Source organism: Schistocerca americana, chromosome 6, assembly GCF_021461395.2.
Source record: "Schistocerca americana isolate TAMUIC-IGC-003095 chromosome 6, iqSchAmer2.1, whole genome shotgun sequence".
Lineage (NCBI taxonomy): Eukaryota > Metazoa > Arthropoda > Insecta > Orthoptera > Acrididae > Schistocerca > Schistocerca americana.
This window is the reverse complement of record NC_060124.1, coordinates 287,034,680-287,178,858: the sequence shown is the minus strand read 5'-3', so window position 1 is coordinate 287,178,858 and position 144,179 is coordinate 287,034,680. Positions and strand designations below refer to the sequence as shown.

At 41.9% G+C, this 144,179-nt stretch overlaps 1 protein-coding gene across 2 annotated transcripts; it reads right to left on the bottom strand.

Annotated features, from left to right (window-relative positions):
* Positions 1-34,298: 34,298 nt before the first annotated feature.
* LOC124619732 (serine/threonine-protein kinase Sgk2-like) lies at positions 34,299-135,107 on the bottom strand. Of its 2 annotated transcripts, none has more exons than XM_047146300.1 (10): positions 134,902-135,107; positions 133,647-133,787; positions 107,838-107,933; positions 107,385-107,527; positions 93,678-93,830; positions 93,173-93,446; positions 78,425-78,691; positions 62,068-62,241; positions 52,779-52,919; positions 34,299-36,629 (listed from the first exon to the last, which is right to left on the bottom strand). In XM_047146300.1, the coding sequence occupies exons 2-10, from the start codon at positions 133,761-133,763 to the stop codon at positions 36,453-36,455; spliced, it is 1,542 nt and encodes a 513-aa protein (XP_047002256.1). In that variant the 5' UTR covers positions 133,764-133,787; positions 134,902-135,107; the 3' UTR covers positions 34,299-36,452. The 2 variants fall into 2 exon arrangements, with proteins under 2 accessions (XP_047002256.1, XP_047002257.1); XM_047146301.1 differs by lacking the exon at positions 134,902-135,107 and adding an exon at positions 134,530-134,687.
* Between the last annotated feature and the right edge of the window lie 9,072 nt (positions 135,108-144,179).

The following is a 144,179-nucleotide window of genomic DNA, read 5'->3' as shown; positions in this document are numbered from 1 at the left end:
TGAAAGGACGTGCGTCTCCAATGGGTACTGAAAACATTTGATCGCAAGGTCAAGTCAACCGATTCCTCCACAGGAAAACACGTCTGATATATTCTATACGACACTGGTGACGGCATGTGCGTCACATGACAGGAATATGTTGTCGACCCAACTAACTTGTACGCTTGTGGATGTGATAATCACTCCCAAAAAAGTGATTAAAAGATAATAGACGGACAGATAATAATTCTGTGAAAATAAAAAATTAAGGTTTTCACTCGAGGGAAGACTTGAACCAAGGACCTGTCGTTCTGCAGCTGCTCACGCTAACCACGTGACCACGGAGCTCCGGAGCTCACAGTATCCTTGATGTTGCTTATCTTGCGCATGGATTACTCAGTTTGTATATCTTGCTTATTTTTTTCATAGTTCCACACAACTTCTTCCTGTTTTCTCGATTGACCTGTGTTCCGTTTTTCAAGGCCTATCCACTGTGCCAACTTATAACTAAATCTGAGGGGGGTGCGATGGGGAGGTTCCATTGTGAGTGCAATGGAAACACTGGTGTGTATAACTTTCTCAATACTGGCGATACAGTGTGGAACAAGCGTTAGTATTGGACACTACAATACTCAAAATCCATATTAGTTTGTATTTAGCCATCTTCTATCGCTGGCAAGTACACCTAGTATTAGACCACAATAGAACAAAGTGTTCAATCTCCTCTATGTGCAATGAAGAACACTGAACTGAAGTACTCTGTACTCTGCTCGTCGGAAGTTCTTCATTGCAATAACCTGAAATGCTCATACTCCACTCGTTATGACCACCATGTATTGTGTAACCGATTGTTTTGAATAGAATAATTCAATTCAGCAAAATTCCAAATGTTCATTCTTAAACATTTGCTGTCTTAAATCTCATCTTGCAATTTTAACTTGCTCTTTGATAAGATATCACTAAAATCATACTAGTACAAAATTTTCAAGTACTATGGCACTATTCTCTGCAATTTATATTGAAATTTGCATATAGTATTGAATAACAAAATATATTATTATCATATAGTACAATTAAATTCTTGGAGTATAGTTCCTCAACAGTTAGCATAATCCACCCTACATGCATAGAATGAAATGTCTGACCTATGTCCAATCTTTCCATTTTTCATTTGTCGATACACTCAGATGCTTCATTTTCGTCTTTACAAAATATATAATGATTATTTTTATGAATATTTATGCAATTGCAATCACTGTCTCTTCCTTCACAGTAAGTGTTAACATATAGTGGTATCATACCTCACAACAGTCATGAAATATATTTATGTGACAGAGAGTAGTGTAAATTAGCTATTCCTAACAATAATTAAAAAACATTATGCATGGTAATACACAGTATAGTAAGTGAGCCATTCCTCATGATAATTAACAAACATTATGTACGGTAATACAGAGCATAGTAAGTGAGTCATTCCTCACGATTATTAACAAACATTTTGCATCGTAGCACAGAGTATAGTAACTGAGCCATTCCTCATGATAATTAAAAACATTACAGAGCATACTTGCATATAAGAAAGTGTTCACAACTTCGAGTGCTGGTTTATAGCCAAAAGAAAAAAGAAAAAAATTACAAAAGCAAAAAGGAAAAAGGAAAAAATTATATAAGTAGATGTTCACCATTTGGGTGACAATACACAACCTAGTCAGACAAAAACAAATAATGTAGTATGGCAGAGTATAGTTACATTTATTAAGGCAGAAATGTTAGCTTGTTTCCTGGATCCTCCTATAAAGTAGGCTTCACTCGCTTAATAAAGCTGACATGGAAAATTAGAATGGTCTCGGCAATAGACACATTTGCATGTGGACGGAGGCAAGGATAGATTGGTACTCTAATGAGAAGTGAGAAATGAAATAGATATTCAGGATGTTGGAATTGAAGAAGAAAAGATGACAGACCCCACAGATTAAAACAGCTTAACTCATGAAACATAATTATGTGACATAGTATAAACGAGCCATTCCTCACACAAATATATTAACAGAGCATATTTGCATATAAGTGAGTGTTCACAACTACGAGTGCTGGTATATAGCAAAGTAAATGTTTAATATTTGTGTGACAACATACAACAAAATCTGATATAAATAAATAATATAGTATGACAGAGCATAGTTACATCCAATAATGCAGAAATGTTAGCTTGTTCCCTGGATCCTCCTATAAAATAGACTTTAGTCACTTAGTAAAGCTCACATGGTAAATTAGAAGGGTCTCAGCAATAGAGATATATACATGTGGACAGAGAGAAGGATAGCTTGGTACTTTAATGAAAGAAATGAAGTAAGAAATGAAATAGAAGATTCAGAGTGTTGGAGTTGAAGAAGAAAAGATGACAGACCCCAAAGACAGGAAAGCCCCCTACCCCCACTGACCCCCACTGTTCCAGTACTTCACTGTGGTGCCGGCGGGAGAAGAGTGTTCAGCATTCCCTGCAGGACAGACTTGCCACAGCTCCACCTTCCCAGTCCCCGAAAATTAACCCCAACACTGCCTATTGACTGATCAACGAAGGGTGAACAATTAGCGTTCTGCAGGACAGAAGAAATGACATACATAATGCTGTATTGGTTAATTCAAATAACAATTGCTAGATACTACCAGCTGACTTACAAGCAGTCCATGTAGTATCTGGGTTTGATCAAACATAATCAATTACATAAACATGAAATAGTGAAACCTGTGACATATCTGAGACATATACATGAAAATACTAATGTGAGGTACAGAATTACTGTGTTCCTCTGATATCTGTTGCTGCTCAAAAATAAATTAGTACATAAACATGAAAATATAGAAATAAGGTAGTCAAATGCATCGAATTACAGCATATCTCATATCAATAAATAAACAAAGTCAACTCATTGGGCAGATCATCCAGGTTTTACAATGTTCACATTATGTGAAGTACTTTCTTATGCATCAATATATTTGCTAAATACCGCAAAGTCAGGTGTGACATGACAAAAGAAATTTTTGTTACACTTTCAAAATTAAGCAGGAGGTAGGTCTGAGATATAAAATTAAAGTTGCTGGAATCTCAGCCAAGTGATATATATGTTCCCTTTCCAACTGACAAGGCATATAAGTCTTGCTTTAAGTTCAAGGACGTATTTCATGTGTTTATAATGTTACAAAATTTTACATAATGCAAAGATAAAAGAGATATATGTTTTTCAAGTGGCAGTACGTATAAATAAACTGTCGTTAGCAGAGTGATAAAATCAATTATAGTCATGATATTGCTGTTAATAATAGTTGGGGTAGGCAGTATGCCACAAGTAATCAGTTTACCTCTTGGTCAATGAATGATTACAGAGAATTAGGTTGCATGTGACAGCACATCATGGTATAACATATGTCAACACATTGCTAGTTCTGACTTTGTTCTCATAAGTTATAGATCTAATTAAAGTAAATATTTTTCTCTTGGAAGGAAAAGAGCATTAATAATGAGTGGTTACTGAGAACCAAGTTGCCTGTAACAGTCTATCACTGTATTAAGTATAGGCGGTAGATATTACAAGCAGCAGTGTGTACGGATAAACTCTCGTAAGCTTGAGAATACATTGACAATGGGTGATCAAAAAGAATTATATTGCATGTAACAGTATATCATTATATTAAGTCTAGATAGATCAGATTAAACAATATGACTATAGCATGCATCATATCAAATGAAAGTAGTTGTCATGCAGCTTACAAGAAACAGTAATTGTTAGTGTTTCAAACAACTAGTTTCATGGAAAATTAAGTCAGTTTTCAACTGGTGAAATACATCAAGACACAATGACTGTACAATTTGCAGGATCAAACGTCCTTACTTATTTATAAGTCAAACTCAGACTTCAGAGTAAGTGAATCAACATGAACATTTCAGGTCTGGAAACCACAAGGATGGATAGACGGATTTGGCCACATCAAGTGTCAAAGGCATCATGTTCTAGTAGCTTACATCTAGTCGTTCCAAATTTTCACCCTTTTTCAGTGGTAACTGTGAGTCAACATGGTCGCATGTAACTGTAGATTTCAATTTACATTGGTAAATTGAATATCAGCAGGTTACTTCCAGAACACATACAGCTCAACAACTAGTTGACAGATTTCTCATTGATCATCACCATATTTGACATAATGCAGGATCATCAGATCCAACAGCTCGGAAAACTGGGCATAGGTAAGGTAAATTCCAAGATAGGTTAAGGCAAAGGGTAAAGTACCACTGGTTACAAATGAATGGGTCAAAATTAGGAGTAAAATGGTTAGTTCAGCCATTCTAAAGGTATGATAAATATATATTTCTTTATCAGTTATGTATTAATGATTTAACTAGGCTTTAATTGAAAGTAAATGTCTGCAAGAACCATAACTATACCATGAATAAAAATCCTTAGTCTTTAGTTTTTCCTTTGCTACTCATTACATATGAATTGTTAGTGCTCATCAGAGTATTTTCAATAAGATAATGGAGAAATTTAACCAGTTTTCATTAAGAATCAGATTGTGAGCTAACATTTGTCTATGGAAATCTCAAGTTACAATGTTTAGAAACCTGATCGATTTACATATATATACTGAAAAGCATTGATTTGCTGTAACATACAGCAGTATTGAACAGCACCTAACTCAAACATTTTGTATCACATGAAGTTGATAGCTGAGCTGTTTTCCCAGATTTGTGTGGACATTGTGACAAAGAACACCTTGTATTTATACTAAGGATACCAGACATGTAGCAAGCATCATTCCTATCTTATAGTACTAATATGGCAAAAGAATAATTAAATAAGAGTACCAAGGGTTGATCATAATGGCCATTGAAGCGATAGAAATAACATGAAATTAAAACTGTGTGAATCTCAAATCCTGGGAATCAGAAACACATCTGCCCCAATAACTATCTCCAATATAAAATTCAATTTTCTTCATGCTCCACAGATGGAACCATTCAAGTAATACAAACATAATAAATTTCTTTCTGATAAATGTTCCTTGGACAATTACACAGTAGATCTAATACATGTTAAGGACAAGATCATGAGATAGAGTATTTTCATACTTGATAGTAAATCAATATGTATCCAGTGACTTTCACATAATAGGTATAGCTACAGGAAAAACCAAATGAGAACACATATATAAGACTACAAACAGTCTAATCTAATTGCAATCACATCCCAGACGTAAAGTGATAGAATTTCACTATAACTGCACAACTTACTTAAGTAAACTTCTCACCAATTCTAAACATTTTCTCAACTTTTCACAAAATCATGGGCACAATGAAAATATAACATTATCAGCACAATGACAGTATCATATCCAAAATGTAAGTTAACACAACTACATTATAACTGCACAGACATCATAAGTAAATATCAGACCAACTCTCCACAAAATTCATACATATGTTGCATTGTCACATTTTCTGACTACCTGTATTCATTCAAACAACATAATCATTGACTTACTAACTATTGCAGGACATGTATAGTGGAAGGAGGATCAGTTTTGACAGAAAAGTGAGAGAGGATGTGACTTGAAAAGGAAATGGTCACACCAGCTCAGAGCCTTGGGATTACCACCCCCAAATTGCAAAAAGAGTTTGCAACCTCCTGAGCAAAAATTTTGTTAGAATGATTTGAGGTTGTCGTCATTTGATATAGCATCTGTTCTTACTGTCCTCACACAATTGCTACACTTGTCACTTCACGTTTCATCAGAATTCATAGCTTTTATAGAATCACACAATATTTTTGAACATCATCTGTCAGATATTTAATATCCATACCACACAAACAGTCAGTCACATCATTTGCTTTTTCATTAAAAGTTTCATGTAATAAATCCTGTTCCTTCACACTGAACGACCATATACTAAATTACTATGTTCATATTTTACTGGTACACAGTAGCAAATCACTACATGATGAATCTTAATAAGAAACATGGATATAACTTTTTTTAAATACTGCTTTCTAAAAAAAATTGAAATTGGTGTTGTTTTGTTCTTCCACACTCTAATTTACGTGCCTGGTCAATATATAGTCTCGTCTCTTACAAATTGCTCACTGTATATTCTAGGATAGTAGAAGGATCCTAACTGTTCTTACTAAGAAGATGGATAGTAAAAGGGGAGTGATTCCAGAAAATAAATATGGAGTCACTGGCTGGGGCATGGCACCGTATGCCACATGGTGTATCTATGAAAGTGCCACAGATCCCCTACCTGTTAAATTTCACCACAAAACTACTGAAAAAATGTTTCTGAGAGGATGTTCACCCCTAGATTTTACCTTGACTATACAGTGCACAGAATGTATTCCTAACCATTTCAACTCCTCAAACCACTGTTTAATTCATAATTTCTGATAGACATAAGAATTCAAAACAATGTGAAAAATATTCGGTGATAACAAAAATGAAAATAAATTTCCTCTTATTGGTTATTTCACTTTCACTGGGTTAAAGTACTCACCGTAGAGTTTACTAAAGTATACAGTATGATCCTGACTGAGTAAAGTAAAGGCATATAACAAATAAATTTCCAATGGTGTGTCAAATATCAAAGAACAAATATCATGATGATAAATGGGTGATTAAGGCTGTCTGCACAATTTCAGCTGTGTCATGTGCCTAAGTCCAAATAACAACAAATTCAAATGGTCTTACATAAAAATCAAACAACCCTCAATCTATGCCAGGTAAAAGCATACACAAATGTTCAAATATACCCTTTTCAAACCCCACTCTATGAATACACAAAATAAAGGTAAAAATACGCAAATATTCACACAAAAAAGAAATATGAATATAACCTACAAAAAATGTTTTACAGTATTAGTTTCAAATGCTATTCGGTTTCTCACCTCTCAGTGTTTGAATTTGCAAAAAGCATGGACATTAATTGATCTTTTTATGAGTTGTAATTTTCTTTCAATTAGTGCTTTCATTATTACTGGGTCAGTATTTCATAGCGTGGGATGACAAGATGTACAACAAAGATTTGGATGTGTGGCATAGAGTATACATTCTTCAACACAAGTTTACTATTTGCTGTTTGTTTATTCGATTTTGTGGTACTTTCATTAACTAGGTAATCGTTTTTGCAAAGCTCCCTCAAATTTGTCTGCAAGCTACTGATTTCAACACACACATTCCCTTCCTCCACTACTTGTACACATTCACCGACTGAATTACTATTAGGTACTTGAAACTTCCTGGCAGATTAAAACTGTGTGCCCGACTGAGACTCGAACTCGGGACCTTTGCCTTTCACGGGAAAGTGCTCTACCATCTGAGCTACCATTCTGGAAACATCCCCCAGGCTGTGGCTAAGCCATGTCTCCGCAAAATCCTTTCTTTCAGGAGTGCTAGTTCTGCAAGGTTCGCAGGAGAGCTTCTGTAAAGTTTGGAAGGTAGGAGACGAGGTACTGGCAGAAGTAAAGTTGTGAGTACCGGTCGTGAGTCGTGCTTCGGTAGCTCAGATGGTAGAGCACTTGCCCGCGAAAGGCAAAGGTCCCGAGTTCGAGTCTTGGTCGGGCACACAGTTTTAATCTGCCAGGAAGTTTCATATCAGCGCACACTCCGCTGCAGAGTGAAAATCTCATTCTATTAGGTACTTGTTCCAAATTTCCAAAACAACTTTCCTTTCCTAAACGCACATTTTGACAAATTTCATTTATGACTTCAAACTTCTGATGACCATACTGACATTTGCTGCTAATTAGATCTTCTTTTCCATTTTCACCAACACATTCAGACACAACATCACTTACATCAACTGGCAACAGTAATCTATCTGGCACTACTCTACTTGTTTCTAACTCATTACTCGAACACACGTCAGAATTTCAAGAATCATTCAGCATCAAATCATCAAATTTAAGATTTACATATACCATCCCATCCAATTCTGTAAGTAACATATCATCATCAACATCTTTGTCATCATCATCAGAAACATTATCATCACACTTAATATTATTTTTAACACTAAACTCATTTCTCTCTTCACATACTTCTTCAACAACCTCAACACTGGGACCATTCTGTTCTACCACATCCTCCTTTTGCTGTCTATTGTCTACTGGAATTTTGTATGGAATTACACCGTCATTCTCACTTTCATTGCCAAGTACATGATTATCCATTTCCAAACATACATCACCAGTATCAGCTTTTTCACTCATTCCACAATCTCTCAACATTTTCACTAATCCATATTCATCAAATCTGTTTTCAATACTATCAGTAGCTAATGATGCATTACTACTGTCAAAGAAATTTGTCAAAATGTTTTCTTCTAATTTTAATTCAGATTTTCTTCTACTTTTTTGTTCACCTTTGATCCCAGATAAGAAATTTTCCCAAAATGCTCTATCAAACTTCTCGTATTCACTTTAGGTTGTGTTGTGGGTACAAAATTTTGGTATGTCCTATTTGTACTAACCCTTCCCCTTCTGAAATTGAAGGCTCTGTTTCTATTTCTACTGTCATCTTGCCTGTCAATATAGATTTCATTTCTTTCCCAAGCTAAGTCTAATTTGTCTACAAATCTTAAAAATTCCTCAGTAGTGTCGTCAGGCCCTTAGGCCAGACTCCACTATACCCTTTGTGGCAATCTACATTTTAAAGCATGTGTATGGATCATCTCGTCCATTAGCTTATCAAGAAGTACTAAAGTTCTTACCAGTTGTTAACAAAAGGTTTTCATGCTACCAGTACTCTGCTTGAAATTTGGGCCATTTAAAAATTCTGACTTAATTCTGGCTTGTTTAATTTCTGGCTAGAATTTGGCCGTGAAAGCTCATTCTACCTAATTAAACGACAATTCAGGTTTGACAAAGCCTCCCCAACTAAAAACTTTTTAAAAAATTTAATTTTCAAAATATCGCTCATTTTATCATTGAGATTGTCTTTTATCTGGCACATGAAATCAACTTGATGTATATTGTCCACCCCCAAAAATGTTTTTATGTTGACATTGTTCCACAATGGACTTTACCTACAGACAGATTTCACATCAACAGAATCTTCGATTTCTTGAATTTAGATTTGAAGTTTGAAATTTCGCCTAAACAAGTGCCTACATCTTCTTTTAATTCTGAGAAATTCTCATTTGCGATTTTAGTGAAATTTTGTATATTTTGGTCGGTTTCTGTGAATTTCTTTATGCAATCTTTGTTAAGCTTTTTCAATTGTAACACTTCTACAGTAGCAACTTTTTCGAAATTTTCCACGGAATTTAGCCTCTCTTCGAAATCTTGGTGTTCCTGCTTCAAGGTGACAATTTCCCCTTTTATAGTCGACACATTTCTGGTATTTTCGTCTACTTTTTCCCAGCATTTTTCTGAACTCTCTTTTGTCTCGCGAATTTTGGTTCCTTGTTTGTCTAATTTTTTATCGATCGAATCAAGCTTTTGATCAAGAGTGATTCTATGCTCGTCAATTGACCGTTTTTCTTCTTCCATAAGCTGAACTAACCTATCCAAGGCTGATACATTAGGTTCAAATCCACGAAAGGGCAACATACACTACTGTGATCACTATCCTCTCCCATGTTATCTATTTCCTGGTTTGTTGCAATAACACCTGCATTGTTATCAGTAACATCTACGCTATTTTGCATGTTTCCATTTCATTAACCTCCCCATTATGGTCAACTTCCCTATTGTTGTTAACCCCCTATTAACCTCCATAATGACAATGTAGACGAAAAACAATTTCCAAAACTAAAAATTTAAATATGTTTTGTACTCGCAGTTACTTTTTCCACGTTGAGTTTTACATGAGCATCGTTAAGTTCTTCTTTCTAGTATTGTTCATTTTCTTTGTTTTCCAGTTAAAAAAAAGGAATTTCCATAATATTTCATCAAACAAATTAACTCTAAAACAAAATACAAGATTAGTTTAAAGAATTACACTGCATCCCAGCTCCTCCACCACTTAAAACGTAACTATTCTAAGGTTAAACATTTATATCCTTTCTGAAGATATGTCACAACTGAAGTCTTAAGTTCTCAGTAACTGTAAAATTTTAACTTCGGAAAACTTAAAATAAAAAATCAATTTTGTATTATGTTTCAATATATTTATTATACTTTCAAAACAAAATTAAAGTATTATTACACAGGCAAACAATACTTACAATACAAAAGGAGCAGCTTCATGCTCACTGCTCAAAAACCAAAACCAGAGTGACTTTTTATGCCAATATGGCTACCCCTATACATATATAATCTAAACAATCCCGAGCAATCTTCAGCATTGTTTAGAATCTTTTTTGATTAATTAACAATTAAAATTGACATATAAAAACTGAAAATACATATATAAAAGTATGTCTGCTCCAGAACAGTAAGTGCACTACGATATTAGTACATGTTTGTTATTTTATTCGAGAATAACTTCTCGAATACGTAATTAAATTATGCATTTACATTTTTTTAAATTACTGAGGCTCCCTTCGTGGAAAATGTTCACTTCATTTACAGGGCTTCTACACTTTTAGGTAAATATAATGTAGTAATTATTTTTGTTGGTATAGATTTATTCAGGTATATATTACATATTGCGACCCTTTTTTATTTACATGAGTAAATCCCGAATTAACTTGGAAAATGTATGTGTTAAGTGGGTCTTAATGGGTTGTTATGTTTCACAGTCAACAGATGAGGTCGGCCTGTAGGCTTTTGTGCTGTATGTGTCCCTTCACGATTCCACTTCACTATCACATCAGAAACAGTGGACCTAGGGATGTGTAGGAGTGCGGAAATCTAGTGTACACACGTATGACACAAGTGACAACCAGTCAGCTGACCACGTTCGAAGTCCATGAGTTCTGCGGAGCGTCCCATTCTGCTCTCTCACGATGTCTAATGACTACTGAGGTCGCTGATATGGAGTACCTGGCAGCAGGTGGCAGCACAGTGCACCTTATATGAAAAACATATGTTTCTGGTGGTGTCCGGATACTTTTGATCGCATAGTATATATATATATATATATATATATATATATATATATATATATATAAGCTTTAGCAACTCTGTGAAAGAAGGTGGTACACCGCTTTTCTCGTTTCTTCTAAATTATTAGTGTTTCCCACATTATTTTTCCTATACTTACGATGTACAAAAATAAAATATGAGTACAGACATAATAAGATTACTTCTTGAAATCACGTGTTCCTCTAAATCCCCACTATATGTAAAACGTAAACAGAACGCTGATTTGATGTTCAACTGTTACCTACTCTCGCTTAGCACCAGGCGACCAACCTGAGAGGAAGTGGTCAGTGGAGTAAAGTCAGACAGTCTGCTGCAGCTGAGAGAAACACAGACGAAGTGACAAAAGATGGTGTGTTGTTGTTTCCTATCAATATACACCAAACATACAGAAACCATACATATTATTGTTCAAGAAGGACTGGCATATTACTTAACACAATAAAAAAATAGTTATTACTACAGATTGTGACATCCTGGTTCCCCTAATCCACTTACTCGGCACATATTTCTCCAGATTTACAGTTAGTTTAACTCTCCGTCCATCATAGTGGAACTAAGTTATGTCCATCCATTGAATAAGTAGGGCTAACAACTGCTTTTCTGCTCTCCCCAGCATAAAAACACTCCTTGTCTTCTTGATGAATCAATTAACTTTAGTAACCAACGTCACTATGATGGCATAATGATCACTATCTCTTTCTCTATATTGACACAACCGATGTCATGCCTGTTTGCAGCTACAAGGTCTAAACTACTTGCGTTGCGTGCGGGTTGTCGAACTACACTGAAGACCCAAAGACACTGGTACACCTGCCTAATAACGCGTAGGTCCCCCGCCAGCACGCAGAAGTGCCGCAACACGACGTGGCATGGAATCGACGAGTGTCTGAAGTAGTGCTGGAGGGAACTGATACCATGAATCCTGCAGGGCTGTTCGTAAATCCATAAGAGTACAATCTCTTCCGAACAGCATGTTGCAAGGCATCACAGATATGCTCAATAATGTTCATGTATGGGGAGCTGGGTGGCTAGCGGAAGTGTTTAAACTCAGAAGAGTGCTCCTGGAGCCATTCTGTAGCAATTCTGGACGTGTGGGGTGTTGCATTGTTCTGCTGGAATTACCCAAGTCCGTTGGAATGTACGAGGGTGGTTTGAAAAGTTCTCGGAATCACCACGAGAGTTCAGCGCTAGTGCAAAGAATTGTTCACGTGATATTCATTGGACTGTTGCCTGTAAAAACGTGCCACGTCAGTGCCCTCGAAGAGAGCTGTTACGATGACGTGGCTTTGTTGTGGTTCCAGCGTAGTGATTTGCGAAGATGGAAAAAATCGAATCGTCGTAAAGAAAGGTATGAAAGCAAAGGATTTCCAGAATACACTGGGGAATACACTGGGGGACTTGGCTCCTTCATGTTCAGCTATTTCCAAGGGGACAAATGAATTTAAATTTCGTCGGGAGAGCTTAGATGATGATCCGCGTAGTAGTCGGCCAAGATGTGTCACTTCTCCAGGAATCATTGCAAATGTGCACAAAATGGTCATGGAGGGTCGCCAATTGAAAGTGTGTGAGATTGCTCACGCTTGCCAGATGTCATATGAAAGGGTATAACACGTTTTAACTGAAGAATTATAAGTGAAAAAATTATCTGCAATATGGGTACCGCGACTCTTGACGCTGGATCAAAAACGCATGAGTATGGACATTTCGGAACAATGTTTGGCCCGTTTTAGGAGAATCTAACAAGATATTTTGCCGTGGTTTGTGAACACAGATGAAACCTGGGTGCACTACTATACGCCAACGACAAAACAAGTCAAAGCAGTGGAAACGTGCTGATTCTCCGCCACCAAAGAAAGCAAAGACAATTCCTTTGGCGGGAAAAGTCATGGCATCAGTGTTCTGGGATGCGAAGGGGATTCTGTTTGTAGATTATTTCCCCACTGGGCAAACAATTACCGAAGAGTACTATGCTAACCTCCTGGACAAATTGCAACAAAAGATAAGCGAAAAAAGGCCAGGTTTAGCAAGGAAGAAAGTCATCTTCCATCACGACAATGTGCGCCCGCACATATGTGCTGTCGCCATGGCAAAATTACACGAACTAAAATATCAATGGTTGCCACACCTGCGTTATTCTCCTGATATGGCTCCATCAGACTTCCATCTCTTCCCAAAACTGAAAATTTTTCTTGGTGGACGAAGATTCACTTCAAACGAATAATTGATAGCCGGAGTTGACAATTATTTTGCAGGCTTGGAGGAAACTCATTTTCGAGATGGGATCAAGGCACTGGAACATCGTTGGACGAAGTGCATTAATCTGCAAGGAGACTATATTGAAAAATAAAATAAGTTTCAGTGTGTAAGTACTTTTTTTCTATTCCATTCCGAGAACTTTTCAAACCACCCTCGTACAATGGATATGGATGGATGCAGGTGATCAGACAGGGTACTACGTACATGTAACTTGTCACAGACGTATCTAGACGTATCAGCGGTCCCATATCACAATACTGCACACGCCCCACACCATTACAGAGCCTCCACCAGCTTGAACAGTCCCCTGCTGACATGCAGGGTCCATGGATTAACGAGGCTGTCTCCATACGTGTACACGTCCATCCACTTGATACGATTTGAAACGAGACTCCCTGGCCAGGCAACGTGTTTCCAGCCATCAAAGTCCAATGTTGATGTTGACGGGCACAGGTGGGGTGTAAAGATTTGTGTCATGCAGTCATCTAGGGTACACGAGTGGGCCTTCGCCTCCGAAAACCCATATCGAAGATGTTTCGTTAAATGGTTCGCATGCTGACACTTGTTGAATGCACAGCATTGAAATCTGCAGCCATTTGTGGAATGGTTGCACTTCTGCCACGTTGAACGATTCTGTCCGGTCGTCATTCGTCCCGCTCTTGCAAGATCCTTTTCTGGCGGCAGCGATGTCTGAGATTTGATGTTTTGTCGGATTCCTGATATTCACACTTGTGAAGTGGTCGTACGGGAAAATCCCCACTTCATCGATACCTTGGAGGAGCTCTGCCCCATCGGTCGTGCTCCGACTATAACATCACGTTCAAACTCACTTAAGTCTTGAAAAACTGCCACTTTAGCAGCAGTAATGGATCAACAACTGCGCCAGACACTTGTTGTCTTGCATAGGCATTGCCAACCGCAGCACAGTATTCTGCTAGTTTACATATCTCTGCATTTGAATACGCATGCCTATACCAGTTTCTTTGTCGCTTCAGTGTAACTGCTCAAGACAGTTCTCACAAAATGTTTTCAAAAATGAAGTCAGTGCCGAATGCACTCCCGAAAAGAAGCGCATAGTGAAGGAGTGCAGCGTTACAATAACATTGACAGGTGAGTGCACCATGTTCGAAGATTTAGAGGTCAGTACGCGCACGTAACATTTTGCCTGCGCACATCATAGCATCTGGACCACCGAAACGTTCATGTTCGACAGTGTTCCTGTGTGCATTATCTGTTCCCACCTCTCGCCATACGAGGATACGTCCATAATCACTGCTCAGACTGAATCTACTCTCAGCCGAGCACACGACCCATCGGTCATTGGTCCAGTCCCTATGCTCTTGGCACCATCAGAAACGGTGCTCCCGATGTGTGGTGTCAATGGAACACATTGTACCTGTTGTCAACAATGAGATCTCCATATGGCGACAGTGTTTGTGTTCGGAAAGCTCTCCATGCACGTGAAACATTGCTGTGAGCAATACCAAACTCATGAGCTACACTCTTCACCCTACAACCATCTTCCAATCTCCCAATGATTCTTTAGTGGGTCATCCAGATGTTGTCTCAGGCCACGTTATAATAAAGAACACCACCACAGTGGACCGTAACCGCAACTGCTCTCTGATTAACACTGTCTTTTCCCGTTCCCTGAACTGTCTCGTGTGAAGAGGAGAAACCCATTTGGCGCTATACTCGTGATGGCTTCACCCGATATGACGTCCAACTTTTTGTGCACGACTACACAAAATGCTACTGCACTTTGATTCATTTCCACTAAGCAGTTAAAATGTTATGTCACTATGTGCAGCTCATCTTAAGTTTGGCAGAGCAGTATACTTCGGACCTTACAACTTTTCAGACATTTCGTCAGCACAAGTGGCTGACATTGCCAAAGGTTCACCTTCCAGCATGCAACAAGCAATGGAGGATTAAACTTCGATGAGACCAACCACTCTTGCTAACGAAACGTCACAAAAATCGTCATACAAACGTCGCCCGAAGATCTCGACGCAAAGTCCAATAGGCAATACAAGGTCTATTCAAAAAATTCCGGAACTTTCTCTACAAATTTTTGTACCTCACCTTTTGTTTATTGTGCATAGTCTCCTTCGAAATACTCTCCTCCACAATTGATTCACCGCTCCCAGACAGTCTTAGTACTCCTCTTGCTCGATCGCGCAAAGCGCCGTCTGCGAGTTTTCTTTTATCAGGCCGTTTCCTTCTCATATTTTCTCGCAGGCGCCGCAACACGTCCCGATAGTGCCATCAGTTAACAGTTTGGCCCTGTGGCACGAATTCATGATGAACTAATTCTTCAAAGTCAAAGAAAACTATCAGCAAGGCTTTGACATTTGACCTGATCTGATCTGACAAGCTAATTTTGGTCTTGGAGAAACCGTCCCGATCTATCGTGAAGACTGAACCTTGATCTCAACATCATAGCCGTAGGCCCACGTTTCATCACCAGTTATGATTCTCTTAAGGAACATCTCGTTGTCATTATCACGATCCAAAAGTTCTTCACAGATTGCGAGGCGAAGGTCTTTCTGGTCTTGACTCATGAGCCGTGGGACAAACTTGGCGGCAACATGATGCTCAGTCAGGATTTCATGACATGATCCAACTGAAATTTTACACTGCAATCTCTCGGATAGTCAGTCTTCGATTGGCATGCACAATTTCGTTAACGTTCCTGACATGGGCATTGTCGGTAGACATCGAAGGGCTCCTGAACGAGAATCATCTTTGACTTCAGTCCGGCTATTTTTAAACCGTGTGAATCATTCGTAACACCGAGTACGGCATAAGCACTCATCACCGTAGGCTTCCTACATCGTTTGATGTTTCTCTGTAGAGGTTTTGGAAACTGGAAATTTGTGGCAAGTTCCTATTGAACCAAACTCCTAAGGTCATCGGTCCCTAGGCTTACACACTACTTTATCTAACTTTAACTAACTTACGCTAAGGACAACACACACACCCATGCCCGAGGGAGGACTCGAACCTCCAACGGGGGTAGCCGCGCGAACCGTGACAAGGCGTCCTAAACCGCACGGCTACCCCGCGCGGCCTGTGGAGGTTTTCTTGAGCTTCAGGCAAAATTTAATGGAACCGAGATGCTCCTCTAAATCTGACATCTCGAAATTCGCAAACTGTGCGACACAACATTGTATTCAATGCAGCACTGAACAATAACTAACGGAAATACAACAATGAAATCTCTGGCAGATACACATTACACACAGGCATGTCAAGAGATGCCAACCGCATTTCGCTCCAACACACCATTGGCACGAACTTACGAATGTTCCGGAATTTTTTGAGCTGACCTCATACGTCAACGGACTACTGCTTGGTTTTCAACTTGGGAGAATATTTCCAAGTTTCGCCTCCTCTTACGTTGTATACGGACTTTGCATTTCCTCGGACGAATTTTTTGAACGTTTTCTTTACAATAGTTGATTTGAACCTGTTTTTGAGCTTCAGTCAAATTGAGCGGAATCCATCGAGACCAAGCTTTTTTCACAGCAAACTGTCAAGGACGTGGCCAGGATTTTGTCAAAGGGAAGGGGGGGGGGGAGGGTCATATTTGTTAAAATACACAGGATGTGAACGGTATAAACTGCCAAAAGTATCCTATTAGTAGAACACAAGTCACTGATTTAAAAAGCCTAATATGTTTGCCCATTTCCTATGGTCGTCCCAGAAAAAAAACATTCATCTTGGGAGAATGTTTTAGGACAAGTAAACGCTGGGCGGTGCACACGGATCAGACATGACTTCTGTAAACATTACGCACAGTAGACAAGGAGAATTCATTAAACAGGATTAAAACACTATGGGGTGCTTGCTCCTCCCCATCACCCAGCACTGGTGCACTTACATACGTAAGCTTTTGGTTCGTTTTATTTACCGCTGCGAGCATTGACATTGCGGTGAGTCGCAAACACTTCGGCAACTACGTCCTGCGTGGTTGAGTCGTGTTACCTGTGCATACAACTCTGTTAAACGTTATGATGGAAGGGAGATTTACTATCGCTGAACTATGCGATATTCATTCAATTTATGGCGAGGCAAAAGGTTTTGCAAGGGCAGCTGTACGAAGACTTCCTGCACGATCGGCTTTTGTTGCTGCTCACCAAAGATTTGTATCATCATAATTCTCTGCTTTTCCTCGATTATTTTGCAATCATTCGTAACAAAGCACAGTAGTTATCTTTACATTTTTACATTTAATTCTGTATGAGAAATTTATTGTCTGTTCTGATACGCTTTCATTTTATTATTAAATAAATAATGACAGAATGCAACTAACGAGTACATATTTAATTTGCGTAGATTGAGAGATACTGGCTCTTCACTGCCCCACGGAGGAGGCAGAGACCCACAACACGAAGAACGCACATTGGAAGCTAAGGAAAAAAACTGTGGATCACATCCACGAAGGTCCTACTCAGAGTACCAGAAGCGTCGCCTGCCAAGTGGGTGTATCGCACTTTGAAAAGAGGAGCGTCTTTGGCCGTGCCACATTCAGCGTGTTAAACGTTGGAAGAGCGAGATTTCCCTCCGCGACGAGAATTCTCAGAGCGGTTTTCGTTACAAAGTGCGCGGCATGATTTTGTAAACAGTATCTCCTCATAGATGAAGCGTGTTTCACTCGCGACAGAATAATTGGCTTCCATGACATGCCCATGTGGAGTGTATACAATCCGCGCCAAGTAGTAGCAATACATTTTCAGCGCCGCTTTCCTATAAACGTATGGGCGGGTATAATCGGTGATTACATTACAGTCTTATATTTTACCTGAATGATTTACTGGTAACAAGAACCGGACCTTTCTAGAGGAAACATTGCTACCAACTTTGTTAGAAAATATTCCGTTGGTCGTACGTCATAACATACTTGTATGGTTCCTCCACAATGGTGCTCGGCCACACATTGGCCACAGAGTACGAAGACTTTTGAATAAGTGATTTCCAGGACGACAGATAGGCCATTTTGGTCCACGTTGATGGTCAGCAGGCAGTCCTGATTTAATCCACTGGAGTTTTACTTTTGGAGCAATATGAAGGAGCTTTTGTATGTTCGGCAAGTAAATGATGTGGACGGACTTACGCAGAGATTTTCGATGCTGCCAGTACCATAAAGGCAAATGTGCATGTGTGTGAAAGAGTGCGACGAAACTGGGTTCGCCGTAATGAAGCATGAGTTGAATAGAATGGTCGGCATTTTGATCATTTATTGTAGAACTACTGTAAGAGGAAACAAGGCAATGTGCGTTTCATTTTGTTACGGTACTGTTGTATAAAAGAAAAATATTCTGAATTTAATTTCCCTTATAGTATTGTTGTAAAAAGAGGAAACAGTTGACTATAATTAACACACAACGAATTACCTGCTAATTGATTGATTTTGTGCTAAGGGAAACACTTGTTATTTGATGTTAGCATTTTTTTACTACCACGACCTTCGTTGTGGTGATACCATAAAAGAGAAAACGTGTGGTTGTACTTAATTCATTACCATGGCACAGTGTCGTCGAACACGTCCAATGTTTACATTGCTCTGGTTCGCCCGTTACCTTTCTCTGACCAGTATATCTCGGATCTAACACATCTGATCAAAAAGAGTTATAATTCGAATTTGTTTGTCTCGAAGGGCGACATCCAACGATACAACACTCAACCCACCACCCCATTCAGTGTGGGAGGCAACTTTGAAATATTCAGTGGGAACCACCGTTTTTTATTGCAGATTACAACTGTACAGCAAAATCTACATACGTTTTGTCTGAAGTATTTTCTTCGTTTCGTCACAGATGGCGCTGTAATCGGAGGAAAATAAATGGATACACAATTGTAATGTACGACATGCTGCTCAATGGCCTTTGAATATCCAATGGCACGGGGGCCCCACCCCTTTGCTTCGAGGGTAGGACGCAACAGCGTGGCCATGCAGCGAGCTCGACGTATGATAACAGGCAGAACACTGTGACCGGAGCCCACTTATCGTGCACACGCACAACAGCGGATCTAAACATCACAGTGCTTGCGCAGTGTTTATTGCCTGCACGCCCACCTATCATTTGGAGAACAGACGCGAAAGTGGACAATGAATGTTGCAAGTACAGAAGAAAAAACTGAAATGAGCCTGGTTTACGGAGAATGTAGGAGAAATGTTGAGGTTGTTGTTACCTTGCATTCCGAGCGTTTTTCAGAGAAAGCTCGCTCTCTTTCGTTCTTTTACAAGTTTGTGAACACCCTTCACATCTAATGGCAGCGAACAGACCGGCAAAAGAAAGCGAAGCAAATGTATTACACGAGAAGCTAATGAACTAGCTGTGCACTATAATCCAGGGATAAGCACCCAGCAATTACACCAAGATTCTGGTCTGCCCGCAAACAGTATTGTCACGATACTGCATCTTTGTAAGTATCATCCATACTACGTGTCAGTGCATCGAGAACTTCATTGCGCTGATTTCCATAATTGGGCAGTGTTCTGTGAATGGTCATGTCAACAAATGTAAACGATCTTTGCCGAAGTACTGTTTCCAATGAGCCTACATTCACAAACCATGGTAGTGTTAACTGGCATAAAATGTACTACCTGAGTGTAGACAATACGTACTTATTACAGCAAGGTGACAATCAACATCCTTGGTGGGTGAAGTATTACGTGACATCGTGAGGAACAAACTCATTGGTCCATATTTTATCGACGGCACGTGGAATGGGCGCAAAAACCGAACGTTTTTGGAACAAGAACTACCGGTATTACTGCAGGATGTTGCCTGGGTGTTCGACAGTGTATATGGTTTCAGCTTGACTGTTGCCCAGCGCATTAAGAAACTGAAGAACGGAAGGTATTAGACGGTGCTTACACTGGTTTGTGGATTGGCAGAGATGACCCCATTAGTTGGCCCACTAGATCGCCGGAATTCCTTGTGTGGGCATATTTAAAAGATAATGTGTACCAGCAAGTGCCAACAGGCTGTGAAAATATGGTCGACCACTTCAGAAATATCTGTGCTGAGATTCCCGTAGATATGCTTCTGTAGCGTGTACGGTCATTGAAAAGCGGATCACTAAGTGTACTGAAGTTGGCGGTACTAACTGGAGAAGTAGAGCAGCATTCACCTCGAGCCACAGCCGCAGTAGCGCGCCGAGTAATCCCCTGTTCGATATGTCAGAGGAATACAGCGTTCTGAATGGCGTTTCCATTTAGAAGTTATGAAAGACTGGCTCGTCCTACTCTCGTAACATGGAGATGGGTCTCACGTGTCATTGGATATTCAACGGCCAGTGAGTAGTATGTCGTACATTACAATTGTGTATCCATTTCTATTCCTGCAATTACAGCCATCTGTGGTGAAACAAAGAAAGTGCTTCAGACAAAACGTTTGTAGATTTTGCCATAGAGTCATAATCAGCAATAACAAACAGCTGTTCCGTAATGAATATTACAAAATTTCCCCCTGTCGCATATGCACAGAGTGGGGTGGCAAGTCGAGTGTGGTATCACTGGATGTGTCCCCCTCCGCGACAAATTTTGACCAGATGTGTAATTTTTTAAATAGGAACCCCCTTTTTTTTATTACATATTCGTGTAGTACGTAAAGAAATATGAACGTTTTGGTTGGACCACTTTTTTCGCTTTGTGATAGACGGCGCTGTAATAGTCGCAAACGTATAAGTACGTGGTATCATGTAATATTCCGCCAGTGCGGACGGTATTTGTTTCGTGATACATTACCCGTGTTAAAATGGACCGTTTACCAATTGCGGAAAAGGTCGATATCGTGTTGATGTATGGCTACTGTGATCAAAATGCCCAACAGGCGTGTGCTATGTATGCTGCTCGGTATCCTGGACGACATCATCCAAGTGTCCGGACCGTTCGCCAGATAGTTACGTTATTTAAGGAAACAGGAAGTGTTCAGCCACGTGTGAAACGTCAACCACGACCTGCAACAAATGATGATGCCCAAGTAGGTGTTTTAGCTACTGTCGCGGCTAATATGCACATCAGTAGCAGACAAATTGCGCGAGAATCGGGACTCTCAAAAACGTCGGTGTTGAGAATGCTACATCAACATCGATTGCACCAGTACCATATTTCTATGCACCAGGAATTGCATGGCGACGACTTTGAACGTCGTGTACAGTTCTGCCACTGGGCACAAGTGAAATTATGGGACGATGACAGATTTTTTGCACGCGTTCTATTTAGCGACGAGGCGTCATTCACCAACAGCGGTAACGTAAACCGGCATAATATGCACTATTAGGCAACGGAAAATCCACGATGGCTGCGACAAGTGGAACATCAGCGACCTTGGCGAGTTACTGTATGGTGCGACATTATGGAAGGAAGGATAACTGGTCCCCATTTTATCGATGGCAATCTAAATAGTGCAATGTATGCTCATTTCCTACGTAATATTCTACCGATGTTACTACAAGATGTTTCACTGCATGACAGAATGGAGATGTACTTCCAACATGACGGATGTCCGGCACATAGCTCGCGTGTGGTTGAAGCGATATTGAATACCTTATTTCATGAGAGGTGCATTGGTCGTCGAGGAACCATACCATGGCCAGCACGTTCACCGGATCTGACGTCCCCGGATTTCTTTTAGTGGGGAAAGTTGAAGGATATTTGCCATCGTGATCCACCGACAACGCCTGACAACATGCGTCAGCACATTGTCAATGCATGTGCGAACATTACAGAAGGCGAACTACTCGCTGTTGAGAGGAATGTCGTTACATGTATTTCCAAATGCATTGAGGTTGACGGACATCATTTTGAGCATTTATTGAATTAATGTGGTATTTACAGGTAATCACGCTGTAACAGCGTGCTTTCTCAGAAATGATAAGTTCACAAAGGTACATATATCACATTGGAACAACCGAAATAAATTGTTCAAACGTACCTACATTCTGTATTTTAATTTAAAAAACCTACCAGTTACCAACTGTTCGTCTAAAATTGTGGGCCATGTGTTTGTGACTATTACAGCGCCATCTACCACACAGCGAAAAAAGTAGTCCAACTAAAACATTCATATTTCTTTACGTACTACACGAATATGTAATAAAAAATGGGGGTTCCTATTTAAAAGAACGCAGTTGATATCCGTTTGACCTTCGGCAGCGCCATCTAGCGGACCAACCATAGCGGCATCTGGTTTCCCCCTTCAAGCTAGACAAGTTCCGTTCTTTGTAGTTTCTTCGTTTGACTCTTATTTCGTGAGATATATGGTCCGGTCACACACACACACACACACACATATATATATATATATATATATATATATATATATATATATATATAGGGTGAGTCACCTAACGTTACCGCTGGATATATTTCGTAAACCACATCAAATACTGACGAACCGATTCCACAGACCGAACGTGAGGAGAGGGGCTAGTGTAATTGTTTGACACAAACCATACAAAAATGCACGGAAGTATGTTTTTTAACACAAACCTACGTTTTTTTAAATGGAACCACGTTAGTTTTGTTAGCACATCTGAACATATAAACAAATACGTAATCAGTGCCGTTTGTTGCGTTGTAAAATCTTAATTACATCCGGAGATATTGTAACCTAAAGTTTACGCTTGAAACCTCCTACGTTCAGTTGCGTGTTGTAACAAACACGGGCCACGGTCGGCGAGCAGCATCTGCAGGGACATGTTTACGATGACGACCGTGTTAACGAATGTGGCTGTAGCGCACTGTTGTGGTTTGGTCTAGCTGTCGCTGTGTCCGCATGTAGCGCTTGCTGCTATTGTTATTCTGCATTCGTCTCCGCACGCAGACCAACTGTAGTACACCGTGTTACCAGACGTCTGTGATAGTGTAGTGTTGTAGGAACTGTGACCATGGTGTATTCGAACTCTGAAAAGGCGGAGATGATACTCATCTATGGCGAGTGTCGACGAAATGCAGCTGAAGCCTGCAGGGTGTATGCAGAACGATACCCGGACAGAGAGCATCCAACGTGCCGCACGTTGCAAAACATCTACCACCAACTGTATGCAACAGGTATGGTCGTAGCACGCAAACGGGTCCGTAACAGGCCCGTCACAGTAGAAGCGGGTGCAGTTGGTGTGTTAGCTGCTGTTGCCATGAACCCACACAGGACATTGCGAGAGCCGGTGGACTGAGTCAAAGTAGTGTCAAGCGCATACTGCATCGTCACCGCTTTCACCCGTTTCATGTGTCGCTACATCAGCAATGACATGGTGATGACTTTAATCATCGAGTGCAATTCTGTCAATGGGCATTAACAGAGAATGCGTTGCAGTTCTACCTGTTTACCGATGAAGCGGGTTTCACAAACCGCGGGGCAGTGAATCTACGGAACATGCATTACTGGTCCGTGGACAATCCTCGCTGGCTCAGACATGTAGAGCGACAGCGACCGTGGACTGGAAATGTATGGTGCGGAATCACTGGCGACCACCTCATTGGTCCTCACTTCATTGCAGGGGCCCAAACAGCTGCAACATACATCGCGTTTCTACAGAATGATCTGTCAACGTTGCTCGAAAATGTCACACTGGAAATGCGTCGACGTATGTGGTATCAGCATGATGGTGCACCTGCACATTCCGCAATTAACACTAGGCTGACCCTTGACAGGATGTTCGACGGGCGTTTCATAGGACGTGGAGGACGCATAAATTGGCCAGCCCGTTCTCCCGATCTTACACCTCCGGACTTCTTTCTGTGGGGTACGTTAAAGGAGAATGTGTACCGTGATGTGCCTACAACCCCAGAGGATATGAAACAAGGTATTGTGGCAGCCTGCGGCGACATTACACCAGATGTACTGCGGCGTGTACGACATTCATTACGCCAGAGATTGCAATTGTGTGCAGCAAATGATGGCCACCACATTGAACATCTATTGGCCTGACATCTACTACATCTGCATCTACATTTATCCTCCGCAAGCCACCCAACGGTGTGTGGCGGAGGGCACTTTACGTGCCACTGTCATTACCTGCCTTTCCTGTTCCAGTCGCGTATGGTTCGCGGGAAGAACGACTGTCTGAAAGTCTCCGTGCGCGCTCTAATCTCTCTAATTTTACATTCGTGATATCCTCGGGAGGTATCAGTAGGGAGAAGCAATATATTCGATACCTCATCCAGAAACGCACCCTCTCGAAACCTGGCGAGCAAGCTACACCGCGATGCAGAGCGCCTCTCTTGCAGAGTCTGCCACTTGAGTTTGTTAAACATCTCCGTAACGCTATCACGGTTACCAAATAACCCTGTGACGAAATGCGCCGCTCTTCTTTGGATCTTCTCTATCTCCTCCGTCAACCCGATCTGGTACGGATCCCACACTGATGAGCAATACTCAAGTATAGGTCGAACGAGTGTTTTGTAAGCCAGCTCCTTTGTTGATGGACTACATTTTCTAAGGACTCTCTCAATGAATCTCAACCTGGTACCCGCCTTACCAACAATTAATTTTATATGATCATTCCACTTCAAATTGTTCCGCACGCACACTCCCAGATATTTTACAGAAGTAACTGCTACCAGTGTTTCTTCCGCTATCATATAATCATACAATAAAGGATCCTTCTTCCTATGTATTTGCAATACATTTGTCTATGTTAAGGGTCAGTTGCCACTCCCTGCACCAAGTGCCTATCCGCTGCAGATCTTCCTGCATTTCGCTACAATTTTCTAATGCTGCAACTTCTCTGTATACTACAGCATCATCCGCGAAAAGCCGCATGGAACTTCCGACACTATCTACTAGGTCATTTATATATGTTGTGAAAAGCAATGGTCCCATAACACTCCCCCGTGGCACGCCAGAGGTTACTTTAACGTCTATAGACGTCTCTCCATTGATAACAACATGATGTGTTCTGTTTGCTAAAAACTCTTCAATCCAGCCACACAGCTGGTCTGATATTCCGTAGGCTCTTACTTTGTTTATCAGGCGTCAGTGCGGAACTGTATCGAACGCCTTCCGGAAGTCAAGAAAAATAGCATCTACCTGGGAGCCTGTATCTAATATTTTCTGGGTCTCATGAACAAATAAAGCGAGTTGGGTCTCACACGATCGCTGTTTCCGGAATCCATGTTGATTCCTACATAGTAGATTCTGGGTTTCCAAAAACGACATGATACTCGAGCAAAAAACATGTTATAAAATTCTACAACAGATCGACGTCAGAGATATAGGTCTATAGTTTTGTGCATCTGCTCGACGACCCTTCTTGAAGACTGGGACTACCTGCGCTCTTTTCCAATCATTTGGAACCTTCCGTTCCTCTAGAGACTTGCGGTACACGGCTGTTAGAAGGGGGGCAAGTTCTTTCGCGTACTCTGTGTAGAATCGAATTGGTATCCCGTCAGGTCCAGTGGACTTTCCTCTGTTGAGTGATTCCAGTTGCTTTTCTATTCCTTGGACACTTATTTCGATGTCAGCCATTTTTTCGATTGTGCGAGGATTTAGAGAAGGAACTGCAGTGCGGTCTTCCTCTGTGAAACAGCTTTGGAAAAAGGTTTTTAGTATTTCAGCTTTACGCGTGTCATCCTCTGTTTCAATGCCATCATCATCCCGGAGTGTCTGGATATGCTGTTTCGAGCCACTTACTGATTTAACGTAAGACCAGAACTTCCTAGGATTTTCTGTCAAGTCGGTACATAGAATTTTACTTTCGAATTCACTGAACGCTTCACGCATAGCCCTCCTTACGCTAACTTTGACATCGTTTAGCTTCTGTTTGTCTGAGAGGTTTTGGCTGCGTTTAAACTTGGAGTGAAGCTCTCTTTGCTTTCGCAGTGGTTTCCTAACTTTGTTGTTGTACCACGGTGGGTTTTTCCCGTCCCTCACAGTTTTACTCGGCACATACCTGTCTAAAACGCATTTTACGATTGCCTTGAACTTTTTCCATAAACACTCAACATTGTCAGTGTCGGATAGAAATTTTCGTTTTGATCTGTTAGGTAGTCTGAAATCTGCCTTCTATTACTCTTGCTAAACAGATAAACCTTCCTTCCTTTTTTTATATTCCTATTAACTTCCATATTCAGGGGTGCTGCAATGGCCTTGTGATCACTGATTCCCTGTTCTTCACTTACAGAGTCGAAAAGTTCGGGTCTGTTTGTTATCAGTAGGTCCAAGATGTTATCTCCACGAGTCGGTTCTCTGTTTAATTGCTCGAGGTAATTTTCGGATACTGCACTCAGTATAATGTCACTCGATGCTCTGTTCCTACCACCCGTCCTAAACATCTGAGTGTCCCAGTCTATATCTGGTAAATTGAAATTTCCCAGTCTATATCTGGTAAATTGAAATTTCCACCTAAGGCTATAACATGCTGAGAAAATTTATGTGAAATGTATTCCAAATTTTCTCTCAGTTGTTCTGCCACTAATGCTGCTGAGTCGGGAGGTCGGTAAAAGGAGCCAATTATTAACCTAGCTCGGTTGTTGAGTGTAACCTCCACCCATAATAATTCATAGGAACTATCCACTTCTACTTCACTACAGGATAAACTACTACTAACAGCGACGAACACTCCACCACCGGTTGCAAGCAATCTATCCTTTCTAAACACCGTCTGTACCTTTGTAAAAATTTCGGCAGAATTTATCTCTGGCTTCAGCCAGCTTTCTGTACCTATAACGATTTCAGCTTCGGTGCTTTCTATCAGCGCTTGAAGTTCCGGTACTTTACCAACATGTCGGGACACACTCTATTCCACTCCGTAATTGAAAACGGAAACCACGTGTGTACGTGTACCTCACCCCTCGTGGTAATGTACATGCGCGTCAGTGAAAAAGACCAATAAAAAGGTGTTAGCATGTGGACGTAATGTGCTGTTCCAGTCTCTTCTGTACCTACGGTCCATCACCGTTCCCTACGCAATTCAGTGCTCTCCGATACACACGATCGAACAGCGGAAGAGTGGTACTCAAGCGTCAACTTTAGATTGCAATATCTCCGGATGTAATTAACATTTTACAATGCAACAAACGGCACTGATTACGTATTTGTTTATATGTTCAGATGTGCTAACAAAACTAACGTGGTTCCATTTAAAAAAACGTAGGTTTGTGTTAAAAAAACATACTTCCGTGCATTTTTTTTATGGTTTGTATTAACCAATTACACTAGCCCCTCTCCTCACGTGAGTTCGGTCTGTGGAATCGATTCGTCAGTATTTGATGTGGTTTACGAAATATATCCAGCGGTAATGTTAGGTGACTCACCCCGTGTGTATATATGAGACAGACGAAATACCCTCAGACTTCAAGAAGAATGTAATAATTCCAGTCCCAAAGAAAGCAGGTGTTGACAGATGTGAAAATTACTGAACTATCAGTTTAATAAGTCACAGCTGCAAAATACTAACGCGAATTCTTTACAGACGAATGGAAAAACTGGTAGAAGCCGACCTTGTAGAAGATCAGTTTGGATTCCGTAGAAATGTTGGAACACGTGAGACAATACTGACCTTACGAGTTATCTCAGAAGAAAGATTAAGGAAAGGCAAACCTACGTTTCTAGCATTTGTAAACTTAGAGAAACCTTTTGGCAATGTTGACTGGAATACTCTCATTCAAATTCTAAAGGTGGCAGGGGTAAAATACAGGGACCAAGATGCGCCGTTTCTGTGAATATAGAGACACCAGCGACGAAAATGGCTTTGAGGGCGAAAATAAGGGTTATCAGTCAAAGGAGCAGAAAGCGGCCATACACTAGTCTGGGCGATAGTTATTATGGACCAGGAAATGATGACATCCTTAAGTTTGAGGATTTGTCCGTTTTCTTATACGATAAATACTCGTCAAACTTTAAGCGCGTTTTTCTCAATACCATGGCTTTCGGCAGCGTTGTTGTAGTCTACGCTAGAATTTTCATCCGATTTGAATATTTTTTTTTTTTGTCTCACTTGAAGCAAATTGAATTCTCTTCAGTTCATGGTAGCCGACTGTTTTTTAAGTTGATGTTTAGAATTTTTTTGGCAATAAAGATGGGTCAAAAACTACCCATTTTTTAAAATATCTATAACTTTACAAATATCTTACAATGAACTAAAATTACATCCATAAAGATCCGGGCGATATGTTAATTTCACGTTTCAGAAAACCACAACCGGATCTACAGCGACAACCGTCGCCCTACCTCCTTTCAGAGATCCCTAAGGAAAATCCCAATTACCCAGTGAATATATTAATATTTTTCAATAAAAATACCAATAAAAACTTCATTGTATGCTTTATTCGTTGCAGCAAACCCCATTTGTCTACAACATTCCAGTACAGAGAAAAAAACCTGAATTTGAGCAATATTTTCGTCTGTCACCCTGTCGTTCGTCCTTAACGTCAATGGCAAATCCGGACTCCACTTCTCAGGGTACTTCATGGTTCCTGAATAACTCAAAAATCTAATGTAAAGAAACGAAACAAAACGAAAATAACTACAGAAACGAGTTGCAGCCATATTGTCACACCACTGCTGACCAGCCAGGCGGCCATATTTCACACACAAATCGCATGTGATCCATCAGATCGAACGGGTTTTCCATGTGGTCAGCTACGGATCACTGCGATTTGTCCACACGCGTTCAATCTACGAAGTGATCACTCACCCGTGTGACAGATTATTGTGATCCACGGTCAGTGTGTGGGAGCCTCGAACAAACTACTTGGCCAATTTCTGAGGCGGCATTGTTTTAATGATAGGAATGACATATTTTTAATTAATAGTTATGTTGCATCTCAGTAGCACCGTCTAGTGACCATACAGTGTGACAGCTGTAGTAGCTGACACTGTAACATGCCAAAACATAAATGTTTTGAAATTTATACCAACCTAGAGGCAGTGACGGCAGTTTACCAGTATGCACTTCACTATTCCTGACATTATATGCTGCATGAGTAATGGCCCCATCATTGAGTTCCTGCACAGAATTCACTCAGTTTAACAGAGTTATTTCGCTCTTTGCCCTCGAGCACAACGATGCTATGCTGCACTGTTCCGGCAGCAGTGTCAAAAAGCATCAAAGTGCGATGTATTGTCTGAAGGAGGTCGTAGTATTCTATGTTGAATGTTTTGGTGATCGCATATTATGGGCTTCAACACTGCTGTGAGGGCATTTTCATGGAAACAAGGATGACTGTGTTAACAAACCAACTAAATTAGAATTACATTATTATTCTGTAAAGAGTTGCTGGAGACCATGTGCCCCTTATACCTAGGGTTGCCATATCTAGCTGGGGCCTCATCGAAACACACTGAGGTGGGGGTGTAGAAGTGAAATAAAAGGGTTTTTATTTAATTTTTTACTTTTTATTTAGAACACAATTACATGGAGCTTTTTGTAGCAGAAGTAGTTAGTACATCACACTATTCGGAAGATTTCACCTTTTTCAGCACGTCTTTTTCCCTTTTACGTATTTATTAAAAACTCCATATAAGCCAGCTTGTAGTTGAACTGTAAGTATGATTTAACAGTCCCTGGCAGCAGTCTATTTTTTTCATCACTCCAGAATTTGCTTGCATCGTCAACACGACATGCAACACCATATGTGAGATAACCTTGTCAACATAAACTTGTTGACATAAATAAAACTAACTGAAGCTGCATTTACATTTTGCAATAACAGATGTCATTACTTCAGTACTTGAGACAAGCTCATAATAGTATTTTGCAAAATCAGGCAAAAATTGGCCCTTCTCAGGATAAGAAGGTACATAATTTAAAGTTTGTCAGTGGAGTTCTTGTTCATTCTGTATTTATTTATCTATGGCAATTATTGTATCACTTTGACTTTGTTTTACACATACCACATCACTCAGAAACACTTCAATACAGATAAGGCGAATTATAATGAAATCTAAGCTTTTTATTTCTTATACAAAATTATTGCTCTGTTTTATGTTTTTGACACCACATTCATGAAGAGCACTATGGATCTGCAGAACAAAAATTTACATAGAACGAACAAAAATATGGAAACCCCCAAAATTCAATGTACTATCACGCACCATACGGCGTAGGAAAACCATCGGCATTCGAAACAGCTTCCAGTTGTTTCCGAATGGATAAATACAGGTCCTGTATGGTTTTCAAGTACATCTTATACCGTTCTTCCTGCAAAATTGTCTCAAATGCAGGTAACTAAGATGGAGATGGATAACCACCATGTGCTCTTGTCTCCAAAGTAGACTACAAAGGATCAGTAACTCAGATATGGTCACTATGGTGGCCAGGGGAGATGTGACAATTCATCTTCATGCTCTCAAAACCAGTTCTGGACAATGCGAATTGTGAGAACAGGGTCCCTGTAGTCTTGGAAAACGTCATCACCATTGGGGAACAGTGGCTCAGATCAGGTAAAATTGCCACATAACCCTCGGCAGTAGTGCGACCTTGCATAGTACCCTCGTGACCCACGGATTACACGATACAGCTGCCCAAATCATCGCCGAACTTCCACCGTGTTTCACCCTCGGGAAGTAAACTTGGCCCGAAGTTCAAAAGAATGTGAAAGTCTCTTTGGCCCAAATGATAAGTCTTCCACTGATCACATCTCAGTTTTACGATTTTGACACCACGATTTCCCACTATGGGTGTTCGCCTCATTGATAAGAGGCTTTAGAATTTCAGCTTGCCCTGCAATCCCCAGCCTATTGACTACCCATCATGTTTTCGTGCTGACAGGGTTCACAAATGCAACACTGAGTTCTGCAATGACTTATGCATGTCATCCTCTTATTTTTTTGTCACAGTCCTCTTCAGTGACCATCTGTCATGATCATCCATGTTGTGACTCGGTGGATGACAGTTTTCCACTTTCACTGCTTGCAGTATAAACCTTGAATATGTTGCCTGTTGAAACAGCAAATAAATCACCTACCTCGGTTATGGGAGCACTCACCGAACGAGCACTGATGGTTTGCCCGTGTCTGAAGATACTTTTCTCAGACACAATGCACTCCTACATAGAACACTGATCTGTCCACAACTAACACTTTCAGCGTGTTGAGGACAGGGCACAGGCGTCGTTTGTGGTATATATATATATATATATATATATATATATATATATATATATATATATATATATATATATATATATATTCATAAAAAAAAAGTGAAACCTTCAGGCTTGGCTAGCATCTGCATTTATGTACAAGCATGCAATGTTTCCATATTTTTTCCAACCCTAGTATCTGATCTCTGCAATACTCAGAGATCAGCCACAGAGCTGTGGGGATATAATAAGCTATTAGTGAAGTTTCAACCTCATTTATCAAACTTGAATCAGTTGTTCTATTGTCCAAACTGGTCTAGCAATGGCAGATGTGTGTGTGCCTTTTCAGGTGCGCCGATTTGTTAGAAACACAGAGTTATCGACTTGTTCTGCAGTTTATTTCAAATGTCATACATATGTCATGCAAGTCAGCGAAGCAGGGGTGATACAAAATGTAAGACAGAGGCCAATTGGAGTAAAATGACAATTATAAGAGGAAAGGACAAATAAATCTGAACATACATGGAATTGTGTTATAAATTTAAAAAAATATTCTTCCATGGGTCAGCTGCTCATTGGTAAACATTTTAATAAAATAGGGGCAATTAACTTTACATAATCCACGATTTCAGCAGGGAATATGCACAATTATCTCCACAAGGTATCAGTTCTTTCGGAGATCAAGAACAAATATGGCTTTTTATTTTATTTGTAACAAAATCAATTTGCAAAATCACTACTAATACGATTAAGACACATTTCTCTGGAGACACATTGTCTGTCCAGTACGTATCTTCAGGAGACATAATTCCATTACTTTCATGACAATTATGTCCATTCCCAAGAGATATATTCTGGGGAGGAGGAGCACGTCACGCACACTCTAGGATGAGAGGTGTCTACCTGTCACCCTCACACTGGAATTTCACCTTCTGAATGCAAGTACTGCTCAGGTATTCTCTCTCTATAATTTCATAGATTTCTCGAATAAGTTTTCCTTTTGATACCCATTTCTTTTGAAGACAGTAAACAAGTTTGAAATGTATGACTAAAACAACAAATGTTACACAGGACACTTTGCATTCAGTTCACCATCAATATTATATAGCACTACCTGACATTTACACACTTATACTCCTATAACAACAATATTATGAAAACAATAGTTGCTACTCACCATTTAGCGGAGAGATGCTGAGTGGCAGATAGGCACAACAAAAAGACTGCCACAGAATGAGCTTTCAGCCAACAACGCCTTTGCAAAAAATATACAAAACACTCATACGCACACAACCAGTGTGTGCCAGCAGAAGACAGAAGTTAAGATGTCCATCTTCTGCCAGATACTGTGGTTGTGTGTGTGTGTGTGTGTGTGTGTGTGTGTGTGTGTGTGTGTGTGTGTGTGTGTGTGTGTGCCATCAATTTTTAACAAAGGCCTTCATAATATTGTTACATTCCACCCTGTATACTTCTAAAGTGTTGCATCAATTGTATCTAGACCTCTTAGTTTACAAATTTGTATGATCTAAAATGATAGTTTTCATTAAAGGAGTACCCAGTATGTATGATCTAAGCTATGAGCAATAATAGAGATATTAGCACAAAAAAAAAAAAAAAATTAATTTATATAAGCTGTGGTTATGTTGCACACTTTCCACATGTGACCCAGTTAATAAACGCATTAAAGTGCTTCAGCTTCAAAAGTTAAGAATATTATGCAGAATAAATCACTGCGAAGAATCCTCTCACAGAAGTTGTATGCAGACAAATGATGTGGAAAAAATTGTGGGATAAACGACTTGTCCAGTATCTTTAAACTAGATCTGGTGAGAACAGAGCCCATAAAACATGTGTCCCTCAAAATAAAGGAAGAGATAAAGTACAATATTTATACCAATAATTCTTTTCCAAATTTGAACACATTGTATAAAAAAGAAATATTTCTAACACACAAACTCCTATGTCAACAAAAATAATCAATTTTGAAAACGTAATTGTATAGATAAAAAAAACCTATGCTCACCAAGTGGTGGCAGGAAAACACACATATAAATTTGAAAGATTTCGGAGCCAGTGGCTGCTCCTCCTGGCAGGAGGCTGAAGGGGATGGAAAAGGGGTGAAGGAAAAGGACTGGTGAGGTTTAGGAAATAGCCAACTTTTCCAAACTCTCCCCATTTCCTAAACCTCACCAGTCCTTTTCCTTCACCCCTCTTTCTTCCCCTTCAACCATTCTGCCAGGAGGAGGAGCCACTGGCTCCAAAAGCTTGCAAATTTACATACCTTTATGTTGGCATTCTCCTGCCATCACTTGCTGAGTAGAGTTTTTGCCTATCCAGTTACATTTCATAAAGTACTACATTACTCATGACTACTGTTACTTTATTATTTTCCTTTTTCTCCAGTTTCTGACAAGTTAAGATTTATCAAATTCTGAAAATAATTTTAAAAGTTTAGATGATTCTGAGTTTTTGAACCCCTCTACGTTCCTCTGTCGCACCCATGTATTTTTGTTTGTAATGATAACTATTTATATTTTTTGGTGTAACTGTTATACCTAATGTTATCTCTGTATTTGCGCATAACAAGTTACAGGTTTGTTCCTCTCTTCCTTTAAGTATCTAGCTGTAAGGTGAAAAAAGTTATGAGATAAGCTCTTTTACAAAAGCTATAAGCTTGCTTGATTGTTTTAGGATGCATGCAATTATTCTGATGTGATAATTCTATTCACTGTGGCACAAGAAAGATGCGTCAGAAACCATTTTGATCAGCTATTTTTTTTCAGAAGATTCTGAAGACAATTATGGTTACAAAGAAAATTTTGGTATGTTGTTATTTTATTCAACAATCATAAACTTGTACTTTATTTTTTTAAATGTTGCATCTGGCTCAGTAATACATAACAAAAAAGATCATTTTTATAAACAACTAGAAGAACGACAAACTATTCTGTGAAACAATTTATTTTTATTTAAGAAAACAATACTGCATAAAGTGACATAGTACAAAAATATTAAATGCAATGATTATGCACATCACTGATGAAATGTATTACCAGTACTTACATTAGATTTACAAACATTTCTCCTCCTTAACTTTAAAAACTAGTAAAATATTAATGTCAGGTATGTTCTGTTTTCATTTAGAGGACAAAAAGGTGGCAAATATCTTCTGGTAAATATGCCAACATTTTGCCCACCTGTGCACAGCGAGCACAATGATAAATCGAAAACTGTATAAACCACATTTCATGTTACAGTGTGAAATAGTAAAAGAATATTGTCTGAAATGATAACACACATCAGTTGTGCAAAGAGGTAAAAAATGAAGTGCAAACAGTAAGCAAAAACTTCAGTGGTACAAGATCTGCCACGTTAAAAAAGATCAGATAGCATTTGTATCTTTAAAATGCAATAACTTCATAAAATTTTATATAAATAGAAGTAAAAATATTTTATTTTTAGTATCTATTAAAAATAGAAAATTATATATACATAACAGCAGTTTGTAGTTTACACAGCATGAATATTGCTGGAACTACAGAGAGGAACTAAAGTGAACACTAATATAACAGATCTGCAACAACAACCACAAGAGCTGTTAAATACCTTTAAACATAAATGTGCCATCAAATAATAACTATAAGAATGAAGGTTACAGTAATCAAGATGCTTAAATTTGAATGCACAGTATCTGCAGCAGAAACAACTAAGTTAAAAGTCCACTTAATGGGAGTGGAGTAATGTATTAAATAATGTACATGTTGCGAACTACCACAATTTATAGAAATTGATACTCTGACTCAGAAATACATTTCTACCCAGACATTTCACAAAAAATACTTTATAAATTATTAATGTGTTTCATCAAAGGCACTATGAGAAAGCTATCAGAGTTTGACACTACATTAATACACCTTTATTTCTTCACACAATTTTAAAGTATCCACTTTTAAATATAGAAATTACTTCTCTCATTTAAATCTTCCTATCTAATTTATTTTGTAAAACAGCACCACTACATACTTTATTTGGCAAGCACCCATGTGCATAAACATGGGAAAAGGGCATTTGCGTATTTGCATTACTGTATCGTATAAATTAATACTTTCAATTTGGAACAAATTGACTATATGATCAGTTTATGCGAGAATTGCTATTGTTCTGGCATTTGTAGATCATTTATAAGTACTAGTTTATGCATAAATAATAATAAATAATATGGCATTAAACATGAAAGACGAATTATTGTCTTTATATGAAGTCCACCCAGATGCTTAAGGATCCAGGAAGACATTATGAGTAGATTATGAAAGCATCACAGTTCTTTAATACAGTACAAAAAGTGTTACTACTGCTGAATATGTGACTGCAGTTAATACCTGCATTTGGAATGGCAGGGTGAAGTAACCACAGGTTTATTCTAATGTAACTACAGTATAAACAAAATATTGTTATAGTTTACTATCACAGTCTCACTATCACTTAATGTGATAAGTATGCGAAAATAATTGATGGTTGGAAACATGGGGAACCATTTCGAAGTTTATGTATTGGACTAAATGTCATGCTAATGATTTTCCATTTACAAAAACTGGGTAATTTTTTGCAGTCATTCCTTCTGGGAAATATCAGGAAAATATAAATCACAGACATTCTATGTTACAAAACTAGATCACTGACAGCATGGAATGTACTGAACTTTCTTCCAGTTCCTTTTTGGCAAGAAGGATATGTATGTGCACTGACAGTGACTCAAAGTTTCCAGTCTGATGATAATATACAGAGCGCACTATCAAATATATTTAAAACTATACTGTCTGCTATCAAAATTCACACAAAACTGCAGTATAAATGCATTAACTGCAGAACAGCAGACTTCTAGGAAATATCAGATCTAGCACACATGCGTGCACACACACAAAATGACTGCCACTCACACGTTTACTCTGTCCCTATATTCTCTGAATTTACATTTCTCTAATCCACAGAAATGTGTGTCTGTTGTCCTATTCCCAGCACAGACTGGTTGGTTGCTCACTTTCACTGAACAAAAGTAAAGGGAGAAAAACCATTTGACCTACTAACAACAAATTCAATCGTCAGAGCATCTCATCTGTAGGTGGCGCATAAGAGAACCCTGCAAAAATGTCATCTGGTATCCGCACACTGGCTGAAAGAGCAGATCCCTTCCTATGAGAAGCCGATGTTGCTACTGATGCTGGTACGGCCTCACATGTGAACTCTGGATCAATGTTGTGCAGGTCTAAAACATCGCTCTGAAACAGAATTTAAAAGAGAACAATAGAATAACAACCCTGTTGTGTTGGATGGACTCACCGTCAATGACAAAATCTAAGGTTGATTGCTTTCACACCTGCATATGCTCGTGGATGTCCACATACATTTGTTCACACATTCCATATAGTTTTTCAGGACAGCTTTGGCTACTATCCTACACAATGACATGTACTAGAGATTCTGAGTTGCAGGCAGGCACAACAATTAGACACTCAAACGAGTTAGTAGGGGAGAGAGAGAGAGAGAGAGAGAGAGAGAGAGAGAGAGAGAGAGAGAGAGAGAGAGAGAGAGAGAGAGAGAGAATTCATGAAATGTATGTGAATTGATAGAATGCTCACAGGATGTTGCAAAAAATTAAGTTTTAAATTCATTCTCTGCAGCCAACATAAACTGTACATGGAACAATTACTGCATTCAAATTTTAATAGCAAATGAATGTACTTGATTAACTAAATTACAGTGTCGCACCTTTCAATTGAGAGTGACTGAAAATCTCTACTAAAGCCTTAAGATTCTGCAATGAAATTTTAATAAGTCATTCAATTAGTTTCATGCAGCCCCACCTTTGGCTCTAGTTTTTTTAACTTTTTCATTGTATCTGGCCACCTTGTACAACTTCTAGCTTTGAGATAAGAATGGGAAATGAATACAGAAAATATGAGGTTAAGTGACAACTTGAAGCCCATAGGTAAGGTTGCTTCTTTGCAGAACTTTCAGTACGACAGAGCGCACTGAAATTTTTGAAGCTTTTGTCAAACACAGACATGGAAGAACCGTCTGACTTGGACTGTGTCCCAATCATAATCTAGAGCACACGAACCCTGAAAGTCATTCTGCAAAGTCTACAATACGAAGTAATACCATGCAACATCCAAGCTCAGCTGCTCCGAGGTGTTCTAGTAATGATGAGAACTGCAGGGGCAGGGAAAACTGTCCATAACTGAGACATCAGAGTGCAGACAGGACTGCTGATACCTATGGTTAAATGTGACCACATGGTACCTAACCTGCTACAGTGACATGATGTCTGGCTTTAAATACCTGTTTCAGACAACTCATCTTCAGCGTCCGGTCATTCTGCCTGCGACACTGATCCCGATGGAATGACAGTCTCATTAGTTACAGGTTAACTCTGCTTGCTGTGTGTCTGAAGACTTAAAACTGTAAGACCGCAGCCTGCCAGCTGTGATTGGATTCATCGCGCCATGCTGCCACTACCGACGGGTCACATCCATGACTGACAGAAAATGCAGACCAACTGGGCCTTCCTGTGGCGAAAGGCCGAACCGACTAACCTGCTACCTTCTGATTGCTGGGTGGAAACCTGAGGGCTGCCTCCCAGGCTGCACATGTACCGCCTTCCTGACAGTACATTAAATGTTGTGAGGGAGCACTGAACTTTCGCCTCCACAGCAACCGCCATCCAGAAGATGCTGTGAGTACAGGTATAAGGATGCATTCATCTTTGAAAGTGCTGAGGCCTCTTGTCTACACAGCGGTGTGTCCACAGGCTGCCTTGCTGGACCCCTTTACCACCCCCTGCACTGCCTCATTGTTAGACAGTGTGCCTGACCCGTGGAAAGCTATGTGGGCTGCTAGAGTGCTGTGTCTATCACTCATCGCCAATCTGAGCAAATTGCCTGGTCCATTTCCTGCATGCCGGAAAAGACAATATTCATTGCAGCATTCATTTCTATAAAATGCTATTACAGGTACTGCTGTTACACTTACACCTTATCCCTTGGAGTTCGGTCTCCCAACACTTATAACATCACTGCCTCATCTGTCCAGCCTTGGTGCCCACTGACCTGACCTGACCTGACCTGACCTGAGGGATGACTGTTACAGCTTGTGTACAGAAGTGGGCCTCTTGACATCTGCCACCATCCAAGAAATGGTGAGAAGTGGTGTTCACTACCCAGACATTGTAACAACTGGTCATCACATCGACACTGCCACAATCAGCTTTGCTCATCGTTTAGTCTGCACAGTCAGCTTTGCTCATCATTTAGTCTGCGCAGTCAGCTTTGCTCATCATTTAGTCTGCGCAGTCAGCTTCGCTCATCATTTAGTCTGCACAGTCAGCTTCGCTCATCATTTAGTCTGCACAGTCAGCTTCGCTCATCATTTAGTCTGCACAGTCAGCTTCGCTCATCATTTAGTCTGCACAGTCAGCTTCGCTCATCATTTAGTCTGCACAGTCAGCTTCGCTCATCATTTAGTCTGCACAGTCAGCTTCGCTCATCATTTAGTCTGCACAGTCAGCTTCGCTCATCATTTAGTCTGCACAGTCAGCTTCGCTCATCATTTAGTCTGCACAGTCAGCTTCGCTCATCATTTAGTCTGCACAGTCAGCTTCGCTCATCATTTAGTCTGCACAGTCAGCTTCGCTCATCATTTAGTCTGCACAGTCAGCTTCGCTCATCATTTAGTCTGCACAGTCAGCTTCGCTCATCATTTAGTCTGCACAGTCAGCTTCGCTCATCATTTAGTCTGCACAGTCAGCTTCGCTCATCATTTAGTCTGCACAGTCAGCTTCGCTCATCATTTAGTCTGCACAGTCAGCTTCGCTCATCATTTAGTCTGCACAGTCAGCTTCGCTCATCATTTAGTCTGCACAGTCAGCTTCGCTCATCATTTAGTCTGCACAGTCAGCTTCGCTCATCATTTAGTCTGCACAGTCAGCTTCGCTCATCATTTAGTCTGCACAGTCAGCTTCGCTCATCATTTAGTCTGCACAGTCAGCTTCGCTCATCATTTAGTCTGCACAGTCAGCTTCGCTCATCATTTAGTCTGCACAGTCAGCTTCGCTCATCATTTAGTCTGCACAGTCAGCTTCGCTCATCATTTAGTCTGCACAGTCAGCTTCGCTCATCATTTAGTCTGCACAGTCAGCTTCGCTCATCATTTAGTCTGCACAGTCAGCTTCGCTCATCATTTAGTCTGCACAGTCAGCTTCGCTCATCATTTAGTCTGCACAATCAGCTTCGCTCATCATTTAGTCTGCACAATCAGCTTCGCTCATCATTTAGTCCTCACTTCAGAATGAAGGGTGGTGAGTGAGAAATAATTTTTGTAAATTGTTGCAGGTGTTTTTGTTTCACTGTATAATTTGTTGACCATGATAGATTGCACAGATGCTCATTTCAATCTGAAAGTAACTCTGGTACAACACTGCAAATCTCCTGACCTGTCTGCATTCACAGGCAATTGTCACAAAATGTATTTGACACCTGTCGGGTGTGAATTTTGTGATCTTTTTGATCACAAGTTACCTTGCAACAAGACTGTACCAATCAGACATTTTACTTGCTGATGTTTGAGTCATGTGGTGCGGGACTGTAACAAATGTACATGGGCTATGATTAGCCATAAGAATCAGTGTAACTCCTTTTGTTTTGTGAACCTTATAATTTGAACATGAAGTTCAATTCCCTAATATTGTATATTCTTTGGTTAGGCAGTGGTATGGTATGCAATACGCCAATGGAAAAATGCTTTGCTAATAAGAGTGGTTCTCTTGCTGCTATGACGGAACAGACGTAGATTACAAGACTCACTTGAGCAGGAGTGGGGAATTAGAACATTACAGAAGCCAGGCAAAAGCACTGCAGGCTGACAATGGAAGACATAACTGTGTTTCTCAGAGATGTTTTAGCTTCTGCCAAGTTCGGTGGTTGGTTTGACTTAACATGCCTTTGTATGGTCAGTTTGAAACTAATTGGGGAAGCTATAGCATGTCACCTAACTGAAACTTTGCAGGATGCACAAACATTTCAACATTTGGCTGAGGTGTTATAGTAGATGTACTGGAAACACCACAGATCTTTCTTCTTTAGGGAAAAATTGAAGACATTAACTCAGAGGTACAACGAGTGGATTGAGTCATTCTCGGATAGTATCCAAAGACTCAATGTTCAGACACATGAGCTGACACGAAATGAAGAAGTAAGTATGGTCTTACACCAAGAAACTGAAAATATGGTTTTCTACATGTTTTTTCATGGCATTCCTGCTGGAGTGTCACATAGGTTGTTGTTGTTGTTGATGATGATGATGATGATGATGATGATTTATGGTGGAGGGCGCTAAACAGCTAGGTCATCAGTGCCCTTCCATTAATGTTATACGGAAGAAGATCAATAAACTGGAAAAAGTTTGATCCCACCACAGGAAACGTAAAGCAACAACAGGTAGGTGAGGTTCAGAAAAGCCCGTAACAAGACCCCAGCAAGGCACAGTGGGATAACTAAATGAAATCATCGAGAAAATACCAGTAAAGATGCTCTTAAGAAAGAGAGAAATAAGCGTGGCTGGATGACGACTTAGAAATAGTACGCGACCCAGCCGCTCTGTCACACACTAAGATTGCACACCAAGTATTTTGGCAAGAATTCCGGACACCGCACAAAATTTTAAGACACGAACAACACTCACCTCGTCATCAGTTAAAATAGAGGGAAGATCCTGTGGGAGACCCAGTCAACCCTCAGGTCATCATATAAAACACACTCGGTTAAAAGATGTCGTACTGACAGTTGTGTACCGCATCTCTGACATACTGGGGGCTCCTCCCGATGTAAGAGGAAACCGTGTGTCAACGGACTAAGCCGAATAAGGACTACTACTTCACACTGTCGCAAGTGGAAGGAGGTGATCCATAGTCGCACTGAATTCTTGATGGAACATAATTTATTGTTCCTCACTTCCAGCCACTGGGACTCCCACCAACATACGGCCTTCCTGGTCACAAATGAAGTGACAGCCTGCTGGGGGACTGAAGAGCTGGCAGGAGGAGGAAGGGAGCAAGTGTCTCTAGCAGCAGCATCAGCGAGTTCGTCTCCCTGGATGCCTATGTGCCCAGGAACCCAGCAAAAAAGGATTCCCTTGTTTTGCCTACGCAAGAGAAGGAGAGTGTCCTGCAATTGTTGCACCATCTGATCTGCTGGGTACATCTGTCCAACAGCGAGAAGGGCACTTTGAGAATCAGAGCAGATGATAAATTTTTTGTCAGGGCGCCATCTCATCTCATCTGCTCCATTGCCTTCAGGATAGCAAACAATTCCGCATAATAAACTGAAAACTGCTCTGGGAGCCCTATCCTGAAGATAGTGTTGGAGAACATGACACAACAACCGTAAACATCTCCCTGCTTAGAACCATCTAGGTAGACGGTAATAAAATCTGGGTGGCTACGTAAAATTTCATTAAATTTAATTTTAAAAACATGGTCTGGGGTACAATACTTCTTGTAAGCAGTCAGTTCTAAAAGCAATGTAGACCTTGGTAGTAGCCAGGGGGATGCACTACTACACCCCTGGCTTTGGACCTTAATGCCCCCCCCACCTGTAATAATTCAAGGCTCTCCCTTGCATGGATCGCAAATGGTCGTGTCGCTTGTGGTCGATGATCGAACGGCCGTTCCAGTGGCGGCTGAACACAGTAACTGGATGCTGGTGATGTAGGAACGGACAATGCGCTATATGCTTGGCGTACCACAAGAAGAAGACGTCGAATAGACAGCGGTGCCTCACCAGCCTCCATACACAAACTAAAAACAGGGCTCATGCGATAGGTCCCTGTTGACAGCCTAATACCCTTGTGGTGAACTGCATCCAGCATTTTAAGGTATGAAGGCCTCGCTGACCCATAAATTTGGCACTGGTATTCAAGCCGGGGTCGCTCAAAGGCTTTATAAAGTTGGAGCAGACGTGCTCTGTCGGCTCCCCAAGACCTATGACTAACACATTTAAGGATGTTTAAGGCCTTGAGACATTTCAGTTTCAGTTCTTTAAGGTGTGGCAACCATGTTAACTTCTCATCGAAGATAAGACCCAGATACTTCACCTTTTCCTTAAAAGTGAGATCGGTGTCCCTCATTTTTAAAACAGGCAAATTAAACAGAGAGCGGGAACAATTAAAAGAAACACAAACTGTTTTCTCTAATGAGAATTTAAAACCTGTGATGCGAGACCATTCCTCCAACCATCTGATCGTCAGTTGCAATTGCCGAGTAACTGTGGTGAGGCTGGAGGATGCGCAGAAGATGGAGAAGTCATCCACAAATAAGGAACATAGTACTGGATGTCACACTGTGGTTGTAATACTATTGATTGCGATGGCGAAAGCCGTGACACTTTAAACACTCCTTTGAGGGACACCATGCTCACGCTTAAAACAGTCAGACAAGACATTCCCAACCCTGTATCTAAAATATTTGTCTGAGAGAAAGGACCGTACGAAAATCAGTAGACGCCCACGGAATCCCCACTGATGGAGACGCGACAAAATATTATGCCTCCAGGTAGTATCGTAGGCCTTTTCCAAATCGAAGAAAACACCGATAAGGTGTTGCTTACAAAGGTAAGCTTGTAGAATTGCAGCTTCGAGCACGGTCAGGTTATTGAGAGTGGAACGATACCTCCTGAACCCACAGCGGGAGGGACTGAGTAGGGACCTGGTTTCCAGAACCCACACTAGGTGCCGATTGACCATATGCTCCAGTGTCTTTCCTACGCAGCTTGTCAGGCTAATATTATGATAATTAGCAGGGTCTGACCAATCCTTTCCAGGTTTTAAAATTGGGATTAAAACAGATTCCTCCCACGAGCTGCGATGGTTGCCAGTTATCCAAATTTTATCGAAGAGCTGAAGGAGGACTTCCTTCGGCTGTTGGTCCAACTGTTGTAACATGCTGTAGGTTATCTGGTCGTTTCCAGGGGTCGTATAAGCAACTGACAATGCAGAATCCAGCTCCCACAGAGAGAAAGGCTAGTTGTATTCTTCCATGTTGGTGGAACAGAAATCAAGATCAGCCTTCTCCTGTGCCTCCTGATATTGACGGAAGGTGGGATCCTGGCTGGGATTGGCTGTAATGGATTCATATGATTCAGCCATTGTCTGAGCTATATCCGTCGTTGATGTTACAAGAGACCCCTGTATTCGTACAGCTGCTATTGGTGGTCGAGAGTTGTGCCTTGAGATCCTCCTTATGGCTTCCCATACTTTGCATGCAGGTATGGACCTATTTATGGAGTTCAGGAGCTCTTGCCAAGACCTCTGCTTACTCTCCCGAAATATTCTCCTCGCCTTTGCACGTGCCATTTGAAAGTTAGCAAGATTCTCATCTGTAGAGCATCGATTGAATCTGCGCATTGTTACCCTCCTGTTCCTGATTGCAAATCAACACTCATCATTCCACCAAGGGACAGGTCGCCTCCTAGCACTTCCACAGACTTTGGGATGGAAGCGTCAGCAGCATGGTGAATTGCAGCTGTAATGTGATCCACTCAGTCCTGGATGCTGTCACATTGCTCATAAACAGCTAACTGCCTGTAAAGCATCCAGTTAGCCTTCTTGATAACCATCTCGGTGGCTTTCTTTCAGGATCTGCTCCACCAGGCAGATGGATCCAGATTGTGATTTGGTCGCTACCATGAAGGTCATCGTCCACTGCCCACTGAGCAGTGTCCCCAAGAGCAGGTGAGCAGAAGGAGGGGTCTATGGCTGTAGACGAACCTGTAGCAGTGCTAAAATGTGTGGCTTCACCCGTGTTCAGCAGTATAAGATCTGTTGTGTGTAGCACATCCTCAAGTACCCGACCCCTGGGGCATGTGGTTTTAGAACCCCATAGAGCACTGTGTGCATTGAAGTCCCCCAAAAGGAGAAAGGGCTGGAGTAGTTCATCAAGAAGATGAGTGAGGACCCCACTATCAAGAGGCTCATGGGGTGGTAAGTACACAGAGCACACTGTGATGTCAACCACTTGTAGTGTTGTTGTTAAGGGAATTGGTGAGGAGTGAAAAGTGTCCTTTACGAACACTGCAACCCCACCTTTTGCCCTGTCACCAGTAAGGTTTTCATTTCTATAAAGGTGATAACCTACAAGTACAGGTGTGTCAGTCTCTTTGAAAGTGAGAGCCACTTTTCTTCGAAGAAACTTGGCATTGAGGGACACTCTGCTTTTGGGGTACCTTTGGGCTGTGCACTGTGGAAGCATTACTGGTCTCTTCCATTGTAGCTGTTTGAATCACTATGTCTTTCACTTTACTTTGCCACGTACAGGTGCAAGTACAGGTGCTAGAGGTGGATAAGGGAACACTAGACATCGTCTGAGTCAAAGCGCCGACCTTAGTAATAGGTTTATGCACCGACAAAGCATAAGAATTGGCAAAGACAGGGGGTTTCATCGCCTGATAGTCCTTTTTGGCTTCTGCATACGGGATCCGCTTAGTCACTTTGATTTCCTGAATTTTGCGTTCCTCTGCAAAAACAGGGCAGGCTTGGCTTCAGATTGGGGACCTTCCAGAGCAGTTAATACGGACTGCTGGAGATGGACAGTCAAGTCCCAGCTTCATGGGCTGATTTTCCACACTTCCCACAAGTCACTTCTCCTCTGCAACTCAGCATTGTATGGCCAAAATTTGAAGCATCACATAGGGTTAGGTACATATGGCCGAACCCTAAGTCGGAGGAAATCTGCCACTATGTGTTCAGGTAGCGTTGGAGAACTGAAGGTCACAATAAAAGTGGCAGTCTTCTCAGTCTCTTCATTGTTCTTGCGTGTCCTTTATTCCACCTCTATGATCTCCTGTGGTGCCCATTCTTGTTTGAGTTCAGGAACATCTATATCCATAATATCACAGCAGGTTACCACACCTCTGTTGGAGTTATGGGAGTTATGCAACTCAACAATGATGTCGTACTCACCCAATTTCTGTGACTTCTTAAGAAGTTCCACCTGCTTTCCCCGTTTAGTCTCAACAAGCAAGGAACCACTGCGCTACCGCTTAATAGGCTTTAGGGTACCAGCCAGCCCTTCTAAGCATTTATGGATATAGAACGGGGACACTTTTTCAAATGTCCCCTCCTTCCTCTTGATCACTATGAAGACATTATGATTCACGATTCCTTGAGCCCCGTTACTGACAACAAGTTAATTATCAGGAGGACTAGCCTCCCTCATTCTCTTTGATGAATGGGTGTGAGAACTCCCAGGCGGTACACCCTTCCTGCTGGGAGGAAAAGAAGAAAAAGATTTCGAGGGTTCTATCTCAGTCCCACGAGCAGCTAAGGAAATAAGGGTCCACTGAGACAGAGCCCTGCGTGCCTGAGTAAGGTTAGAATGGAGAATCCTTCAGATATGGCTATGGGTATTAGAGTAGCTATGCACTTAGAGGAGACAAAAGTTGACAAAGGGTCATAGTGACTGTTGTGTGTGTTTTGACAGTAAGGTGCGACAGTAGTGGACATGATAGGCAGAAACAGTGTCATAGGCCAAAGTGCTACAAATGTGGACAAGTCAGTCACAAAGCACAGGAGCGCAGTGCACAGAAATGAGAGAACTAATCTCAGGAGAAATATTTGTTAAACATGAACGGGAACATATCAGCCATCGGAAGAGGTTCCCAATAAAACGTGATACTGCAAATTATATATAGAGACGAAATGCTACTTGTGGGTTTTGCTGGTTGCAAGGAACATAGATTTTTAATAGATACAGGGCACATTTATCTTTCGTCACACTACATCTCCTGGGTAGAAAAAGATAGGAGCTCCTTGTTATACATTATGTTAAGTGGGTTGCAATGGTATAGATTCAGTGGGGACAACACAGCTCAACATAAACTTGAAGGAACTCTGTTTCTACTAGGTGATAAAGCTGCAAACGAAACAAGATGGGTTCTATGATAAGGTGCCGTCAGGCACGGGGAAATTAGTCTGGGCATTTGGGAATACAGACTTACCACAGGAAATGTTTCGTCTGGTTAAACCACTGGGGAATAATGGACATTTGGATCAATGTACTGTTTTCTACACAGAAGCAGCATGGCGCACGTAAGTAACATATGTGGAGAATATTTATGGTTCTGGTTGACCTGGATTATTTTGGTATGGACAATGGGAATCTACTGAAAGGCTTAATGATTACCACAGTAGACATTTTGGAGGAAGAGGATACAGATATATCATACATCGACCACAACCACAAGCATACCATAAGTTATACTGTGTTACAAAGTAAAATGACTCGCACATCAGGGAGTGACCGGCAAGTTATGGAAGCACTATTGTTACTGTTTAAGGATTTGTTTAATGCACAGAGTCTATTACCCATGACTCCTATTACCCAACATTGCATACCAACAGGGAGTAATGCTCCAGCTTATAAGAAGCCATATCACACACTGAAGCATTTACAACTGCTCATGGATGAATTTACTGACCAGTAACTGGCAGAAGATATTACAGATGCCAGTGATAGTCCACAGGGAGAACCTGTGGCCCTGGTCCCAGAAAAGTCAACAGATGCCACCAAGAAATATCACTTTTGTTGCAAATACAGATATTCGAATGCTCGAACTACCAGCGAGGCCTATCCAATAACAAAAATCATGGCAGAGCTTGACAATTTCTCTACAATGGATATGCATAGCGGGTATCACCAGATGGAGGTTGTACCACAAGGTAGACTTAAAACAGCCTTTTCAATATTGTCAGATGCCATTCAGGCTTCAAAAAGTGCCAGCCACATTTCAAAGCTTGCTAGATGGTATTTTGCTTGATTCGAAAGCTAGAAAATGTGTGTTGTATCTCGATGACACAGTTCTTTTGGATGACATGGATGAACATTTGTTAATGGCTGGAGGAACCATTTGACAGACTAACAGCAATATGTCTTATGCTAAATACTAACAAATATAATTTTGCACAGACTAAAGTCAAGTACTCGGGCCATGTCACTAATGGGGCAGGTGTAGGAACCGATCCCCATTTAGCATCAGAGTTTCTGAATTTGCAACTCCACACAACAGAACAGTTACAATCTTTTCTGGGCCTCTGTAATCATCACCAAAAATTTGTTATTAAAGAAGTTGCACAAATTGATCAACTGTTAAATCACTTGTTAAGGAAAAGTGATTAAATTTATGTGGTCGACAGTGTGAATGTAACTTTCGAGCATTAAAGAACACATTAATCAAAGACCCAGTATAGTGTTTCCAGATTTTGACAATGAATTTATCCATCCTTGTCAGGCTAGCAATACTGCTCTCTGTTGTGTTTTGAGTCAGGATATTGACAGAAGAGCATCCTGTATCCTACATTTTGAAGGTTAAATAGACCAGAACACAGTTACCATACCACAGAGGAGGAAATGTTAGCGATGATCTACGGGACTTTAGATACCTACATGTGCATAAATTCAAAGTAATAACCAATCACAATAACTGACTGGGCTTGAAGGATCCCTCTAGCAGATTAACCAGGTGAGCTCTAAAGCTGAGCGAGTTTGATTATAAAGTTGTTCACAAGCCTGGGAGAAAGCAAACAAAAGCAGATACTTTGAGCCAAGCGGTTACAGTACTGCAACCGCTTGGGAAAAATGTGAGTGAGTGGCAGATAGAATAGTCAGCTGATGCAGACTCTCAGGAATTTCGGTCGCAGCTGCAGTTCACAGCACATGTAGGCTTACTTTGCAGATCTACGAAATCTGGACTGTACATAGCGGTTCCATTGTAACCGAGAAATGATGTTACCACAGGCATGTGACCATATTTTGTCAGGTCATGGGGGCCAAAGAGCAACTGATAGGAGAGTAGCTAAAAAGTTTTGGTGGCACACAAGACAACGCAAGGAGGCTCGATGTGTGAAAAAGCAGCCAGATTTCAACCATAAAAGAATTCCTCTTCAAAGTTGCCTGAGGCGTCCAAACCCTTTGGAATGATAGGGCTTGATACTTCAGGCCCCTTCAACAGAATTCCAGCTGACAATATGTACATATTAACAATCACTGACCATATTTAAAGGTTTATATCTATAACAGTAATTCCAGACCAGCAAGTTCTACAGTGTTAGTGAATAATTGGATTCTTAAATCAGTTGTGCTGGAAACCTTATCAGCTGATCAAAATACTAACTTCTTATCTGATATGATGAAACATCTATGCTGTGTACTTCATGTTCGTAAGTTATGGACGAGCCTATTTCATGTGCAAACATCTGACAAACGGGACATGCTCACAGAATAATGTCGAAGATGGTAAGTCACTAGGTCAACAGCTAACACGCACATTGGGCCATATACTTTAGTTGTGTTGTCAACACATACAATTCTACAGTCCATACAAATACTGGTGTCTCACCCTGCAAGTGGTGTCTCACCCTGCAAGTGGTCTCTCGCCCTGCAAGGAGGTGTCTGGATAAAAAATGCTGTCCCACTCCAACATACTGAAAGCATCTGGTGTAAGGCCAGGGAAGAAATTTGCAAAAGGAATACATGAAGTTTGGCAAAGAGCTCAAAAAACCAAAACAAAGCACTTGAAAGGCAAGAATGAACACACTGGTCCATAAGGTGACCTCCCAGGTCAATGTTTAGATCCAGTTACCTACCAAACTTCTGTTGTACACATCAGAGGAGTAAAGCCATTCAATAGCAAAATAGATATTTTATTGCAAATTCCAGTAACAGTGAAACAGTAAAGTAAAAAACTGAGGAAGGTTAAGAAGAATGTGCTATCAGATATTCATGCTACACACAGGGCACTGTGCAAACTTAGACTGAGGAACTAGTTTATAGTGTACTTAATTTTTTTGATGTAGTTTGATACGTATTTGTATAGTATGTTAGGGGTTAATATGATATTAATGTGTGTCACTGTTATGCTTGTTATGTGGCACTCCTTCCAAAAAAGGGAGGGGAATTGATGGGCATTCCTTTCCATTAGGTGGCTTAACAGCAGGGACACCCTAAAGAATAATTGTATTCATGACGCTACTACATGTCATCAGAGAAGTGAGAAGTGCAATTCTGAACCAACCACTGAACTCCAGACTTGTTTTCCACACAATCATATGGTATTGCTGGCTAGTCCTTACTGGACCCTAGGATTAATTTTTGAGGCATGGAAAGACAGAAACAAGATTTGCAGGCTACAAGAGGCATTCAGGGAGTTACATGAAGAGGCACAGATAGGAGCTATTGGCTCTGAGACTAATGATGAATACCGAGAGCTGCAACTTTCGTATGACAAGTTAAGAGCACAGACATAGCAAGTGACAGAAGCAGTGCTGCAGGCAGCTATACATAGAAAGAAGGGATGGCTCAACATAGGTGGGACTTTGTTAAAAACCATATTTTTTAATACAACGATAAGGCAGGTGCAAAATACAGTAGTTAGTGTGCAAACTATGGTATAGTGGCATACCACTCAACTAATGAACCCAGAACGTAATGTACTGAGCTACACTAGAGGGACATGGGAGGTAGCTAAGGAATTCACAGAATGAGTGAGCAATGCAGTAGCATCAATAATTCCCTGGCAGTCATTCCGAAATGATTGAGTAAATTAGATGAGAATATGACTATCACTATACTGTGACAAAATACTATTGCTAGATTGTTATGGATACTGGCAGAAAGTATTAATTACACAAGACATCAAGTTGCAAGAATGTGAGAAGCCATTTACCGTGCAGTATGTGGGCAAGTAAGTTCGGCATTGATGCCACTGCAACCATTTACGGAAAGATTGTGTCAAGCACAGAGATTTTTCAACAAAACTTCAGCATGTGTAAAACTGACACAAAGGAATTTAGCACTATTTTATAGCATAGCCAACACTGAGGTTACAACAGATAAGACAAAATTACTTATATCAATCCAATTTCTGGTAGTAAATCAAAATGAATGTTATCAATGCTACACCATCATTCATCCATACCCGATGAATTGGTAAACTATGAGTAAATGGGTGCAGCTAGAGACTGAAGTAGTAGTAATAATTACAAAATGAGGTGATGCACATACTCTCATGACAAGAAACGATATGCAGGGAGTGTACAACACAAGTGTTTACTAATTGTCTCACTAGGATGGTACAAACAGATACACATTCATGTAAGGCACAACTGTTCTGAGGTGAACATGACACCACACAGTGTCACAGAAGTCTAGGAAAGTAATACACACTTTCAGAAAACGTGAAGCCACTGGATTTACTCCATCTGTCTCCAGAAACTGTAATAATTAACCGTTAAGATGATGGGGAATCTAGGAGCATGGAAAGGATGGAATTACAGGACAGTGGTCTCTTGATCAATGACTTGTGATATAGCAGGGGGTAATTATCGTTTACCTGCAACCATTACCAGTTTGACCATGTTTAAGTTATCAACACAAATGTTGTACTGGCCAGACAAACATTTGAGTGTCCTACCAACCCAGATTCTAACATTTCTTAATGTCTCCTTGAATCCATAACTCCTACACTCAATCAGTGAGCTAATCACAAAAGAAAAAGGATGCATTACTATGGGAAAGATGCTCATTCGTATTCAATATTTTCAAGATTATTATCGTTGGAATGTTATTAATGTAAGTGTTTTTACAACTGGGCATGGCTGTTAAAGGACATTTTGAAGTGTCCCACCTCAGCTGTTTTTTTTTTCAAGAATATTCAGTTTATTAGAACTTTGAGTTTCCATTGCTGAGTGGCTTTTCTTCCATCCCACTACCCTGTTATGTTTTCCTTTGTTACCATTCTCTATAGTATTACTCTTCTCAGTTTTCATTCTTACTCTTCTTTCCTATGTTTATTAATCACCTTCCAAACTGCATTAACTTCCGAGCCACACTATATCAATGATCGACCACACACAAAGTGTAGTTTTGTAACTGTACAAATTGTTGATGCAGCATCTGATGCTTCAAATTCTTCCCTCTGATAATTATATTTATACCTACTGCTCCCACTTCATCCCTCATCCTCATGTTCTTTAGCATTTATTTGCCACACCTGCCAGGGCCACATGAACTTGTGATCCTTGATCTACCCCTCCCCCCTCTCTTCCCTTATTACAACATACATGTACTCCCATACATTATCTGTTCTTTTCTCACATGTTACTGTACGTTTTTCACATATTTGCATCTCTCTACATATTTTTCACGCATATTTGCTCTTATCCAACTCCTCTCACAGCCATCAACACCTTATACTGCCTATTTCTACGTTATTCCTGTTTCCTTTACACCATCCCTGCCACAACAGTCCCCTGCTCCATCTTTCTGCCCACTAAAGAAAAATATCCCTTTTCCGGGCTAAAAGGCAAACCCACATCCTATTCCTTATATGCTGCCTAAACCATGGAATCATTTAATGGCCTGACCATAAAAATTCCTCTCTGGATCCCACCCCTCCTTTCACAACGACCTTCACTTTTTCAGCATCTGCCAGTCCCTGGCCCTCACAAACCTGCAACTGCAAAAGCACATCTCCATAGAAAAGGTATCTAAGAACCATCTCTGTTTCCTCTGAAAGATACTGCTACTGTGTGATCCCTGCTTCATACATTACATCTCTGAAATTGAATCCCTTGCTCTCCAGCACCTGGAGGAGCATTCCAGACACCAATATAAAGGGTAAACTTTACATGAAGACAAATGATTACACAAATTAATTCTCTGATGCACCTTCCTGATGACATCAACCACTATCATTCATTTTCACTTTTAAATGTTTATATAAAATAATTTTTATTTTCCTGAGAACTATTTTTACACAACGAAGATAGGAGTATTAAGCAAACTCCTAACGGAAACTACTCAAAACATTATTTTATAAAATATAGAAATTATTTCTGTGTGTGGGTACTATAAGCTACATTTGATCATGTGCCTCCAGTTATAAATCTGCTACATATATCAAGTCAAAGGCAGACATTAGAGGGCAAATGCAACACGGGGTTTAACAAGGAAACAGGCAGTGTTGACAAGAAAGGAAGACAGCACATGTATTTATAAGCACTTCTCAGTTTCTTTCTTTTCTTTTTCTTTTTTTACTTGTGGAAATTTAGGTAACAGTTTCTGGATTTGGCACTCTAGATTACTTTCTATTACACTAGAATTTTACTCTTCCATATTACTGTACATAGTTAAACTGTTGCATCTTGTACATTACTTCGATATCCTTTTCTTCCCTTCTGGCACTATTTATTTTTGCTTACTTCCATTTCCAACCTTGCCTTTTTCCTTCATATTGGAAAACCTTTTAGTTTAAAAGCTCAAGAAAATTTTGATTTCAATAATTATTTCAGGAATAATAGAAATATTGTAAAAAGATACATACCACATTAGGGTTGAAAGGTGGCTGAATTTTCTTTGCAAGCAGCAACTCCCAATCAACAGAGTCAAAGAAAGAATGTAGTTTTACTTCATCGAATCCACGATAACCAGATCCCAGGCGCTGCTGGTTGTCTTTATGTAATAACTGTAACATAGATATACAAGAAAAACTATTTTTCCTTAACGATAGTAAAACTATTACTAAAGTGAGATACAGCTCCTCTAAAATTATTTCAGTTACTCTATTTGCTTAAGTTTTAGAGTAGATGGTTAACAAATATCATCTTCGAGGGAAATGAGAACTGTAACTGCCAAGGTCTCAAAGAAGAGAGTCAAGTATAATCACACAAGAGCTATACTGTTTCATAAATAGATCATCAAAGAGAATGGAGGAGAGAAATGTCGCCACTTACAATACATAAATTTGTGCAGTAGGAAGTAAGGGAACTGAATATGTGGAATAAATCAAGGTGAGTGAAAGTATTCTTTTTACTAGGTTGGCATTGTTATAATGCTCAAATACCACTATTTTTTAAGTTCACCAACACAAAGGAGATGAAAGGGGGGGATGAACTGAATTTTTAAAGCTATTAAAAACCTGCCTGTTTTGACGTACTCTCGTTCCACTACCAAATCAATAGCTGCAGTTTGTATGTTGCCAGATGTGGAATGGAAAAAAAGAATAAAAATTTGATACATCTATCATAAAGAGCATTCAAACAGATTTGTCACTATGTACGTAAAACTGTTCACTGAAGGTAAAATATGACCCTCCAACACTTCCTTGGGAAACACCATTCTCTTCATATAACAGAAAGATGGTGACTGTTATGGAAATAGCATTTGTTCAGTGAGGATTGAAATATAATAGGAAGTTGTGCTATCAGCTTCCACACACCAATACTCATATATTCGTTAAAATTTCAAGACCTATACGTAATGATCAACGTGACACCAAATTTTGCTGATGTGTACACTGATAGGCCAAAACATTATGGGGCCTGCCTACCGTAACGTTCGGTGCCGCCTGGAGGCACTGCAGGCATGTGACACAGTGACAAAAGTATGTAAGCAGACGGGTGATCATCCTAGCAAAGATATGGGCTGCAAATGGGGAAATACATTCAGATAAGTGACTTTGACAAAGGGCAGATTATTATTATGCACAGGCTGTGAACAACTATATCGAAAACAGTGAAGCTGGTCAAATGTTTGTGTGCTGTCGTGAGCATCTGCGGAAAGAGGTAGAAGGACAGTGAAACTAACACTAGGTGCCAAACTTGTTGGACATTCACGACTCTTGACTGAACATGGGTTTGGAGGCTTGTTTGCTCTGTATAGTAGGACAGTAGAACAGATTCGTGACATCTCTGCCAAAAGAGGACAATGCTTGTGAATGCTGTTCATCGTACATTGTTGAACATGGAGCTCTGCAGTAGACCACCCTCCGTGTTCACATGCTGACCCAAAGAGATTGTCAATTATGATTGCAGTGGGCATGGGACCATCGGGATTCTACAGTCTATCAATGGAAACATGTTGGCCCTTCGGGTGACTCACATTTTTGCTACACTAGTTAGTCTGTTGTCTCCACAAACGCCATCATTGGGGTGAACGGTGGCCTGAAACATGCAGTGCGCCATGGGTGCAGGCTGGTGGGAGCACTATTACACTACGAGAGACATTCTATTGTGCTTGCATGGGATCTGTGGTAGTAAACGAAGACACGCTGACAGCTGCAAACCACCTGCATCCCTCCATGCTTGATGTTTTCCCTGACAGTGATGATGTCTTTAAGCAGTATAATTATCCATGTCTTAGAGCCAGAACCATGCTACAGTGGTTTCAGAAGCATTACACATGGTGCATATGCCAGCAAGGAAAAAAAAATAATAATTCATGGATTTTTCTGGATTTCCAGGTTAAAAAAACACTTTTTGTGGGTGAAAATATACTTTCTCCATGTTAAGTAACAGTATACTTTCCCTCTGAACTGTAAAACAGACTGGAGTCTGGCTCTAGCTGCCAGAGACTGCGGTCATGTGTGTGCAAGTTGCATTTGTGTGAGTGTGTGTATGTGTGTATGTTTTCTAATTTTGAAAAAGGCCTTGTTGGCCAAAAGCAAATTCTGTGACAGTCTTTTTGTTGTGCTTTTCTGCGACTCAGCGTCTCAACTATATGGTGAGTAGCAACTATCCTTTTCATTACACTGTTACATTCCACATACCACATGGTATGGATAAACTCCTTGACTCCCTTACACATCTAAACTCCATACACCCCAACATCAAGTTCACTATGGAGATTGAAACGGAGGGTAAATTACCTTTCCTTGACGTCTTGGTCAAGAGAAGGGCTGACGGCACCCTAGGTCATGGGGTGTATCGGAAGACAACGCACACTGATCTGTATTTGCACGCAGACAGCTGCCACCACCCTTCACAGAGGAATGGGGTACTTAAAACTCTAGTACATATGGCGCACACTATCTCTGACGCAGAGCGTCTACCCCAGCAATTGGAACATCTGAGAACTGTATTTTGAAAAAATGGGTACTCAGAGTGGCAGATTGAACGTGCTCTCCGCCCAACCACTTCAGCACAACCTGTTGAGATGGATGAAGTCACGAGGGAGGAGTTAGGCACTGCATTTATTCTATACACAGGCGCACTCTCGGGGAAAATCGCCCGCATTCTGAAGAAACACCGGGTCGGAACTGTGTTTTGTCCTCCAAATAAAACTCGTGCACTCGTGGGGAGCGCCAAAGATGACCTCTGTTTGAGGAAGGCCGGCGTGTACCAGATTCCGTGTCAATGTGGCAAGCCGTATATTGGTCAGACGATGCGTACCGTCGAGGATCGATGCCGTGAACACTAGAGGCACACACGACTGATGTATCCGAGCAAGTCGGCAGTCACTGAACATTGCTTGTCGGAAAATCACGCCATGGAGTATGACCGCACGAGGATTCTGGTACAGACGTCAAGATACTGGGACAGCGTTGTTAGAGAGGCCATCGAAATTCGCACCAATGATGACCTCATAAACCTTGACTGTGGCTATAATCTTAGCAAGGCTTGGGAACCAGCGATTGGGTTAATCAAGAGTAAATCGAGCAAATGTATAGTTGTGACGACCACGGCGGACAGAGCCATCACACCGACGTCATCTCAGACGCCGTCGCAATCTGTTCCGCCGCGCGACTGTGGCGCGGGGCGCGGACGGCGGAGGGAGCGCGCCGCGGGCGGAGGGTATTTAAATCGGCCGCCGCCGCAAGCGAACCCAGTTCCCTCTGAGCAGCCATAGCATACGGATCTCCGTGCCGGCACGTTCACAGGAGCTCAGTCCGTCAGTTCACCCGATGATGGCGACATGTATGATCGCCGAATTATTGTGCTCGTTGGACACTATAGAGCGGCAGCACACCCGTGGATAGTTTGATTATCAAATACGCCGGGAGAAACTCAAGAATCACAATGATAAAACTGACATACTGTAGGGACAGATTCCTGACTGGAAACTGAGGGGAAAAGGTCCTATGAACAGTTGTCTGGAAATGGACGGTGTGCATGCAATGGCAACAAATAATCTTGTAACACAGTACAGAACTGCATCGCATTCATGTCACAACAGATGTTCGAAGTGGCCTCCATAGGATGCAATGCAGGCAGTCATATCTTGCATCAGGGATTGCCACATTCTTTCAAACATTCCAGCCCAGCTCTGAATAGCATCACAGGCATCATGAACACTATGTTGAAGGGTCTGCACATCAGGTACTGGTTCAGCATACACAACGCTTTTCAAATGCCCCCAGAGGTAAAAGTCTGGGGGTTTAAGTCCGGTGATCTAGCAGACCATGCTAGATGTCCACCACATCACTTTCAAATGTCTGGAGAAGATAATGTTGAGGTGTCAGCAAACTGTAATGCGGAAGTGCGATGGTATTCCATCGTACAGAAATAACAGCCTACGCGGGGTATTCCACAGAAGTCCAGGTATGTTCCTCTGTCAAAGTGTTGTGGAATAATAATCAGTCCAAGTATGTGGTCACCAAGAAATCCTGTCCCAATTACTGATACTGGACCAACACTGATGAGATGCCTCAATCATTCCCAAGATTAGTCTGCAGCCCACAAATGACCACTGATGACAGAAACCCCATAATTGTGATGGTCTGGTGTAAAAACCATCCACAAAATCCTTCTTGTTGAGTGAAATCTGCTACCGACAATCCTTGCACTCATTGCAGATTATAGGGACAGTAGCAGCTCTCATGCAGGATACACGTAACCGTGCTTTGGCTTACACCATATTTGTGGACAACTTGCCTGGAGCTTGTACTACAGTTTGGCTCGAAATCCTGTAAAACCTAGTCCTCCAAATCTGGTGTACGCAGTCTACCATTCCCTGCATGTTCATCTGTCCGATCACACAAATGCCCAAAAAGGGCTTGAAAAGTTGTGTGATGAGATTGTTGTCCGTGAGAGTATTTGTTTTTGTGTAGCCATGCTGCCTCGCAGCCATTTCCATCTGTGTAACCATACATCTCTGCTTGTTCCAACATGAATACCAGACCATTCTGCTGCTTACAGGATGCTGCATCAATGATACAACCTGCAACACACAATGGCAATGATGCGTGGCAATGATGCGTGGCAATGATGCGTGGCAATGATGCGTGGCAATGATGCGTGGCAATGATGCATGGCAATGAAGCATTTCCAGACACATGTTTATAGAATCTTTTTCCCTGCATTTTCAGTCAGGATTCCCTCCCTGCAGTTTGCGTTTATTAAAGTAATCTTGTATGTCTGGCACACAATGGGCTTCAAATTATACTAAACTCTCAAAGTCAGAGACCACAAAGCTCTGCAGTCCTTATCATTTGTGTACTGCCATGTACTTTTTCCATCACGAATCTTTCTTGGTGATGTGGTTTTCACAAATGTTGGCAATGTTTTGTCTTACACATTTCTCCAGCAATTTTATTCTTTGAAATAGTTTATCAGTTGTTGGGTAGCTCCGTCACACACCATCAGGTGGCTTGTGGAGTATGGATGTAGATGTAGATATGTTTGTTGAAGACCGTACTGCCCCACGTGAGGTACTGGGATGTTGGTATTCTCATCTAGGTGGAAGTATACTCTCAAAAATTCAATTGCTGTATACTATGAATAACGCCAGTAACTTTTGTGCCTGCACCTTGCTATAGGAATTTTGAGCTAAACAGGAAACACAGACCTTAGAAACACAACTGATTCTCCAGCTTTTTATTTAGGTACAATACATTGTAGAACTCCAGGCCATGAAGTTAGATTGGTGGAGTAGGAAGAAAAACTGAACAAGATTGAGAGAGTTGTAGTAAGATTATCATTAGTGTAGCAAAAAAATTATTTTGGCTTTAGCCAAACAGAACTAGACAAAGAACATATGTTTCATCACAGGGAAAAAGAGTGGGGATCAGATTCTGGTGAAGTACTGGTATGAAAAATAAAAGTAATATCAATACCTACTGAATGAGTATAAGTCACAATAGGAATCTTGTTTTAATAATTAACGAACTCTATGCTCACATTATAGGACGAAGTACTGTAGAAGACCTTTACAGATAATTACAGAAGTTGATAAATGACAGCAAATCTCCCAAAAAGATTGTAACAGAGGACTGTCATGTTCAAGCAGGGCAAAATTTAAAACCTTTTTCAGTAGACAAGTTAGGGTGTGAAGTGAGAAATGAGAAAGGTCATATGTTAAGACAGTTTATACAAAACAACATGCTTCTCCAAGATGCAGTTTTATGCAAGAAAACAATACGAAAATAGACTTAGCAAGAACAAAATGCCAGTAAAAATTGCCTGTCTTGTATTAAAAATCAGACTCATGGGATAGGATGTGGCAATCTGCAGTAAGTTTCAAATTTGTGCCAGACACTTTTCTTTTTCTTCTTTTTCCTCCTCCTTTCAAGTGTTGCGTATATGCCTGTTTTGTCCTCTAGTTTGTGGCCTGTTATTTTTTCAGTACCTGTCAAGAACTCGTTACTGTTTTAGGCACTGCATTTTCATTCAGTGACATGATCTCTTCCTCTGACATTCTTTCATCTGTACATTTTTTCCTTTCAGTCTTAATTCTTGTCTGACAGCTTTACTCGTTATATCAGATAATCTATAGCCAGCAGCTCTTCCTGAGAAGTCTATTTCTGCAGCTTGTATACTTAATTGATTTTCAGCTGTTATCATCATGTCTCACAATTTTCAGCTGTTATTGTCATGTCTCACTATCATGAAGTATAGATGGTGATGCAATTCTTTTGTAGAGCTTTATCAGGCTTTCTCTCCTCTCACCATTTTATTGTGTTCTGTATATGGTCTCATCAATACAACAAAATCTTTCATTTTTTTGGCGCGTCTTTTTCGTTTGTGAAGTTGACTGTATTTCCCAAGAAGTTGAATTTGTCATTTATTAACATTTTGCTTGGGACTGGATCTTTACTTTTGAAAACCCTGGCTTTTGTCTTGTAGGGTTGAGACTGCTAGGTTATAGATCTTGGCAGTAATTTTTAATTTAGAAATGCCTCTTACAATTATGTCTCTGATGTCTGCTATAAGAAGTTGGTCATCAGCAAAAAGCATTGTCATTACATAATGTCGATGAATGAAGTTATGGACGTGAAACCTTATTTCGTTTAGCAATTGTCTCAACGTTTCAACGACAATGAAATTAACAAGTATTAGAGACAAACTGACATACTTGTATAATCCTAATTTTGCTCTTACTTTCATATTATCTTTTCTGGCAATGCCAATTTTGGAGTTTTAGTACATTTGCTGGATTTTAGTAAGTGTGTGGTATGCTTCTACTCTCTAACTGCAGATATGTGTGTTTATTAAATTCTACGTGCTTTTCACTTATTATCTCATGACAAATGTATCTGAACAGCACCTACCCTTCCTGAGCCCAGTTTGCTCCTCCAGTAAGATAGTTTCCCAAATTACTGTGTGCTTGTGTTATCTTCGAATATATTCCATACCCATTTTTGAGTAAGGAGAGGACCCTAAAATCCTCAGTGTTTAGTGTCTACTTTCTTAAACAAAGGTGTTCTTGTGGCCAATTTACACCAGTTTGGAATTTCTTTCGTTGTCCAGCATTTGTTGATGAAAAGGAGGAATTTAGGTGTCAGAAGATGTATACTCTATCAATTCAGGGGTTATGCTGTCCCTTCTTGGTATTTTCATGTTTTTCACTTTCTGTAGTACATTATCTAATTCTGTCATTTCTATTTTGTTTACACTTACTCCATTCTCCTCTTCAGGTGTCACATTTGTACTTCTTTTGTCCAACACTTCTTACAGTAACCCAACCACTGAAACTTAATGTTCATCTTTTGTATCCTTATTCCAGTACAGTGGTGTGTTGATTAGCCATACTAAATGGGGGACATGGATGTTTGGAAAACTGGTTTTTTTGCGTAATCTAACTATACTTTTATTTATATATAAAAACAAAGATGAGGTGACTTACCGAACGAAAGCGCTGGCAGGTCGATAGACACACAAACAAACACAAACATACACACAAAATTCAAGCTTTCGCAACAAACTGTTGCCTCATCAGGAAAGAGGGAAGGAGAGGGGAAGACGAGAGGAAGTGGGTTTTAAGGGAGAGGGTAAGGAGTCATTCCAATCCCGGGAGCGGAAAGACTTACCTTAGGGGGAAAAAAGGACAGGTATACACTCGCACACACGCACATATCCATCCACACATACAGACACAAGCAGACATATTTAAAGACCTTAAATATGTCTGCTTGTGTCTGTATGTGTGGATGGATATGTGCGTGTGTGCGAGTGTATACCTGTCCTTTTTTCCCCCTAAGGTAAGTCTTTCCGCTCCCGGGATTGGAATGACTCCTTACCCTCCCCCTTAAAACCCACTTCCTTTCGTCTTCCCCTCTCCTTCCCTCTTTCCTGATGAGGCAACAGTTTGTTGCGAAAGCTTGAATTTTGTGTGTATGTTTGTGTTTGTTTGTGTGTCTATCGACCTGCCAGCGCTTTCGTTCGGTAAGTCACCTCATCTTTGTTTTTATATATAATTTTTCCCACGTGGAATGTTTCCTTCTATTATATTGATATACTTTTATTTACCAATAAAAAACTACATATATTTATCAAAACTACAATCTCTTATTATTACAAAGGCAAGCACAGTAGGAATGCACGTAATACAGCCTAGTAAACAAAATGTATGTAACACATATGCATTTTCCATGTAAACTACATACATACAGAATCAAAGCTTAAAAAAGTCCTTAATTTTGGACTGTCTAAGCAAGCCTACCCACTTACTAGCAGCTAAGTCATGTACTTTTTCACGACCATATCTGATATGAGTCATTTTCAACTTGAGCTTCAAACCATCACTGCAAGGCAGTACCTAAACACTTAAATGCTTCACAAGCAGCCAATATATATCCAACTTCATTTTCTGGACAACTAGTTAATGAGATGCTGGGGTGACAGGCAAAGTTGACAAGTGATTGTAGCTGAGCACAAATGGTTACGATTGTTGGCAATTTGGCAGTGTTGTGGGGGAGGGGAGAGGAGGGCGGGGAGGCGGCATGTGCGAGCAAGTAACAGTTTGGATGAGTGGTCATTCGGTTGACCGACATACAGATAATTGACGCTCTACTGTACTTAATTATTTTATATGCAATATTCATGAATATCTTTTTCTATTTAGGTTACAGAGCAAAAATAGATGCAAAGCTGTAAAGAAACACAATCATCAGGCTGAAAGTCCTTCAGAAGAAATTAAATAAACAAGGTAGGAAATGACATACTTACCAGCCTCCTATCTATAACTTACAAGATATTCACCAACATTATCACCAATAGAGTGTAAAACAAATCATTGAATTTTAAGAAAGCAAAGAACAAGATGCCTTTAAATGAGGATCTAGCACAACTGGCCATTTACAAGGGATAAATAAAATTTTAGAATGAAGCATGAGTGTAAATTATTTTTATACTCTTTCAGTCACTGGTAGTTGCAGTTTAAAAAGACGGTAAATTATTATTTTATAGAACATCTGGTGGAATTGCCGTAGTACATAAACAGAGTGCCAACAAGATAATGTATTAAGTTGTTTGTAGTACATGTACTGGGATAGATGTTGCTTACAGAGGACTAAACATTGAATTACCTCTTCACTCACCGCCAAGGAAATGAGATTTCTTCAAGATATTATTTCTGTTACAAAAAGCAATTTTTTTTTTTAACCAATGCATACAAACCTTGGCAAGAATGTCTTTTGCACTTTCCGAAATCCCAGTCCTTAACTTCAGTGGTTTGTTCAGAATGCGGTCATACATGTCATGAGTATTGCGTGAGTAGAAAGGGGGTAACCCATGCAACATTTCATACAATACAGCCCCGAGACACCACCAGTCCACACTGCGATCATAGCCCTGATAGGAAAGAAAACTGTCATCACTTTTTTTCTTTTATTATACAAAATTCCAACACTGAAATAACAAACAGTGAGAAGCAAACACACTTGCAGATGAAATCTAGGAGTATACAACTGGAGTAACCAAATGTGGAATACCCCAATAAAACTGTTTTAAGATAAGTATATTGCAGACAAATTCAGTGGAAGAATCCTCACAAAATTTAATTTAAGTGCTGCTGCACTTTATTACTCAAATCATTCTTTACTTTTGCTCATCAGTGTAACGACCCTTATTAGGTTGGATCAGTAAAAGAGGTAGAGTAGGTAGAGAAGGTCCATGAAACAGCAGCACATTCAAGAGCAGGTTCATACAATAAGTATGATAGCAGCAATGAGATGCCCATCCAACTCCTTTGCAGATGCTACAAGACTCACATTGAGCACCATGCCGTAGATTGCTTTTAAAATTGAGGTGGCAGGCAGGAAGAGGGGTTGAGGATGGGTACCCATCAACTCAGAGGGAGGCAGATGGTTTGCTGGCTAGGAATGTGAGAGGGAGGAGTGGCAGATGTACGAGCTAGGTATATGAGGCATGATGGCGGAGGCAGTGACGAGCATCGAATGAAGATGCCGACATGGAGATGTGGATTGGGACGGGGTGATAGGACAGAGGAAAGGCAAATTGTTGAGTGGGAGGTGGGGGAACAGAGTGTTAAGGGTTACTGGAGATTCAGGCCAGGAGGGTTACAGGGGCAAAAGAAGTGTTGCAAGGTAACTCCATTGGTGTAATACACAAAAGCTGGTGCTGGAGAGAGAAATCCAGATGAACTGGGTTGTGAAGCAGCTATTAAAACGAGCATGTTGTGCCATCAGATGGTCAACTTTGTTTTTAGACACAGATAGTCATTCATTCTGGTGGAGAGTTAGTTGGTTGTCATTGAGACAAAAAATGGTGCAGTGACTGCAGCAGAGTTGGTATATTATGTGGCTGCTTTCACATGTGGCCCTGCCTCTGAAGGTGGAGGATAAGCCTATGACCAGACTGGAGTAGGATGTACTGGGCACGTCTTTTCCAGGGATATGATCCCTGTCGCAAGGAGTTGGAAGTGGGAGTGGCATAGGTAAGGACTAGAATTTTGTGTATGTTGGGTGGGGAATGGAATAACACTTCAGGATAGTTGGGAAGGATCTTGGGTAAGATGTCCCTCATTTCAGGGCATGATAGATAGTGGAAGTCCTAGTGAAGAATATTGTTTAGTTGTTCCAGTTCAGGGTGATAAGAGGGGTGCTCCTTTGTAGCCAATTCTTGGGGGTGGTGGGAGCGTTAGGGCTGTATGGTGATATGGCCAATGTGCAGTCGGTATGTCTGCCCGGGAGCCTCATTCAAGATGTAGAGATGGCCTCGCCTGAGGCTATCATGCATGAAGGGTGAGTCGTCTGAAAGTAGGGGCTGACAATGGGACCAATAACACTTGTCGCATGGGTTCTGAGGTTATCCTCAGTTCATACAGGTGGCTGACTGAAGTGGTGAAGACTGCTGGCCTCACATATGAAGTGCAAGCAGAGCTCACAATTTGCAGCATTGTTGCCAGACTTGGTCAGGTTCCTTTGGTTCATAGCCAAGTGAAGGGTCTCAACCAAAGGCTTCATCAACTATGTGACAGTCTTGGCTGCAGATTTATAGATCTGTGTTGAGAGATAGGAATTTGCAGGACTCCCCTTGTTAGGCTAGGGTGCACTACACAAAGGAAGCCACTTTTTTTAGGCTATGTGGCACCCTGAGATACTCTGATGAACACTGGGCAGCTCATATGCAGAACGGGAAGTCAGATCACAATCAGAGTAAAGACACTTTGACTGTCAAAATCATTCTTGGGACTGAGAGATGGCTGACACACGCAGTGGAAAGCTTTTAGATATTTGGCGATTCATGGAACATGTATCAGAAAGACAGATTAGATGGCACAAGAGGTGTGTTCACTGCAGTTAACAATTTACCCATTGAGATCCAAGTTGAGTATGACAGTGAAGTCATCTGGTAATGTATAACAGGTCTGGGTGGAACCAAGTTCATTATTGAATGTTTTTACTGGCCACCTGATTCCACTGTGATAGTTTTACAGTCATTCAAAGAAAGTCTACAGGCAGTAGTGCGTAAATATCCAGATCATGCAATTGGATGTGACTTTAACTAGTTGAGTACATACTGGGACATCTATGGATTCATTGCAGAGGGTACAGACAGACAGTCTTGCAAAGTGCTTTTGAACAAGTATTCCGAAAACTATCTTGAGCAGCACACATATAGTGGAAATATCTTAGACCTTGTAGCTACAAACAGGGTGTGCAATATCGACAATGTCAGTATACAGACTAGGATTAATAATCATAATATCATTATAGCAACTGCAGTTACAAAAGTTGATAAATCGGTCAAGAAAGCTAGGAGTGTGTTTCTGTTATTTGACCATCAAACAGACTTTCATATGGATGACATAGTAATAAGCATTCCTAATGTAGAGAGACAACTGAAAGTGTTGAACAGAAGTAAGGTGCGAGGTCCAGATCGAATCCCAATTCAGTTTACAAAGACTACTCTACGACATTGGTCCCTTACTTAGCTTGCATTTATCATGAATCTCTCGCCAGTGCGAAGTCCCAAGCAAATGGAAAAAAGTGCAGATAACTCTTCTACATAAGAAGGGTAAAAGAATGGATCTGCAAAAATTACAGACCAATACCCTTAACTGAGGAGCCTATCCACAAATCAGCACGGTTTTGGAAAGAAGCACTCTTACAAAACTCAGCTTGTCCTTTTATCACATGGTAGACTGAAACTATGAATGAAGGGCAATAGCAGACTCCATATCTATATATTTTCAGAAAGCATTTGACACTATGTCCCATTTCACACTATTAATGAAGGTATGAGCATATGGAATAGGTTCCAAAATATGGGAGTGGCTCTAAGACTTTTTCAGTAACAGAACCCAGTATGTTGTCCTCAATGGCAAATGTTAGTCAGAGACAAGGATATTGCCAGGAGTGCCCTATTGAAGTGTGATAGGACTGCTATTATTTTCTGTGCACATAAATGATATGATGGACAGCATGGGCAGCAACCTGTGACTGTTTGTTGAAAACACTGTGGTGTACAGGAATGCGTCGTCATTGAGTAATTCTGGGAAGATACAAGATGACTTAGACAAACTAGTTGTGATGAATGACAGCTGGCTCTAAATTTACAAAAATGTAAGTTAATGTGGATGAGTAGGAAAAAACTAACCTGCAATGTTTACCTACAGCAGTAGTAATGCCCATCTTGACAGTCGTATCATTTAAATATCTGGGTGTAATGTTGCAAAGTGATATGGAATGGAATGAGCATGTGATGATTGTGGAAGAATTTTGGGAAAGTGTGCTTCCCTGTAAAGGAGACCGCTTATAGGATGCCCGCAACCTGTTCTTGAGTACTGCTGTGTTTGGGATCCGTACCAGGTCAGATTAAAGGAAGACATTGAAGCAATTCAGAGGCAGGTTGCTGGACTTGTTACCTGTAGGTTCAAACACCATGCAAGTTGCAGAGATACATAAGGATCTCAAATGGGAATCTCTGGAAGGAAGACAACATTCTTTTCGAGGAACACTACTGAGAAAATTTAGAGAACCAGCATTTGAAGCTGATTGAAGAATGATCCTACTGCTGCCAACATACTTTTCACATAAAGACCATCATGATAAGATATGAGAAATTAGGGTCCAAATGGAGGCACGTAGACAGTCATTTTTCCCTTGCTCTAATTGCAAGTTGAACACGAAGCGGAATGACTAGTAGTGGTACAACGTACCCTTTGCCACACACCATATGGTGGCTTGCAGAGTATGTATGTATGTACAGGTAAATGTAGCTGTAGATGTGAGGTATGTTGGTATACAGGGAGATGGCATCAACAGTGACAAGTAAGGCTCAAGGAGGTAAAGTGGATGGTGGTGTGTGGTGGGAAAGGTGGGGGGGGGGGGGGGGGGGCAGTAAATGAAATGGTTAGTATCTTTGATGTGAGAGGCTAGGTTTCGGGCAACTGGTTGGAGTTATTGGTTGACAAAAAAGGAAATTCTTTCAGTGGGAGCACAATAACCAGCTAAAATGGGGCATCCCAGATTGATGGGTGTGCAGAGTGTTTTTGGGGTGGAGGAGAGAGATGGATTCAAGAGAGAGGAGGTCCTAGGAAGGACCTAAGAATTTCAGAAGAGATTTAAGGTTATGTTGGACTTCTGGGATGGAAACCCTATGGCAGTAAGTGGAGGAGTCAGACAGTTGACAGAAGCTTTCTGTCAGATAGTCACTATGATTCATCATGACAGTGGTGGAGCCTTTGCCTATATGCTGGATGATTAGATTAGGATCTGTTTTGAGTTAATGTATGGCTGTCCTTTCTCCTGCTGAAAGATTAGTGTACTTAGCAAAGAACCTGGGAAGGCTGGTGAGGCTAAGCTGGAAGTAAATTCCAAAAGTGGGTGGTTAAGTGAGGGAGGAAGGTAATGATTGAATAGTGGTATCAACAGGAAGAGGAAGCCTTCCTACCTCCCAAAAGAACTCCTTGTCTGTTTCAGGTTTATGGATGATATCTTTATGGTCTGGACTCAGGGCCAAGAAACTGTATCCTCATTGCCCCACAACCTCAAAATCTTGTCTCCCATCCACTTCACCTGGTGCTGCTCAACCCAATGTGCCACCTTCCTGGGCATTGTCCTCCACCTTTGATGGCTCCATCCACAATTCTGTACATTTTACACTCACTAAACACCAACAATGCCACCATTTAGACAACTGTCATCCCTCCCATACAGCCTCACCATCAGTGGCAGGCATACGTGCAGTGATGAAAACTCCCTTGCTCAGTACACTGGTCTCTTGATGCCTTCACTAACACACAGTGACCGCCAAACCCAGTCCAAAACAGATTTCCCATGCCATATCATCATACAGTGCTAATCCTCCCACCACCCTCAAGAATTAGCTATAAAGGGGCACCCCCATTATCATCTTCAATTGGAACGACTGAACCATATCCTCCGACTGTGCTTTGATTATTTATCAGGCCCTGAAATGGTGGACATCCTACCTCAAATTCATTCCCACCTCTTCAAAAGCGATATTCAGTCGCCCACCCAATGTACAGAACACTCTAGTCCTTCCCTTTACCACTCTCATTCCCAACACCTTGCCACAGGGATCATATCACTATAGAAGACCCACCCTATCCACTCACCCAGCATTCCCTACTCCAGTCTGATCACAGGCTTATCCTATCCCATCAAATGAAGGGTCACCTTGGAAGTAGCCAAGTAATATACCAATCTGCTACAATCACTGTACAACTTTTTATGTTGGTGTGACAACTACACAATTGTCTAACAGAATGACTGACCTCTGCCACACTGTGGCCAAGAACAAAGTTGGCCACCCAGTGGCACAACATGCAGCTGAGTGGAATATGCTTGATATCAATGGCTGCATCACATCCCAGACCATCTGGAACCCTCTCTTCACCACCAACTTTCCTGATCTATTCAGATGGGAATTATCATTGCAACGCATCCTTTGCTCCTGTAACCCTCCTGATCTCAATCTCCATTAAACCACTGTCCCCTTAACCATCACCATTCAGTTTCCCCTTCCTCTGTCAAATCAACCCTGCCCAATTCACATTTCCACATCGTCACTTTGTGCCATTCCCCCCCAGTTCTGGCACCCGCACATCACATGCCTAGCCTATACACCCATCATCCCTCCTTCCCACAATTTTAGCCAGCAAACTGGCTGCCTCCTTCCAAGCCACTAGTTACCCATCCCCACCCGCTCTTCCTGGCCCCTGGCTCTCTCCCTCTACCTCACCCAGCCCACCTGCTGAACAACAATCATGAAGTTATTGTTTGTTTGCACGCACACGTGTGTGTGTGTGTGTGTGTGTGTGTGTGTGTGTGTGTGTGTGTGTGTGTGTCGCTCATTGTGTGCTCGAGAAAGATCTGATTTCGAAATCTAACAAGTTTTCTCTTACTTTTGTCTGTGCCTGTCGAGACTCAAAGAGCCTGCTACTAATTGAGTGGTCTCCTTTGGTCCTAAATTATTTACATTCTACCGATTTTTCCCACTATATTTGCCAAAAAAATTATCCATTGAATTTATCATGAAATTTTTAATGGTGATCATTTGGTAAACATTTAACTATTTGGCCTAACCAACTTTTGTGAACTCTTATTTCTGTATTTATGCAACAAGCAAACACAGTAAAAATAACTATCTAGGTAGGGATCAGTCTATGAAAATTGTATACTTCATTTATACTTTTTTTTACAATTAATGGCACAAAAAATATTCATGTTTAGCTACTAGATAAGTGGGCTTCCTATTTGTTACAATATTTCAAGTGTTTCTGAACAACTTACATGTTAAAGAGAGAATATTTTACTCTTTCAGTGTTGTCAATTACTTATTTTCTTCTCTTATTGTCCTTAATTTCTAAAAATGCACAAACAATTACTTTCTAACATCCCTGCTGGCATTGACTACGCACTGCAAGATGATCTTGAAAGGTAAACACGATTACATGCCACTTGTCAAACTAAATGCATAAAAGTAGTAGAACATAGGTCCACCTACTAAATACAGCAGTACAGTACAAACAATTGCATGATACTGCAGATGTTAAAAAATCTGCATTTATTTTAATCCTTGCGACCCTCCTATTCATTCTGCTCTGGCACTGGAGGATCAACTAACTCCCTTTATATTGTGGCGTTGATAGGTCACATCGAACACACAAATTACTATCTCTGGAACATTAACTGCTCTGACGAGCCACCTTGTTTAATTCAGTCTGCCTTTGTACTTGACGCACTGTTCATGTGTATCAGTCTTTACGGTAAAATATATGTCTACATAGAAAACTTGAGAACTGTTTATTACATATATTACAATCCGTATCCAGTATCCCATATTGGTGACTCTGATGTGATAGCCTGCACGCGGGATTTGGGAAGCTGTATTCGTGTGCAGAGACAGTGTAACCCAGAAATGTCACAGAAGACTGACGCAAATGGAATCTTTCTTTGTTGACTTCGACACTGTTGGATGCCAACGTCTGGAGGAACTGGGATACATGATCTTCATGGTCTCCAGTTGATTTGCTGAAAAGGGGGATGTCATCCAGGTATGCGAAGCAGAACTTTAATCGTTGTAAGATTGAGTCAATGAAATATTGCCACGTTTGTGCTGTATTCTTTAAACTGAATGGCATGAAGTTGTACTGGAACAAACCGAGCGGTGTGATGGTCGCAGTCTTTGGAATGTCTTCTGGCACTACGGGAATCTGGTGATAAGCACGTTTGCAGTCAATCACACTGAAGATTGTGGTGCCCGATAACATATGAGTGAAATCGTTTATGTTTGGCACGGGGTAATTTTCCATGACAGTGCAAGCCTTTAAACGTCTGTAATCACCACACATTCGAAAAGAACCATCATTTTTGGTGCCGAGGTGAATTGGTGAAGACCAATTGCTGTCTGATAGCTGTAGGATGCCTGCCTCCAGAAGGTCATTAATTTGCCGCTGGGCTACGCGCCACTTAATGGGGTTGAGGCGTCTAACCTTGTGTCTAATAGGCAGTGGTAATTATCTTGTGTGTCATTCCGTCAGTGACAGAAGAGACTGAGAACCGCACACGAGGCTGAGTAACATTCTGACATTGAGTTTTGGGACGAGTGGAGTGCGATGAGGCATAGCCGTTAGCGCGAGTGGGAAAAGGCAGCAAGAAAGTCACATGCCTATTACGCAAGTGCGGCATGCGCTTGTTTGTAGAGGTCGACTGCACGCACAGCAGGGAGAGGGGGAATGTTTATTAACAAGCAGCGCGGCTGGCTGCATAGTGGGCTTGGTCGTGCTGCGGGAGCGAGACACTGTTTGAAACATGATGCACTGCGCGTAGTTGGCACTTGGGTGGTGCGGAGGTCACTGAACACGAATCGTCACACGCAATGAATGTTTTTGAACTAACCTGATGAGTGTTCGAACTGATGCTCAGCGATGAAGTTCAATCCGGTGAAGGAACTGCGGATTGCAGTTTCATCAACGAGATGCGGGCCGCAGCAAGCTTATTGTTAAGTGTGAGCAATGCGTCGTTTCTGCTCGTCATTCTGCCGGCGGAGGTGCACCGCTGAGTCGTATTCTGAAAGTAGGTTAGTGACGCAGGTCACAAGCTTCCCCGCGAGGGCGGAACACTTGCGAACTAAATCCCATATTGCGGCGGAAACAGAACGAGGAGAATGGGTGCCAGAGCACGGTAGCTGGGGTAGAATGGAGTGGAGGTGGCCTGCAGTCCCCCTGCACAAGAATTAATGTTGGGATCGGGCATCACCGGAGCAGAAATGTTACTAGCACACACGTTCGCAACAATGGCTGGTTGTAATGTCTCTGAAGACACAATGCGGCAGGCACGGTCGGTACCATGGGAGTGAACAGGCGAGCGGCGCGTAATGAGGGCCTGTAAACTGGTCTGGAAATTGCAGGACTAGCAGTGACATTGTCCATCTCGGAAATGACGTCTAAGGCCAGCCCGGCAGCCGCAGACGGTACTGCTGAAGAAGTGAACGGTTGTATGGTGGTCTATGGTGGTCGGAATCGAGGCCTCCTGGGGGTGGGGGGTGGGGGGGGGGGGGGGGGGGGAGGGGGGGGGGGCGTGTTGGCTTGGAGCGTAAAGTGCAACAATGAGACTTTTCTGCACACAATGGCCTCGCACCCTTCATGGTAGGACCATAAAACACTGGTGAAACCTGTTGGCAGTCATACTGTCATAGTACAATGTTGCTGGTTGAAGAGGCTACATTGAGTGCACTTGTACCCACGTGGTCGTGAAACTGGGCCGCCGATCCGGTGGTTTGTTCTGGCGAACTGGATGCATAAAAAATGTCTGTTCCTGATTTGTGACGAAGGCGTGGCTAGTGTAGCTTGGTAATAGTTGACAGCGTGTGAATTTTGCAGAAATGGCGGCGTTGCACATGGCACTACTATAACCGACGTCATGGCGCATAGAGGATCAAAGCACGTGTGTGAACTTCGGTTCCTTTGCACTTCGTATGAGTGATCGATCGTCACACTATTTAGTAAATCATCCACTTCAGTTTTCACTCGTTGTTGTGCATAATCCAGCGAAACAAAGCCTGAGTCCATTGTTTGAGGTAACTGTGTAACACTCGGTCATTGTGGAGTTTCTAAAGTAGAGGTTATCCTCGTGGAAGATCATAGATCATTGTCCGTTAGCTGCGAAATAATCGATGGCAGAGGGTTGAGTTGTCCTGGTTGTAAGGGCTGGGCCCCCAAATCTTCGTAAAGAATGTTCGGTAATGTAGCCATGGTGTTGTACGTGAAACCTGTTGATATGACTAGTGCGGAAGTTGCGGAATACGTAGAACTTTTTCTCCTGGGTCACCAATATGGGATACTGGATATGGATCATAATATACGTATAAATGTCTGCGGCCAAAGAATTCGTTTCTTCTTGGATCACTAGGTTCAGCTGTCCATCCACCATCACAACTGACCAGGGTCGACAGATCGAATCTGCACTTTTTACAATTCTCTGTAATCTTTCCGGTATTAAAAAGATCCATACGACAGCCTACCACCCGCAAAGCAACGGGTTGGTGGAATGATGGCACCACACCCTTAAAACTGCACTCAGGTGCCACGACTGTCTCCAATCCGAGGCACTTTTTTGGGTGTTGCTGGGCCTACGTTCTACATTTAAACCAGATTTACATGGGACGATTTCCGAATTTGTTTTTGGCGGAAACCCAGTTTTACCTGGGGAACTAATTCTCCCCAAAGATCCCGGGGATTCCCCCTCCTTCACAGACTTTATCGGAAGGATGCATGCATACTTTAGAAACACCTGGCTACACCCGCCTGTCAGCCATTCCCCACCCGACACTTACGTGCCGCCCGCACTCAGCTCTTGCTCACAGGTCATGCTCAGGGACAACTCTGTCAGACAATCCCTACAACCCCCTTACCTCGGCCCCTTCGAAGTACTCCAGAGGGACGAGACGACGTTCGACATTATTATAAAAGATCGTCAGCAAACCCTTTCTCTACACAGGCTCAAGCCTGCCTTCGTAGATTCCGACAACCCTTTGCTGTCCCAGTCGGACTGCTCGGGCACTGTTCTTTTGATGAACCCGCTAATGAGTCTGTTCAACCTACGGTTGGGTTTTCTCTGTTCAACGATTCACCACAGCAGTTCGCGAGTTCCCCAGACATGTCATCATCATCCCCATTCACAGGTTTTGAAGACAATTCTGGTAGTATAGACGCAGATGCCCCATCCTTCGTTTTGTGCTGCAACGTACCACCTGACCACATCGACGACGTGTCGAGAATGGTGTTAGGTAATCGTGTGCTTGTACTGCTCACCGACAGCACAGACCCGACCGTCATCGAGGACGTCAACGTCAAGATAGTGCACAGCTTGTCCCTCCCAGAAGAGTGCGACCCATCATGTGTTCGAGCTTTCATTTCTTCGGGACGGCTCAATATGCATTCAGGGAAGGCATGCTCACACGGTGCCCCCTCTCCCATACCACTACTCCCGAGTTGGCCGACGCATCATCTCCCCCCCCCCCCCTCCTCCCCCCCACTGGTTTTCGGATTATGAGTTGGACCAGCGGCCGCCCGCCGCACCGTCACACGCCAACCCAATGGAGATGGAACTTCCGGTTGTGTGCCTGCCACCGATGCTGACACCCATACGCCCCCCCCCCCTCCCCTTCAGGGCTCATAGGCTGTACTCCGTACTGTGGGGGGGGGGGGGGGGGCGTACAAGGGGTGTGGGGGCTGTGTGGCGTCAATAAGTCACATCGAGCACACACATTACAATCTTTGGAACATTAACTGTTCTGACGAGCCAGCATGTTTAATTCAGTCTGCCTTTGTACTAGCTGGCTAGTGCTTATGATAATATAAAACAACATACCACAATAGTAGCAGAACTGATGTATTACTTTATTGCTTCCACAGTTCCTCTCCCTCTGATGGGGTAAGATCATATATTAGTAACAGAAGTAACAGGATGTGCTGTGTGGATATATGGATAGGTCTTTCACATGGATATGACCCCCCATGGAATGCAGATTATCACAGCAGGAATGATATTATATGCTAGGATATTAAGGACCATTTTGGGGAGAATATTTCACATTTCATGGCATTATGAAAGACAACTTGTACACTGCGGTTGTCTCTATTGGTAAGTGCAATGCTGTGTGTGTTATTCAACTACTAAACTTCAAAACTTTTTCAAAATAATTGTAACCAGTCTGCTTTCACAATGGTTCAATTTTCATTTTGCCACAACCAGTTTCAAGCTGCATACTGACTCATCAGATGATGCAACAGTTGTTACTATCCGATTGAAGCATTGTGGTGACAGTTTTGTTGAGTTATTAGCACACAGTGACCCCAAAACGTTGCAATCAATTATTAAATACTGTTGTACCATCTGATGATGAGTTGCCAGGAGATTTGAAATTGGTCAGGTAAAATAAAAACTGAATCATCATAAAAGAAGACAGCTTTCTGAAAAACCTTTATTCATTTGTCGCATTGATTCACACCAATAATAGACAACAATTTTGCACTAAACTTTTCTCACTAAAGTTCACTGTAAGTACCAGGTTGTGGTACAAGTGGTACAAGGTGGAAATGTAGGCATTCTCATGAACTAGTTTCACACCACTGATTCTAGTATGTATACTTTGTCATGCTTCCAATACTTCAGCCTGTGTTCTAATATTTCAGTTATTGTTTCTCTCTCTCTCTCTCTCTCTCTCTCTCTCTCTCTCTCTCTCTCTCTCTCTCTCACACACACACACACACACACACACACACACACACACAAGATGCTATTACATGACAAAAGTATGACTGCTCACTGGCAAAATGGCCAAAATGTGCAACTATTTTAACTGAGCTACTGGTAGTGAGGGTGGGAAAAATGGTTTGTCACTGATATTACCGTTGCACTGATGGCATATCCCATCTTCCAAGCTGAACTTCAAATGAACAAGCTATTTTAATCACACACAACTTCACAATCATTAAGTATGTATTGAGTTTTGTATTAATGTTTGTGGCACAAAGACAGAGTAAAACATTGAGAATTTTGCTGCGTTTCTCATTTTGTGTTATTTTTTTATTTTATACATTTCTTTCACACACTGCAGCTTTAGATGTTGTTTCCAAATAATGTTTATTGCTTACATTCTTTAGCAGAACTATTTTCCAATTTCAGAGCTTCAGCAAACATTCCATTTTCCAAACATTTATTTTTTAACTGCATTTGGTATATTTTTCCACCAATTTCTCATATAATATAATTTATAAATTTTAATAAGAGGTAACCACATTCTGATCACTTGCAAGTAAGAAGGTGTAGAGATAACTTTTGCATGTTTTCATACTAATCTTCTCACTCTTCCATATTTTACAAATTGTACTGGATTGAACACTGCTGCAATAAGTATAGGACTTATTATATGACTGTTTGTTTGCATTCCTGTCTTCTGCAGCAGCTGTCATAACCCAGTATTGGTTTTTACATTTCAATCCAAGCTGCTGATAAGAATAATATACAGAAGAATGGATAAGGAAATTGAGGATGTCTAGATGACGATCAGTTTGGCTTTAGGAAAGGTAAACACACATGAGAGGCAATTCTGACATTGCGGTTGATAATGGAAGCAAGACTAAAGAAAAATCAAGATACATTCATAGGAATTGTCGACCTGGGAAAAGTGTTTAACAACGTAAAATGCTGCAAGATGTCTGAAATTCTGAGAAAAATAGGGGTAAGCTATAGATACAGATGGTTAATAAACAATATTTATGAGAGCCAAGAGGGAATAAGAAGAGTGTATAACCAAGAACGAAGTGCTCAGATTAAAAACGATGTAAGCTAGGTATGTAGCCTTTCGTCCCTACTGTTCAATCTGTACATCAAAGAAGCTATAAAGAAAGGTTTAGGAGTGAAATTAAAATTCAAGGTGAAAGGATATCAATGATTAGATTTGCTGATGACATTGCTAATCGTGTGATAGTGAAGAAGAATTACATGATGTGAGGAATAGAATGAAAAGTCTAATGAGTACAGAATATGGACTGAGAGCTAATCAAAGAAAGATGAAAGTAATGAGAAGCAGCAGAAATGATAAAGCGAGATACTTATAGGCCTTCATTTGAGGAGGAAATTTTTGAGAATGTACGCCTGGAGTACAGCGTTGTAGGATAGTGCAACACGGACTGTGGGAAAACCGGAACAGAAGAGAATCGAATCATTTGAAATGTGGTGCTACAGATAAATGTTGAAAATTAGGTGGACTGATAAGGTTAAGGAATGAGGAGGTTCTGCGCAGAATTGGAGAGGAAAGGAATATGTGAAAAATGATAGAACAAAGGTCCCGAGTTCGAGTCTCGGTCCGGCACAAAGTTTTAATCTGCCAGGAAGTTTCATATCAGTGCACACTCTGCTGCAGAGTGAAAATATCATTCTGGAAACATCCCCTAGGCAGTGGCTAAGCCATGTCTCCGCAATATCTTTTCTTTCAGGAGTGCCAGTTCTGCAAGGTTCGCAGGAGAGCTCCTGTAAAGTTTGGAAGGTAGGAGACGAGGTACTGGCAGAAGGAAAGCTGTGAGGACGGGGCGTGAGTCGTGCTTGGGTAGCTCAGTTGGTGGAGCACTTGCCCGCGAAAGGCAAAGGTCCCGAGTTCGAGTCTCGGTCCGGCACACAGTTTTAATCTGCCAGGAAGTCTCATATCAACGCACACTCCGCTGCAGAGTCAAAATCTCATTCTGATAGGACATCTGTTAAGATACGACAGAATGACTTCCATGGTAGTAGAGGGAGCTGTAGAGGGCAAAAACTGTAGAGGAAGACAGAGACTGGAATACATCCAGCAAATAATTGAGGACGTAGGTGCAAGTGCTACTCTGAAGTTGGCACAGGAGAGGAATTCGTGGCGGGCCACATCAAACCAGTCAGAAGACTGATGACCCAAATTTTAAAAAATCTTAATCTTACAGCAATTAAAGAGTATTTTACACCAAACGAGCTTTGATTTTATTTACAATGCATCTCCTGTCATCATTGGTGTTTTTTACTTCATGTCTACATATTCTGTAACCAAAAGCTTTCCTCTTCGTTGTTAGCCAAGGCAGAAAATGGAAGAAACTTTATTTCACGTTTACTCTAGGCAAGTTTGTCTTTCTTGGAATCACACTTTTTACACTGCATTGATGTTATTCCCACATCACCTTCTAACACCCTACCACAACAAAGGTCAAAAATTAATTATGATTGTAGTGTTGCTCACACTGCTAAATATTGCATTTTCGGGCAACAACAAAGTTATATTATGGGGCAGGTGTCATTAGAGCACAGTTAATAAAGTCATTTCTTGAAATAATGGATAAACTAGGCACTCATCTTTTCGTGTTTCCCACGCTGGTCTCGTTGTGAACTCATGGCTCAATCGTCGAAAATCTAGGTAGTGATGATTCCAAGCTCGGATGCAAAGAGGCCTAGGTGTTGTTCTGCGATATTCAAAAGTTTTATAGATGTGTTACATAAACCATTCTCGAAGATTAAACTTTTGCAAGCTAGGACGATGGTGATGTAAAAAAGTAATCAGCACCTCGAATTTAAGTAACACTTCTTTTTTATTACTTTTGTTGCAATATCACTTAACTCGTTTCAAAACATCACTTCACAATATAAAACATACTTGAAAATATCTTCCTCACTATTAAAGTTCACATTTCATAAACTGACTACAATTTCCGTCTTTTTAACATGACGACCAGAGCTTGACTCTCTAATAACTGCTTACGCGCCCAAAAAACAGAGTTACAAGTACGTCAAAGATGATAGTGACAAAAGAAAGAATACACATAAGAATAACATCATTGCAATATATACATATCGATGTATCGGAGTACCTCTACATTAATGAAATCAAATCTAAATGTTGTCATAGAAATATGTTAACTATTTTACAGAAAAACAGTAGAATATTGTTGGTATTGAGAGGTTGAGGTGAGGTGCCGTAATGGTTACATAATTCAAGTACCATTACAACCTCACTTTGTAAAACTTCACAAGAGAACTAGAACTGTAGTCTCAAGTGTTCCACAATCAGTGGTATTTATGTTTATAACTGTTTACTATGTCTTTTGACCTCAGCCTTCATTAACAATGTTGAAAGAAGCAATGGTTTACAGAATATGATCAGAAGAAGCAAAAACCACCAACGACCACAAAAAATATTTTATAAATAAAAGTGAAATAAGTCTAGTATAAAATACTCTAACTGGAGTGAGGATAAAATGGAAAAACCAGTAATAACTGGTTCACATTCAGGTAAAACTTCAAATAATTGGGTGTTTGGTACTTTTCAAGACCTATGAAACCAATGGATATTCCAGTTTCATTTAGTTTTCTCCTTCATTGGCGATCCAGGCACACTATCCTTGCTTGGAAATTGCTCCTTGTATTTGGCTTTCTATATCTTTGAGAATAGAACTTATGTATGATTTATTTTAATCTCTACAATATAATAATTTCCTGTGAAGAGTTTATGAATAGTTCCTCAAGTTTTAAGAGTACACTTTTCCACTCTTATCTGACTGTATAGGAAAGATTCAATGACTTTCACAACCTTTCATTACTGTTTTTTTTGCTGTCAATTTTCTGAATGCTATGTGTATCAACATTCCTTTTCATGTTCTGGCCGTGTTTCTGCCATACATTTCTGACAATGAAGTTCCCATCTTCTGTACTAATTGGAAACACATTAAAGCTGATTTTACCTTTTGTAAAATATTTATAATGGTCTCCATTCACATACAACTTCTTTCTGTTTTTAATTTTATCAAAGCGAGAAACTAAATAGATCAATTATTACGCAGAAGTGTAAAAACTGCTTTTGCATTCAGTTGCACGATTAAGTATAAACTGCATTCCGACCAATATTACATAAATCTTATCATTTAAAACATCTTTTGTTGTTATGCAGTTCCTGCAAACAATTAACATAATTATGTATCGGCAGTTGACTTCACAAAATGAAGGCTGATTTGTGAGTAAATTACCTCTTTCCGTAGAACTTCTGGTGCAAGATATTCTGGTGTTCCACAAAAAGTGTTGGTAGTTTCAGTAGGCAGTAACCCTTCTTTAGACAGCCCAAAATCTGTAAGTACAACATGGCCCTCAGCATCCAGTAACAAGTTCTCTGGCTTAAGGTCACGATACACAATCCCACGTGAGTGGAGGTAGCCAAGAGCAGCTGCTATCTCAGCTGAATAAAAGCGCGCTCTTGGTTCGGTGAACACACGTTCACGCTGTAGGTGGAAAAATAGCTGAAACAAAAAGATGTGTCACACAGTAATTTCATGAAATTATTCAATCTTTAAATCCGACAGATTTACTAATTGATTGGCAATGAAGGTGTTGGGCAAATAAGAGCATATATTATAGTTGTTACCCGTGGTCTAGGGGTAGCGTCTGATTCATAATCAAAAACATCTTCGGTCCCGGGTTCGATCCCCGCCACTGCCTAAATTTTGATAAATAATCAGCAGTGGGGGCCAAAGACTTCCGGCATAAGAAGTCAGCCTCATTCTGCCAACAGCCTTGTCAAAGAGGGCGGAGGAGCGGATGGAGGTTCAGGGCACTCTCTTGTCCTAGGGGTGGGAAATTGCCCCTAAAGGCGGAAGAATCAGCAATGATCAATGACATGAGGATGCAGAAGGCAATGGAAACCACTGCATTAAAGACACATAACTTGTATCCACAGGACATGTGGCCTGTATTTGAAGAAGTGTCATGATGATCTCTCCACTGGCAAAATATTCTGGAATAGTCCCCCATTCGGATCTCCGGGAGGGGACTGCCAAGGGGGAGGTTACCATGAGAAAAAGATTGAATAATCAACGAAAGGATAAAGTTCTATGAGTCGGGGTGTGGAATGTCAGAAGCTTGAACGTGGTAGAGAAACTAGAAAATCTGAAAAGGGAAATGCAAAGGCTCAATCTAGATATAGTAGGGTCAGTGAAGTGAAGTGGAAGGAAGACAATGATTTCTGGTCAGATGAGTATCGGGTAATATCAACAGCAGCAGAAAATGGTATAACAGGTGTAGGATTCGTTATGAATAGGAAGATAGGGCAGAGGGTGTGTTACTGTGAACAGTTCAGTGACCGGGTTGTTCTAATCAGAATCGACAGCAGACCAACACCGACAACGATAGTTCAGGTATACATGCCGACGTCGCAAGCTGAAGATGAACAGATAGAGAAAGTGTATGAGGATATTGAAAGGGTAATGCAGTATGTAAAGGGGGACGAAAATCTAATAGTCATGGGCGACTGGACTGCAGTTGTAGGGGAAGGAGTAGAAGAAAAGGTTACAGGAGAATATGGGCTTGGGGCAAGGAATGAAAGAGGAGAAAGACTAATTGAGTTCTGTAACAAGTTTCAGCTAGTAATAGCGAATACCCTGTTCAAGAATCACAAGAGGAGGAGGTATACTTGGAAAAGGCCGGGAGATACGGGAAGATTTCAATTAGATTACATCATGGTCAGACAGAGATTCCGAAATCAGGTACTGGATTGTAAGGCGTACCCAGGAGCAGATATAGACTCAGATCACAATATAGTAGTGATGAAGAGTAGGTTGAAGTTCAAGACATTAGTCAGGAAGAATCAATACGCAAAGAAGTGGGATACGGAAGTACTAAGGAATGACGAGAAACGTTTGAAGTTCTCTAACGCTATAGATACAGCAATAAGGAATAGCGCAGTAGGCAGTACAGTTGAAGAGGAATGGACATCTCTAAAAAGGGCCATCACAGAAGTTGGGAAGGAAAATATAGGTACAAAGAAGGTAGCTGCGAAGAAGCCATGGGTAACAGAAGAAATACCTCAGTTGACTGATGAAAGGAGGAAGTACAAACATGTTCCGGGAAAATCAGGAATACAGAAATACAAGTCGCTGAGGAATGAAATAAATAGGAAGTGCAGGGAAGCTAAGACGAAATGGCTGCAGGAAAAATGTGAAGACATCGAAAAAGATATGATTGTCGGAAGGACAGACTCAGCATACAGGAAAGTCAAAACAACCTTTGGTGACATTAAAAGCAATGGTGTTAACATTAAGAGTGCAACGGGAATTCCACTGTTAAATGCAGAGGAGAGAGCAGATAGGTGGAAAGAATACATTGAAAGCCTCTATGAGGGTGAAGATTTGTCTGATGTGATAGAAGAAGAAACAGGAGTCGATTTAGAAGAGATAGGGGATCCAGTATTAGAATCGGAATTTAAAAGAGCTTTGGAAGACTTATGGTCAAACAAGGCAGAAGGGATAGATAACATTCCATCAGAATTTCTAAAATCATTGGGGGAAGTGGCAACAAAATGACTATTCACGTTGGTGTGTAGAATATATGAGTCTGGCGATATACCATCTGACTTTCGGAAAAGCATCATCCACACAATTCCGAAGACGGCAAGAGCTGACAAGTGCGAGAATTATCGCACAATCAGCTTAACAGCTCATGCATTGAAGCTGCTTACAAGAATAATATACAAAAGAATGGAAAAGAAAATTGAGAATGCGCTAGGTCACGATCAGTTTGGCTTTAGGAAAAGTAAAGGGACGAGAAAGGCAATTCTGACGTTACGGCTAATAATGGAAGCAAGGCTAAAGAAAAATCAAGACACTTTCATAGGATTTGATGACCTAGAAAAAGCGTTCGACAATATAAAATGGTGCAAGCTGTTCGAGATTCTGAAAAAAGTAGGGGTAAGCTATAGGGAGAGACGGGTCATATACAATATGTACAACAACCAAGAGGGAATAATAAGAGTGCACGATCAAGAACTAAGTGCTCGTATTAAGAAGGGTGTGAGACAAGGCTGTAGCCTTTCGCCCCTACTCTTCAATCTGTACATCGAGGAAGCAATGATGGAAATAAAAGAAAGGTTCAGGAGTGGAATTAAAATACAAGGTGAAAGGATATCAATGATACGATTCGCTGATGACATTGCTATCCTGAGTGAAAGTGAAGAAGAATTAAATGATCTGCTGAACGGAATGAACAATCTAATGAGTACACAGTATGGTTTGAGAGTAAATCGGAGAAAGATGAAGGTAATGAGAAGTAGTAGAAATGAGAACAGCGAGAAACTTAACATCAGGATTGATGGTCACGAGGTCAACGAAGTTAAAGAATTCTGCTACCTAGGCAGTAAAATAACCAATGACGGACGGAGCAAGGAGGACATCAAAAGCAGACTCGCTATGGCAAAAAAGGCATTTCTGGCCAAGAGAAGTCTACTAATATCAAATACCGGCCTTAATTTGAGGAAGAAATTTCTGAGGATGTACGTCTGGAGTACAGCACTGTAGGGTAGTGAAACATGGACTGTGGGAAAACCAGAACACAAGAGAATCGAAGCATTTGAGATGTGGTGCTATAGACGAATGTTGAAAATTAGGTGGACTGATAAGGTAAGGAGTGAGGTGGTTCTACGCAGAATCGGAGAGGAAAGGAATATGTGGAAAACACTGATAAGGAGAAGGGACAGGATGATAGGACATCTGCTAAGACATGAGGGAATGACTTCCATGGTACTAGAGGGAGCTGTAGAGGGCAAAAACTGTAGAGGAAGACAGAGATTGGAATACGTCAAGCAAATAATTGAGGACGTAGGTTGCAAGTGCTACTCCTCTGAGATGAAGAGGTAAGCACACGAAAGGAATTCGTGGCGGGCCGCATCAAACCAGTCAGTAAACTGATGATCAAAATAAAAAAAATAAAATAAAATAAAAAAAATTGGAAGATACTACTATATACATATCAGCACCAAATCCAATTATGAAACATAATGAAAACTTATTGATAAGACATGGGATTTTTAGGACCTACACCTTATTTTTTTTTTTCTATCTGAATGGTTATAAATGACTTGTGCAAAGAAAACATTAAATAAATACTCCCAACTTTTGATTTTGTTGCTTCTTTTTCAGAGTAGCACCTACTCTTTTAGCATTCTTTTCTTGTCTCTTGTACATTCTTTTTGAACTTAAAACTCTTAGGTCTACTGATCATGCTGCAGAACAAAATTATTCATCCCTTTGTGAAACTCCAGCTAGGTATTAAAATATATACATACAACACAGTAATTTTAATAGATTTAAACGACAGGCTGTGCAAATGTTAACTGTTTCTCTCTTTCTCTTATGTAGCTCCTCAATTTAAGCCCTCAACTTATTCTCTCCAATCCTCTATTTTCTTGGATCTAATTGGGCTGTGTATTGCTAGCACTGGGCATTAGTCTGCTCCATGAAAAGACATTATCCAAAAGATTAGATACTTGTTTACGTATCTGTTTACCACTGAACACCTATATATTCAGTGGTTACATTTACTCCTTCCATCATTTGGCCATCATTATTTATAAGTGGCTGTAGCTTCATTTTGGACACACTTTCCACGCAGATCAAAAAGCTGCAGATTTTCTTTATTACAATCTCCTGGCTGTGGATTATTTGCCATAATTTGCTTTTTCACCAAAACCATGCACAAGGTCATGACAGCTGTCAAATTGCATAGTCTCACGCATATGGTTGAAGGCATTAAAACTGCCCCTATTGCAACTGACACTGTCATTTTTGTCACAATGTGATTGTTAGGTAAGAGCTGGAACCATAAGATAAAGGAAGGAGGTATTGCAGTGAGTGTGCACACAATGTTACATGAGTATGTGTGTTAGGAAAAACTGATGTGTGTCATTGTCAAGTTAATTAATGGATGACCTGAGAATATTTCATTTAGCTCTGTCCAATGCTGAAAAATTGTGGTTTAAGTTGAAGGACATTACAAATTGCAGTTTGTGTAAGTATGTTATACGTAAAGTAATAAAAGATGGCATAGGCTCACTGTGACATAATGGTCTCATTCAGCAAATGTTGTGAATACAGAAGTGACAAAGACGACGATGGCGACCACTAGCAATGAGATCATACAGATACAAATTTTAATAGCAACTCATGTAACTGTGAAAAGGGCCATGCGTAATGTTAACAATAACTTGTAACACTCAGGTCCTGATGAAAGGTTTATAACAGAATCCTAAGAAGTTCTGGTCATACATAAAGTCAACAAAGGGATCTAAATCTTCCATTTTCTCTCTCATGAATCTTTCTGGTATTGAAACTGAAGAAAGGAGGTGAAGCATAAGTTTTGAGCTCCGCTTTTCCAAAATATTCGCAACATAGGATACTACTGTACCAATGTTTGGCCTTGTTACAGACTCACAACTGAGTGATATCAGTATTAGCAGCCCCAGTACTAAAAATAATTAGGATTACTCAGTGCATATATGGCATCAAGTTCTGGTGGAATTCCAGGTACATGTTACACTGGATATGGTACAGAATTAATTCATTTTCTAGCTCAGATTTAGCAATAGTCACTGGCAAAAGAGTGCAGGTCACTGATGTCTGCCTGCTGAAGGATCCCAGAGCATATATAAATTCAGACACTCATTGTTCCTGGAGGAAAACAAGCTTGTCTCCAGGAATCAGCATAGGCTCAGAAAACAAAATCTACTTATGTGAAACACAGCTTGCTTTATCCACACACCTCTTGCAAGTAACAGAGGCAGGTTAACAGGCAGCTCGGTCTTACTAGATTTCCTAAGGCATTCGACACTGTACAACAGCAACCACTAACCAATACATAATCATACAGAGCTCTTTGCAAATATGCGATTGGCTTGAGGAATATTTGACTAATAGAACCCAGTACATCATACTGCATGGCAATATTCCACAGAAACTAAAGTAACATCAGGTGTGACAAGGAAGCACAATAGGACATCTAATGTTTTCAATGTACATAAACAATTTATCAGATATCATCAGTAGGGACTATAACAGTGATCACTGACAATACTGTTGTATACAGGAAAGTAATGTCGTCGGATGATCATCAGGAACTGCAAGAAGACTTTGGCAAAATTTCCACTTAGTGACATCAATGACAGCTCTCTTTACAGTTCTCTGTCTTTTTTACAGACATTGTCTTACATTTATAGTACAGTATACTCTCTGTTATTCAGGGTAATGTAGGGGACAAGATGCACGAATAACTGAAAAACACAAATAACCAAGATATTTTCAAGCATGTATTCTCCATGATGTCTACTGGAGGGGCAGCAGCAATAGCATCATTGGCCAATGTCTGCGCGCACTCCAGGCCATTAAATCATTACCCTTTCCTATATTTTAATTTTCAATGAGGTTACAGTAAACAAATATTATTAGAAAAAACAAACATTACTGTACAGTATTTCTGTGATTAGTAAAGCAGCATTATTAATACAAGTTGATAAGAAGTACCTTCAAAGGAAATATCTGAAATGAAACCACAACCAAATCGCGATAGATGAAAATGTTAGCTGTTGGTAGCAAACCACTATACACAAATGCTGACAAACATTACCTTCTCGAATCCACCAGAAATAATGTTATAGTTAAATATAATTTGATTATCCAAAGGACGAAGCAAGAAAGTCACAAACTCGCATTTCAGGGAAGAGACAGCAAGAGAGTATTAGAAGGAAAGAAACACCAAAACATCAATAGCAAAGTGGTTTTGTTCTTCCCCTCCATTACTTGTTCCTCGCATTCTTTTCTCTACCTTATACACTAATAAGCCATGACGTTATGACTACTGCCCTCCGTGACATTGGGTGCTGCCTGGTGGTGGTGTGGGCACGTGACACAGTAATGAAAGTATATAAATGGAGGAGAGATAAGATATGAGCTGCAAGAGAGGAAATACATTCAGACAAGCAACTCTGACAAAGCGCAGAGTATTATTACGCAAAGTCTGAACGAGTATCTCAAAAACTGTGAAGCCATTCGAATGTTCACGTGCCACTTTCTTGAGCATCTATGGAAAGAGGTAGGACGACAGTGAAACTACCACTTGCTTCATGCTTGATGTCTTCCCCAACAGTGATGTCAACTTTAAGAAGTATAACTGAGTCTCGGAGCCAGAACTGTGCTACCGTGGTTTGAGGAGCATTATAGTGAACTAGTGCTGATGAATCAGTGACCAAACGTTCCTGATGTAAATCCCATGGAACCCATTTAGGTTGCTATTAGGCATCACCACCATGTACACAAATCAGCAGCCTGTTATTTACATGAATCACATGACCTATGCGTAGCCATCTAATGCCAGATACCTCCAGGAAAAAACCAACCAACAAGCTGTCAGATCCCTGATATGCAGAATCAGTGATGTATTTCATTCCAAAGGAGGACAAACAACCTATCAAGAAGGTGGTCATAAAGTTTTGGCGCATCAGTATCTACACTATGTACAATATTTCCATTACCTCTTATTTGTCAACTGCCCTGTGGAATTTCACATTTCTCAAGTCTGCAAATATTTTATGTTGCTTGTTTTTTTTTTTTTTTATTATGAGGGCTACCCAGAAAGTAACCAAAGTTTTGGTTCACTGTAGTGGTGTGCAGGGCTACAGCCACTATCTTGGTGCTCGATACGCATCCAGTGGTGGTAGTGTGTCACCTGTCTCTCTATCACTTTGCTTTCTAAGACACGTTAAAAAGTGTGCAGCACTAGAAAATCCTGTCACTTGTGAGGTGCATTCTGTGATTAGCTTTTTGTTGGCAGACAATGGCAAAAATACTGAAATTTATCACAGCCTATGTGATGTGTAAGGAAAAGAAATAATGAGTGAAAGCCAAATGAGGCAATGGTACACAGATTTTAAAAATGGCCACACCAATGTCCATGAGGATGACCACAGTGGTATGCCTAGCCTTGTGACCAACTGACTGACGATGAAAATCAATGAAAAAATTAGTGAAAATGTTGTGTGGTTGAGAAGCTTGTTTACTGCAAATATTGTGCTAGGCAGGTTCCCACAATCCTAAAGGAAGACCACAAAAACCAGACCAGCTGCAGCACTGACCTTCACTTGAAGATTATGAGAAAAGTGGTAACAACCATATTTTAACTGGGGATGGGACTTGGATAAGCACGTCAGTTGTGAAACAAAAAGGCAGTTGACAGAATGAAGAGAGAGAAATTCTTCCAAGAAATGAAGGAAGTGTTCGCAAATGCTGTCAGTAAGAAAGTTCATGGCCACTGTGATTTGGGACTCTAAGGAAGTGGTTCTTGAGGATTTCCCTGGATGCAGCAGAATGATTAACTCTTAGGGGTTTTGTCAAAGACTCACAAAGTTAAGGCAGATGATACAAAAGAAGCATTAGGGAAAACTTGGAGCAAGCATTTTGTTTTTCACGACAACACACATCCACACACGGCCAATCACATCAAAGAGCTCCTACAGAGTTTTGGATGGGAAGTGTTTGATCATCCATCATACAGCTCAGATTTTGCAGTGAGTGACCATCACTTCTTCCCAACAATGAAGACATGGTTCACTGTATAATGTTTTGATACTGATGCTGAATTGTATGCCACTATAAACCAGTGGTTGCAATCGCAGGCGGCAGATTTCTACAAATATGGTATCGAACAACTTGTGCCACAGTATGAGAAGTGCCTCAAATTCAATGTCTGTTATGTAGAATAAATAGTTTAATAGCGTACCTTTAAAATGTATATAAAAAATTTGTTTTTTATATTGTTAATTTTTTTTATTTCAAATGCCTTACTTTTTGGATAGTCCTTGTACATCTTTCAATATTAACTTTTACAAGCTGCGACATTGTCGCGAATAAAACAGTGACCCGCATATACAATAAGTTTCCTTTAATTTACGTCTATGGTCACAAACTTTTTATTAACAGATTACCGGTTTCTTCAGCTGAAAGAAAGGCTCTATGAGAACTGAGAGGAGACCAAGATATCATCCTCTTCCCTGCTAACAAAGGAAATGCTATTGTGCTTCTCTCATGCAGAGAATATAGTAGCAAGATATACAAACTGCTCAATGATGTTGCATACTGTAAATTAAAAAGTGATCCGACGGGTAGGATACAGAGAAAGACTTTGGAACTCATCAGGAAGAGTTCGATTCCAGCACTAGTCACCAAGGGTTTGCGTCAACAGGATGCAGTTCCTTCTAGACTCTATGGATCACCCAAGGTCCATAAGAATGGGGTGCCTCTACGTCCCATTGTAAGTAACATAGGAGCATCTACTTAATTTGTTCCTAAATATCTGACTCCACTATTGGGGCATCTCATAGGCAACAGCGACCATCATATTCAAAACTCTGAAGATCTCATAGGTCACCTGAAAACTCAGACTGCAATCGTCCAATCTCTTAATAAGTTTTGATTTTGTGTCTTTATTTACAGAGGTGCTCTTGCAGGGCTCTTTACAGCTCTTTAGCAACAAGTTTGAGGAGGACATAGTGGCATTTTTTAAACATGTGCTTACTTCAACATACTTCTTATTTCATGACCAATATTTTGAACAAGTGGACGGTGTGGCCATGTGAAGCCCTCCATCTTCTGTGGTGGTCAATTATTTTGTGGAGGACTTTGAAGAAAAAGCACTACAGCCAGCCACCCTGAAACCCTCTTGTTTTCACTCTGAAACTCACTTGTTTTCTGCGGTATGTGGGTGATACATTTGTGGTGTGGCCACATGGACTTTTCACTATACCTGTGTTTCTTCAGCATTTAAATTCGCTCCATTCAAATATAAACTTCACAATGGAAGTGAGGAAAAGTGGTAATTTACCTTTTCTTGATGTTTTGGTACGAAGGAGAGCAGATCAAACCTCGGGGACACCATGTCTACCACAAGCCAACCCATACAGATCCATATTTGCAGGTCACAATCTGCCACCATCCTGCACAATGTGGTAGTGTATTATGTACGTTAGTTCACAGAATGCAAGTGGTATCTGGTCCTGAATGCCTGTCGAGTGACATACAACATTTGAAGACAGTGTTCCGAGAAAATGCTTGTTCTGACACACAGATGAATAATGTATTCAGGCCCAAGCGAGTTCAGTCTATGGAGCAGAACGAAGATACCAAGACACCCACCACTTTGGCATTTTTGCCATATTTTGGTGCCATGTCATCAAGAATCTGAAGAGTACTAGGAAGATATGACATTAAGTGTGTTTTTCGAACACCTGCAAAACTGAGGAACCTATTGGATTCGGTTAAGGATGATCTTGTCCTGAGAAAATGTTGTGTGTACAACATCCCTTGTCAATGTGGGACTGCATGTATAGGCCAGACATGTCACACAGTACAAGAACGCCGCCATGAACATCAGTGACACACAGGCCTACGCCAATTGGAGAACTGCAGAGCACTGTCGGAGTACAGGAAATCACATGATTTACGAAAAGATGGAAGAAGTTTTATCCACGGGATCATCTTTCTGGGATTGCTGCATTAGGGAAGCAATACATATCTGCACAGCTGATAATCTACAACACAGATGTAGGATTTCAACTGAGCACAGCCTGGAACCCTGCATTGGCTGCTATCAAATTACGCCGAGAAAATTAAGATTTTTTTTTTTTTTTTTTTTTTTTTTTTTTTAATATAACAGACCCAACATAGCATTGGTCTAACATTTTTTTTCTTTTTTAGTGAGTGCCACCTGGCCACACTGTTAGTATACATAGCATACAGAGCACACGCAGGAAGACCGCTCTGTGATTTTTGGCAGAGAGAATTTGAGTATGGTGCATCTATCTGCAAATCATTGCACATTCTTCACGTGCACGTTCTATATACAAAGCGTCAATGTGTGGATACCGTCAGAAAAACATACCTAGCCACCAGCACAGAACCACCTGAAGATGTCTGACTGTTGCACCTGAAGATGTCTGACTGTTGCACCGAGGAATTTGCACATCATCATTTGGCGGCAAACCCGTTAATACTATTTACAACATACTCACGGGAAAGCTTTAAAGTCTACATTCATACTGTGTACATACTGAATCGTAAATGTGGTCGCACAGATTACTTGCCTTATAAATAGTTGCCCCTGTAATGATATGAACAGTGAGCAGGCTTTCAAAATAAAATTACTATTAACAACAAACCTACTGGAGAGGAGCTGTTTGTAGTAAGACCAAAGTCCAGTTGAAGTGTCTGCATCTTACAACAACATTCTAATAATAATCATTATGTTGTTGCTGTCTACACTGTTAAGTGGTTTGCTGCAGCTCCCCAGACTAGTCCATCATTGTTCAAGTCTCTTGGTCTCTGCTTAACTACTATAGTATCTATTTAAACCTCCTTACTGTCTATTCAAACTTTGGCCTCCCTCTGGAAGTTTTACACCTTTGAAATTAACTCTTCCTTGACACCTCAAAACGTGTCTGACCAGTCTTTCAGTCAAATTGTGCTATGAAGCTCTTTTTTGCCTGTTTGATTCAGTATAGCCCTATTAGCTATCTAAGTATGTAATCTTCATCGTTCTTCTGTAGCACAACATTTTGAAAGTTTCTAGTCTCTTCTTGTTCCAACTGTTTATCGTCCGTGTTCCTCTTCTGTGTAAGGCTACACTACAGACAAATACTTTAAGAAAATACGTCCCAACATTTAAATTTATATCTAAAATTAAATTTCTTTTTTTCAGAAATGGTTTTCTCTTTCTTGCCTACCTGCATTTCACACTCCCCATACTTCAGCCATATTCACTTTCTTTTTCTCGCCAAACAACAAAACTTATCTACTACTTTCAGTGTCTCATTTCCTAACCTAATGCTCTCAGCATCACCTAATTAATCTGACCACGCACTATATTAAAGTTTCTTTTTTACTTTTGTTGGAATTCATTTTATTACCTATTTTCGAGACACTACCTACCCTGTTGAACTGATCTTCATTGTCCCTTGCTGACAGAATTATGTCGTTTACAAACCACAAAGATTTTATTTCTTCTCCCTGAATGTGAAGTCCCTTTCCAATCACCTCCTTTGTTTCCTTTACTGCTTCTTCCTCATACAGACTGAACAACACTGGGGATAGCTCACAAGCATGTATCACTTCCTTCTCCATTACTGCCTCCTTTACACATTCTTTGACTCCTAATTGCAATATGGTTTTTGCAGAAGTTGTAGACAACCTTTTGCTCTCTGAACATTATCTCTAGTAACTGATAACGACCATTATAATGCAAAATTATTGACCAGTCAAGAAAATATTACTTTGTTATGAACAATGTACCAAGAATACAAAAATTATAGTTACAACTAAATCTTTCGTAGCACCGAATGCTATTGCCATAGGTTCAGATATACAGTGTGAGCACAAAGTCTTGCCCCGATTATAACAATTTATTACAGAATAACAGTTTGACATCATAATTTACATTTGATGCCATTACATAGGTTAGCGTGGTTCCTCCCTCTCCCCCCCCCCCCCCCCCCCTTGGACCACTTATGTTAGTAAACCTCATTGTGTGCTACCTTGGTAGTTCGGAGAATGTCAAGGTGGTATTCCAGTTCCCGCCAGGTGTTTCGTAACATGCGTTCTGTCGCAGTACCCACAGCAGCTTGTATCCTAGCCTTCAATTTGTCGACATCAGCAACTGGTGTGACGAGAACTCTGTCCTTGATATAGCCCCAGAAAAAAAAGTCAAGGGGTGTAATGTCTGGAGAGCTGGGTGGCCACTGTGTTGGACCATTCCTTCCAATCCACCGATCCGGAAATGTTTCATCCAGGAATCGCACACCATCAAAGGCTAAGAGGAGGGGGTTTGCTCCATCTTGCTGGAAAAGTAACCATGGTTGATATTCTTCTAACTGTGGGACAATGAACTGTTGCAAAATGTCAGTAAACGTTAGCGGTAATGGATTTTTCTGCGAAGAAAATTGGTCCAAAAACCTTGTTATGCACGAGGCCACACCAAACATTCACTTTTTCACTGTAACTGTTAAGTAGCATGTGGAGACTGAACCCCATATGCGGACATTATGCCTACTCGTATTTAGCATTCGATTGACATGAATTGTGGATTCATCGGTAAAGCATATGCGATTTAAGTAATCGTTAGTGCCATCAATCTTCATGAGAATCTCAGTTGCAAATTCAGCACGTGTCAGCAAATCATTCGGCTGAATGGTCTGCACGATTTGCACTTTGTAAGCATGCAACCTAAGCCTTTCACGAAGAATCTTCACCACATTTCCTTGCAATATTTGAAGTTTAGCTGATACTTGATGAGTTGATTTAGACGGACTCTGTTGAAACGATTAGTTGCATCACTCACATGAGGCCTGCCACATTGAGGATGCTCTTCAATGTTGCCTGTTTCGTTAAAGTTTGCATACCATCACTTTATTGATTTAACTTCAGGTGTGCTGCATCCATAAGAAGCCTAAAATTTACACTGAACACTGATGGGCGATTTCGTTTCCTGAAACCAAAGCACACATTGCGCTTTCTCCTGCTTTGACGCCATTTCGCCAGCAACTAATGTGACCTAACGGACCACGTCAGTGTTGTGGAACACTAGCACCATCTATTGGTCACAACAACTAGTAACACTAAGCTATGTAATGGCATCAAATATAACTTATTGTGTCAAATGGTTATTGTGTTATAAATTTTTATAATCAGGGCAAGACTTTGTGCTCACCCTGTATAAGTAAGAGATTTCCTTAATGTCAATTAAAAATTATTCAGAAGGCAATTTTAAGGACTTAACTGAAGCTGCTTTACTTAAAAAGTAAAGAGGATTAGAGCTGAATGACTAGTTAGTAGGTACTTTAAAGTATAGCACCTATTTTTTGCAAAATTTGCATCCATTTTTGGTAAAATTTGGATCTAAATTTTTTGTTTGTTTGTTTGTAAATAACTAGATGTACAAATTTAAAAGGTTATCAAACTACATGCCTAAAAACAAAGCTTTAGTTCTTGAAATTGACATTTACTTACACAAACACTTCAATTTCTTCCCCAGATGTAATCTGTGTTTGTTTCCTTCTTTTTACTACATTTAAGCTTTCAAAATATTATTGTATCTGCTGAGATGCAGCAGTATCTTCTCGCCAGTGAACTGAGTGGTTCTCTGATTTAATGTTTTTCTCAACATCCTTTTTCTTTCCCACCAAATCTGATAATTACAAAATCCACAGAACATTAATTTTGACCTCCCATGGGCATTCATAGCCAAACGACCCATCCTTGGCAACACCACAGATAAAATCGACAAGACACTAATCGCAGAAGTAGGACAGAAAATATCTGTTCAGACATTAGGGGAAGAATTTCAGTGTAGCCAAACAATATGTACAGTTTTTATTTTCCTGTGACTTTAGTGCAGCCACTATCAACTTGCACTCAGTTGAGAATCATAAAAAAATAGAATTGTGAGTGCCAGAGGGGAAGAAGGGGTGTGGGAAAATGAGCTCAGTCACACTCATGCAGGGCAGCTTGCCAGATGACGTGCAATATCAACATCAAAAATTGGTTTCAGTTTTTATATTTATGTATGGAATAGGAGGCTATTTCAAATTATCTCTGATAAGATAGTTCATGTGGATACAATTCACTACATAATAGCATCTCTGATAAGATAGTTCATGTGGATACAATTCACTACGAAATAGCAGGTACTAGGTTATTAAGCATTTTTGCACTGAGGCAGAATTCGCATTTATTGCAATATGTGAGTTTTGTGAGGTCCCTGCTAACAAGTATGTGTCACATCTAGTTTCACTATTCACATTAACTGTGTCAACCAAAAATAGTAAATGACTTTGTATGCTTCTCTGTAAAATTTAAAATGATACTTTTAATAATTTCTATTAGTGGCTACAGGATCACGGATGGTAAGACTCTCACCTCTCCTCCATTAACATAATCAAGCACAAAAAAGAGCTTGTCTGGTGTCTGAAAACAGTAATGAAGGCCAACTAGGAATGGGTGATTTAATGTCTTCAGCAACACACTTCGCTCCGACATTATATGGCGGACCTCATTCCTCTTCACCACAAGTCGCTTACTGAGAACTTTCACGGCATAGAAGCGTTGCTCTGTACGATGTCGGGCCAGCAAAACTCGCCCAAAACTTCCTTTCCCAATGACATGTAGGAATTCAAAATCTGCTGGACGAGCACTGAAAATTAAAATGCAAAATTGTGCATTTTCTAACTTCGAGAAACAGTAACAGCACATTACTAAATTATTATTATTATTCATGGCACTAGACCACCAATTTTATACATAGTGAAGTTGTCTACAGTCAATATACAGTTCATCACAAAATTTAGCTATGGAACTAAAATGTGTTGTCAAGAGTTCCACAGGGGAAGTTTACAGATAGAGGGCAGTTACATGCAGTACTTACGAAGTGCGTTCTGATGGTCCTAAATTAACTTGTGGTGCTGGTTCTGATGTAGAATCAGTACCTTCTATGCTGTCTCCATCTCCATCACCTTCCCCATCTTCAGATAGGCTACCCAGATTACGATCAAGCTGGAAGAATTCCCGTACCTCAGGCCTACAAGAAATACAGAATTATAATGCATCCAGTCAGTGACTGAGAAAGGAAAATTTAAAAATCTTCACACAAAAGTAATACATTCTGTAAATCCATATGTTATATTACAGTTTTCATTAAAAAGATCAGACTACTTGGATAAAAGCCTCTATTACATGCATTTCACTTTATTCATTAGGTCATACAAAACTGAAATGAAAATACTGTCACTGGTATTTGGTGCAAGTTGTCAAAAGTTTTTATCACGCTTTTCCCAGTATTCTCCTACAGAATTTCAAATGTTGGGGTATCAGAGATCTTTTTGGTAACTAGTTTTCATCCTATGTACTTAAAAGGATGCAGTGTGTTACATTACGAAGCTCAGGGAGTGTACAGAATGAAACAGCATTTTCAAAATGGAGGACTAACCACTGCAGGTGTCACACTGGTATCAGTACTGGGTCCACCCTTAGCCTTGTCATACAGTGGAAAAAAAACACATCAAAACATAATTAATGTGGAGTACTGAAATTTTGAGATTCCATTGGTCTACTTAACATATTTAAGTGATTACATTGCCAGACCACAGGTTAATGTGTGAGATGCGCCACTGCAAATGTGAAAAGCTGATACATCAATAACCAGTGTAATCATCAGAATGTTGAACGCAAGCATGAAAACGTGCATGAACGGTGTTGTACATGTGCCAAATGTCAGTTTGTGGGGTGGAGTTAAATCCCTGTTGCACTTGGTCTGTCAATGCAGGGACAGCTAATACTGGCTGCAGGCAATGCTGGAGTTGTTGTTCAATGATATGCCATGTGCGTTTGATTGGAAACTAAGCAGGTGATCAAGCAGGCCAAGGCAACATGTCAATGCTTTGTAGAGCATTTTGGGTTATAACAGTTGTACGTGGGTGAGCGTTATCTTGTTGGGAAACACTCCCTGGAAAACTGTTCATGAATGGCACCTCAACAGGTCGAACCACCAGACTGACATACAAATTTGCAGTCAGGGTGTGTGGGGTAAGCCCAAGAGTGCACTTTCTGTCATACGAAATTGCACGCCATGCCATAATTCCAGGTGTACGTCCAGTGTGTCCAGCACAAAGAGAGCTAGTTTCAACGCCAACAGGCCGCCTCCTAACCAGTACACAGCCATTACCAGCACCCAGACAGAACCAGCTTTTATCAGAAAACACAAGAGACCTCCTCCAATGAGGTCTCATTTGACACCACTGAAGTAACAAATTGTCATTATTGTCAGCTTCCCCTCTGTGTATTAATGTAAAGTCAGTGCCTAAAATGAATTTGTGGCAGCGTAACATCTCTGACTGGAGAAAAGGAAGATTGCTGCCAGAGGAGGGAGTGAGAGGCAGTATGCTTGTAATGCTCACACGAGTCACACATATTGTGCTCAGTAATTAGCAGTGCAGAAATCTTATCTCTTTGGTGTGTCACTATTCTGCTATCACACCTCCAGTACCCCATTTCCCACAAATTTATGGAAATGAATCAGTTCACAAGAAGGTCTTGAGCTTGGATGACCACTGTATGTCATGTCAATATCTTGTAAATAAAAAAGAGTTATTTAAATGTGTGTTAACTATGTCTATTGAACAGCCTCGTAATTGTGCCAACAAACTATACAGAAGTTTTTGACATTGGACTTACTTTGAAAGAACATTTGAAAGTCAATGATTGATATATTGATGGAAGAATAGGTCTTCTATTTTAATCTTTTGCTGACAATGGACATGCGTCACTATGAATTTGATCTTAGTGGTCATTTGAAAATAATCACAGAACAACACGATTACACAAACTTTATTTCCAGCTACAGAATCTGCAAAGCTTACTTCTTACTTATTAACAGTTTCATGTTAGAGATGCATTCGACATGAAAGTGGTCACAGGAATTTTAAAGATTAATAAATCTTACATTCTCATAGCTGATATCAACCACTACTTAAAAAGAAAACCCGTTTAAAGTGATATTTTAAGTATCTGTGGCTGACCAAGTTTTATCGATGTAGTGTGTCATTATTTTAGAGACAGGAAAAGCAGTTCTTACATGATGAAGATAATTTATTTGAAATTTTAAAGACAGTCACTTCTCAACTTGGTAGACTAAACAATGCTGCTTTATGTAAGCAGACCTGGAATCCATTTTCCATAAGAGAGATATAAATAATTTATGAAGAAATTTTTGCATGAGGTACTTTCTTCCAATCAACAGTGCAATTTATATCAACGAAAGAAGTCGTTTGAAGAATGTCAACTAATTTTAATACATTTCAAAGAAATAGTACAATGTCTTGTCTTCCCCAGAATACACTGGCTTGACTCTTACAAGTTATTGTGACAGGGGGGCATTCAATTATCCATATTATTCATTCATTCATCAATACTTGTTCTGTAGGTCATGAATGCGATGTTTCATAATGATGTGGAATGTCTCACTTTAACGCAAGTTTTCTTTACCCAAAATAATTAATTTTTTCAGTTACTACTTCATATATAAAAATTCATCTATTGAGCAGATGGCATTGCCATTCTGAAATTCTTTTAATTTGTTTTTAAATGTTGGTTGGCTATCTGTCAGACTTTAAATGCTATTTGGCAACTGACCAAAGATCTTTGTGGCAGCATAATTCACCCCTTTCTGTACCAAAGTCAGATTTAACCCAGAATAGTGAAGATCATTCTTTCTTCTAGTGTTGTAGCTATGCCCTTCACTGTTATTTTTGGATTGGGATGGATTATTAATAGCAAATTTCATAAGTGAATATATGTATTGCAAAGATACTGTGAATATCCCGAGTTCCTTAAATAAATGTCCGCTAGGTGATCTTGGGTGGGCTTCAGCTATTATTCTGATACATGCTTTTGTGCAATGAATATACTTTCTCTTAATGATGAATTACCCCAAAATATGATGCCATATGACAGCAGTGAATGAAAATAGGCATAATAGGCTAATTTACTGATATGTATATCACCAAAATTTGCAATAGCCCTAATAGCATAAGTAGCTGAACCTAACCATTTCAGCAGATCATCAACATGTTTCATCCAATTCATTTATCAATGGTGTTATGCCATTTACTGGTTGGTTGGTTGGTTGGTTGTTTCGGGGAAGGAGACCAGACAGCGAGGTCATCGGTCTCATCGGATTAGGGAAGGACAGGGAAGGAAGTCGGCCGTGCCCTTTGAAAGGAACCATCCCGGCATTTGCCTGGAGCGATTTAGGGAAATCACGGAAAACCTAAATCAGGATGGCCGGACGCGGGATTGAACCGTCGTCCTCCCGAATGCGAGTCCAGTGTCTAACCACTGCGCCACCTGCCATTTACTGTACAGAATTGTATACATTATGTTTTCTCAAAATTTAGTGAGAGTCGATTTGCAGAGAACCACTTAATAATTTTCTGAAAGACATTGGTTACAATTTCCCCAGCTGATTCTTGTTTGTTGGGTGTGATTACTATACTTTTATCATCGGCAAAACGAACTATCTTTGCATCTGCATGAATACAGAGTGGCAAGTCATTAATATATATATAATAGGGAAACATTCCACGCGGGAAAAATATATTTAAAAACAAAGATGATGTGACTTACCATACGAAAGCGCTGGCAGGTCGATAGAAACACAAACAGACACACACACACACAAAATTCTAGCTTTCGCAACCAACGGTTGCTTTGTCAGGAAAGAGGGAAGGAGAGGGAAAGACGAAAGGATGTGGATTTTAAAGGAGAGGGTAAGGAGTCATTCCAATCCCGGGAGCGGAAAGACTTACCTTAGGGGGAAAAAAGGACAGGTATACACTCGCGCGCGCGCGCGCGCGCGCGCGCGCGCGCGCGCGCGCGCGCGCGCGCGCAGCGCGCGCGCGCGCGCGCGCGCGCGCGCGCGCGCCCACACACACACACACACACACACACACACACACACACACACACACACACACACACACACACACACACACACACACATAACCATCCGCACATACACAGACACAAGCAGACATTTGTGAAGGCAAAGAGTTTGGGCAGAGATGGATTTCCGCCTGGGATACATAGTTGCCACATTACAAGCCAAATACTGCTGAGTCTACAGTCTATAATATGAATGTACACATTAATCGAATGGTCGAAGGTTCCTATCACTCGGCAACTGTGAATTTTGAATGGAATATAAAAACTTATAAATCAAAGATTGCAATTAAATAAAATTTGCAGATAATATTTTTAACAACTTTAAATGATGAGTAAGGTAGCAGAAGTACCTTTAAGAATGCCATTTATTACTGGAAAACACTTATTGGTGTCGATGGTCCAGCAATTAAATAAAATATAAGTTGAATAACGGGGAAACAACAGAGTCCTACTTTACGTAATTAGTTATGAGCAACAACATAGCTCATGAGATATTTACTTCTGAATGCATACTACGTCTTCACTGCAGAAGCCATGAAAATCTCACAAGTGCACAAGTCGGCACTATGAAATATTTCTATCTCCCGCAACCACGTGCAAACTGCTCAACACTCTCCGCGTATTTCCGGCACCCGTCCATCGCGCCTTCCCATCCAGCACACCCCGTCTCCTGTGTGCACCCAATCCTCCTCCACCACTTCCATCCAGTCTCCCCACTGACTTCAGTAGTCACCTACTGTAGTAACGAGCGCTGTGATTGGCGAGAGTGCTCCCGCCATGTATCCAAGCCAATGCACACTCACAAACATATTGAAACACATACGTAAGACTGGATTTACGTTTAAATAACTTGAAATTAAATAAATATTCCTATGGCTGGACCATAAATGTGCTCTAACACACATTATTAAATACATAAACAAATGAAATAAACATATATCAAAGGAATAGAAACAAAAGTAGGCCAGTAGCCTAATGCCTCTGTGCTTTCTGAAACACAGTAAATATTTGACCAATTTCTTCATGAATAGTATATAACAGGATATAAACAAAGAGATAAACGAATAAATATATTTATAAGCATGCTAGTACCGTCCCCCCCCTCTCCCTTCCCGCCACGTAACTGTGGAGTGCTTATGGCCTGATGCGATCAATAGTAATCGGCCACTTTGACCTTCAATAACTCGTGTACTATTCAAGTTACATGCCTGTAATTCATACGAACTTAGGTTTACACTAATAGCTTTCTAAAGACACATCATCGACAAAATTGGAAGAACCATTTAGATTTTGTAAATTCATTGGTGGGTGTTACTTGTATAATTTACAGTCACATACTAAACTTTAAACTAATGAAGATATTGAAAATCTGATTACACCATCAGAATCGTCATGAAAATAATGTTAATGTACAAGTTTCTTTTTGAGGTATCATGATTCCTCTGGATACTATTAATTTCTACATGAACTGTGAAATGTCTGCCATTATGGTTTCACGAAGTCCACCATCTTTGGCACCCCCAGCATACAACATCCTTCATCGACACAAAGCACCTCCCGCGACACAGCATCAACGTGGAATTCCCAGCCACGCGGTTGGTCTGGGCCACGCCCTGGGGCTACCCCCCTTGCTCCGGCTAATGTTCGGCACCACATGGTTGCTAACGAGCGTCGGCTTGCCGAGCGGCCCATGTGGCCATGCCAACTACAAAATTACAATATTTTCAGGGCGCCACAACTCGCCTGTTACCTCACAAACTGTTTCACCATCACTGCCTACACCAGAGATCCAGCCTTTAGGTCTGTTCTGACTCCTTCAAAATTAGTTAAGCCATCTCTTCACTGGTCTTCCAAATGATCTTTTGCCTCTTGGTTTATACCGTTTCATGGTTTTAGTGATTGTTGCATCTGGCACACAGTTTGGGGGTTCTTTCCATCTTAACTGATATTGTTTTATTGTGTCTATTATGTTTCCTTATTCAGTTCAAGCTTGAATGTCATAGATAAAGTATATCCAGCCACATATCAAAGAAGTTTATTTCACATGCTTCTGTTTTCCTTTCCTCTCTTCTCAAGGGCCCAGTTTTTGCATCCATAGAGCAGAGCAGGTACAGTCATAACCTTATAAAACTTCAGTAGAGTAGCTCTGCGGACGTACTTTCCCAAAATTCTGTTTCTAGTTCCACAGAACTAGTTGAATAGGTCAAACTTGTTTTTTGTTTAATTATTTTCCCCAAATGTAATTCTGCACCCTAAATATTTAAATGTTTTAACTTGTACTATGATCTGCTTGTCTATTTTGATTTTATCTCTTATGAGCTTGTGTCCTAAAAAATGCCCCAAGGAGTTAAAGGACTCCTTGGTTTATTTCAGCCGTATTACGTCCGCTGCCCACAATTTTTTTTTTTTTTTTTTTGTAGTCTTTTATTCATATACACTCCTGGAAATGGAAAAAAGAACACATTGACACCGGTGTGTCAGACCCACCATACTTGCTCCGGACACTGCGAGAGGGCTGTACAAGCAATGATCACACGCACGGCACAGCGGACACACCAGGAACCGCGGTGTTGGCCGTCGAATGGCGCTAGCTGCGCAGCATTTGTGCACCGCCGCCGTCAGTGTCAGCCAGTTTGCCGTGGCATACGGAGCTCCATCGCAGTCTTTAACACTGGTAGCATGCCGCGACAGCGTGGACGTGAACCGTATGTGCAGTTGACGGACTGTGAGCGAGGGCGTATAGTGGGCATGCGGGAGGCCGGGTGGACGTACCGCCGAATTGCTCAACACGTGGGGCGTGAGGTCTCCACAGTACATCGATGTTGTCGCCAGTGGTCGGCGGAAGGTGCACGTGCCCGTCGACCTGGGACCGGACCGCAGCGACGCACGGATGCACGCCAAGACCGTAGGATCCTACGCAGTGCCATAGGGGACCGCACCGCCACTTCCCAGCAAATTAGGGACACTGTTGCTCCTGGGGTATCGGCGAGGACCATTCGCAACCGTCTCCATGAAGCTGGGGTACGGTCCCGCACACCGTTAGGCCGTCTTCCGCTCACACCCCAACATCGTGCAGCCCGCCTCCAGTGGTGTCGCGACAGGCGTGAATGGAGGGACGAATGGAGACGTGTCGTCTTCAGCGATGAGAGTCGCTTCTGCCTTGGTGCCAATGATGGTCGTATGCGTGTTTGGCGCCGTGCAGGTGAGCGCCACAATCAGGACTGCATACGACCGAGGCACACAGGGCCAACACCCGGCATCATGGTGTGGGGAGCGATCTCCTACACTGGCCGTACACCACTGGTGATCGTCGAGGGGACACTGAATAGTGCACGGTACATCCAAACCGACATCAAACCCATCGTTCTACCATTCCTAGACCGGCAAGGGAACTTGCTGTTCCAACAGGACAATGCACGTCCGCATGTATCCCGTGCCACCCAACGTGCTCTAGAAGGTGTAAGTCAACTACCCTGGCCAGCAATATCTCCGGATCTGTCCCCCATTGAGCATGTTTGGGACTGGATGAAGCGTCGTCTCACGCGGTCTGCACGTCCAGCACGAACACTGGTCCAACTGAGGCGCCAGGTGGAAATGGCATGGCAAGCCGTTCCACAGGACTACATCCAGCATCTCTATGATCGTCTCCATGGGAGAATAGCAGCCTGCATTGCTGCGAAAGGTGGATATACACTGTACTAGTGCCGACATTGTGCATGCTCTGTTGCCTGTGTCTATGTGCCTGTGGTTCTGTCAGTGTGATCATGTGATGTATCTGACCCCAGGAATGTGTCAATAAAGTTTCCCCTTCCTGGGACAATGAATTCACGGTGTTCTTATTTCAATTTCCAAGAGTGTATATAAACCCTGTACAGCTCTTTTAAGATGAGATGGAATCCCTCTGTTTCATTAAATTTCCCACAGTATGTTTCGATTTACTTTATTAAACCCCTTTTCTAAGTCAATGAAGGCATGATAAGTTGGTAAATTGAATTCATGGAGTATTTCTATTTGTTGTGTCATAGTGAAGATACAGTTCGAGCATGATCTTCCTGGGTGAAAACCACATCGGGCACCTGCTATCGCTTCCCCTTCCAAGCCACCCTCCAGATTGCTGCTTCCATTCCATTTGACAGCTGCATTTTGGTCCGAGCTGCTGGAGTTGGCGGTTGTGTGTACACGAGGTGTGCTTGCTTGTGTAAATGAATCCTTTTTCTGACAAAGGCTGTGGCTGAAAGCTGACATGTAAGTGTCTTAATTGTGCCTGTCTTCAACTTAACACATCTTTATGGTACATAGCAATCTACCTTTTCCTACATTGCTAGTAACTCAGTAGCTCTGACATTCATGTCTATTTCCTCTCCTATAAATTGGACATTTGGACTGCCAGAACACATTCATAAAATTCAGTATTCCTGATTTTGCAATATTTGGTATGTATTTTAACAGTTTTACACTGTCATACCCTGGATTCTTCCTGTTCTTGCTAGATATTGCATACTGTAGCTCCTCCAGTGTTAATACGTCTACATTCCTATCTGCTTTAGCCAGAACTGTCCGAGTATACCACGCATCTGTACACAGATTTTGTAGTACTGCAAGCCATTACTTTCAGATATTTGTGTATATTTCTACATTGTCTTTTATCTTTTTTGTTTAAATGCTTCAACTTATCCTCCTCTTTACCAGGGCCAGCCATGGAATGCCAAATTTCACAAATGCAGGGTGTGCAGCCTGTCTCATCTCTGTTCAGTGCAACATTCATTGAATATTGCAGTGTGGCATTTCTTGGCTGCCACAACTCTCTCCAGTTCAGCAGAATCATGGTGTCAGTGCTGTTTACCGTTTGCTGTTTGTTCATGGTATTAAGGACATTCACTGGTCCACTGGCTGTTTGCACAAGAGGAGGCCATGTAGCTATCTATAGTTACATCCATCTAAAAATCAATGGGAATGACAAATGAGAAGGATTATGTTAAAACTGTCCAGGACATCTACGCTGCTTTGGTTTCGCCAGTGTAGTGTTTTTTACATTATTATGAGGTATGATACTCACACCCAAACCTCCAGATGTCTGACACTCAGATTGGTACCAAACGTGTGTCGATAGAGTATCAATCAAAACACCGACACGGTTTGTGCTGTGTGCTGTCATCCAATAGAACGTGTGTAAATGGTAATTAAAAGTAACACTAGAATTACAGAGTGTAGGAAAAGCGTATCTACGAGCTATTGTCTTGAAGATCTGTGGTAGGCAAGTCTGTAGTGTATCAGATCATCGTACTGAAGGACCTGAGTTCGAAACCCAGTTCAGCGATTTTTTTTTTTTAACAGTTTACAAGTGAGGGTTGGGTTGGGTTGTTTTGAGGAAGGAGACCAGACAGTGAGGTAATCGGTCTCATCAGATTAGGGAAGGATGGGGAAGGAAGTCGGCCATGCCCTTTCAAAGGAACCATCCTGGCATTTGCCTGGAGCGATTTAGGGAAATCACGGAAAACCTAAATCAGGATGGCTAGACGCGGGATTGAACCGTCGTCCTCCCGAATGCGAGTCCAGTGTCTAAACACTGCACCACCTCGCTCGGTAGTTTACAAGTGAGATTGTTATATGGGAGAACATTTTTTTCACATGTTGGACATTTTGGAGTTTGTAGGAATGTTCTTTTGGCTGTCTGCTTTCGCTTTGTTAGTTGAAAGTAGCAAACCTACAGAGTACATTTGTATAGAGAGATATTGTGTTATCTATACAAATTTACACTATAGGTTGGCTACCCTCAACTAACAAAGAAAACCAGGCTGCCAAAAGAACACTGCTACGAACTCCGAAAGGTCCTTTTTTCTGACATTAAATGTTCTCCCATATAAGAATATACAATGCAAACTGCTAAAAAACGCCAAACTGGGTTTCAAACTCGGGCCCTTTAGTACAACGATCTGGTGCTCTACCAACTCACCTATCACAGATCTTCACATAACAGCTCACAGATATGCTTTTCCTACACTCCGTAGTTTTAAGAGTTACTATTAATTACCATTTATACATATTCTACTGGACGATAGGATACAGCACAAACTAAATCGGTGTTTTGGTTGACTCTATTGACACACAATATTTGGTACTGATCTGAGTGTCTCACATCTAGAGATTTGGGTGTCAGAAAACCTTTATGTCAACTATACAAGTCATGATCATGTGACAACCTGAGTGTGAAAATCAGTACAATTGTCTGTGTCTTTAGCATGCCAAAAATAATTTTCAGTTATGATCTGTGTTATAGAGAACGTGAAATTTAAAACCAAATCATACGCCGGGCGACAGCACTGCCATTTAAATGCAGTCTGTTCGCAGTTTCCTTGACTTCCCCCTCCTCTTACTCAAAAAGCGTTGGGGTGGCGGTGGAAGAAACACGCACCTAGGCTGTACGCCATGGCCCTTGGACAAGAGCATGGCTCACGAGCAGAATTTTTGGCCACCTCTGTCTTAACCCATGTTTAATATCTTTAATATATTTTCCCAACTACGGTTTTTTAACTTGCCCAGCTTCTCATTTCACTAAAGCAGGTTTCCTTTTATAATATAGTGTAACACCTTGATTGTATGGGAAATGTAACATTTTTAAGTACACATGTTTGTTATCTTCAGTTAGGCTGCATATTTCATCACCCCAGCATTGCACACCCCTTGTGGGGGGGGGATCTTTCTTGTGCCAAATACTTCCATTGCTGCTTTAATTAGCGCTTCCTTTATTTTATTCCATTCCTGGGTGTTGATATTCAGTTTTTATTTGAAACTTATTTACTCTTCAAGCTTTTCTGATATAGTAAGTCAATGTTTATTATCTAAGTTAATGTACCTTAAAATTAGTTTGTTTATGTTTTTCTTCCTTCTTTTACGTAGTTTCATTTTCAAGACTAACAAGAAATGGTCTGAGGAAGCCTCTGCACTTCTCAATATTCTTGTCTCTTGCACTATAGGCCAAGACTGTTTATTTTCTATCACAAAGACTACAATTGTGACAGAATCTCTGGTTGACCAAATGTATTTGTGAATCTATATATGCCCAAAGAAAGTGTTCATTAGCTTTAAATCATTATTATGAGAATGCCTTTGGCCTATATTTATTGTTATTCATTACACTGAACCAACAACATTTGTCGTGGGGCTGTTTCCAACCCCTGTTTTAAATCTCCTGTTATCGGATAACCATTTTTGCACATCTTACATTGGGTCTTTTGAAAATGTCTTAGAATTCTTCAGTCATCATCCCATCTCTCTTCTGGGGCAATAGCCCAATTGTCTTAATTCTGAGCACAATTATCCATTCACTACGGAGATGTAAGAATGTATTTTGTTCATTCAAGTCTTCTTTCACAGATATAAAATGTGTTAATGATACGTATCAGGATGAATTTGGTGTGTGTTGCATATTCTATTTTAAGTCTAAGTAAAGATCAGCAGTGGGAGGACATTAGGAAGGAAGAAAAGTACAGTTATTTTAAGACTACAAGTTTGCAGGCTTTCGTGGCCATTGTCACTGATGGAAAAACATCATCTGAGTTGTTAAGCTGCATCATGTCCCTCTCCCTCTCCAAACTATTTCACTGCACAACATTTTCATCCTTCTGCTGAGATCTTCAGAATTCCACTGATGTCCCTGGATGGTTTAACACAGTCGGAGCACTGTGTGACATTCATTTACAAAAGGCTATTTTCCCCACATTTTTGGGGGGGAGTGGAGTTACTGTGTAAAAACCTTCAGTCTGTTATTGGTGCAGCACTGTCATTGGTAAATACTGAAAGCACATACTGAGAAAGGAGGGTGGCGGAACCCAAAATATTGTTGTTATTGTGCTACCTCTGCAGTTTCCTGACAGCTGCTGATGTTCCTGACTCACTGTGTGAAGGATCAGTCAAATGAAAACCAAACACCCGCAACAGGACCATGGATTGGTTCCATTCAAAAGTAATCACCACATGTGTTAAGACATTTATCCCACTGGGAGACGAGATGATCAATTCCTGTGTTGTAGAACATGATCGGCCACTGCGCATTCATAATCGCACCCACTCTTGCATTTCCTCATCCAGCTGAAACTGACATCCACACATCTTTCTTTAGGTCACCAAAGACGTGAAAAATCACATAGTGAAAATACAGGCTGTTCAGAAGATGCTGTAGTGTTTCCCCAAACAAACTGCCGAATTGAAGCCTTTGACAGATGAGCACTGTTGGGACAACCAGCGTGAGTTCCGTGATGCGATTTGGCAGTGGAAGACACTGCTCCTGCTCCACCTGATGCTGCCATTGGAGACAATGCATTTGCTGCCATTGCGGAGACGTCATCCACAATTATGGGCTAAATCAGCTCTTACGTCTATGTTGCACGAATACTAGTCTCAAAAACAAATATGGCTAACATTCACTATGTAAGATAAAGGAAGGGACCACCACCATTTTGTAAAATGACTCCTGGAGATCCAATGACTTGATGAAGAACAGTTTATTAGCCTACATTAACATTATTATAGTGATGGCACAGAATTGTTTTTTGACGTTTGCTGGTAATACATCATTCAGAAAATATATCTGAACTAGTGATTTTTTTATCTCCTTAAGTCTTTGTAAATTATTGACACTATCCATTACAAACTTTCTTCAAAAACATAAAGCGGGAAATAAAATCAGTGAAGGCAGGGAGCAGTCCTACATCAACCTGCCAAAACCAGCACTGTGCAAGTGAATTTTCTGACTTCCTAGAACTGTGAAAGAATACAAGTTGTATAGGTCAATTACCATCTTTTCCAATTGTAATGAAAGTCTTAATAAGACCAGATACATTTTGCTTTATTCTACAGCATCTTCAGATGTCAGGTTTTTTGTTGTTTGTTTGATTCTTTTTCATCTTCTTTCATGTGTGTGTGTGTGTTAAGTTTTTCCACACAGCACTTTTACGGCACTAAATATATTCTTGTTTCTGTGTTTAGAAGTATCACTGTCCTCTCACCATTTTGTGTGTTTTGTTTTTGCACGCCACAGACTTAACTGTCTTTAATACCTTCAACAGGATTAATTCTTTCATTGTTATGGCTTGTTGATGGAGCCATAAACATTACATTCTCTTCATAGTACTTCAGCAGTAAAATTAATAACAACTTAACATTTTTCATTTCATTCACATATATGTGGACTTTGCTTATTTTGTGAAGTCTAGACTTCTCTTTCAGTGTTGTTATCCAGTCCACTGTGTTCACAGCTCCGGCTGATATAGAGTAATGGTATTAACACAGAAATTGCACTATAACTGAATGTGCAGGAGAGCAGATAGAGGGCTGCAGAGAGTGAAGTGGATGAGGCTGCTGCCTGGGCTATTGCCGAGAGAGAGATTTGTTACTACAGACTTCACAAACATCAGCACATTGGGAACAGGGAGAGCCTGTTGTCCCCTTAGAGCTAGATTTCTGTCTGCAATAACTTTTGCTCTGTACATGCAGATGTTAGAATATAAAATCTGACTAAATACAGTTAAAGTCTGGTAGTAACAATTGTCGTGGCCAGATAGAAACAGATGCTTAACATATATAAATGATAGGTTTTGCAAACACATTTTTATCTCTCAGTTCTGTTTACACTTACAAACGCAAAAGTCTGCCACCACCTTCCTGCATCAGGGACTGGACAAATGCATCCAAACCTTCACGTCGCTCCTGCACAAACGTTGGATCCAAATTATTTCCAAACAGTTTCTTGCCTGGAAGTTTTAGCTGTGGTGCTGGAACCTGAGGGGGGGGGAAAATATGGAAAAACGACATCAGTAACATTTATTATATGCCGAACCTCTCCAAATGTCCGCATGAAGGGGAAACATCAAAACCGACTAAACATTACCAATGAATGTATATGCACTATAGCATTCACACATTGCCTCAATGTATTTGCAATCACATTTAAAGTATCTGAGTTGTTCAATAATCTGCCCTCATACTTTTTACGATAATCTTCTGAAATTGACTTCCACGTTCCAAAATAAATCTTTAGCTTCACCATTATCTATCATTGGACAATAATAATAGACATAAAATGTATTACCTGCTTCTTTAAGGTTTCAGACAATTTGTAAAATTCATTGTAGCGGCGAAACACAAACCAGCTACGCCCATCACATCCGACAACCACTTTGTAAACCTGCAAATGAAATCGTATAGAATAATCACAATTCAGTTTCTCTACATAATGAATTGTATGTTAATAAATAGCTTTCTCAGTGATCATATGCAAATTATGTGAAAAAGGACACACACTTTACTAATAAGGCAATAAATGGCAATAAATCCATATATCAAATGAGTCATAAAATCAAATGAAAAAGCATTTGTGTGTAGGAATGTCGAATGATGTGAAGCAGAGAAGGCTTTGGTACAGTTTGGGTGCAGACTGGTCACCAAATTAATGTGAGACTGAATGAGCACAGAGAAGAGTCTGCATGAGAATGGAGAAAGGAGTACCAATATAACAACTGTTGATAGATCACTGCTCACCAAGAAGTCTTCGGTGAATTATAAATGAAACACACACTAAACTCAACAGGTGAAAATATGCCATTTATAAATTGATGAGAATGCATTTCGTACCATAGAATGGAAAATCCAGAATGGAATGTAACAATTATATGGAAAGGACAGTTGCTACTCGCCATAAAACAGAGATGCTGAGTCGCAGATAGGCACAACAAAAAGACTGTCACAAAATGAGCTTTCGACCAATAACGTCTTTGTCAAAAACACACACACACACACACACACACACAGTCTCTTGCAGCTGATGCCAGACTACTAGCAGCAACGCAAGATGAGAGAGGCAACCGGGTGGGAGTAAACTGGTTGTGTCTCCCATCAGGCGCTGCTGCTCATAGTCTGGCTTCAGATGTCAGAGACTGTGGTCATGTGTGTGAGAGTTGCGTTTGCATTAGTGAAAAAGTATTATTATATGGCATATTCTCAGTCTTGTCAGCAAACCAGGGAGGTCACTCAAAATGGAGTATGTAAGCTCCTAAAAAAAAATCAACAAATATGCCACACAAAAAGGCTCTGTAGAACAAAAACCGTAGCACTTTGACAGAGTATACGTGACACCATGTCTACAAGACATGTCATTTTATGCTGCTTTCATATGAACAACAACCTGTTACTTTATAACCTACCAAAATTCTTCTTAACAATCCAGAATTTTCCATGCACAACTATGACAACTACACATTAGTAGTAAGGGACCAAATTAAATACTATTACATCAGCAAGCACAACAATAAAATAACCAAAATGACTAAAATTGTCACACAGTGAGGAGTAAACCCATAAAATGGCACTCATTCACTCACTCCCACCTCACTCATGTTGACCCACACAATAACTCTATCTCAAAGGCCTTAATACAACAGAGAATGGTGAAAGGTCCTAGACATGGGGTTACAACAGAAGTAAAACCACAGAAGAGCTGAAAGATGGGCACAGGGAAATGGGAAATGTGACAGGCTGACTACTTACAAACAACATGGGTGAGTCTGTCCCCCTGTTAACACATTAATAACATTACCAAAATTTGCAGAAATAATTTGGACAGATACCAAAAACCTTAAACTCTAATACATTCATTTCAAAATCACTTATAATAGAGGGCACATATATTGGCAAATCTCATCCTGCCATCATGGTTGGAAGGAGGTATGTCACGGCCACATAGTGGGCTTTACTATACGCAGCTTATTATCTGTTACTTCCACAAGGAGGTAGTATGCAGCAGGATAGCACATTGAAATGACTGAGGATCACAAACATCCACTAGGCTGCTACATCTGCCCCTTTGTTCCCCACAACACCCATGTGCCCTGGTACCAGGCAGAAACACACCACCTTCCCCAGTCATTATAGTCAGAGGAGGGTGTCCTGGATATTCTGGAGTACTTTCTCTGTTGGGTACAAGCACTGTGGAGAGTGAAGGGCACTCTGAGGCTCTGAACAGCCACGGAATTTAGCACTTGAAGCATATCTCATCTGCTCCAGTGCCCGAAAGATCGTATATAATTCTGCTTCAAAAACAGTAAAGTTGCAAGGCAGTCTGACCTTGAGAAAATGATCAGGGAAAACAACAGAGCAAGCAATGGAGTCCCCCTGTTTCAACCCATCTCTAAAGACAGCTGTAGAGTAGTGGTACACAGTTAAAATATCAGAAAATATTGTATTAAAACATTAGCAGTAGTGCAATCACCCCTGTACTGCACCAAATCTAAAATTACTCTGGGCCTCTGCAGCAACCATTGTGAAGGTGGTTAAAATCCTGGATTTGGGGTTGTAAGTGTTCCGCACTCCAGCACACAGATCCCAAACAGCTTTGTTGTTTTTGGATGATTAGAGAAAAGGTGTTCCAAAAGTTGACAAGCAACAGTGTGGTATGCAGATGAAATCAGAGCTGCAAGGAACTTACATGCCTGACGCACCACGAGGAGCTGCCACCAGAAGTTGTGTGGCGGTTCCCCAGCCTCAGCACTGAGACTGGGTATGCGGGTGATCCTGTAAGCACCTGTGGCCAGCCTAATCCCCCCTCAAGGTGAGTAGCTTCAATAATGTACAGAAAGGAAGGCCTCACTGACCCATACACTGTGAACCCATAGTCTAGCCATGAACACGACAACCTTATAAAGCTGGAGCAGCTGCGCCCTGTCTGTTCTCCAAGACCTGTGGCTAAGGCACTTTAAGATATTCAGTGCCTTCTGGGTTCTGGCTTTCAGGTCTCTCAGGTGTGGTAATCGCAACAGTATAGAGAAAAAAATGAGGCCCACAAACCCCCAAGTAGTACTGCAAGCCTTACTCATATCTGAGAATACGTTAAGACAATTAAGTTTGCATAGATAAGTCTGCTGAATAGCCACCTCTAGCAGTGTTAAGTTGTCGACAGTGGACCAAACTATCCAGAATCCAAACTGTGATCAGCTAATGAGTTGCCTGGTCTCTAACAACCAGACCAGACCAGACGATGGTTAACTATTTGCTCCAGGGTCTTTCCTACACAGCTCGTTAAGGTGATACCATGGTAACTACTGAGACAAGTGCAGTCCTTTTCTGCTTTGAGGAGAGGTATCATAATTGCCTTTCTCCACGAGTTGGTGAAGTGACCTGTCTGCCACATAAAATTATAACATTCGAGGAGGATTATCTTTGACAATGCAAGCAATTTTTGAAACATGCAGTACTGAATGTGGTAGTAACTGGGTGCAGAATCATGAGTCTCGGACAGAGTCGATTCCAGCTCCTACATGGAGCAAAGGTAGCTGTAAGACTCAATTGTTGCATCTGAAGTCCAACTCGCCCTTCTCTACAATTGTAGTGTAGCAGCAAAACGCCAGATGCTGATTGGTATTGGCAATAGTTGCTGCAAAATGCTCTGCCATCATCTGAATGACATCTCTGGGTATTGACTGGAGACACCCCTATTTCAGCACTACTGCTATTTGTAAATGACTGTTCACCAGAAATCCTCCTGATGGCTTCCCATACTTCTGTAGAACAAGTCGAATGGTTGCTCTCCTTAATTATGTGTCAAGCCTTTACCCTAGCAACCCAAAATGCTGTGAGGTTGTATGCTGTTGCACAGTATTTAAACCATCGAAGAGCTGCACACATGTCCTGGATTGCCTAGTGGCACTCACTGACCCCCAAGGTACAGCTTATGTCCCAAGATGACCCGAGGACTTTGGGATGGATAAGTCAGCTGCATTTTGGATCACTCGTGTAACATGAGCTACCCATTCCTGGGCACTTTCGCGGTGTTCAAACACAGCCAACTGGCTGGACAGCAACCAGTTAGCACTGCTGACTATCCATTTTTCTAGATTCTCTTCAGGTGCTGCTCCATTCAGTATGTCAATGTGGAGTGGGAATTGATCACTGAATGAAGGTCATCAACGACTTCCCACTGAACAGTCTGTGAGGGCTGAAGAGCAGAAAGAGAAGTTTATGGCTGTGAATGACCCACTAGTGGCACAGAAAAGAGTGGGAGTACCTGTGTTGAGGATGCACAGATCATGACATGTTGTGAGGCTCTCCAAAACCTGACCCAGAGGGCAAGAAGATGTCGAGCTCCACAAGACCATGATGAACACTGAAGTCTACCATTAGGAGAAATGGTCAGGGGAGTTGTTCTATAAGGTCTGTGAGAGCATCAGACTCTACTGCATCTTGTGAAGGTAAATATAGTGAGCAAACAGTGATCCTCCAACACACATGAATTTCAAAGGCAACTACTTGCAGGTTAACAGTAGCCAGAGGAGGTGGCTGGGAGGGGGGGGGGGGCAATGGTGCAGATTATAGACACCACAAGGACACCTCCCTTGGCCCTTTCCCCAGGCAGGTTATCCTTGTGACAGAGTGTATAGTTTCACTGCACAGGCCCATTAGATGCTTTAAAATGTGTTGCCTGCATACACAAGCTGAGGATGTTGTTCTGCTAGGAGTTTCAGTTCCTCCACAGGTGTCCTGACCGCATTAATGTTCCACTGTAGGGTGGGTGCCACCTATCATGGGGGTAGCACTTTCATCCTGACTTTCTACTGCAGAAGGGAGACCGCAATGGATGAAGGCTCAGTCTTGGGGCAAGATGATGGCCCCAGTGTGACATCAAGGTCCATCACCTCTCAAGAAGATTTGAGAGAGATGTCAGAGAGGATGAGGTCCACATCATCTCGGACTGTGTACTTCTCATCTCTGTCAGTGGGTGATTCTTCACCGTTGACTTTGATTTATTTGTCTAAGGAGTCTTCAGAGCAACAACTGTGGAAGTGGTAATGGCAGCAGCAGACAGTGGATAAAAATGGATCTTTGGAGGGGGCAGTTCTATAATGTCAGCAACCACAGCCTTTTCTGAAGTCCTGGGGGAGGGGGGCGGGGCTTCAAAGTAACTGCAGCAGCGCAAGTGCATTGACAAGTGCAGGCGCTAGTGATGGTACTAGCAACCTCCACTTGTGTAGCGGCATCAGCTTTCTTGGCTTTTGAGGAAGGAAGCAAAGGGGGCATTGAACATGAACAGCTACATGGCCTTGTAAATCTTTTTGGTTTCACTATGTGGGATGCACTTTGTTGCTATCTGCTGGGTCTTCCATTCTTCAAGGAACACACTGCAATCCATACTCCAGACAGGGTGATCCTCGGAGCAGTTGACACACTTTGAAGGAGAGGAACAACCGACTCCTTTATGTGTGGCTTTACCACATCTGCCACAAGTGGCTTCTCCCTTACAACCATGAGAGTAGTATGTCCGAAGTGCTGGCATTTAAAACAGCACATTGGGTTCAATAAATAAGGTCATACGCTTAGGCGAAGGAAATCTGTTTTGACATGCTCTGGAAGTGTGATGATGATGTTTGGTTTGTGGGGCACTCAACTGTGCAGTCATCAGCGTCCAGCTCTGGAAAGTTGTTGCTATTAAATGTATGTATAAAAGACTCTGATTTGACAAGATTGCCATCCACCCCTTTCATAACATCTTCATGTCAACAATGCCTTCCCAGGACCAGTCAGCTTTCAGTGCTTCTTGAGGAATGTCAACCAGATTGCTGCAAGTCACACCAGCTTTGCTGTAGTTCAAGGTGTTGTGCAGTTCAGTTTCAGTTGCATACTCCCCAAGGCACTGAGCTTTCTGGGGGTTCCTTACTTGTTGTGAACTAGCTATTTCTACCAACAGCATCCCATTGTGCACCCGCCAAACAGATTTTAAATGTCCAGCAATCCCCTCTAAATCCTTTTGAATGTAAAAAGAGGAAACTTTGTTGAAGCTGCCCTTTTTCTTCTTAAATATTACAAACATATTCTGACAAACAGTGTGCATCCTGTTAACATCAACTGAGTCTGCAAAACTGACTACCCAAGTCCTCCATTAGAATGGGTGTTGGTACGTACCAGTGCCCACCCATTCCGCTGGGAGGAGGAAGAGAAAATTTCGAAGGTCCCATCTCGGTCCCGTGAACAGCTAGGGAAAATAAATAAAGGTCCACCTACACAGAGCCCAGCATGCCTTATACAACTAAAGAGGGCAAGGTTCCCCGGAGGCTGCCCACTAATGACTTTTCCAGCTCGACAGCCATGCATCTCATTGGCACGCATCACACCTTGAGACCATGAGGTTTTTATAGAGATTTTTACCATCCTTACATTCTGGGTGATCAAGCCAAGATCCCCGTTTCCTGCAACACACAACGTTCCAATGCTGCACCATATGGTGGTCACTGAAGCATACCCAGAACTTACGGTGACAGAGGACTGGTGCCACTTACCCATCCCCAGCAGGAACCAGCGGGTCACCAAGCCTGTACCCAGCAAACAGATGCTGAGATCCTGAGGGCGCACCGGCTCATTAGGGGGGAAGGAGGGAGAAAAGGAAGAGGAAAAAATGCTTGTCAAGCTAATGATCGGCCGGCACGGCTGAATCCTTTTAGGAATGTGTGCCTAAGGATAACAAGGTTCACAAAAGTGATGACACTTGCAATGTAATATTTAATGGAGGTACAAGGCAGCGTCATGTAAAAATTGTTCTTCGGTGATACATGGCGGAGCCAGGGGAACATTGTCAGCAATCCATCTGTCATGAAGAACAAACCAATTGAACTACGGGCAAAATCACCAAGATTCAATTCACACTATGTATTATCACTTGTCACGAGAAACACAGCAGTGCAGGAAGAAGTCAATCTCTGATTAGGAATAAAGTGAGGCAAATAGGTGTAACTACATGTCAACATATTGTACGTCTTAGTTCTGTACGTGGGTTTAGTGTGGGAATAGTTTAAAGGAGGTATTTATTGGGGAAACATAAGGGAAACTTTTGCTGCAAAGCTGAAGTTCTGGATAACACACAAAAACAGGGAGTAAAGAAAAGAAGTGCCAAAATTAAGAGATCAACTAAGTAGGGCCACTTTTTGTGAAAAGATGATTTTTTTACAGGAATTTTTAAAGAGAGAGAGCTTTGCGACATTATTTTATTAGTTCTGTTGCGTGATTATTCGAAGTAGAGAAGTCTATGAGTGGCAAGCTATGGAAGTTTAGCAAACTTATGGCAATGCGAGTGGGGTGTTTTCTGCAGAGTACATCAACTCCAATGGACTGGGTTGTCTGTAGTAAATAATGCTCAGTTAAGTACAATTTAGTTGAAGTGCCACTGGTAAACAAAGAGGAGTATGAAAATGAGGAATTAATGGAGTCAGGCTATTTGTGTTAAATAACTGTTAAAAATTCCAGAATGAGATTTTCACTCTGCAGCGGAGTGTGCGCTGATTTGAAACTTCCTGGCAGATTAAAACTGTGTGCCCGACCGAGACTCGAACTCGGGACCTTGCCTTTCGCGAGCAAGTGCTCTACCAACTGAGCTACCGAAGCACGACTCACGCCCGGTACTCACAGCTTCACTTCTGCCAGTACCTCGTCTCCTACCTTCCAAACTTTACAGAAGAAACTAATTGTGCCGCCAGAAATTCATACAAACAGTTTTGTCAGGGAAAAAGCGAAAGCCACTGTTCATGTTTCACGAGTCAAGATAATCAAGACATTGCTGAAGATATTGCTCAATGAGACAAGTCCATGGCGAACTGCAATAGTCGGTAAAATTGTCAATGAAAAGGGTGCTGGATATGCCCAGCGGGGGACATGCCATTATAGTGGTATGGGCAATAGCAAACAGGATGACACTCAAGATGGAACCCTGAGGCACACCATTTTCCTGGGTAAAGGTGTCCAACAAGGCAGAACGGAACCCACACATGCCTTGAAAACACAGTCTTTTAAAAATGCCTGAAGGAAACGGAGCAGGCGGCCACAGAAGCCCACATATAGAGAGTAAGGAGGATACCAGTCTTCCAGCAGGTGTTGTAGGCTTTCTCCAAATCGAATAACATGGCCACAGTCTGGTATTTCAATTCATGACACAGATGGATGAAGTGACGAGATGTTCACCTTCAGAACAGCACGCTCGAAAGCCACACTGTGCAGTGGTTAGTAAATTGTGAGACTCGAGTCAACATACCAGCCAGGCATGAATCATATGTTCCATCACTGAGCAAACACAGCCAGTGAGAGAAATGGAGCAGTTGCAATAAGGAAGGTGCTTGTCCGTATCAGTCTTAGGTATGAGTATGACAGTGTCTTCATGCCAGCGTCTGGGAAACATGCCCTTGCCCAGATGCGGTTGTACATGTGAAGAAGAAAGTGCTTAGCCAAAAGAGAAAGATGCTGAACATCTGACTGTGAACATTGCCTAGCCCTGCAGCAGAGGATTTGGATGAAGTGATAGTATGATGTAGCTCCCTCATAGTAAATGCAGTATTGTAGCACTCCTGATTCTGAGAAGAGAAGGGTACCGCTCAAGCCTCCTCGGCTCATTTCCAATGGAAGGAGGCAAAAGGGGATAGCAATTGGGTCCACTATGACATTGTTTGCTGCTAACAGGCCGGAAATTGGGGGATGGACCTTGGTCCCAGAGAACTTTGGAGGCTGGCCCACATGGTGGAAGAGGGAGTGGAACTGTTAGAATAACTAGTAAATGAAATCCAGCTAGCTTTTTTGCCATACCGAAGAATGTGAGGACAATGTGCATGCACCTGTTTACAGAGTGTGTTCCATAACTAATGCGACCAGTTTTTTTCTGACGCAACAGTACACCACAATGTGTTGTAACCGGCTGGGCTAAGTGGAGGGGGCCGTTAGCTTCAAAACGCTCTTCATCTCAATCGGCTGCAATCTGCCAGACAGTCAGGATGTGCGTTTCCATTAGCCCCGTTTTGAGTTTATGTAACACGGCACAATGGATCATTCTGTAGAGCAACAGTACGCTATAAAATTTTGTGTTAAACTTGGTGGGAAGTCCGCCACCGAAACATTTCCATTACTTCAGCATGCCTCTGGGACTGATTGCTTGTCGAAATCACAATTTTTCCGATGGCACAAGTCGTTCATGGAGAGCCAAGAGGAGATCACCGCCGAACCTCACAGTGGACTGCCATCAACCACATGAGTCGACGAAAATGTGACGCGTGCGTGCGATTGTTTGAACTCTGACAGACGGCTGAGCCTTCAATTGATAGCACACTCTCTGAACATGTCAAAAGCAACCGTTTGCCGCATTGTGACTGAAGATGTGTGCCAAACTCGTCCCAAAAGTGTTGACCGACAAACACAAGCAAATGCGATTGCTTCGGTGCCGAGAGATGTTGGAAATGCGTGAAAATGATCCTCATTTTTTAAACTCAGTTATCACTGGTGATAAGTCATGGATTTTTGAGTACGACCCTGAGACAAAAAGGCTGAGTTCAGAGTGGCACACCCCATCATCACCCCATCCCAAGAAGGCATGCATGAGTAAGTCCAGGATCAAAACCATGCTCATTGTCTTCTTTGACATCAGAGGCATTGTCCACCACTAATTTGTACCTACTGGGACTACAGTGAACTCGGCTTTCTACTTGGAAGTGCTCAAAAGACTGAAAAGGGGGGTCTTGCGCTGCCGAAGCGACATCAAGGACATGTGGGAAGTTTACCATGACAATGCGCCGAGTCACAGCGCCTTCATTGTCAATGACTTCCTGGCCAGGACAAAGACCCCATTGGTTCGCCAGCCTCCACGTGATTTTTTTTTTCTTTCCTCGGTTAAAAGGAGTCATGAAAGGAAAACATTGGGACATGACTGAAAGCATCCAGGCACATGTTACATCAGCTCTAAAGGGTATTCCAGAAAAGGCATTCCAGGATTCCTTCCAGGCATGGAAACACCACCTACAGAAGTGTATCGACGCAAGAGGGTGCTATTTTGAACAGTCTTGATTATTTGTACGAATATATTTAATAAATGATTTTTTATGAATTTAGTCCTATTACTTATGGAACACACCTTGCATAATGAATGCAGTTTGCCACCAACATTCTGTTGCAGTAAGTATAACATTTGTAAGATATTCTACCCAGTCATCACAACTTGGAAAATGTTCATCGAAAGCCGCCAGACAGGAGTAAAGCCTCCAGCTGGCCTCAGAAAGTTGCCACTTGAGTGCACACGGAGCTGGGGAGGGAGTCAACAAACAGACAGCACATGGGAAATGGTTGCTTAAGTGTGTGTCAGAGAGATGATGATGTGTGATGTTTGGTTTGTGGTGCACTCAACTGCGCAGTCATCAGTACCCGTACAAAGTCCCAAATTTTACACAGTCCATTTTCTTGTCACAGTCCAATCTAGTCACTCTCACAGATAATGACGATGATGAAATGATGAGGACAACACAAACACCCAGTCCCCGGGCAGAGAAAATCCCCAATCCGGCCGGGGATCGAACCCAGGACCCTGTGATACAGAGGCAGCAGTGCAGAGAGAACAGACCACTCTAAACGATGGGCAAGCTGGGCAATGCAGAAGGATAGGTTCAAATGGGAATAGGTGTGCTTGGAGTCTGAAAGGAGCGTGTGTGCTCCCTTGTTAAGGCAAATGAGGTTAATTTGATTGAGAAGGTCAGCCAACAGGGCACCTCTTGGAAAGGTTCTGGGAGAATCCCAAAGGGGATGGTGTGCATTCAAGTCACCGAGCAGCAGAAAGGGATGAAGTAATTGCCCAGTAAGCTTGAGGAAGTCTGCCCTGGTGACATCAAAAGACGGAGGGGTGTGAACAGTACAAAGGCCTAAGGTCAAGTGAGGAAGGAAAATGTGAAATGCAGTAGCTTGGAGCTGGGTAGTCAAGGAGAGGGGTTGACTGTGATCATCAACCCGGATGAGCAGCATTACTCCCCTATAGCGGAAATGCTGTCCTCAGGGGGAAGGTCATAGCAGACCATGGAGAAATGAGTAAACTCAAAGCAGTCGTGAGGATGCAATTTTGTTTCCTGGAGGCAGAGTACAAGGGGACCCAGCGATCTAAGAGCAGCCATAAGTCCTCTTTGTTGGACTGAAGGCTGCAAACATTCCATTGGAGGAGAGTTATGACGAGGAAACATGAAGGGGTGTCACCTCGGTGGCTGCCAAGTGTCAGCCTTAAAAGACTCACTACTACAGGCACAGATGCTGGAGGATCCTGCTCCACAAGGTCTACAGAGGTGTTGGCATTCTTGTTCTGTCTATCTGCGGATTACAGTGCAGAAAAACAGTTGGTAGTGCGCAACAGGGACACAGAGGTCGACCGGGTGAGGGTATCACATGAAGACACCGTCAGAGAGGAACTCCCAGTCAGCAACGGAGAAGACCATTTTCGTTTGTTTGATTTACTGGAGCCTTTCTGGTTGGCAGATTTGCAGAAGAAGACCGAGATGTTTGTAGGCTGGAGGGACACAGGAAGTTTTCGTGGGAGGATTCCTTCTGTCCTTTCCAGCCTGCCGGTTGTGTAGCAGGTGGCCAATGAGGCGAAAGTTTGGTGGCTTGTTGCACAACTGGAGTAGGAGACGGGAACGTTCCCATGATGCTGGGCAATTTCATAATTGTGGCGCTAAATTTGTTGTTGCATGTCTGCATGGTCATGTTCTTCGTGGACCGAGATGTAGCAAGAACGGTACTGTAGGTGCCAGATGATACAATGCAAGGTTTTTGACTAGCTAACAACTTGCGAGCAACTGGGTAAGGCACTTTTTCCTTAACAGGTATCTCCTGCACAGCACGCTTGTCGTGATATGTGGGACAATCTTGGGAATAGGTGGCATGGTCGCCGTTGCAGTTGATACAGTGGTGAGAAAGAGGCAGACATTGTTCCTCATGAGCATCCCTACACCACAGGTTACACATTTTGCTGGATGCCGACAGGACATTAGAGTGTGGTTGTAACGATGACAATGGTAACAACATATCGGGTTCGAAATGTACAGTCACACTGTGATAACTTCATGGCCTGATTTTATCTTGGACAGAAGCAAAACACTCTCAAAAGTGACAAAAAGAGTGGTGCGGGCACTAAGGATGCATCTACCTTCTTCATCACTCGATGGACTGCTATGACACCATGATCAGAGAGGTACGTTTGGATTTCTGCCTCAGTCAGACCATCAAGCAGCCTAGTGTAAATAACATCACGAGAAGAATTCAGCATTCGATGGGCCTCAATGCGAACAAGATAGCCATGGAGGAACAAAGCTGCAAGCAGTTGTGCTTGAGAATCAGAAGTAGTTGGGGTTGGGTTGTGGGAGTAAAGGGACCAGACTTCTACGGTCATCGGTCCCTCAGAAGTAGTCTCCAAAAGCAAAGTGCCATTTTGTAAACGAGAGCAGGATTTCACAGGGCCAGCAATTGCATCAACACCTTTCTGGACAATAAATGGATTTACTGTAACAAAGGACTGAAAGTCTTCAGTATGTGAAACCACCAGGAACCATGGTGCAGCTGGGAGGGCCTTTGAATTGTCGGCCTCATTGTTTTTACTTTTGGTCGACATTAACATTGAAAATGATGATTGGCTTATTGCAAGAAAATCCCCCACGACTGTCAGCATCTCCGATGGTGAGTTCCTTCCAACTGGGGGGCCTCCCCTCATAGACCTCCCGAAAACCTGACAGAGGGACCAATCGGCAATTTGGGAAGGTAGCAGCTCAGGCAATAGTAGGCCTCGCCTTTACCGAGAGGGGGGGGGGGGGGGGTATATGCAAACCAAACTTGTCAAGCTGAGGCTGGTAATTACTCGTTACCCAGTCACCTGCTACACATCAGGTGCCTGGGCTGGCCCAAGAGGAGACAGAAGAAAAAGAGGAACCTCAAATGCCGAAGCAGATGAATGATAGGAGAAAGGGAATGAAAAAAGAAAGAAGGAACCAAAGACAGTGTAGAGACTATTCTGATATCGCCGACTAAATATGCAGAACACATTTCCAACAACATCCCAGACATGTTCCCCAAGGAAGGGGAAAAAAGAATAGCATGAGTATATACATCAGCATGGAAGGTTTGGTTTTGTTTTGCTTTAGGGTGCAAAAAACAAGTGGGGTCATATGCGCCCAAGTCAAAACAATGAAACATGAAGACAGAGAGGAGTTAACATCAGTCCCAACTGACTTAATAGAAGACAGCTAAAAACAGGCACAAGGAAAAAGGGTTAAAAATGACACCATACAGAAATGGAGATCCAAAACTAAAAATTAAATTGCCTTCACCATATTACGTTGGCAGATAAAAAGTAAAACACGGTCGACAGCCAGCGTGTCATTTGCTAAAACGGCCGATAAATCGGACGGCAAACCCAAGCGGGAACATAAACAGTTAAAAAATGGGCATTCCATCAAGAAGTGGTGAACAGTTAAAATTTAGTCGCAAAGTATACAAAGTGGTGGGGTAGCACAACTTAGCAAATGACGATGGCTAAAAAGGCAGTGTCCAATATGCAGCAGAGTTAAAATGACCTCCTCCTGGCGGGAGATGAGGTCGTCCAAGCTGCTGGGAGAGGCCTAATAAGCCAGAGCTTATTCCTGTGAAGGAAGGACCACTGGCAATGCCAAAGGGACACCACCTCCTGACAGACGGCAACACGGAGATCATCAGAGAGATTATAGGTACTGAGGTACGAGTACTGCAGCCTTGGCAGCAGCTTCCTTTCCTGGCAGACCGACGTGACCAGGAACCCACAGAAACATCACACGAGTGAGCAAGAGACACTTTTCCTGAACCTGCTGCACTAACGGATGGGCAGTGTACAGTGCAAGTAACCTTTGAAGGGCGATGAGTGAGTCTGAGCAGAGGACACAACTGAAAAGGCTGTGTTGCCAGATGTACGCCATGACCCGATACAAGGCAAAGAGCTCGGCTCAGTGCACCAGAATATGGGCCACTGTCAACCGGGCACCACATCGACACTGAGGCGGGTCTTCATGGCACAGGAGGTAGATGTGGGTCACCCAAGCATGGCCAATGTGGAGCCGGCAGAGAACCACAGAGTCCCTGTGAGAGGACTGCCACACATTCGTAGTCTCCTGAATGGCGCGCAGTTTGTTGTGTGTACTGAGATTATGCCATTCCGTCTCCCAAAGCAAAACCTGGTGATGTAAAAACAAACGCAGGTCAGTTATTGGAATGCCGATCTCCATAAGCGGTTTCCGTGTAGCCTGTTCGGCCAATCTGTCAGCAAGTTCGTTGCCTTGGATTCCGACGTGTCCTGGGGTCCACACAAACACCACTGAACGACCGGACTGCTCCATGGCATAGATGGACTCCTGGATGGACGCTACCAAAATGTGACGAGGGTAGCACTGGTCGATAGCTTGTAGGCTGCTCAGGGAGTCAGTACACAGAAGAAACGACTCCCCATGGCATGAACGGATGTGCTCAAGAGCACGAGATATAGCCATCAGCTCTGCAGTGAAAACACTGCAGCCATCGGGCAAGGAATGCTGTTCAATATGTTCTCCACAGACACATGAGAAGCCGACTTGACCATCAGCCATTGAGCCGTCATTGTAAATCACTTCATGGCCTCAGTACATGTCAAGAATCGAGATGAAGTGACAGTGGAGAGCCGCGGGATGAACTGAATCCTTTGAGCCATGTGAAAGGTCCAGGTGTAAGCAATTTGACCTCGAGTATAGGCGGCAAAGGCAAGGACTCCAGTTCAGACAGAAGGGATCGGATGTGAACTGCAATTGTAAGCCCTGACCTGGCCTGCTGATGCGGGAAATGAACTGCCGTAGGTGGGAAAAGGAGACAATGATTCAGATGCGCAGGAGAACTACAAGCATGTGCAATGTAACTGGCGAGCAGTTGTGCACGCCTGACGTGAAATGGAGAGACTCCAACCTCCGCAAGGACACTGGTCACCGGACTCATCCTACAAGCTCCCGTTGCTAGTTGAACACCACAGTGGTGCAATGGGTCAAGTAAACGCTACGCTGAGGACACTGTCGAACCATAAACCAGACTCCCATAGTCAAGGCGGGATTGAACAAGGGCTCTGTATAGCAGCAGCAGCAGCAGCGTAGAGGGATCTGCACCCTAGTTGGTGTTGCCCAGGCAGCGGAGGGCACTGATGAGGTGCTTCCAGCACTTCCGCTTAAGCTGACAAAGGTGAGAAAGCCAAGTCAATCAGGCATCGAAAACCAGTCCTAAAAATCAATACGTCTCCACTACAGTGAGGGAATCGTCAGTAAGGCAAAGTTCTGGTACCGGATGAATGGTACAACGCAGACAGAAGTGCATTACACACGACTTTGTGGCCAAAAACTGAAAGCCGTAGGCTAGAGCCCCTGATTGCGCCTTGTTAATGGCTCCCTGGATGTGCCGCTCAGCAACTCCTGAACTGGTGGAGCAGTACAAAATGCAGAAGTCATCTGCATACACAGAGGGTGAAACGGACAGCCCTACAGCTGCTGCTTGACCATTAATGACCACTAAAAATAGAGATACAGTCAATACAGAGCCCTGTGGGACCCCATTCTCCTGGATATGGGGGGAACTATTGGAGGCAGCAACTTGGACATGGAAAGTACCAAGTGACAGGAAATTATGGATAAAAATCTGGAGCGGGCCTCAGATACCCCACTCATATAACCTGCCAATGATATGATGTCTCCAGGTGGTGTCATATGCTTTTTGTAAATAAAAAAAAGACGGCAACAAGGTGTTGGTGTCTGGGAAAGGATGTTCAGATGGCAGACTCGAGGGACACAAGATTATCAATGATAGAGCGACCCTTGCAGAAGCCACCCTGGCACGGAGCCAGTATGCCACGTGACTCCAGGACCCAACCCAACCGCTGACACACCATATGTTCCAGCAGCTTACAAACAACGTTGGTGAGGCTGATGGGCCAATAGCTACCCACATCAAGCGGGTTTTTGCCAGGTTTGAGCATTGGTATGATGGTGCTCTCCCACCAGTGCGACAGAAAGACTCCATCTCACCAGAACCGGCTGAAGATCATGAGGAGATTTCATTTGTAGTCAGACGAGAGATGTTTAATCATCTGACTGTGGATCCGACTAGGCCCAGGAGCTGTGCCGGGGCAATGTACAAGGGCACTGAGGAGCTTCCACTCTGTAAATGGAGCGTTATAGGGTCCACTGTGGCATGTAGTGAAAGAGAGGACTTTCCTTACCATCCGCCGTTTGAGAGTGCGAAAGGCTGGGGGTAATTTTCTGACGCAGAGGCGCGAGCATAGTGCTCAGCAAAGTGCCTGGCAATCGCGTTTTCGGCGGTAGATATCACACCTTTTATGTTAACACCAGGAACACTGTTGGGGTCTTGTACCCGAAAACTCGTTTGAGCTTTGTCCAGACTTGGGAAGGTGACGTGTGGCACCCAATGGTCGACACGTACTTCTTCCAACACTCCTGTTTCCACCTTTTGATAAGCTGGCAAACACGGGCACAGAGCTGTTTAAAGGCTATATGCCGCTGTAGAGCACACCAACGCTCCTTAATTGCCTCAGCAACCTGTGGCGACCACCAAGGGATTGTCTTTCGCCGGGAGCACCATAAAGGACGAAGGATTGGGTTTTCTGCTGCAGAAACGATCGTTGTAGTTACCTGCTCAACCACCACATCGATGTTACTGTGTGGGGGAGATTGAACAGTGACAGCAAAGGTGAAGACTTCCCAGTCTGCCTGGTTTAAAGCCCATCTGGGTAGGAATCTGTGGGCCTGACGCCGGGACAGTGACAGGAAGATGGGGAGGTGGTCACTACCACACAGTTTGTCATGTGCTCTCCAGTGGAAATATGGGAGAAGGCCAGGACTGCAAACCGAGAGATCAATGGCCTGAATATGTGCCATGTGCCGCACTGAAATGTGTGGCGGCCCCAGTATGTAAGAGGCAGAGGTTGAGCTGTGAGAGTAAATTTTCGACATCTCTGCCTCAGCCAGTAAAAACTGTGCCACCCCACAAGGGGTTATGAACGTTAAAATCTCCTGAAGTAGGAAATGTTTTGGGAGTTGATCAATCAATGCAGCCAATGCGTTCAGGGGTACTGCACAATCTTGAGGAAGATATACGTTGCAGACAGATATTTCCTGCATCGTTCGTATCCTGACAGCCACAGCTCCAAGAGGGGTTTGAAGGGGCACAGGTTCACTACATACCGAGTTCAGGACATGGACACAAGCTCCACTCGACACTCTATTATAGTTGCTACAGTTTCTGTAACATCCCTTATAGCCACAGACGGCAGGGGTCAGCACTGCGGGGAACCAGGTTTCCTGGAGGGCAATGCAGAACAGGTGTAAAGCTTAGCAGTTGACGTAGCTCAGCCAGGTGGTGGAAAAAAGCGCAGCAATTCCACTGGAGGATGATGTTATCGTGAGGCTGGGAAGGCATGAAGTGTGCAAGGAGGCAGGTTATGCCTCAGGGTCACCTGCTGCCTCCAACTGAGTATTTGTAGCCATTTCTATGGTGGATGAGGCATCAGTGAGATCCAGGTCCACAGGGATGCTAACATCTCCACTGCATCCTCAGATGCAGAATTGATGGGGAGTGGTGGTGACGGGGCCACCAGAGGGTCCTGTTTCTTAGCAGACTACTACTTCTCTTAAGGGGCTTGCTGAGAAGATTTCTCCGAAGCAGTTTCAGGCACGGAGAAAGACCATGAAGCTCTTCGTCCAGCAGCTTTTGGCTCCTTGAACCACTGGCATGTGTCCGCCGTGGCATTAGTGGAGACCTTGGGAGAGAGGGCCCCAAGGGGGACCTTCCGCACGAGATGATCCGGAGGAGGCTGTTGCTTCTCCAACAGGGGGGAGGGGACCAATGTCCCCTGCATTTGGGGGGAGGGAGGGGGGCTTGCTCCTAAAGTAGGTGCTTTGGGAGCAAAGGAGGAAGATTTGCCCCCGACCACCAAGGGGGTGGATGTATTCTGGTGGCCTGGAGGGCCCACTGTCCGTGGCACAGAGCGAGGGACCCCTGGCACTTGGGACGGCGATGTTGATGTAGCTGCAGCGTATGTCAACATCAACCAAATGGGGTGTAATCGGTAATCTTTCAAATTTACGTTTAGCCTCTGTGTAAGTCAACCGGTCCAGGGTCTTGTACTCCATGACTTTCCGCTCCTTTTGGAGTACTGGGCAGTCTGGTGAGCAGGGGGAGTGGTGCTCTCCGCAGTTGAGATGCAAGTGGGAGGTGGCGCACACAAAGTATCTTGGGGGCAGTGGACATCCGCAGTCTTGACATGTGACACTGGAAGTGCAGTGGGAAGACGTGCCCATACTTCCAGCCCTTAAAGCACCGCATAGGGGGAGGGACGTATGGTTTAATGTCACAGCAGTAAACAATCACCTTGACCTTTTCAGGCAATGAATCACCCTCAAAGGCCAAGATGAAGGCACCGGTAGCAACCCTGTTGTCTTTGGGTCCCCTGTAAACATGCCGGATGAAATGCACACCCTGTTGTTCTAAACTGGCGTGGAGCTCGTCGTCAGACTGCAAGAGGAGGTCACGATGGAAAATTATCCCCTGGACCATGTTGAGGCCTTTATGGGGAGTGACGGAAACAGGAATATCACCCAGCTTGTCACAGGCGAGTAATGCTCAGGATCGGGCTGGGGATGCTGTCTGAATCAAGACTGTGCCATTTTGCGTCTTTGACAGTGCTGTCACTTCTCCAAACTTATCCTCAAGGTGTTCAACAAAAGACTGAGGCTTCGTAGGTGGAAAAGAGTCCCCATCGGTTTTGCTACAGACTAAAAACCGAGGCAAATATGACTCTCTCCATTCTGTAGATCTATGTTCCTCCCATGGTGTAGCGAGGGAGGGAAACGATTTGGGGTCATACCTGTCAGCATTGTATTCTATCTTGCCCTTCTTAGAGACTGCTGGTGCCGTACAATCACCAGCAAGAGATGACTTAGTCCGCTTCATTGCGGATCATCCGCCCTGATGCCACCCACTCTGATCAGGGGCTCTCCCCACGGGCACCACCCAGCCACAGCAAAGGCAACTGGCATGATGGCCGTTGCCAGGAGTCCTGATGCCCCAGGAAGACAGGCATCTACTCCTTGGCATACGTGGGGAGTTTACAGCTCAGGCATCAGCAGTGTGATCCCTGTGTTGTCAGGGGGCTACCACGAAATGGGTATATGACGGCCCCACCACAACGGACTGGCTACCGTGCTGAGTATTGGGTGCAGAGAAATCCTATACTGTCATGGGGGCGAAAGAGGACAGGAGACAACGGAAGAAGATGACATAGCCCGGAAAGTGTCTTTGCCCAAACAGTTGAATCGCAGGTGGAGATGAAAAGCCATGACAAGAAATTCAGAATGAATCTAAGGGCACTCGTGCGCCACATAAGGCATCCTTTCCCATATGACCCGCACTTCTGTAGAATTTTGAAAGTGGCAGGTCAAACCACAGAACGGGACCTGAGCGGGCCAAAAAGTGTTAGACACCTTTTAGTCATCTCTTACAACAGGCATGAATACCTCGGGCCTATTCCCAGAACTGTAGGGGGGAGTTGCTTTCTGTCTGGAGCAGACAGAGATGGTGGTCACGAGTCCATGAGATGTGCTTGCTGATGGGAATGTGTGGGGTGTTTTCCTTTCAGAAGAAGGTTTTGGCTGAAACCTCACTGTGTAACAGTCTTCTCATTGTGCCTGTCACTCAACACATGACACCTTTACAGTGAGTAGCAATCTATTCTTTTTATAATATTCTTTGATATTCCAAACTGGGCTTTCCATTGTTCAATAACATGTAACTGTTTATTACAACTATGATGTTCACACCATCTTTGATGGTCACGTCTTCTTCGACGAGCGTAGAGGAGGGCTAGTAGCCAGCTTGAAGATTTGGTTATGGCTGCAGAAATGTATTGTGAAGAATACAAATGAATACTGTATTTGCTGAGAATTTAATCAGAAAGGGTAATCATCATTTAAATTGGAAACAGTAGTTCAACATATGTTCATTTAAAAAAGAATTCACGAGATATCTGAGGAAGATGTGCAACACCGGCTACACTGAATTGTCAGCAACAAGATGAATAAGGTAGTGAAAATTTAGCTGGGCTGTTCACTCTTAATTATTCTTGAGAATAGTATTTGTCATACAATTGATAAATTCTACATTGTTAGGTTATAGATACATTCACCTATTTTGCAAACACACGGAATGAGTTTGAGCCAATAGGATGACAAGGAAAGTCACACCTAACGGTAAGTAACATGGGTTTGACAGAATAAGACAAAACAAAATCAGCATCCTCCATCGGTAAACTCTTGTGGCATCAATAGGTCACATTGACCACACAAATTACAATCTTTGGAACATTAACTGCTCTGACGAGCCCCCATGTTTGATTCAGTCTGCCTTTGTACTTCATGAAGTGTTCATGTGTATCAGTCTTTATGGTAAAATATATGTGTACATAGAAAACTTGGTAACCGTTTATTATGTATATTACGATCCGTATCCAGAATCCCATATTGGTGACCCTGGATAAAAAGTTCTACGTCTTCCATGACATCTGCGCCGGTCGTATAGAATCAACAGGTATCACATTCGACGCCATGGCTACATCACCGAACTTTCTTTACGAAGATTTGGAGGCCCAGCTCTTACGACCAGGCCAACACAACCCTCCGCCGTCTGTTACTTCGCAGCTAACGGACAATGATCTATGATCTTCGATGAGGATAACCTCTACTTTAGCAACTCCACAACGACCGAGTGTTACACAGTTACCTCAAACAATGGACTCAGGCTTTGTTTCACTGGATTATGCACAACAAGAAGTGAAAAGTGAAGTGGATGATTTACTAAATAGTGTGACGATCGATCACTCATACGAAGTTCAAAGGGACAGAAATTCACACACGTGCTTTGATCCTCTACGCACCACGACGTCGGTTATAGTAGTGCCATGTGCAACACCGCCATTTCTGCAAAATGCACACGCTGTCAACTATTACCAAGCTACACTAGCCTCACCTTCGTCACAAATCAGGAACACCCCCCCCCCCAGGAGGCCTCGATTCCGACCACCATAGACCACCATACAACCGCTCACTCCTTCAGCAGTACCGTCTGCTGCTGCCGGGCTGGCCTTCGACGTCATTTCCGAGATGGACAATGTCACTGCTAGTCCTGCAATTTCCAGACCAGTTTACAGGCCCTCATTATGCACCACTCGCCTGTTCACTCCCATGGTACCGACCGTGCCTGCCGCATTGTGTTTTCAGAGACATTACAACCAGCCATTGTTGCGAACGTGTGTGCTAGTAACATTTCTGCTCCGGTGATGCCCGATCCCAGCATTAATTCTTGTGCAGGGGGACCGCAGGCCACCTCCACTCCATTCTACCCCAGCTACCGTGCTCTGGCACCCATTCTCCTCGTTCCGTTTCCGCTGCAATATGGGATTTAGTTCGCGAGTGTTCCGCCCTCGCGGGGAAGATTGTGACCTGCGTCACTAACCTACTTTCAGAATACGACTCAGCGGTGCACCTCCGCCGGCAGAATGACGAGCAGAAACGACGCATTGCTCACACTTAACAATAAGCTTGCTGCGGCCCGCATCTCGTTGATGAAACTGCAATCCGCAGTTCCTTCACCGGATTGAACTTCATCGCCAAGCATCAGTTCGAACACTCATCAGGTTGGTTCAAAAACATTCATTGCGTGTGACGATTCGCGTTCAGTGACCTCCGCACCACCCAAGCGCCAACTACGCGCAGTGCATCATGTTTCAAACAGTGTCTCGCTCCCGCAGCACGACCAAGCCCACTATGCAGCCAGCCACGCCACTTGTTAATAAACATTCCCCCTCTCCCACGCGCCAGCCAAGCAACTCGGCGGCCATCGCTGTCCCTGACGCGACGTCAGCACCTCTCTCGCCTGTGCCAGTTACGCAAGGTAAAGTTAACAACAGACAGTCGCTGCGTGCCCCCCTCTGCTCCATGCTGTGCGTGCAGTCGACCTCTACAAACAAGTGCATGCCGCACTTGCGTAACAGGCATGTGACTTTCTTGCTGCCTTTTCCCACTCGCGCTAACGGCTATGCCTCATCACGCCCCACTCGTCCCAAAACTCAATGTCAGAACGTTACTCAGCCTTGTGTGCAGTTCTCAGTCTCTTCTGTCACTGACGGAATGACACACAAGATAATTACCACTGCTTATTAGACACAAGGTTAGACGCCTCAACCCCATTAAGTGGCGCGTAGCCCAGCAGCAAATTAATGAACTTCTGGAGGCAGGCATCCTACAGCTATCAGACAGCAATTGGTCTTCACCAATTCACCTCGGCACCAAAAATGATGGTTCTTTTCGAATGTGTGGTGATTACAGATGTTTAAATGCTCGCACTGTCATGGAAAATTACCCCGTGCCAAACACAAACGATTTCACTCACATGTTATCGAGCACCACAATCTTCAGTGTGATTGACTGCAAACATGCTTATCACCAGATTCCCATAGTGCCGGAAGACATTCCAAAGACTGCGATCATCAGACCACTCGGTTTGTTCCAGTACAACTTCATGCCATTCAGTTTAAAGAATGCAGCAGAAACATGGGAATGTTTCATTGACTCAATCTTACAACGATTAAAGTTCTTCTTCGCATACCTGGATGACATACTCATTTTCAGCAAATCAACTGAAGATCATTTATCCCAGGTCCTCCAGACGTTGGCATCCAACAGTGTTGAGGCCAACAAAGAAAAATTCCAACCGCGTTAGTCTTCTGTGAGATTTATGGGTTACACTGTCTCCACAGACGGATTACAGCCTCCCAAATCCTGTGTGCAGGCTATCAAGACATTGCCACCTGCAGCTACGTACAAAGAACTAAGACATTTCCTAGGTACTGTAAATTACTAGCACCGTCATCTACCTTCAGCAGTTGCCATACAGGCACCGCTGATGGACTCGCTCTCCGGCAAACAAACTTCGGGCATTAAACCAGTCTGCTGGACTGAACCCACGCTAGAGGCTTCAGGGCTCTTAAAACAGCTTTAGCTCACACAGTCGTACTCGCCCACCCTCATCCATCTGCCGATTTGTTCATCACTACAGACGCCAATGACATCGCGGTCGGGATAGTATTACAGCAGAGCAAAGGCGACACAGTTTCACCATCTCACTTCTTCTCCAAAAAACTGTCTACAGCACAGAAGAAATATCCCGCTTTTGATAGAGAGCTTCTAGTGGTGTACGAGGCCATCAAACATTTCCCCACCGACATGGAGGGCTGTCCTTTCTTCATTCTTACTGATCACAAACCGCTGGCGGACGCCTTCTGAACACCTGCCAGAGGATCCTCCCCCCCGGACGTTTCCCCCACTTCGACTTGGTCTCTCAGTTTACTACGGACGTACACTACGTCACGGATCAATGCCGTTTCAAGTATCATAAATTTATCTGTCCTCGCCACTCTACGGGCTTCTGACAAGGGCACTCAGGTTCTGCTCACAGACCCACAGTCTTCGCTCGTGTTTACCAAGGCTAAGTTCCCTAGCATTTTGGACGAAGTGTGGTGCGACTCTTCTACGGGCATTCTGCGGCCTTTGCTCCCGTGCACACTGCGTCAACAGGTTTTTGACGCCTTGCATAATCTCACCCACCCTCGTCCCCAAGCGTTTTGTGTGGAAAGATGTGAAACGGGACTGTCAAACATGGGCATGCAGCTGCATTTCCTGTCAACGAAAGAAAATAGGACATCACACCTCTTCGCCACTCATCAAGTTTGACATCCCCAAGGGACGTTTCCGTCATGTACATATTGACCTTATCGGAAACCTGCCTCCGTTGGAGGGCCACAGGTATATCCTGTCCACAATAGACCGAATGTCTCGTTGGGTGGAGAGCCATCTCCTTACCCAACATCACAGCAGAAACTGTGGCCAAAGGATTCGTTTCTTCTTGGATCACTAGGTTTGGCTGCCCGCCCAGAGTTGACAGTTCGAATCTGCACTTTTTACGATTCCCTGTAATCTTTGTGGTATTAAAAAGATTCATACGACAGCCTACCACCCGCAAAGCAACGGGTTGGTGGAATGATGGCACCACACCCTTAAAACTGCACTCAGGTGCAATGACTGTCTCTGATCCGAGGCACTTCCTTGGGTGTTGCTGGGCCTACGTTCTACATTTAAACCACATTTACATGGGACGATTTACGAATTTGTTTTCGGCGGAAACCCATTTTTACCTGGGGAACTAATTCTGCCCCAAGATCCTGGGGATTCCCCCTCCTTCACAGACTTTATTGAAAGGATGCATGGATACTTTAGAAACACCTGGCTACACCCGCCTGTCAGACATTCCCCACTCGAAACTTATGTGCCGCCCGCACACAGCTCTTGCTCACACGTCATGCTCAGGGACAACTGTCAGACAACCCCTACAACCCTCTTACCTCGGCCCCTTCGAAGTTCTCCAGAGGGACGAGATGACATTCGACATTATTATAAAAGATCGTCCGCAAACTGTTTCTCTACACAGGCTCAAGCGTGCCTTCATGGACTCCGACACCCCTCTGCCGTCCCAGTCAGACTGCCTGGGCACATGTTCTTTTGATGAACCCGCTAATGAGTCCGTTCAACCTAGCGTTGGATTTTCTCCATCCAACGATTCACCAACGCAGTTCGCGGGTTCCTCAGGAATGTCATCATCATACCCATTTACAGGTTTTGAAGACATTTCAGATACTAGAGACGTGGATGCCCCATCCTTCGTTTTGCGCTGCAACATACCACCTGACCGCGTCGACGACGTGTCGATTATGGTGTTAGATAATCGTGAGCTTGTACTATTCACAGACAGCACAGACCTGACCCTCACTGAATAACTCAACATCAAGATAGTGCACAGCTTGTCCCTCCCACAAGAGTGCAACCCGACATGCGTCCGAGCTTTCATTCCTTCAGACGGTTCAGTCTGCATTCGGGGAAGGCATGCTCACACGCCGCCTCCTCCCTCGGATTACGAGTTGGACCAGTGACCACACTCCACGCCTTCGCACACCGACCGAACGGAGATGGACCTTCCGGTCTAGCGCCTGCCACCTTGCACCTCTCACACCAACGCTGACACCCACATGACTCCCCCCCCCCCCCCTCAGGGCTCGTAGGCTGTAATCCGTACTGCGGGGAGGGGGGCTCTGTGGCATCGATAGGTCACATAGACAACACAAATTACAATCTTTGGAACATTAACTGCTCTGATGAGCCATGTTTAATTCAGTTTGCCTTTGTACTTCATGGAGTGTTCATGTGTATCAGTCTTTATAGCAAAATGTGTGTGTATATTGAAAACTTTGAAGTTGTTTATTACATATATTACGATCCATATCCAGAATCCCATACTCTCTTTAAGATGACTGAACGACTGTCAGCCGAAATATTGTGGCAAGATACCTGTCACCCTACTTCATCTTTGATATTTCATGAAACACACTTACTATAACTTTTCAATGGGAAATTACATATTATCTAATGCATACATTGAGTTATTTGAAAAATCTGGAACTTTACAACTAATCCAAGCTTCCTTCTACATGAAAGGAATGAGATGCAGTGTTACAATGAAAAGCAGTTCAACATCTACAATGTCATAAGCAGCAAGTCATCAGATACTGAAACACACGACTAAAATTGCATTGAAGAGGAAGAAAATAAAAACCATTGTTTTGAAGAGTCCTTTGCAAAAAAAAAAAAAAAACTTCAGTACGCAGTAAAACTTGTGTTGCAAAAGCCAGGCAAACTGCTTGACTACAAATATGGGTGACAAAGGGTGACATTGTAATGAAAGAATATGACCTTTGGAGTAAACTACAGTTATTGTATTACTGTATTCTGAATTTCACAAGATATGTATCGTATTTTATATTCCAAACTTATCTGTCACTCAAAATTTGCTTCCCTTTTACAATGGTTCTCCTCTCATATGAATAAACACGCTAAAGCAAGTACAGGAAGTATAGACTCACAGTAAATTTCTTGCTGCGCTGCCAGGTTTCAGTGTTCTCAACGCGTGCTGACGGAGGTGGCACTCCTACAGTACGAACAGCTGGCCTCCCTTTCGTGTTTGGCCACACATCGCACATGTTTGCCAATGAGTCCCACAGCAGCTGCAGAATAGGACAGCATATTGCATCTGTTCGTGTCATTGTAGCACAACACTCCACAACCACTAATGAAAGACTGACCATGACAGCCTTCCTGCATAGTTAAACTTACCGCTGCTTACAGACTGATAAGATAAAGCCAAGGACTAAAGATTATGTAACTGGTTGCCGGTCTGTTTACCTTCATCAGGGTACTTTACCCACATAGAACATTAATATTAAACAATGGTACTGACTGCCTATTTTGTCTGATAACATTTTTATCACTTTTTGCATTCCAGTCATCACTAATAGTTTCTATCTGGCACCAATTTTTTAATTAAATTTGAAGGCTAAGTTAATTTTAAAAAATGCAAAAAATATAGCTGTCAGTTTTTGTATTACACGCAATGAAAAGGTACGGTAATGAATACTCTTACATCTACTTATGACTGAATATTTACGGAAAGTGCCTTCTTTCACACATTCATCATTACAAGAAGCAACCGCCGGCCGATACACGAGAAGACGCAAATTTTGCAGTATAAGATATTCGTTTACATTCTCAGGGCGTGGAACTGATGTATTAATGAATTATTTAACAACTTTCATTTAAACGGAGTTAAACATGCCAGTGTATGCGAACGGCCAGCAAATGATCAAAACCAAAATAGCAGCTTGTCTTAGTTTGAATATAATTTGAAGCACTTTTCCTAAGCGTGTTGAATAACAATGGCTCACATGAAATGACAAATCCATTTCTTACCTGTCTAAAGGCTCAATCGCCTCCAAGCACATGTATGGCCATGCACACGTAGATTGTGCAGCGAGGACACTTTATTACTCAAGCCTTCAAAGACTTTAAACAATATTATGTCACCTAAATGTTCAACATGTTAGGCATCATTTGTGCGTTATTTTCACCTGCAGTTAATAAAAAAATTTTACGTCCTAAAAGAACTTTGTGTCCATCTAATTAATTAGTGCGCTTCACAAGCTATAAGACAGGTTATTAAAAACTTTACACAAAATAATGGTCACTGTTTAACCAAATAGCATTTCTGCTTTCATCCTGAACTTGACACATCGTTTAACCGTCACACATACATACAAAACGTAAACATAAACAAAAACTTACCGTTTGAGTAAAATGTAATTTTCTTTTTCAATTAATACGCAGACTGTCGCAACAACGGTGGCACGTTCAATGTTTCTCAAACTCAAATCTGCTGCCCACTCGGAATTTAACAACACATCTCACTTACTACATAAAAGCACTTCCCGCATGTTTCACCAGAAACGTCATTCCGTAGACAAATCAGATCTTGGACTCTGAGTAACTATGCTTTCGTAAGAGCAACCAAAGATATATATTCTTCCTCACTCTTGAGTTGATAAATATTCCAGGGAATCACAGTCTTCTCTAATGAAAACTTTAACGGTACATATACTATCATGGGAATTATTTTTACTTAATTATTGCACCTCTGACATGTTTAATTATACTCCGTCATATTCCACTTAAATAGATTATGTTCCAAGACGTTTATCAAAATTACAACTGACACTTGCAAAATTTAAAAAAATTAGGGAAACTAAAAGTTAGCTAGTTAATAATCATATTAAACGCATCATGTTTACACATTTTTAAACCGCATAAGCAAATTATTTAGAAATTTACTAAAGATACAGGAAAACTCATTTTAAGTACTGGTAATAGGCCTAATAATAATTCCGTACGATCTTGCAGACACGCAAACGAAGAATACAGAAAGTTATACAGGTATACTATAGAACTAAAAACGCTGAGAGGCTCATATTATACAAGCTGAAAACAGTATTTTCCAAATGAATTAGCACTAACACGCAGTACCAGAAACCCAGTTTTTTCTCAAATTATTAATTTCCCTCCTTTTCTTTTCTCTACACCCCACTTCGTCTACGTTTCTACCAACCTCAGGATGTCGGTTTCGAAGTGAACATTGAACAGAAAAGACCAGCAGAAATACTCTTACACAGGCTAGCATGTAACAAACCTGTGTTTATCCCTGCCCCAATTTAAATTTACACTGTTCTATGATTCTCTTCAACTATTCCTTCAGGCTATGTCAACCACCAGAGATGAGATGATCTTCAATTTATAATTGAGTGCGGTCGGATTTTTTTTTTTTTTTTTTTTTTTTTATGGGAGTCTGTTAAGGCCCGTCCACACGCAACGATCTGTCTGCGCAAATGTCTGCGCACATCACATCTGCGCAGACAGATCGTTGCGTGTGAACAGAAGATTTGCACCAACCTGAGGTGTGTGCAAACCTGGAAGTTGGAGTTGGAGGTTTGAGCGAAACCTCTCAAATCTGTCGGTTCAAACCACATCTGCGCAGACAAGTTGGAGCGTGTGGACAGGAGATCGTCGCAAATCTGGCGCGAAACAGCTGTTTGTTCAGTCTAGTGTTTGTATTTGTGTGCACAGGGCATTAAAATGGCTGATACTCGTCAGTGTTCTCGAGAGTTTGTAAGTGAATTCATTGAAATATACAGAAACCACCCATGTTTGTGGAAGATTAAAAGTAAAGAATATAGTGACCGAGACAAAAAGACAGCAGCATACAATGCTCTAATTGAAAAATTGCGGGCAGTTGGCGCCTCGGCAAACAGAGAAACGGTAATAAAAAAATAATTTCGTTGCGAACTGGCGAAATTATTTGCGGATGGATGTCGAAACTTATAATTATCTCTTAAAGCATGTAACCCCTCATATTATGAGAAAAATACTTGTATGAGAAGGGAAATTTCTCCTCATGAACGCCTGGCACTAACATTAAGATTCCTAGCAACAGGAAGGAGCTACAATGATTTGGAATTTTCATCTGCAATATCGAAACAAGCATTGAGTGAAATAATACCCAACACATGTGAAGCTATTTACGCTTTCCTGAAAGATGAGTTCATGAAGGCAAGTCAAGTAAATTAGTCTGTCAGCGAACTGTTTACCGAAAAGAGTTATCCAAAGTTCAGAAATCTAGAAGATCTGGTGTAGGAGTAGATCAAGTATACCAGCCAACGTTATGGTATTTTGATCTACTTGGCTTTCTTAGTGATCAAGAAACGCCAAGACCAAGCAGGAGTACAATTGAAGATGAAATTGGAGTGCCAATGTGCGAGGAAATGGAACACGAGGTTATGTAAAACAAAACAGGTTCGCCCTGCAACTCTCGCAGTAAATTTACGTGACAAAACTGCTTTCGCTTTAGCAGCCACTGTCTGCACCATTTTGACCGCTTTCTCTGTTTCCTGCGGTTGGTCTGAATGTTTTTTGCAACACAAGTTGCGAACACAGACCACAACAGAACTTCCTCCATTTCTATTTTTCAAAATAACTGAATTAAATTTTGACGTTTTCGGGGAGCGTAGTCGCTTGCCACTGATATTTCTTTTCTACACCGACAGATGGCGGGCGAGTAGTAGATTGGGGTTTGTGTCGTGTGAACACACCACATTTGCAGCGATCTTTTGCATGTACAGACATCTGCGCCGATGTCTGCGCAGACAGATCGTTGCGTGTGGACCGGGCTTTATAAATTTAGATCCCTGGCATTGTAGTGACCCCTAGGTGGAGCTTTCGCGCCAGCTCTGCGTGGGCAGCCATTCTCTCTGGTTGAAAAGGGAGAGAGGTAATTTCAAAAGGGCGGCCTCGAGGTTGCGTAGCTTATTTGAATATCACATATGCGGTGAGGCATCTGTTTCATTTTAGTTGCTATTTGATGCGCTTCAGATATAGATAATCCACTTTCTCTTTGACGAATAGTCACTTTGGTCTCACAAAAAGATAACAATGTGTTATTGTAATTACAGAGACGCAGGTACCAATTTGTTTTAATCTAATGAAGGGTTCTCTTTCTTGAACCAGTATACTTGTTCAACATGCTACTTTTTATCCATTTATCTTAAAGTTAGTAAATTGTCAGATAATTTGTCACAAACAGAACTCATTGTAGACCTCAAAAAAATACAAGTTAGTAATGCTAGAGCGCTATATATTTTGCAAGCATTATGAACTTTGGCATACCCCTGATCTACACAGGGTTTTGATAACACTGTACTTTACTCAAATCTTCAGAGGGGCAGCACACAATTAAGTATTTTTTTACCACGATGAAGCATTTTATTGCTGATAAAAACAAAAAAATTCCAGGTGATGTGTGTTCAAGTAGCCACAACAGCATTAGGAGAAGATACTTTTAAAAATACTTTTAGCAGATTACTTCTTCTGAGATCTGTAAAACACACTGACACACACACACACACACACACACACACACACACACACACACACACACACACACATGCAAGCTACATACAACTTTATTTTCGTCCTCCAATCTTTATAAGCTGACCCCACGTCTGCTATTCATTTTGATAGATCCAAAAATTTATAACTTCTGATTAGTAATGTAATAACAGTGTCCGAAAAAAAAACTTTTGCAGGAATAATCCACAAACCTATATAAACTTACATGTACCTGGTTCTCTATAAAAGATATATATTCGAACACGCAGTGCAAAATTCGTTAGGTGTCTTTTCAAATGACTGCCACATCCTTTTCTGCATCTATGAGTATACTGTGCAAACCACTGTGAGTGCCTGGTGGAGGGTACCCTTGTTGCATCACTTATTAGGTCTTCTTCCCCTTCCATTGACGTATGTTTGAGAAGAGTGAGCGCTTAAGTGCCTGTGCGCTTGCTGTAATTAGTCTAATTTTGTCTTTGCGGTCCCTGAGGGAGCGACACATAGAGGAATGTATAATAATCCTAGATTCCTCATTTATGCTGATTCTTGAAACTTTTAAGCACGTTTCCACGAAGTGGTTGTCAACTATCTTACAGAGTTTCCAATTTCAGGTTCTCCAGCACCTCCATGACGCTGTCCGAAAGGTTAAACGAATCTGTGCGCATTTGCACTGTCCTTTACCGTACATATTCAGTATCCCCTGTTAGTCACAAATACTTGAAGAATATTCTAGAAGGGTCGCAAGAGTTTCTGTAAGCAATCTCCTTGTGGACAGATTGCATTTTCCCAGTATCCTATCAATGAATCTAAGTGTGCCAGCAGTTTTAGCTATGACTGAGCGTATATGAGCATTTCATTTCGCATCCCAACAAATACTGCAATCAGGAATGTGTATTTTTTGAGTGAATCAAGCTGTTATACATTGACTTTCTAGTGATATGAAACTACTTTTCGCGTTTTCTGAAGGCACAGTTTTACATTTCTGAACGTTTACAGCAAGTTTTCAATCTTTGCACCACTTTGAAAATCTGATCAGCTTATTCTAGGCAGTATTTCATCCCGGACAACAGCACCAACAGCGAAACGTCTGAGATTTCAATATTACCTGCTAGATCATTAATATGTAATATGAACAGCGAGTGTCGCGACATACTTCCCTGGCGCATACCTTAGGTTACTACTGTATCGGTGGACGACTCTCTGTCTAAATTAATATGCCGCATTCTGGCTACCAAAAAATCCTCCATCTAGACACCAATTTCTTTTGATTCTTCATGTGATTGCACTTCATTATCAAGCGTTGGGGGGGGGGGGGGGGGAGTAAAATGCTTTGCAGAAGTAAAGATGAGCCCTGATATATAAGTCCAAGATCTCATGCGAAAAAACGCTCGTCGGATTTTGCATATCAGAGATTTTCGGAGTCCTTAGCCGTTGACATGGAGGAGGTAATTCTCTACGAGATAACGCATTATGTTTGAGCGCCTCGTATGACAGTACATGACAGTACTGTACGTAACCAAAGGGAGGACTTTAGGACTTTAGTCAGACACTCCGATATCTGTTCCGTTATATTGACTAGAATTTGAAGTTTCCTGTCACGTTTTTCTGTATGTAAGTGTAGGCTAGCCTAAGGGATGATTGTAGGGATTTTGGTACGCTTTTCACTAACAGACAGACTGAATCATGAGGAACGTATGTGCGTATAATTTATAAATATTTCGAGCAAATTGGTTGACATACAGTGAATTAAAATAAATGTCGAGTTTTCCTGTGGATTTCGATACAATTTTCACAGATAAATAGAAGATTAATGAGAAAGGTCTGTATGCATAATTTGTAATATATCGTGCAAATTGGTCAAATTATAATGAATTAAAGTTACTCACTGTGTTTTGTTTGTGTACCAAGGCTAATCTCAGGCACTATTTTAGGGATTTTGGTATGGTTTTCACTAATAAATAAACTGATTCATGACGAAGGTTTGTGTGATGTAGCAGTCACTAAAGCAAATCTAGCGCCCAACATCCAGGGTAGCAGGAAGCTAACCCAGAACCACAGATAAACATTGCAGTGTGAGGTAGCAGACTTCCACACTTGTAGTTCATGTGATCACAGGGTATTATCCCTAAAGCAGTCAGTATGTGGAACACAATGTGAAACATGTAATAAACATTAAAATACAGAATTCTCAGCTTTGATTGCTGCAAGCTGTGCTGCACTAGAGTCCAAGTCCTATACCTTAGATAATCCAACACATTGAAAGCTGCCACACAGAAGAGCCAAATAAACTGGTACACCTGCCTAATATCGTGTAGGACCCCCGCGAGCACGCAGAAGGGCTGCAACACGTGGCATGGACTCGACTAATGTCTGAAGTAGTGCTGGAATGAATTGACACTACGGATCCTGCAAGGCTGTCCATAAATCCCTAACAGTACGAGAGGGTGGAGATATCTTCGGAAAATCACGTTGCAAAGGAGTTTGGCGGCCAGTGGAAGTGTTTAAACTCAGGGGAGTGTTCCTGGGGTCACTCTGTAGCATTTCTGGGCGTGTGGGGTGTAGCATTGTCCTAGTGGAATTGCCCAAGTCCGTCGGAATGCACAATGGACATGAATGGATGCAGGTGATCAGACAGGATGCTTAGGTACATGTGTCCGATCAGAGTCTCATCTAGACATATCAGGAGTACCATATCACTCCAGCTGCACACGCACCATCAGAGAGCCTCCACCAGCTTTAACAGTCCCCTGCTGAGGTACATGGTCCATGGATTCAGTGTTGATGGGCCCAGGCGAGGCGTAAAGCTTTGTGTCACATAGTCAAAAAGGTTACACGAGTGGGCCTTCGGCTCCGAAAGCCCATATAGATGACAGTTGAGGAAGACCCAACATTGAAATCTGCATCAATTTGCCGGAAGGGTTGCATTTTTGTCACGTTGAACGATTCTCTTCAGTCGTCGTTTTTCCCGTTATTGCAGGATTTTTTTTCCAGCCGCAGCGATGTCAGAGATTTGATGTTTTACCGGATCCCTGATATTCACGGTACACTCGTGAAATGGTCGTACGGGGAAATCCCCGCTTCATCGCTACCTCGGAGATGCTGTGTCCCATCGCTCGTGCGCCACTGTAACATCATGTTCAAACTCACTTAAATCTTGATACCCTGCCATTGAAGCAGCAGTAACCGATCTAACAACTGCTCTAGACACTTGTCTTCTATAGGCGTTGCCGACCGCAGCGCCTTATTCTACCTGTTTATATATGTCTTTATTCGAATACTCATGCTTATACCAGTTTCTTTGGTGCTTCTTTGTATATAATCTATAGATTTCTGTTTGGCTGGCTGGCTGAGACAGTTATTAAGTTCAGTCTTTGAATCTGAATTTCACTTAGACACTCGGAATTTAACTGTCAGTCAGTCACTCGTAAATTGCAGTTTGCTATTACGGCAGCAAATGTTGCTCTGCTTTGGTGATGGTAACTGTTGACTGGAACTGTTGCTGGACGAAATGCAACAGGAACTGGCTGCGTGTGGCAGCACGTCTCCATTTACGCACGATCGGCAGAATAATCTTACACCTGCGGTCTCGTAGTGAAAGCAGAAACAGCTCCAGCTGTCAACGACCTCTGCAGCGACTGACGTCACTACGATGGACCACAGCAATGTGACCGTCATCTAGGGGGCGACTTCACGGATTCTCGAGGTGCCTGACGCGAAGAGTGTCTGCTTGGTTGCCCCCTCACCTGATTTTGCTGTGTAGCTGTAGACTGCATACACGGCGTCATTCCCCTGGAGGACGGGAGGCGGGGAAGGGGGGGGGGGGGGGGCGGGCATGGAGGAACCTGCCTTCTTTAGCTTTACGCTTCCTCGCTTGCTTACGTATGAATATGGTGAAAGCGAGCACGTTCGACAATGTTCCTCGGTGAATTACATGTTCCCACATATCACAATATATGTCCAGTATTGTCGAACATGGTCGTTTTGGTGGTCCAGATGTTCAGGTGTAGGGAGACATAACGTTGCATGGGCGTACTGGCCACCAAATCTTTGAAAACGGTATACTCACCAGTCAACGTTATTCTGACTCAGTACTCCTTCCTCATGAGCCTCTTTTCAGGGGTGCTTTAGGCTAAGACTCAATTTTTTGGATGACAGTGGATGAGCTCATCGAACGACGCAGATGGAGGAACTCTTGCAAAGAGAGGATATCCTGTGAATGGACTATCCTGCCTGTTTCCCAGACTAAATCCCACCGAGAACGTACGGGACGCATTGGGCAGACGTACATCAGCACGTCCTCATTCACGACGACCATCCAGAAGTTGTCAGCCGCACCGGTAGGGGAGTGGAATGCCACACCACAAGAACTCCTTACCAAGCTTGTGGCCAGCATGGGAGCACATTGCAGATCCGTGGTGATCGTACACCCTACCAAGAACCGTGCCACCCCTTTTTGTAATGTCCGGGGGATCATCATAAATCGTTGTGACTGCGGTGTGATTACAGTATTGGCTTTGAATAGAAGTGTCATTTCCGTTCGTCACACCACATATTTCTTTCATTTACTTTCTTTACTACGTTGTATCAGTTCGTTCTACATTTTATCCAAGTTTTCATCGAGCTATGTCTCTCGGCAGTGATACATCTTGCAAAAGTTACTTTCTTCCTTAAGTTTTGCACACAAGTGTACTTTATTCTATAATAAATGATGCTACCTTTTGCTTAGAATTAATATGATACTTTATGCATGCTGTCACAGAAAATGGAACCACAAGGGAGAAATGCTCTGATTAAAAAGGGGAATAATGCGGGGACACAACCTTCCCATTCACTGTTCATCTTCTACATTGAGGAACAAATAAGGGAAATGAATAAAGGTTCAGGAGAGGCATTAAAATTCAAGGCGAAAGGAAATCAATGACAAGATTCGCTCGTGACACTACTGTCCTTAGTGAAAGTGAAGAAGTACTACGAACTGTAGACTGGAATGAACAGTACACTGAGCTCAGGATAGGGATTGAGATAAAGCCAAAGAAAAAGTGATCAGGAAAACAAGATTAGCGAAATTTAGTATCAAATTTGTCGACCATATAGTTTATATAGACGAAATGAAGGAGTTCTGGTACATCTGAAGAAAAATAGCACATGCAGGGTGAAGCAATAAGAATATATGATGCAGACTAGCACAGCAAAAGAGAATACTTCAGAGTGTACTAGTACCAAATATAGGCACTAATCTGAAGATGAAGTTTCTGAGGATGTACATCTGGAGTGCAGCTTTTTATAGTAGTGAATTGCGGATTGTGCGAAAACCCAGAAGGAAGAGAATTGAACCTTTTGAGATGTGGTGTTATAGAGGGATTCTCAGAACTGAGTAGACTAATAAGGTAAGAAGCCAACGGTTTCCCTGCATTGGTAACACCGGTTCCCATCAGATCACCAAAGTTAAGCACTGTCGGGCTGGGCTAGCACTTGGATGGGTGACCATCCAGTCTGCCGAGCACTGTTGGCAAGCGGGGTGCACTCAGCCCTTGTGAGGCAAACTGAGGAGCTACTTGATTGAGAAGTAGTGGCTCCGGTCTCGTAAACTGACATACGGCCAGGAGTGCAGTGTGCTACCCACGTGCCCCTCCATATCCGCATCCAGTGACACCAGTGGGTTGAGGATGTCACAGCGGCCGGTCGATACCGTTGGGCCTTCATGGCCTGTTTGGGAGGTGTTTAGGTTTTAGTTTCTAATAAGGTAAGAAATGAGGACGTTTTCATCAGAATAGTTCATGGGAAGAACATGTGGAAAAATCTGAAGTGAAGAAGGGGCGCTATCGTAGGATATGTGTGTGGAATCAGGGAATATCTGGTACTGGAAGGAACCACAGAGTGTAAAAACTGTACCATAATGCTCCAAACGTTCTCAATTACTGAGAGAACCAGTGATCTTGCTGTCTTGTGGCAGTCAGCACCCAGTGGCGCCAGCTGGCTCTGGATGGTGGTATGTGCTTAGCTCAGCACATGGCCCGCTCACAGAGTGACCAGGCCAAGTGGTTGGCAGAAGTGAGGGAGCGACATCAGCACCCTCGCGAGTAAGGAGGTGTATCACACCTGGGCAGATGGCAGCATACCAAGTTGGT

What these genes read in the sequence shown, in the direction of transcription:
- LOC124619732 (XM_047146300.1), bottom strand. Translation starts at nt 133,763, where the DNA reads ATGTGCGATGTGTGGCCAAACACGAAAGGGAGGCCAGCTGTTCGTACT. An exon ending in AGCGCAGCAAGAAATTTACT is followed by an intron (nt 107,934 to 133,646) that starts GTGAGTCTATAC and finishes TTTCATTTGCAG; the next exon opens with GTTTACAAAGTGGTTGTCGG. An exon ending in ATTATGTTAATGGAGGAGAG is followed by an intron (nt 78,692 to 93,172) that starts GTGAGAGTCTTA and finishes TTTTTGTTTCAG; the next exon opens with CTATTTTTCCACCTACAGCG.